Source organism: Coturnix japonica, chromosome 4 (assembly GCF_001577835.2).
Source record: "Coturnix japonica isolate 7356 chromosome 4, Coturnix japonica 2.1, whole genome shotgun sequence".
NCBI classification, from domain to species: Eukaryota; Metazoa; Chordata; class Aves; order Galliformes; family Phasianidae; genus Coturnix; species Coturnix japonica.
In genome coordinates, this window is record NC_029519.1 from 22,150,669 (window position 1) to 22,264,691 (window position 114,023).

A 114,023-nucleotide genomic window follows, 5' to 3' on the forward strand; every position below is an offset into this window, starting at 1 on the left:
ACACTAAATAGCTGACACACAAAAATCCAACATACTCGGTACACATGCTGAGACTGCATACAGTAAGATTAAATAACCCGAAGCTAAGAAGCAGGCTTTTTCCTACAGGAGCTGCACTGAATAGTATATACAAGGACATCAGTCTGGCCAGGAATGGATTAAGGTACTTCTTTGTCTCGGCTTTTTTTTTTTTTTTTTTAAATAATAATAAGAACTTTAATGGCTCCCTCTTGTGGCAAATGACGTGCAATAGCATGTTCCTCTGCGACAATTTTACATATTTATATTGCATGGTCTAGTCATCAGTACATTGTGGAGATCAATAAGAAGACTGTGCACACCTAGCTCTTACGGCTTAGGTACCCTGTAAATTACCTAAAAATATGACTTGGTTTCCTGTAAATTATATAAAGAGCAGGGAAAAAGAGATGAACTATACGTGTCATACAACTAAATGGGTAATGCAGAGCAGATTATATCATGCCTTGCAGGGAACTCAGCTCTCAGGAGTCTGAACACCTGAGCACATACTATCTGACAGCAAAGACATAAGAGTCTGCTCAGCAGCAGGAAGAAGAGGGCTTTAATATACTTTATTGTATATTCTGCTTTAGTTGCTTAAGCTTTGTAAAAAGTCTTTCATGTTACAGCCTTAGAAATGAACAGAAGGAATGCCAATATGACTAGTGATAACAAGTTGTATACATTTTTCAAGTCCATGACTTTAGAAGTCAGAACTAGTTATTTGGAGGTAGATGTGCACAGACTGAATTACTGGTTGTTTACAGAGAGAAAAAAATTACAACAGTGTTCTGAATAGTCACTTAGTATTTTAAACATTTTTTTTCCCTCTTGTTGTTTTCTTTGGGAAAAGAGCCTACATGGTGTAACTGTGGGATCCCACAACCTTTCTATCTCTGAAATTCAGAGAAAAACTGATGAAGATAAAGACTTTACAGAGGAATAACTGCAAGAGTTTATTAAACCTTAAGTTCAGAATGCTTGTTGTGTAAAAATCTTCTTTTCTACTGCCTGAGAATAGATACCTCTGACCTCAGAAAGGCTCTTTCCATCAATCTGGTCATTCAAAGTTAGATTTCTGAACGTACCACCACCATGTTCTCAGCTGAACCAAGCTAACTGCCTCACAGCTTAAGCTTGATGGGTTACGATTAGGCAACTGAGCCCATTTCTCCTGATCTACTCAATCCAAAATTGTTTGTAACATTTATATAAAATGCATGAGTTACACTACATATTTATACACCTATAAATATATACACTGTTAAACTTACTCAATAATCTAGTAGCTGCAGCACTTGCCTGGAAAGCATGAGATGATTTATTATCTTTTCTGTTGCACACTGTGCCCATTCTTTCCCAGGGTGTCTTGCAGACCACTCTTCTGCGGAGAAAAGAACAAAAAAATAAACTGATCTACAATGTTCACAAGAGCTGTATCTGTACCACAGAGGAAACAGCCCCCCAGTCAGGCTTCTGAGGCCTCTCACTATGATCACTATAAAATGCCCAAGTACTAATCTAGATGATTTGCAATTTTTTTTCTGGTATAGTTCAGCTTTGTAAGGTATTGGCATGCTGAAAATGTATCCATCACAAGTTCACTCCTGTGTTGTGTCTCTCAATGCTGAGAATGCAAAATATTCTAAGAGACAAATGTCTAACTGAGGTTTTCAGTATTTTCCACTTGTGAAAGGTTCTACCTTCTTGACTCAAAGTGTAGAAGCTTTCACAATGACTTCCTTCACTTGTCTTGCAGCAGAAGTCTAACGCAGCAGGAACACACACTTAAGACTACAGGCTATCATGAGGCACGTTTGAGCTGCCATTCGTATATCACTCGTGTTCCACTTAGAAGAATTCTATTTGTAGAACTGAGATAAAAATGGGCAAGAAGGCTTGAAAACTATCTACAAAGCTGGAGGCTTGGAGGTAAGGTAAATTAAAGAATTAATTCCTTAAGGCCATGTCCTGAAGTAGCTATCCTGAACAGCACATAAGAACCTCAGCTGGGCCAGTTGTGTTCAGCAGCTTTTCCTTGGTTCTTTAGAATTCTTTGCTTTTTTAATGTCTAATGAATAACAGCTAATTAACTTCACCTTGCGATCAAGAAAAGCTGATCCTGAAATGGTGATGGGTGGCAGAACTTAGCAGTCATTAGATGAAATGGGAAATACTGGCACCTTTGGTGTCACTGCATTGTTTCACTGTGTGAGGTTAGAGTTTGGACTAGCTAAGCTGCATAACCAATACTCAGTGGGAGGTGAGGGGAGATGGACCTTTGTTCTCCTGAGAATTAAGACCCAACTCACCTCCTCCAAGCTGCTGGGGAAAACCATTCTTTCAGGTGCCATTCACCCAGCTTGCAGTACAGCTAAGGCCTGCTATACTGGAAACTATGGGGTGACAGCAAGACCTGCAGCAAGAACATGCCCTCAGGAAAGCTCAAGGCAGCATCCCTCACGCTTCTCAGAAAAGTTGTTTGTGATTTGTTAGGGAGCCTTTGTACCCACTTAGCCTCGTATTACAGAGATAATCCATCCCTTACCTAAGGCTCACACCTGAACTTCCATATTCCTCGTGCACAGGATGCCAGCGCCTTAATGCACCTGCTGATTGAACAGCAGCTGTCACAGCGGAGGCGGGAGCACCAAGCCGGCTGTGACACACTGCGACTGCAACCGGGACAGCACAGCACAGCACAGCACAGCACAGCACAGCACAGCACAGCACAGCACAGCCTGCTCCGTGAGGCGGAGCAGCAGAAAGCTGTGTCTGCCTCCCTCTGTGCCTTCGGCTCTGCCCTACTTGGTACATGAAGCACCGAGCAATACACTGAAGCAAGCAAGAAGACGCGCGATGGTGCGCTGTCCTAAGCCGAGGATGGTGTGGGTGTAACACAGCTGTCGCCGGCTGACAACGGATCTACGCGTAACAGAAAGGCGCAGCGGGGCCGCAGCCCGGGCTGAGGCTGCCCCATAGCCGTGTATTCCCCCATAGCCGTGTGTTCCCTCACAGCCGTGTGTTCCCTCAGCACTGCCCACCCCGCTCTATCAGCTCACACCACAGCGCAGCGCGCGGAGCGGGGCGGGGCCGGTCCCGGAGGGGCGGGTGCCGTGCGCACGCGCGGAGGCTCCGCGAGCGACCTCGGAAGGGGCGGGGCGAGGCGCGATGCGCACGGCGGGAGCATGACAGGTGGCGGGAAGCGGCGGCAGCGCGCGGCGGAGCCGGCGGGAGAACAGGTGGGAGGAGGGCGGCGAGCGGGTGGATGGGGCGGCGGGTGACGGGATTAGAGCGGGAGGACCCGCTCTAATGTGTGTGCCTCCGGTGGCGCAGTGGTTAAGAACGCCGCTGTGCAACACCAGAGGCCCGGGTTCGAATCCCCCCTGTGGCGCAAGTGGTGGAAGTGCCGCTCTGCTACACAGGGGCTCGAATCCCGGGGGTTGGACTCGATGATCTCTAAGGTCCCTTCCAACCCGCACCAGACTGTGATACTGTGACCCGGAGTGAGGCGGCCCCGGGCCCGAGGGCGGGAGAGAGCCCCTAGGCCTGACTGGCGGCCGTGCTGCAGCCGTGCCTCGTTTAATGGCAGAGTCGTACCCCTGTGTTTGTAAAACAGAGTTTCTAGATGCGAGTTGCCGTGCCGTTGGAAATGGGCGCGTTGAAATAACGCAAGGCTGCGGTGAAGTGTTAAGATTGTGCAGTCCTTTGCTTGATTGGAGCACCTCCCCTACGAAGACAGGCTGAGGGAGCTGGGCTTGTTCAGCCTGGAGAACAGAGGGCTGTATGGTGACCTCACTGCAGCCTTCCAGTGCCTGAAGGGAGCCTATAAACAGGAGGGGAATCAACTCTTTGAAAGAGCAGATAACAGCAGGAAATGCTGTTAAGTTGAGGGAGGGAAGATTTAGTTTGGATGTCAGGGGGAAGTTCTTTACAGAGTGGTGAGGTGCTGGAACAGGCTTCCCAGATAGGTTATGGATGCCCTGTCCCTGAAGGTGTTCAAGACCAGGTTGGATGGGGCCCTGGGCAGCCTGGTCTGGTATTAAATGGGGAGGTTGGTGCCCTGCCTGTGTTGAGAGGGCTGGAGCCTCATGATCCTTGAGGCCCATTCCAACACAGGCTATTCTGTGATTCTGTGATCAGCCCATAACAGTGCTGGTCCACTGAGATCACAACACTGCTTTGTGTGTGTGAGTACAGGTGTGAGGTGAGGCACCAGTAAGGGCCTCTGTGCAAAAGAGGCACTCTGAGCTATGCGTATTCTTTGCAGAGTTGTTCAATTGCACATCAGGAAGCAGCTGGGTGCACTTTTCTTTCCATGTCTGCAGTGCGACAAAAACGGTCAGGCCAGGCAGAGGCAAGCAATGCCCTCCAGCAAGAAGCAGAGACATGCTATCAGCTGAGGCTGCCCGAGGACTTCTACCAGTTCTGGAAGTTTTGTGAGGAACTGGATCCTGAGAAACCAGCTGGTAGGGTGTGCAATTCTCAATGGTTTGTGCCTTTTCCCTTTTCTAACAGCTGGAAGGGAGGCGGACAGGGCTGTGGGAGGCATCCTGATGCTGCTCTGTTTTCAGTGCAGGTGTGAGATAATTCTGTAAGTATAAACAAGAATGCTGGGGCTGCTCACAAGGACATCAGTCTGCTTCAGGCTTTCTGAAATAAAATCACGTAACACAAATGTTGCCTAATTCTGCCTTTCTTTCAAGCGCACCTAAAATATTTAACATGGAATTAAAGCTTCCTCACATCAACTCAGACTTCATGTTCCTCACATTGATTTTATTATAAGAGGATGTGATGTCTCTAGGCGCTCCAGAAATGACACTTTGTTTTAATATGAAAAGAGCAATAATCTAGCTCTTGAATGGGAACTATCCAGGCAGGAGAACATCTCAGCTTTTCTCCTTTGCTAAACAGCACATCTGACTGTTTGGATTTGTGGAGGCTTTTGATGCCTGAGTGACACAGGAATGTCTCAGTTTACCTTTGTGCCTGCCAGATAGTAAAACGGTTCACACTCTGCTTTTCAGATGCACTTGTGTCAAGTGTTGGGCTTACACTGGTTGGACCGTATGACATCCTTGCCGGGAAACACAAAAAAGCAAAATCAACAAATGTGAACTTCAGTCTTCACTGGAGATTCTTCTACGACCCCCCTGAATTCCAGACTATACTTGTTGGGGATAGCAAAACACAGTATCACATGGGATATTTCAGGTATTTAATTGCATGTATGCTAATATTATTGTGTGTAATGTTTTTTCCTCTCATCTTTGTTTTCCGTGAGACAGGATTTGAGAACTGCACTATCACTCACTATCACCTGTATTGATAGGAGCTCCTTTCGAAGCCATGCTGTAAGGTTGTACAGCTGCCTAACTGTGTGTTTGTTAGCTTTCTGAAGATGGCAGCATTGCAAGGAGGGAAATTAATCTCACTTTGGAATAGGAGAAATGGGCACAGCTTGAATATTTGTATGTACTTTTTTATAAACAGGGATGTGCCAGATGAGCTTCCAGTGTGGGTTGGTGCAAATGAAGCAAGGAAGAGCTGCCTGATTTCACAAGTTGGTGATAATGTATTTGCTGCAGTCAAGTAAGGTTCATATTTACTGTTATTTATAAAAAGTTGCATAGAAAACAAACTATTAATATTGTAGCTATCTTACCATGCCCCTTCCTCAAGAAACCCTCCCCTCCTCCCTGCTCTGACAGCAAGCTTAAAGCTGATCCGAAAATCTTCCAAAGGCTTCTGGAAATATGTTTTCTTTTTATAAATAGAGTACATAGGAGTTAGTTGTCTGAATCTCAAAACATATTGGAATGACTACATGGGACAGTCTCTTAAGAAAAAACTGCCCACTTTGTGTGTCAGAATACTTCATAGGTAAAGAATAAAGCATCTCAAACAGTGGTGAAGAAAATCTGATCTGACTAAATGAGTAAGATGTAGCTTTTTTTTTTTTTTGTGCACACTTAAAAATGCGCTTTATATTATAAAAAGGGTAACTGCAGGAAGCCCTGTTTTCATTGATTCATGAAGCTTTACCATATTCAACATCATGAACTTAAAACAGTGGAAGTGTGAGTACTCTTGTTTCATGACCTGTCAGTTGAAAATGGGCAGCACTCTAAGGACAGATGCATGTCAGTAAGGAAAGCTCCTATAAAGAACTCTTATGTGGTACAGAGTTAAATGATGACATTTGTTTAAGAAGCGCCATGATGAAATTCATAAGTACGTATTTATGTGCATGACTGGGATGACAAAAGGCACTGAAGCAGTAAATTAAATTCTTCAGATAGCAGGATGAACAGCTAAGTTCATGAGAACCTTCAGCACCTGCAGGCTGCATAAACTGTATTGTAATACAGCAAGTACAGATAGGACATACAAGAGTGTGCACTGTGCCAAACTCTGGATTTTGTTCTAGTTGTTTAGAGGCCTGAGTTCCTAAGCCTGTGTATAAATAAACCATGACTGCTAATCTATATTACAAGATTTGGAGGTGCGGTGATTAGAAGGCTATTCATCTGTTTTCTGCTGAGCTCTTTTATCTTCTGTTAACAGATTATTTTTGACAAAAAAACTTAAGGAAGTGACTGATAAAAAGAAAAATGCTGTTTTGAAAGACCTAGATGAAAAGCTAACAAGAAGAGCAAAAGAATTGGGCTATTCTCTGGAACAAAAAACCACGAAGATGAAACAGAGAGATAAGAAAGTATGACTCCTGATCCACTGGAGAGAAATGAGTTCTGTTAAACTGCTTTTAATTCCACTTACTTGTCTGATTTTTTCTTTTCTTCCTTTCTTTGGCCTTCTTCTATTCAGTAAAGAAGCATCACTTATGAGTTTCAGAGTAAATAATCTCTATAATATTTCAGGACAGGGAAGGTTAATAGAATTGTGTGCCAAATGTAAGATTAAATTTAAACACTTTATTCTTCTGAACTGTACCTTAGCAAGTAAAGCATTAAAGGGGGGAGCGGAAAAACCACCAAAAAACAACAACAAGGGAAACAGTTTAAAAACTGAAACAAAATGGGAGAAAACTGCCTCATCTTGAAGATTCACTAGGAACAGTAACATGGAGGATGATATGTATTAATGGGATTTTAATCTATTTTCTATACCTATCAGAAGTAATTTTGGCAGTCAGTGAACCCAGGTATTCCTGGATTTCACAGCTTCATTGGATTTTCCTGTTATGTTAAGCCCCAGTGCTTAACGGTAACTGCTGCACAGTTTAAGATGATGCCCTTGAGGCGAGGTGCTGTATTTGGCTTGACCATTAGAAGTCAGGTGCTGATGTTGCTTTAATGAAGTGAATGGTTTTATGTCACAGTGTTGCCTTACAGTACTACATTCAATTTCCTGGCTCTTTTTGTAGGTGGTGACCAAAGCATTTCATGGAGCAGGCCTGGTTGTTCCTGTAGACAAAAATGATGTTGGATACAGAGAACTTCCCGAAACGAACAGTAAGTATCTTGTTTACGGTGTTCTTCCACTTCCATTAGGCAGCCTCCAGTCAAATCTAGTCTGCGAGGAACAAACTGCAGTCATATATTCTGCGTGGAGAAGATGAACAGCTGTGAAGGGGCAGAAGTTTTAACTATTGTAATGTAACTTTTTCTTAATAAATCAGATAAGTATCATACTACATCTCAAGTGTAGATAATAATAACTCCTAAAGTAGTAGCCTTATTAGCCTTATTGGCACAGCCATACAGGAGGTATTTTAAAATAACTGATCTACATTCAGGGATTTTTGGTTTTATTTCATTCTGCCTCTTCTGGTGCTTTTCTAACTTGAATCAGTTCCTTGGTGCAAGTTCAGCACATGAATGCCCATCTCTGAAGGGGGAACTGAGATGCAATGGGTGCGGGGTAAGGACCTGCAAAGGGGGAAACACTTTCATCAGTAGCTCAGACTTAATCTTCAGTTGAGACCCACAGGGATATGTTTGACAGAAGCTACTTCGATGCGGTATTATTTATTTAAACATCAAGTACTTCTGCTTTTATCTTTGCAGCTAATCTTAAGAAAATATGTAAGGCCATTGTCGATGCTCCTACTGATGATGAGAGACTGAAGGCATTTGCACCCATTCAAGAAATGCTCACCTACGTTCAGTTTGCTAATGATGAATGTGACTATGGAATGGGATATGAACTGGGGATGGACCTTTTCTGCTATGGGTCACATGTAAGTACTACAGAAGCCATGCTTCTTGCAGTTACGTGTTATTTTATGTGTAGGTCGGGGGTTGTTATGTATCATAGATCTTTATTCCTGACACTTAGCATACACTCATTGCTAGGAATCATGGAAGTCTACGTAGATGTTCTTGATATGTGAAAACTTGTAAGATGTCATATTTATGACACTATTCCATGTTAAATTAGAAGCAGCTTCTATAAAGCCACGATCCTACAGGTCAAAAGAATTTAAATGGCACTTCTGTGATTTGAGGTGCAAATGCAGAATTCTTAATCTAGATATGTTGGATATATACAAAGCTCCCTCTCCTCCACCCACCTGCTTTTATGGGCTTAAGTGCTCGTGCTGAACTTGATCAAGAAACATGCTGCTGGCTGCAGGCATCCCAGGGGGGCAAAAAATTGACCCCAGCGTCCTTTGCCTGCATGCACTTCCAGTTCCATGGCATAAAGCCCTCCTAGCAGCCTGCTGTACCCGGTAGGTTTCCAGATGTCTATTTCTGGCTCCGTGCTAATCGGCTTGCTGAGGCTACTCTGTGTAGACTGACTGGCACTTAATCACATAAAGGGTAGCACTCCTTGTTCTCTATTAACCATCGCCCCCCCCCAAGACTGAAAAGGATCGCAGCTGCATTAAATGTAAGGCTTGCCAGTGGCAGTAATGGCTGCTTTGAATCGCAGGGGCCCAATGTTTTGTTGTCTGTTTCTCACTGCATGCTGTCAGCCGCAGAGAAACCTGCTGCGGAACACGGTCGTTCCTGCCGCAGCCCCGGATTAAGCCACCCGAGCCCTGGGGAGAGGCGAGGCTCTGCCTGCCCTCCCCGCAACTGTCAGGGAGCCCTCGGGCCTCCTGCCGGGCTGCGCTCAGTGCTGCGCTCAGTGCTGCGCTCAGTGCTGCACTCAGTGCTGCTGTTCTCTTGCACAGTACTTCCACAAGACCGTGGCCCAGCTGCTGCCACTCGCCTACAGCCTGCTCAGGAGGAACCTCTTCGCCGAGGTGATCGAGGCGCACCTTGCAGACCGCCGGCAGGAGGGCCTGGACCGCCTGGCGCCCTGAGCCGGGGCAGCGCCAAGGTCGCACTCGCGTTTGGGGGGGGCATGGGTTGTTTTATTCATTCCGTGTTGTTTTTCCACGTGGAAACTCGCTGTGTGTGGTTAATAAAGCTTTCCTAAGGACCAGCTTCTCTTGCTCGCCCTGGCGACCCTTGGCGGTGGTGCTGCGTGTGCGCTGAGGCAGAGCTCTGTCGTGCTGCCCCTGTGGCTACAGCAAAGGTAGAGGGCACAGCTTTCCCTTGTGCCTTGCTTTCACTGCTGAACGGGTCAGAAATCAGCTAACGGTGCTACTTTATAAAACAATTCCATTGGATTTCCTTAGTATGTTGATGCTGTTTTCCAATATTTCCAACTCCAGAGGTGTCCTTACATTCAGAAAAGTCATTTCTTCCCATTAACTTCCATGGAAACCACAAGGGATACAAAGCATGACAACACAGTTACTTAATAGAGCAAATTCTCAGTTAAATACTAAATACTTTTTCAGTGTCACCATAGTTGCCTCTGCATTTTCACCAGTGATGAAGAAGAGCCTGCATGCTGTGCTTGTAATGATTGCACCAGTGGAGGTGACTCACTGTCACCACTGCTATAACACCACCCACTGCCTCACTGTGCTCACAGACACTGTTCAGTCTCCACTAACATTCAGCAAGCATCAAGCATGACAATTAGTGCCATTTTTCCCCTCATGGAGGAATTTTTAGTGACACCACTTTGCTTGATGTGCACTTCCACATACATGTTCACACAGCAACAAAATGGGCTGGAATGTTGGTGGGAAGGTACAGCCTTTACAGCCATACCATGAACTGGTGTTTGTGAGCTGATGTCTTAAATAGGAGGCATTACATTTGTAGCACTCCTTGAACCGTGTCATTCCACTTAGTTTAACGTACTGCAAAACCATAGGCTGTTTTAAATCATAAAGCTATTTTCTGTTCTCAGACACGCAGCATCTGCTTTTCTAAGTCTGACAGCTCCCCCCATTGGGATCAGCATGCAGATGTCTCATTTATTCACGCAGTAACACGAGCAGACATGAACTTTTTCATGGGCACTGAGATCTGTTCTATAATAAGAATAAATAAAAAGAACATCTGCAGAAATTTAAACCTCCTCCCTTTTCAGGCTCCAAACATTAGACACTTCCACATCAGTGCCCTCTAAGTCACACAAGCATTCATCTTTCACATTGTTATTTAGTTATGAATATCTCTGCAAGAAATGGGGACTAGGGTATGTACTTTCTGTTTTTAGCTATTCTTCTCAGTGTGAGGTTAATGACTGTAACACTAAATACTCAAGTAAAACACATTGCAAACAGGCAGCTAACAACCTCATATTCTTTTTAAGCAGAAGGACGAAACACGCACTGTAAAGAAAATAACCTGTTTCTGCCTTTTGGACAATGTTAGCATCACCTACTTTTGAATCAGGAAGCCAAGTACTCCACAATTACAGGGCTGAAGCGAAGCCTGGAAAAGCCTATGTCAGAGATGTGTGGTTTTCAGTTTTCACCAGTGTAGTATTTAAAGCCTACGGCTGTTTATTTCAGGGAAATTAAATGCAAAATTCAACAGAAATACTGCTTGAGAAAACATGACTGAGTCAAAGCAACAAATGGTCATACAGAAGTTTTTAATGTTTGATTAAGTCATCACAGTAACGGGAATTTTTACTGTAATGATATGCAGCTCTACCACACTATCATAAATAAAAACATTAAGATCAATCAATATTAAATACAGCTCTAGGCAACATCACAGATTAACAAAGTATGCATTCTTCATCAACCAGTAACTGAATGGTTTAAAACAAAAATAATAATAATAATGCTGACACTTTCACCCTCCCATCCACCACATTTTGTTTTCAAATCAGTGACTTGAGTAAGGCGCTGGAAGCTTTACATTAGAAAAATTTAGTTGAACAGCACAGGCACACATACTTCAGTATCAGAATTTCTAATGCGCGTTTACGAGACATTTTACGTGTCAGTGGAGAAAGCTTAGCAGGTAAGAACGGTAAGCAGAGATGCACCACTTATATGCAGCACTTGGGTTCCGTACTAAAATCATAAAACACAGCAGGGGCATGAGCTGCGTTGTATTCCAGACAGTACAGTCTGTAGGTAGGGCCAGGTGCAAACTACTACAGTACCTACACTGCAGTGTGTTAGGATGAGGAAACCGTCAGAAATGGCAGAGGCTTCAAACTGATTTAAAGCAAATTCTTTTTTTTTAAAGCTGTACTGCATTTCCACTACAGAGAAAAAAAAAAAACCAAACAGCAGAGATCAGCCTCACAGACAATTTCCTGAGCTGTCTTCCTTGGATGGGCCAAATCCTACTCTTTAAAAGGTTCTGCAAGCTCACACAACCTAACAGAAGAAGTTTGGAGCCTTTAGCACTGACACGCTTGGAAGAGCACAGGTAGTCGCAGCAACACAGCAACCTTCACATGGCTCGGTTCTGTTTCAGTTCCAAAGCTGCTTTCTGTACAGGGGCTGATCACACCCAGCCCACCAACACATCAGGCTTTCCCCTGGTTCCAGTTGATACAAGAGGTGAGTCAGAGGTGATAGCAGTTTTATATTCTGAAAAGAGACAAAAATTCGGCAGAGCACTTGAAGCACTGGTTAACCTGTGACACACTGTTTTGGAGCTTGCCAATACTACCAGAACACTGTTTGGAGCACGCTGCCATTCTTTGAGATAGAATCACGCTTAGCACTCGGCTGAATAAAGATGTTTGAGGTAACTGTGATGACAGCCTTAGCGATGCCCAAGATTTCAGCTGTTTAATCATGTAAACTTTTGCAGTCTTATGGGCGAAACTGTTAATAACTGAATTTTATTTAACCACATACTGTAAGACAAGATTTTGTCAGCCATATTTCTTAGCTTTTTTACTGCAGACTTACAGCACGCTACCTTTGTCTCCACACGTGTTGGTGGTGGTTTGAAAATGTGAAGAAAAATGGACCTGGTGGCTGAAAGGTGAAAGATGTCAGGTATGTGTCAGCTCACCTTCTGGTGCATGTGGTGCTGCTCAGCTCTGAAGTCCTGCCAAGCTTTCAAGTACTGGATTCGATTCTGCCCTGCTGCTCATCTTCTGTGGCCACGTATCATTTACATCTCTGTGTACCCAGAAAAACAGTCTAAAGCAATCTAATAATTATAGTTGCTTCCTATTCGTTTTAAAACCCTGATTTTTTTGAAATATTTTTAGTATTACTGTTCCAGTTATCTGCTCAGAAAGGAAAAAGGAAGTCTTAAGGTAACGGCAGTGAAAGTTACATCTGAAAATCATCGTATATGCATGTTGGACCGTAAAGAAACCATTTTGTTTAAACCCTTCATCTAGTTGTAAACATTTGCTAATCCTCCATTACTCGCAGAGGATTACGAATTATTATACAAAATCACATTAAAAAGGTAATTAGTTATGTGAGACATTAACTGATTTGTATTTAATAGATTTTTTTTTTAATTCATAAAAATATAAATAATGGTAAAACCTCAAGAAAAATAATATACATTAGTGCAAGTTATGAGTTACGTTTCTTCCTACCATGTCAGCAGTGGAACGTCTTTTGTTGAGAAGAAAAAATAAAAATGAGCGATCTCAAATTTTACAGGGGGGAAATATCTCCAGTGTTGTAGCATGCATTTATCCAGATACACATATACAGAATTGTTCCAGCTCTTAACTACTAGAATAGCAGTACTCTTCATTATACTGCACAACATTGGTATATACCCTAGTGTTTTGACAATACAAAAATTGCATAAGATCAGGTCACATTATTGATATTTTCTGCAGCAAAACCTGTATTTTTCTCTGCAACTCTAGTTTCTTTTGTTTACTTTTTCTCTTATCACGGCAGATGGGCTGAAAGATGTTTCGCATGGCTCTTGCGAGGTATTACCTGCTCAGTCTGCTTCTGTCGCAGTAGATCTGTACTGCCCCAAGCACTTCTTGATGTTCAACCTTACACGTTTAATGGCACAAGAAAAACCTCCCTTCTTGTGATCCAACCTCAGTAACTCACAGTACATCTCAATATGAGAAACAACTACTTCAAAAGGGCACACCAATTTAAAGAGGCTTTGTTACGGCTCAGGAGAGAGAGAAATAAAGCTCTTCTGGAATGTAGAAAGGTGACGCGCAATAATTATACATTTCATGAGTTAACACAACAGTTTTCAATGGTAAAAAGGGCAAGACCTTTCAGTCTCCGTAAGATGGCTCAATTCAGAAGGATCCCTCCAGAAATAGGGACTAGTAACACATCTCTTCGATGCTGAAGTACCAGGCTGGGGCTGGAGAATTGTGCCACCTCGCATGGCTCTCCCACTGCACTATCATGGCAGACCGGACATCTCAGGACGCATCCAGTGCAGGACAGCAGCTCCCATGCTCCCAACAGCCTTCCTTCTCTCCACATATTCCCCCAGACCAACTCCTGCTTTCCAGCAGCACTGTTACACAAAAACCCAGCTCTCATTTCTGATTTTTAGAAGTACCTCCCGGACTAAAGTGTTGTGCTATTCAACAAATGAACCTCCTCTTCAGTTTCCTCTCTCTCCTCAGCTATGGGTTTCAGTTGAACATTATTGAGGCGGGGTCTTGGTTTGCCGTCTGGGCCATATGACGGAGGATATCTTTTTTTGTTATAATGCCAAGGAGGCGCCTGAAAAGGATAAACAAAGATCAGTATTAACCCGAGAGGGGAAAGCAGTAGGGCAGAACACATCTGTAGCCAAGTCCTTTTTGTTGACAGGGACAGAGCAAAAGTAAACAGTCTGATTTTCTTATTCAAACAAAAGCATCTTATTAATCAAAGTATTTAGTAACCACCAGTTTGTGAAAAGACAGCAATGCTGAGACACCATACTGGATGGTATCTGACAGCTGTAATCCATTTTAATTAAATATAAGCAAGTAGAGCCCGTGACAATTTTTATTTAACATTTTGTTTCCACAAAAATGAAATTTGGTTAGCTATGCCAACAAAAAAGCAAAAAAATAAAAAATTAAAAAAAAAAACCAACAACAAATAAATAAATAAGAGAAGGACAAAGAAAAAAGAGGTATGAAAAAGAAGTGATATTAATCCCATTTCATAAGGGAAGTGTGTTCTGGCCAAGCCATCAGAAGTGACATACCGCTCGATGGCCCCAAAATCCTAGCAGCAAATCAGACTCCCCTCCCCTTCTTTCTCAAAATCACAAGGGTCTTTCCCATCTGACACACTGGCTCAGACTGAATATATTCATAGGAGCACACCGTAATGACCATTAAACTTTTTCAAAATAATGAATATTTAACTTGATTTTAGAGCTCATAGCTTCAGGAAATCAATTATGAATAATAAAATAATGTTTTCATTTTCAACTTTAGATACTGTGCTCTTATGACAGCAACTAAATTGCTTTGAACAGCAAATCTTTATGAAACATCAAAAAGGGTGAGACTGTCCAAAAGGATAATATCACAGGAGAAGCAAAGAGCAGAATGAATGAGCTGCTGCCCTTGTTATTTTGGTTAGTATATTTTGGTTTGGGTATTTTTTGTTTATTAAAGGACGCATGAAATACTTGTGAAATATTAGCATAAAATGAGAACACAATTAGCATGTTTTGTACATAAGCAGCTAAACTTGGTGGCTAGGTTTAGCGGAGATGCAGCTATTGCAGAGCAACCAATGTCCAAATCAAGACAAAATCTATCTTACAACTAAGGTTAGATCACAACATCATACTTAGAACAGTATGTAGATTCTGAAGTCAACAGTAGATGTATTAGAATGACATTTAGTAGTTTAGGATCCCACTGGAGTGCACTAGTTGCTATAAGTAACAGCAGCAGAATCACAGGACTTCGTATAAAATTAAAGGACTTCATGTTACTCTTATTTTCCAGTTGATAAAATGGGGATTACAGGGAAGACCTAATGTTGCAAGACATTAAGAACATGCTTGGCTTTGCTCCTCAAAATAATTAGCAAGTTAACAGCTATTTAAAGCTGTCGAAATCAGCATATAAAAATATAAATAATTTACACTGTGGGGGAAAAGGTATTCCTAGCTGTATGTTTTCCCACAGGGGGAAATCTAAGGTCAACTAAGCAGATCTACGTGATCCAAAGAACAAAATACCAAATTCTGTTTTTACCTTGCTTTAATGTTGTGACTAACAGACCGTCCATAGTAACTGCTTAATTTCTATAAAAGGATTTTGCACATATTATTTTCTGTTATAGTTTCTTTAATACAAATGTTTAATACAGCATTCTTTCTTTGTTCAGCCGATGTCATAAAAGTACTGAACAGTTCACAAGTTTCATGCTTCCTGACTTCTAATGTGTCTAATTATGAGATCTGATATAACTAATCACCAAGGGTTCGACGTGCTGCTTTAGTTGCTCGAGATGCTCTAATATGTTCTTCTTTGTGATGATCCCCAAGACAATCCTGAAACAGATCATGTTATGCTAATAACTGTGTATGAAATCAAATAAAAAAAAAGTTCTAGTCACAATGAAAAAGGTTTAGAGTAGTGCAAAACTAAAAAGAAAATGGTTTCCAAGAAAGTTAATGAGATAGTTACATGACAAATGGTTTGAAACTCAGCACCCTTTCCCAGACTTTTTTTCCCCCCCTCCAAATTCTAGATCTCCAAGAACCCCACAGCATTATGCTTCTCTACCACACACACAGCGGAAGCATACTTTATCCCTTCTCCCCACGTTCTAATTTCTTGAGATTTTAGAGGCAATGAAGCTAGAATCTACTTCATCTCCTTTGTTTACTAGTTATTTCTCCTCACAAATACAAATCACTACACCCATTATAACAAGCTACGGTAAATTATCGAAGTAGTATCTGTAAAGTCAAAGAAATGGAGGTCTGAAGCTTCACTACAGAGCAGGGTTACCTGGGCCCTAGGAACAGACAAATTCAAACCTATTTCTCATTTATGGTAATATAAACAAAGAGCAACACCTTAGAATAGACATTCTGGTAAAAGCTAGAAAGAATCAGGCTCAGTCTTTGTATACCTCTGTATCCAACACCAGCACCAATTTTGGTACAATTCCTAACTGTAACAGGATTTATATATAAACATATATCTCTCTGTATTTATATCTATATTCAATGTGCCTGAAATTTGCCAAAATTTAGACAAATTCTCTAGGCTGCATATAGCCAACTGGACCTCAGGGATTAATACCCAAGCTCGTAATGGACAGCATTCTCATGGAAGATCAACAGTTTATAAACTGAAGTGGGACAAGAAACACAAGCATCAGAAAACAACAAATCAAAGTCTCCCATACTTGCAGCTGCTTTATAATTAAATAATTAAAAACTTACACTACAGTTCAACACATCTTTACAAGATCAATCTCTCTTTAGAGTCAGTTTTCACACCAATGTTAATGTTTGAGCACTCAACCCTGAGAGAAACTAAGAGAAAAACCCATTGTAATAAGTATCTATCATTGAAGTTTTACCAGTTCAGATTTCCCTGCATGAAGTAGTTATAATTGTGAGTCTACACTGATTTTGAAGTGTCAGGCCATGATGGCCTTTCTCTGGCAGAGAAAGCCTTTCTTAAGAGCTATTTATGCGTCTAAAAACATCTATTTGCCATTCCACACAAAGATGAATTTAATAAAAAGCAAATAAAAAATAAATAAATAAATCAGAAAGCAACAACAACAAAACAATAGGAGCACATTTAAGATACATTTGTTTTAGAAGACATCTTAAGAAACAGATCTGGAAATTAGTGCACTATTTCAATATTTGCCACTTAAAGCAGCTCTCCTTCTGTCCACAAAATAAATATATACTATCTATGCTTAAGGTTTCTTAGCTTTGTCCCATGGACATTGGTACTAAATAATGTAGGATGAGCAGAGACAGTGCTTCACTTCTCATGTGATTTTAAAAGATCCTAGAGAAAAAGCAAGATAACTGTGGTAGAAGCTGCAATATCATGTGCCAAGTGCTTATCACAGGAGATACAGGAAAGCAGAATGTTGAAGTAGAACCACTCAAAAGAAGATCTTGTGAAAAAAGAAACAGTCCCGGTAAGAGGCAGTTATAACAAATATTTTTCTGTTTCCACACCTCAGGCTGATTTATTAAATGGTGACCAGGTGACAACCCCCATAGTCAGATTTACAAACATTCTACCTCTGTACGTTACTATCCCAAAGTATTTTCAATTGTAGAAGTGAAGGCTGCAGACTGAAGTTTCAGAAATACTAGCAGTCACTCAGTTTTCAGTATCCCAAAACTAACAGCTGGGTGGTGATTGTCATTACTAAACTCCAAAAGAGGAGATATTGAATGGATCTTTTTTCTCTTTTGCTCCTATGAACTCAGTATTTGTAGATGTTCTACAGCTGATGTATCCCACTTTTTAATTTATTTTTTTTTAAAGAAAACCTTTTAAAAAGCAACAAACAAAACAAAATCCAGAAACTACCTGCCTATTTACTTGGAATACAGGGAAGGAGTAAGAATTTAAGAGACGTTCACCTTCTTGTCACTGACATACAGCACCAAATGTATGGGTTCAGCCACAATGAAAGCTTTGATTCCAGAAGTGAAAATTACTATACCTAACAAAAGAAGCAGAATTGCTACCACATTACTCACCCGTTGTGTGTCACAAGGCACTGCCTCAAACCCAACTTCCGGAAAATATCCACCACTATTTCCATAGGTGTATGGTCTGTCACAGTGAAAGGGCTCATGTCAAGTATGCTTCTTAGTTTCAAAGGCCGAGGGCTTTCTGCTGGAAGTGATGGGGTATGCTGGGCAAAACAGACCCTGGAACTGCCAACAATCCCTTCCTGCTTCTTCCTAGCACTTTCTTTAAGGGGAGAGAGGGGGAAAGAGAAAAAAAAGAGCAAGAAAATTTACATTTTTGGATTAAGATCATTTAGTGCAAAGTTCATTCAACACTACCAGGCTCTGATGCTGATATGCTAACACTGCATTTCTATAGTCAGTTTTATTCCTGAGAAGTTTGTGCAGAAATCACAGAAGCTATCTATCATACAGCTTTAGTCATCCTTCAGCTACTGCCTTTCTCAGTCCAACAACAAAAATAAAATGTGTTTACTATGGAGAGGTGGAAATACTGGAAAGCTAAAATACAGGAAGCATCCAGCAGCTAAACCAGCTGTCAAAAAGAAAGCTGATCCAATAGCTCTTCTGTAAAATGACAAATACTGGTTTCAAACCATCACTGATTACAAACTCCTCATTTCTGATCTCCTTGGGATTACTGTCTTACTTATACAAATGTATTTAGCTTTTTGTGAACCTGATCTGTATACTCTTCAAGTTTTCAATACTTTGGCTACATGAGCAGCTCTCTTTGTACCCCGAGCTATCTCACTGAATGACTCCAAGACAAAGCAATATACACCATGCACTCTCTGCAACTGAAATAAGTTTTAACTGTGGAAGTGTTTTATTAGAACAGTATTCTGCTATTTCTCCATACAGCCTTAAGTAAACACAAACTTAAAATCATATGATATCTGTAATACTTTCTAAGTTTAGGACATTTATATACATCCTCCACAGTGCAGGAACACAGTACACACATTGTAAGCCCACAGGCAAAAGTTTTCCTTCAGTACTTGGTGTTGTGCTCCTGAGAACTCCTTTTTTCCCCCAAACTTTCTGAAAGAAAACACTGCTTTCTCAAGCGTCTTTCCTAAACAGATACTTGTCAATATACAAGCTTACAAATTATGAAAAAATATGAGCAATTTAAGATATCATTTCCATCACTGATTTTATGTACAAGCATTTCTTAAACGCTAATTCTATTTCCCTTTGCTGGCAATAGTAATTTCGAAATCCACATTTCTTTTGCCAATGCACAAAGCACCGCCCCAGTTATCAGACAGTTTCCAACAGTCATCCCGAGAGACGGCCCAAACAGAGTGTGTGTGCCCGTGCCAAATTTCACAGCACACAGGCAAACTAAAAAAAGAAACATAAAATATTTCACTCATCTCTCCACAGTACAATCTCAGTCACTGGAAAAAAAATATCATCACAACAACAAAGAAACGACAGCAAATAAAATACTCCCCAAGGAGAAGCCTGATACTCATTTACATTTTGCAATGACTTTGACAGTAACTCTGACTGAATTCTGCTCTTTAAAATGGGAATTACTCCATTTGAAGATGGTTAATGTAACATGCCCTTGAGGAAAAGAACTGTCAGCAAGCACCGGAAAAGAAGCAAAAATACTGGACTAGATGCCAGTCTGGCCTACTTCAGTTTGACAAGTCTTGTTTTTATAACAGGCACAAAGATATTAACATTTTATCTTAGGGTCTGCAATTGAAGATAATCAATATCCTTCAGCAAAGAAAGTGACAGCCTGTGCAAGGTATCTGGGCCTTAAACCTGAAACAAGTAGAAACACAGATAGGACGTTCTCTTTTAAGCTTTACAATAATTTCTGTTAGAATATATAATCAGAAAATATTGGGAGATAATTACCTATTGCAATAGTTAAGTCTCTTCTTAAAGCAAAGCCCACAAGTCTCTGTGATTCTTTTGACATAATAACAGGAAAACCATTATAGCTGGTTTCATTGATCAAGTTTTCTATGTCTTCAACTGTCATATTATCCTGTGTTAAAACAGCTAAAGGTGGGTCGCTTCTTCGAGGTCTCATAACATCAGCAGCCAGTGTTGTGTGAGTAAATTCCTCCTTTGCATCCAAGAAGGGATATCCATTCAGTCGGATGTGTGCCTCATAGATGCCTTCCCTACCAAAAGCGTCTCCTACCCACTTACTGGTCATGACTGCGGCCATTAAGGGCACAATATACTCCAGCCCTCCTGTTAGCTCAAAGACAATAACTACCAGGGACACAGTCATCCTTGTCACACCACCTGCAAGAAAAATGACAGCCAGTAATGCTTCAGTGTCAAGTAATACTGAATTTATACTTCCTGCCTTCCTGCTGAGAACTGAAAACATAACTTTGCCCCTTACGCCATCTGACAAACATTATTTTGTATTACAAAAACAAAAACATACAAGAAAAATGAACACAAACTTTAGAAGTAAAAGAGCTTGAGGGAAAATTCCTGAAGGTCAGAGAGTAAAAGGATTTGAAAAATATGTGCTTCTCTTTCATGTAACTTAAGAACAAAACTTTTCCAAGCCATCCCTAAGTTAAAAAATGCAGAGAAATTAAGAAAGCCAAACCCAGTAAGATAGTAATTTGGAAAAAGAATGACTCTAATGCAGGAAAGGAACAGATAACAATTCAACAGCTATACTGTCCAAAATATTATGAATATAATGCTGTTGTAGAACTATAAAAACTACAGAGAATTGTAAGTTAGTGAACTTCCTTGAACAATGAGAGAAAAGAGTTATGTTTCTCCTTTGTCAGTATGCAAAATGTTTGTACTACAAACATTTCTGGTACCACATCTTCTTTCAAAGAAATCAGATTCTTCTTTCAATACATTTTGGTTGAAACATTAAAAAAAAAAATCCCCCCCAAACTAACAGAACAACCTCTCCAAGAACCAGATCCATTCCACTACTGTCCTTAACTTAGGACAAGACCTTCATGAAATCTCTCCTAGTGTAGGTACCCAGAGTAATCCTCCTCCAGTGAAGCAGATTTTCAACAGTTTGTAAATGAGGCCTCATATAAGTCCTGTAACTGGACTCTCCACATCATTGTGTGCTTCTGAAGTTTCTGTTTGGAGTAACAAACTTCTACATGAACAGCAGCAAATATGCTTGAAGTGGCTGCAGATCATGTTACCTCCTTGTAGCAATTTCAACGCTTTCAACTCTATTTTATACATTTCAATGTATATGATACCTATAATATGTAATTACATCAACTGATGCCAAAAAAAAAGCAAACTCTTCTATTTAAGTTACCCTCTTTCCCATCATATAGTCAACTTCATTTATTCTTCAGATAAAGATCTCATGTTTTACATAAAGATATGTAAGTGCATTCATCTGAAGAAAGAGAAGTCCACATTACAGGTGTTCTAATACAGCACATTTGTACATATCCCCGCTTCTCACTGTAACTTTGGTAACATAAAATAAAAATCAGATATTTGCTTTGTTACGGCTTAGTTACCTAAGCATGCAGCAGCACCAACCATGGCATAAAGACCAGGAGTAATACAGTCAGCTCCAACTTCACACCACTCCTTGAAAATGAACCAGTCGTGATGATAGTAAGCCAGCTGCTCCACTGCAATTCCTACAATCCTTCCTGCTATTGCTCCAATTGCCATACTAGGTATGAACAACCCAGATGGAACCTAAAACAGAAATGGAACAACAGCTACCATCTGATGTGAACATATTTGCTGCGTATTTTAAAAAGAAATGCAAATACTCAAACTGTTGCATTAAAAACATTGCAAAATTAGTAAAACCTAATGCAAATTCCTATGCCAAAAAAAAAAAAAAAAAAAAAAAAAAGCAGAACACTTTACTGTTAAAAACGTCAAGCACATCTCTATTGTAATTTTATTTATTTGATCAGTTATTAACTTAAGCTGAATAGGCTACATAGCCTTGCAATAATATTTAACTAAACCATTCTGGTATGACAAGTCTTGTTTGTCCCCGTAGCTGCAACAGGAGTGAGGGTTCAACAGAGACATTGCTGTTGTGCCTCTTCTCCTACTTTCAAAAAAAAACAAAAAACAAACAAACAAACAAAAAAAAACAACCCAGAAATAAAATTTAAAAAACAGAAAAACACCAAAACTGTACTGCATCTACACTTCTCATTAAACTGAACATGCCTGTTCCTTCCCCTCAAAGCATAAATATATTCTGCCACGACCAAAATACAAATCTCATCCACAACTTTTACTTTTTGTCTTAGTCAAAATAATTTCCTTTTAAAAAAAATCATACCATTGGTATCACAATAAATGCCATTTGTTTTCCTTTTTTCAATTTGTTTTTCTTTTTTCAAGCGTGTAGCTGTGAAATGCATGCATTATGCAGCTTATAACTAGATTCTGCCATGGAACCCAGAAGCTGATGCAGAACTGTATTTCAGATTCTATTTACATTATTATTATATTGACAACATTCATGATTGCAAAGAATTTCTAACAGGTAAACCAAGAACAAATCAAAATTCCACAATTTATTTCAAAGCCATTTATATCAGTTGTATTGAAAAGGTTTAATAATCCTTCATTCCCATCCTGAATTACCAATATTTCAGTGCTGACATCAGTAAATGTTCAATGCCATATTCTGCTAAAAGTAAAATTGTACACTGACATCACTACTGCTATTTCCTACAATTAATTGTGTCTCTAAAACCCCTTTTAATTGTTAAGTACTCTTTTTTTTTTTTTTTTTTTGCTGAGTGAAAACTCACTCTTGGGGAACACTACAGAGTAACACCCTGAAAAATTTATATTATAGATGTAAAAGCAGTAGACTATATCTTTGAAACTGCTGAGTTTCTAGTCTGCTACACTGAGTAGGCCACAGTAATTCAGTGTCCAAAAGGAGACTACATTCAAATTGTTTCTGGTCCTTGGTTAACACAAATTGTTCATGCATCTAGCTTCTTCTCTTCCGCACATGTGGATAACAGTTAGAGGTCTAACTCTGACTACAATTTTATAGGTGATTTTTTTAGCATAATCCTCTGACTCACATGCTACAAAGCAGAGAAGAACGTCAGCACAGAAAGTGCAATGAAGAAAATCAGGTTTACCTTGGCTCAACTTTCTTTTCCACTGCATAAAAATCTAACTCAAGTTACACTTTAGAGAAAGTAATTTCTACTGTTGCATCTTTAAGACAAACAAGGAATCAGGATATACACACAAACTTCTCTAGCAATACAGTTGCATACCAGTCAGGTTTGAGGCAAAGCTGTAATCTCATCCCAAAATGTTCATCCTTGGCATTTATGAACAGTAAGAAGTAACAAAATAAAATCCTGCATACATACAACCTATTTACTTTTGCAGCATAGATGTGTTAGGGCCTGAAAAGAAAAAACGCCTTATCAGCCTCCTGGCAATTTCTCTTTATGGCAATAAAAGCTGTTGGAATCACCGTATCCTACGGGCAGATGAGTTGCTTTGCCAGTGTTTCCAACAAATTGCAAATGCTGAAGTTATGAGAGAAGGAACCAAAAACAGATGAAGAAGTTCTTCCTTTGTGTAACTTTGTGAATTCTAATACACTGTGTGTGCCCCTGGGCTGACAACTTCATGAGAAAGCCAGATGCACACAAACAGATGAATGCTAAGACATAGTATAGGTGTTACAATGCTTGAATGGTTAAGAGGCATTCTAATGCTTAGAAGGGCAGAGTCCTAGATTTAAGTGAAATACTATACAACAGAATTTGAGAGTGATAATTGAAATTCTGTCTTATGAGAGGCTAACATTTCAAATATACCTAACATCTTACCCATCAACAAGTAATCAACAGTAAACGTTTATCTTAAGAGATCTAAAACCATATATGGAGAAAGAAATCCATAAACGAGCTGCTAGCTTCGAGAGATGGAAAAATGAAAAGGCCGCAACACAGAAAAATAATCACAGCAGATGATGTATCCACTGCATTCACACTTACCTTAATACCAAAGGTGAAGACTGTCATGATTATTTTAAATACGAGTGCTAAACACAATTGCCATATAGCTGAATAGACTCCAGTGCCCGCTGGACGGTCAGGAATATCATCTACTATTTTGCTTGCATTCATATCATTTCTGTAGTCACAGAGCGAGGAGGACTCTAACGGCCCACAGTCTGTGAAGAGCTCTTTAATAAGCTCACTAGTGTTTAGCCTCGTATATGGATTAGGAAATGCAATGACTGCTGTTATTGCTGCAACAATGATGACCTCCAGGACAGGGTACTTCCCAAATTTTGTAGATTTGCGTCGACGACACCATGCAATGTTTGCTCGGATGAAAAATGCTCCCCAGAGCCCACCAAATACTCCCAAAAGAATAAAAGGTAGCAGTTCAAATAGGTACCAGGGGGTATGGTACTCCACGTAAAAAAGGACCAGTCGGCTATTTCCAAAAGGATTGATGGACCTCAGTGTAAAGGCAGCTACCAGAGCAGCAAAAAATGATCTCCATAAAGTTTTCAGTGGGAAATAGTAACTGACCTGCAAAAAGTAGTACATGAGATTTATTAGTAAGTCAATGAAAACAAAATAAAACTGGAAAGACTTAAAAGATAAAAACTACTAAGAAACATCTCTTGGTGAAAAGAATTCGATGTCCCTTGTGGTCAGTTGTAATTATACTTAACTCACTAATAACTAATATGTACAATTGTGTTTAGTATCTGAAGCATTAAAGGAAATAATGTTTAAAAACTTCATTCAGAGAACTGCCATATCGGTTTTTAATGTGTCCTACGAAATGAGAAAAGCAGCCCAACAATTTTTCTTTTTAGACTGCATTTCTAGAGTGAAAAACTGGTGCATCTCTCTACGTGAACTGCAGTTATTAACTGACTCAGCTGAACGCCAGCAACGTCAACACTCATCTAAAGTAAATAGATAAATAAATAAATAAAATCTTTTAACATTTGCCAGTAACTGAACTCAATTTCAAAATGCAAAATTAAATTCACTTTCAGGTTTGAGCCCACAGCTTAAAGGAGTCTGACATTTTTGATACTATAAGAGATTTCTAAGTATCCTTCCTTTAGTGCCGCCTCTTCACATACCTCCTCCAGACTGAAAAGGACTCCACCAATTGGGGCACCAAAGGCTACAGACACTCCCGCTGCTGAGGCAGCTGACAATACCTGGAAAAGAACCATGGTGAAAGTTTTTTTGCACTCTGTGGTGCATTTTAAAATGAAGAACAGAATTCAGTAGAGTTATTAACTCTTTCCCAGGAGAACTTTGTTCAACAGGTCAGAGACACTCCACTGTCCTCACAATTTGAGATTATTGTCAAAATACAGAGTCAGGAAGAGAGAATGTAAGGAAAAATCAAATGGTTTTGTATGAGGTCAGAGAAAGGCAGAAACACCTTTCCAATGTGGAAATTATTTGCCTTGGAGAACATCAGGGATAATACATTGTTTTTAAGACAACAAAGAACTATAAATAATCCAAGTCTAAACACAAGAACAAATATAATCTTTTAACAAACCAGTATTGTGGCATCTTTTACTAAACACAAGAATAATAAGTACCTTCTAAAAACAATTTCACAAGAACTTACCTCTCGTTTTTTAGCTTCATTTGTGCTGTACTTTGGAAAGAGGTAGGAAAAAATATTCCCACAGCAGCAGGCAACATGTACCAAGGGACCTTCTTTTCCTAAACTCAAACCTGATGCTACAGCCAAGACTAAAGTGATGGTTTTTATCATCAAAGTCCACTTCCCCAGGTAACCTCTGATGATGAAGCCACTCAAAATAGTTTTTATCTGAAAGAAAACAGAATTGGTACTATATTCTACTTTCTTTGGTAAATAATTACTTAGTAGTAATTTTAGACAAGTAACTGTCACATCTTACAATATGTACTGTCAGATAGCCACAATGGTTGCTAGAGGATTTCCATTCATGAATAACTGCAAAACATAAGTGATAGCATACCTATGATCAACATAGCCCCTCTACTCTGCTCTCGTGAGACTCCACCTGGAGTATTCTGTCCAGTTGTGGAGCCCCCAACACAAGAAGGACATGGAGCTGTTGAAATGGGCCCAGGGGAGCCATGAAGATGATCAGAGGGCTGGAACACCTCTGCTTTTATAAAGGCATGTAGCGACTAGTCAAGAGGAAATGGCTTTAAACTGAAAGAGGGCAGATTTAGACTAGATGTTAGTAAGAAATTCTTTACTGTGAGGGTAGTGGGACACTGGAACAGGTTGCCCTGGAAGCATTCAAGGCCAGGCTGGATGGGGCAGTGAGCAACCTGGTCTAGTGGGAGGTGTCCCTGCCTATAGCAGGTGGGATGGAACTAGATAATCTTAAATGTCGCTTCCAACCCAAACCATCCTATGATTCTATACAGAAAATAACATCTACTAAAACAAAGCACAGTACATGTATAAACAGGATCTACACAAAACAATGGTCATCTGTTTCTTGAAACTGAAGGTTAGCTAAATTTGGAGACCGATTTTGGATGAAATCTTATGTAGAATAATAGAACAGAATTACTCCAGGTTTACATAAAGGCAAGAATTGTCCCTCATTTTTCCACAGTACAAATACATGAAGAAATATTTACAGACTGATGGGAAGAGTGAGATAGTACAAAATTTTCTTCTGTCCCCCCAACTCTCACCACATTCTGAGCATAACTGCAGAGAGCAAATGTAGAAAGAATGAGTTTCCAGGGTTATTAAACGAGTTTCCTTGTTAGCTGATGGTCTCACTGTGCGTGCTATTTTAGAAGGCTAGAGTGCAGTAAAATATCAGTTGCTGTCTCTTAGGATCCGTATTCTATTAATGAACCACCATTCTCTTATACTGCAAGGCATGGATTAGAGAGGTGGAGGAAAGCCTATCAACTCAATACCTGAATTTTCAGAGCTCCTTTTTCAGCATCAGTTAGCAAAATCACTTTGTTTAAATTTTAATACTGGGTGAATTTCACAGGGGCAACCCTCTTGACTCCTCTTCTGGTCCTGTAGTGCAGCAGGAATTTCCACATTTATATGAAACATCTATAGTGTAATTATTAATTAAAACTCACCTCAGGTATCCCCGAGCCACAGGCATATGGAGCAAACACCTTCACCAGACAAACCGCTAAGAAGGCAAAGCTCAAAGCCCAGAAAATGTACATTATGTAGTTCATTATGTATGAACCTGGACCCTAAAGGCAAAAAGAAAAACCCAAATATGTAAGAATACAACTCTGGCATAGGAAAAACATCACCACTTAAAACAACAGAAAAGTACTCTTCTTGTAAGCACACTTGTATGTACACATTTCAAACAATAGTAATTATTACCAAGCCACCAGAATGTTAGTTTTGTCTGAACAGCACAGCACAGACTCGATTATGTGAGTTACAAAGTGTCATAACACTTCATATTATAAACAGAATTAAACATTTTAATAGCTATTAGATGTTAAGATTTACTGAATACCAAGAAAGTCTTCTATATTAAGAAATGGTTTAGAAAGAAATATAAAAGCAATACTCATTGTTATCTAAAGAAGCTGAATTTCTTTTAGTTTTTTGCTTTGTATGATTGTTCCCATGTTATTAACAGCTCTATACTCTCCTTATAACTTCCTTATATCTGCAACAGTCAGTCCTCTTGCAGTGTATAAAACACACATTTATAAGAGTACAACTAATTAATCAATTAAAATGCTGAAAACTGAACCCAATCCCCAATTTATTACCCTAGCTATTCTTTTCTGTATTCAGTAGAGCTGCTGAGCAACAATTCCACAGAACAAATATATACTTACTTCTGCTTGCCCAATTATTAGTTCTGCCCAAGTCTTCCACTGTGGACACTTATCTCTCTCTTCAAATGTGGTCTCATTTGAACCCCAGCAACACTGTTCATGGTTAAACCACAAAGCACTAAGGCAAATGCCTTCCTTTAAGTCAGTCATCCAGTCAGCAGCAATGTCAATTAATCCTGCCAGCGCCCCTGTTGCAGAAACAGTTGACATTAATTTACATAAACAAATTAGACAAAAAAAATGAAGAAAGAAATGTTTAAAAAGTCAGTTTAAAAAGAGCAGACTGGCCAGGCCCACACTCAGGCAACTTCTAGAGATCTCCAAGGAGATCATTCCATAGCCTCTACAGGGTGACCTATTAGCACTGCTCCATGACCTGCACAGTAAAAAAGTACTTTCCCTTGATCCGGTAGGTTCTCTTCTGTTCCACTTTGTACCTATCACCACTCATCCAGTCATCGAGCACAACTGAAAAGGGTCAGGATCCACCTTTTTTGAACTCTCCCTTTAAGTATTTACAGACATTGATGAACCTCTTCTCCAGGCTGAACAGGCCAGCTCTCTCAGTCCCTCTTCACAGGAAGAGTGCTCGAGTTCCTTCCCCATCTCTATTGCCTTCTGCTGGACTCCTTCCAGCATGCCTAAGCATCATACTTGGGGCGTCCAGAAAAGAACAAAAGTATTTTCCTCTCCCTTCTCCTTTTTTCTCTTCTTTTACCCAAGCTTCTCCAACAGTCCACTACAACAAATGAGTCAGAATAGGACTCTCATAGTTTTTTGACAAAAGCCATATTGCACCTTCTGACAAACAACCTGATCAGGCTCCAAAGAACTCCTTAGCTCATAGAGCATAGTTTGTACAGAACAAGATATTTTGAACAAATAATTCTTACCATGCCAACAACAGCTTTAGAACATCATAAGTAAATACCATATAAATATCTCAGGGTGAACATGTAAAATCCCTACTGCAGGTAACAAGCAGTATAGAAGAGTAGTTCTCCAGCTTAAAGTTTAAGAGGGATTCTGTGCAGCAACTGCACCCTGAAAACCTGCTGAAGAGCCCTCAAAAGGGTATTGGGTAGGAAATTACTTCTAAGGGTTCATTAAGAAGTATTTAAATAACCTTATTTAAAGGAAAAAACAAAAAACAAAAGGTATTAATCACTACCAGAAATAGCTGTATCTGTCAGCCCCTGAGCTTACTTGTGTAAAATCACAGAATGGCTTGGGTTGGAAGGGATTTCAAGGATCATCAAGATCCAACCTCCCTGCTGCAAACAGGGCTAACAACCGCCATATCTAGTACTAGACCAGGCTGCCCCCCATCCAACCTGGCCTTGAACACCTCCCAGGACAGGGCATCCACAACCTCTCTGGGCAGCCTGTGTCAGCACCAGTCCAAGTTCCAGAAACATTTTTCCCTGATTTACTAATCTATATTTACTAGTTTCCAGAGACTCCCAGTTTGAGATCCTGGGCCAAACACATTCTAAGACAGTGTTTCAGTACAGTAGAATTTAAATAAAATAATCTGAAATACATAAACGTAAGACTTCTCCATGACTGAAATCAAGGCTGTACTACTTAAGACTCACTGGATACATAGAAAACAACTGAGACTGAAAAAAAATCAGGAATGTTCATGGACAGAATTTGATAGCTTTGGCGTGCGGAAGACCAGTAAAGCTATTTTGATATGCACTGCGGCTTTGGAGCGGGAGGAAGAGAAAAAATGACAAGGCCTAAGCCACACAAAACCACAGCACTTTCTCACCCAAATTAACATACGCAATTTCCAATAGTTATATACCCTCAGTTTGTATATTCAGAGGTATATAAACATGCTACACACTTTGCATATACATTAATCTATATATGATTGTGAAAGTGATTATGTATATATGTTAAGAAGTAATTATACAATTACCATGCCTTCTTAATAGACGTATCCATGTTCTGCAATTATGATCAAATCTTCCTAGAATTTAATCTAATAATTCTGTTTGAAAAACTGGACAGAAAGTTTGCAGCCTCTTACTCCTGCACAGTTTGGTCACTCCAAACCACAAGGATGGAAAGCGGCACAGCAACACAGTGAGGCCACAAACTATCAAACAATATTAGCTGTAGAACTCATCCCTAAAATCAATTCAGTGGAAAAAAGGTTTTGTTTCCTATTTGATTAGCAAATCCTCCCTGTAAAATGCTTATACCTGTAATCAAGATAGCCACTGTTTTCCTTCCCTCATGAAATTACAGTACTAGCCTCAACCAGCTTTTGACAAGGTTGACAGATAACACACAGAGTAAAATAAAGGAGTACTTTTTTTTTTAATTACCTGATGCCAAGCCAGTTAGCGTGACTACCAGCCATCCTGACCATGCATCATACAAACTTTTTGTCATCTCCCATGCTGATTCTTTCTTCTTACTGTTAATCTGCAGAGAGAAACCATTATGCATAGTTGTGCTTTTTCCCAATAATGTGAGAAAACAAAAACTATAAATATGTTTTTATGATTATCCAGCAGCTTTAGGGTTTTTCATACTGTTAAGGAAGAGAGAAACTATGCACAACAAATGGAGTGAAAAGGAAATAATAATAATAATAATAATAATAATAATAATAATAATAATAATAATAAAGCAGAATACTAGGCAAAGAAACCCAGACAAGAATTACCACCCCTAAAAGAAATGCATTTATTTTCAGCATCTACTCCCCCCCTCAAATCAGCTTTCTGCAGTAGCATGTCTTTCAAAATACATCTTTCCCTCCCTAACATCTCTGATTACATGGCTAGACATTCTCCTGTAATTCAGGGCGTACTTATAGATTTCATAGTAGTTCTCTAACTGTAAATCCTGAACTGTCTTGTCCAACTTCTCTGGTCTCAGATGTTAAAATAAGTAACACCTGTGAGACTTTACTTCACATAACCTATTCGCAGATGTGATTTGTCTCACCATGATTTATGAGTCCTATCATTCTGTTCACTTGCACAGATACTAACATACACATCTGTGACATAAACACATTTAGAAATCAAATTATGAAATGGAGAACTCTTTTTACTTTTCAAAAAAACATTCTATCACAGTACATATGTCCACAGATCCATTGCCCAAGGATCTTCCATCCCACCCCAAAAAACTATAGACAGTGGAACTGCGGGTGCTTTGCTTTTTGGACTGGTGTAAGATTTCTTTTTAAATCATGTCAGACTAAAAACACCACATTCATCCTACATTTGCTTCCAGAAAGCTAAAAATTGACATCCTCAAACAAAGCAGAATAACTACTGAATGTTGAATGTGAAGAAGTCTCTTTCCTGATTCCTCCCTACAATTATGACTCATTTTTAACTATTCATTTTGATCAGCTAAAAATATTTCAGGAGAGATTTCATCTCCAAATTTATTTTGTTTTTCAGGCAATTTAATGTAGCATTCCAAAAGTTTTGCAGTCAGGCTCCAAACAGTACATTTCCTCCCAAAAGATTATTAAACAAGTCTGTTAAATGACGGATGCTATCTTTTCCAACAGTAATACAGCCAGAGCCCAGATCATAAAAGAACCTGTAGCAGAGAACACTGATGTAGGTGAATGGCCTCAACTTAGAAGTCCTGATAAAGAAATCAAGTTTTGGAATGGGAGAGTGGGAAGGATATTCCCTATACATATCGGGTCTGCCTTCTTTTGTTAAACATATACATGCTAATAAGTGTTTTAGATATGAGAATTTTCACTTTTCTCAGTCAAAACAACCACAGCACTACACAGCAGTAGCACAGATGCACTTGTCCAGCACAGCTATCACCACAAGCACTATCAGACTACTACAAATTCATCTATGGTGGAAAACAGCCTTAAGTATACAGCAAATGTAAGCAAAAGAATACTGTAATACTGTAGTGGAGGAGGGGACATGGTGAGAAGGGAGGCAGAACATGACTAATCCAACTCAGTTAAATTACTGCCTCCTTTTCAAGTCATAATGCTGTTATCAGTGAATCAGTACTTTATTTATAGTATAGTATGAGGGTCGTTCTATTTGATATCAGTACTTACAATCTGAAGTCTGCATATATTTATAGCCATTACTAACCCAGACCTCAACTCCATCGCCCAAATAAACATGCCTTCCCAGTATTGTTATTGATCTCATGTACCCGTCTATGCCTTTCTCTGTCTTTGCACTTCTCTCGAACCCAGTCAATGGTATGGAAGTCATCGTACGTTCCTACTCCAGGAATTGGTTCATCCAGAAGATCCAGTAAATGTGTTGAACTGTTGATGCTTCCTCCATTTGTCATTGTATAATGAGTTCCTGTGGCAGAGGAAAGACAAAAATTCTGTAATAAACTGGAGTACTCCAATGTTCATGACACGACATATAAAACTACTGTGTAAGTAATTAAGACACATCCTGTAATACATGTATGTTATTTCATTTAGCTGTGTTGTTCTGGGGGGTTATTTTTGTCATTCAACTGTAGGTTAAATTTTCACATTAGCAACTTCATCTTTCATGTTGTTTAAATAGAAATTAATGTATCACAGTCAAATTATTGTTCCACTTTCTGTGCAGACTCCTGAGAAATTTCAGTACAACCAGGTGAAAAAACTGAGTGGCTCTGACACGTTTACCTTGAAATTTATTTCTGGTTATCAACTACTGGAGGAAAAATTGACTAAGAAAACAAAATCAGATAGTAGATGAAGTTCATAGCACCTCAAGTTGCTAGTTATTTCTCAATATTCATACTGTTGTTCACCACTCTCCTGCATGTCTGAATTAAACAAAGTATTATCAACATATCATAAGAATGCTGCTAGAAAGTAAGAGAAAGTCAAGCAAGTACGTTTGTGCTTTTTTTCCTTATTTCAGGTAACTCACAGAACAGACCTCAGTCATAAAAAGTTGGACGTTCTGCAAATAGAAAATGACTTCTACCAATTTATCATCCTAATTCCTCTGCAGCCAGCTTACACAGCAAAACCCCCCAGTAGTTATTTCTTACAGTGATCAGACTAAAGAGAGCATGAGGACTGTAAAGAATTTTTCGTTCCTCCAAAAAGGAGCAAAAAGTTGTTGCTTTTTTAAGCTTACATATGTCAGCAATTGTGCAATATTTTCATATATTTTGAGTTCCTGTAGTATGTTTACAGTCTCCAAGCATAATTTTCTTCTGTATACCTGTCTGATCATAGCATAGCCATCATTCCCCCACTCTGAGATCAAAGATCGAACCTGGAAACTGTTTCTAAAGGCTACCAATGCCAACTTCACCAGCCCCAGCCCTAACCAACAACTGCCAATGAAGATTTATTAAGAGATAAAGTACACTTTTTTTCCCTTTAAACTTGTGATGTCTGAGCTTTAGCAACAACCATGCTATAGCAACACTGTATTGTAGTCAGGCCTAAACGTATGCCTCCATCATCTATTGCTCAAGAGCTCTTGCTTAGGCCTCCTATATAACACAGTGTTTATCTGGATGATTCCTTAGTGGTAAAAGACAAGAAAATTCTAATAAAAAGTCCTTCTAAGATCAAATGCAATCTCTAAAATTTTTAAGATACAAAAAACTGTTTTGTTTTGCACTGACAACCCTACTACATTGCTTCTATACAAACAAGCTTAACGTTCTATAAAAATGTGAGTTTACTTAATTTATATTTAATGTTAATGAGTGCAAATGCAGGACTCCTCAACAGAGCCAACATCTCTCATGCTAGCCTAGCTGACATTTCCCTCACATTGTTTTTCCCTCCATTCTAAGCCATGTTAAATTCTTTGTCATCTCTCCACCATAACCTTAAAGTCTCTTCCCAAAGCTGCAGCTGGTATCTCTTACAGCAGATATGAAGAAGCATTACCTGTGCTTCAGTTAAAAGCTTAACAACAAGAAAAAGATCAGATTTACAAATGGAGGTAAATGTGATAAATGTGCTCTAGGATAAGGAATTCTATTCTCTTGCTATTTCCAATTTTGGTAACTAGGAAAGAAGTCTTATATCCACACCAGACTCCTCAAAAGGGTAGGAGGATCTACTGGATGAGACAGTAGCAAAGTCATACTGCAATGATTAGTTTAGCCCTCAAATTTTGAGAAATTAAACAACAACAACTAGGAGGCATATTAAAAGTATTATTTTTACATGAAATTAACCTTTCACAAAGCAAGCGGACATACATTACAATTCAGCCTCAGCTTAATTATTAATCTGTAACATTTCACTGAAATCAAGCAGTTTCCAGAACCTCGGTGAGCACAGTAGAACAAAAGACTGCCTTTGCCCCACAGCATTGTTTTATGTCCTGCTATATATGAAACAGTATCAGGCTATAGAGAGCACAGCCTTGTGTCATGTAAGGCAAAGGGCAGCTGAGGGCTGGAAAAACTCAAACAGCAAAGGCTGACTTGACATTGCCACGGTTTTATAATTTTTGGTCCCTGATGTTCCACATCATAACATCATGTAGTGCACTGGGAGTTAAAGTGTTAATGCTCCAGTTCCAGGTACCTGTCCAGAAGAGAAGAAGAACTACATTCCCCAGGGGCTTTGCGGTCAGAGAGGAGATAGAGCTCCTGGCAAGGTCACCTGATCGGGCTTTTCTCTTCATCACTCTTCTCCATCACCTCTCCTCGCTGCTGCCCATCCTGACTGCGCACATCACTTCAGTATTACTGTAAGGCCTACAGCTTTCAGATACTCTCTCATTATATTTGATTTATTATCTTAAGTTCAAATTATACTACAGTGTGTTATCTTGCATTCTGATACCATATTCAGTAAATTAGTTTGTTTCTCCTCAGATCATTGCTGCTGTTTTAAATTATTTTGGGGTCCCCTGTTTCCCTTTCCTGGAGGTGCGGATTGTGTGAAATCCCTCCACCCCACTAGTCACAGAACCAGGATGAACCAGCCCATAAACCATTGACAGACATGTATCACAAGGTGCAGAACCAGATTCCTTTCCAGGGAAACAATCAGGGATAGCACCAGATATTGCACAGACAGTTCTTGAGCAGGATAACAATTAATGGCTGTTGCCTGGACAAAATAAAAATGCCACTGAAACTGTGCCCATTTCACACTTTGCCCAGCATTTGCTAAGTCACAAGATGGGATGTGTGGCACACCAAACACTGGAATACAAATGATTACTGAATAATGGTGAGGAGATGCAGAACTAGGTGTGAAGCTGAAGAGGTGATTTCCCTGAATACAGCACATGAATGAAGCCCATTAGCTATTCTATTGTACCAAATGAGAAACAGACTGCAGTGACACTCTGCACTAGAGTGGGTAGAAAGGCCACTCTGTAGAAGAGCATCAAGAGGAAAACCGAGTAAGAGCTGACAACCAGTATAGAAGGCACAGTCTGACAGTGGTAGGAGTCCAGGTAATATAATGATATATTGCCTAGAAGTATTCCAAAGCAGAAATTAGGGAAATACATCTTCACAAGATTCAACACCTTTCAAATGTCTGCATCCCTTTCTTTCCTTCCTTCTCTAGCACTCCATTCTGTAAGTACAGTTCCTTCCAGCTACGACTATAACAATTTTCATAAGCATAAACACATGCAAAATTTTACCACATCATGCCACCTTCATTATTTTATATTCAATTTAAAGACTGTGCTTAAATCCTTGTCATTCATATGTATTTTTCAACACAACAGTCTGGCCTCCAAGCAGGAAATTATTAATTACCACAGAAGGTAATTAATACCTTGCACAGCCTCAAGCTATAACAACTCCATTTTCCAGTTGCACACACCTAAGCAGCAATTTGGCTATAAAGAAAGTGAAGCCTTTTTTTCACCCCCCTTCTTATGCATGAGTCTGTTTAAGCTTTTAACTTGCGTGGATGCTTGATGTAGAAAGCACTCCTTGCAGGAACTGATATACATCATACTGTTATCATAATTTCCCTCCAAACATGAACATATATAAAACAGCTGCTGGCTCCAAACACTAATCCAGCCTAGATTTGTTTGGCTATTCTCTCCTCACATGCGGCAGGAATAGAAATTACAACATGAATATATTGCTATACTCACACAAGTTGTTTTAGAAGTTACAGCTTTCTCCTGGCCTTTTGTCCCCTTGAAGCAAGGGATCTCCCCTTCCCTACACTCTATACACGTGCCTCACACAAGCTGTTCACAACCTTGACTGACATTCAAACTATGACAAAGCACATGACTAAAAGCTGATTTCTGTACATTAGAAAGCATTTGTTGTGTGCTATGTAAAGCACTTTTACCTCCTATAGTAGTGATCCCTCATACTCTGGCAACTTTGCAGATTTTCTTCCAGAGATTTGAAAGCAACACTTGGCAGCATGCAGCTGATGGAAAAATCCTGGATTTTGTTTATTTTTAAAGGAAGATACCTATAAGTTTTGAGCTAATTCATTTAAAAATAAAAAGGCAAGGGCAAATTCCTTTAGAACAGGAGCAAATCATAACTGACTCATTCACTATGACACAGTTCAGAAGTTTACCAGATGTAGCATTTCAGAACACTAATAAATCAAAATGTTAGTGGCTGACAGTCATGCGAGGTGGCATTTCTCATTTCACAGATCTCTCAAAACAAGTGCTCAGTGAAGGAATTCATTAGATCATAAACATCTTCAGGGTGCTACTATCCTTGTCCCTGATATAAAGAACTGAAAAGTCAACAGATCTAGGTTCTTACTTCCTGGGGTTCTCTCCTCTGGGAATGCACCTGGTTCCAGTTTCCACATTACGATTCCCATCAAAAAGTACACACAAAAAATGAGGGATCACATGCTTCAGTTATATAAGTATATTGTTTGGCACAAGAAAGGGGTTTTATGACATGTTTGATGTTCCCAATTCCTGCACAGCTGTTCAAGAATCTTTCCTGACTGTTTTCTTGTGTGCATACATCTTGTATCATAAAAAAAAAAGAGAAGCGGAACATCAATATTTAATACAAATACTGTTTCCTGGGTAATCAAACAGAGCATAATAGATTTTTCTGAGGTTCTGAGCCATGTGCTTATCTGAACAATTACCCAGTATTGTCTATAAAAGAAATCTATACAGATACAGCTTCTACAGAGATCGGAAACTGGACATGAACAGACTCAAGAGAGTGGCTGGTAAGCAAGAGACCAAAACTTTATCATAAATTCTAAGATCCCTTACATATGCCACACAGCATATGATCTACATCTTCTGAGTGCATACCACAAAATACTCAGCTTGGCGCAGTGGTAGAAGTGCCGCTCGCAACACCAGAGGCCCAGGTTTGAATCCCCCCTGTGGCACAAGTGGTAGAAGTGCCGCTCTGCTACACAGAGGCTCGAATCCTGGGGGTTGGACTCGATGATCTCTAAGGTCCCTTCCAACCCGCACGAGACTATTATTTATTATCTACTATTATTTATTAAAGCATTTTCTGAAATGAAACATCTCTCAGGACATAGCAATAAAGCAAGGCTGAGCTAATCTTGTTCACCCCATTTCTACCTCCCACTCTTGGGCATACACTTCCACTCTCACCCCTGGATCAGCTGTCACATCATGAGTCTGCACAGTAAACCAATCTAACACGCTAATGCAACTAAGCAGGCAAAAGCACAATTCTGCCATTAAACGGACCTAGAGTCAAGATACTGTGCTTTCAGCCAAGAACAGAGAGGGAGAGAGAAGAGATGGGGAATGGTAAACAGGCTCACTCTTTTCCACAGCAACAAACTATCAGACCAGTTACACTGAAATACATGAACAGATACTTGGGGTCTTGTTAAATTTTAATTATGTCTTTCTGCTGGAAACAATTCAGAACTCCGATATCAATATTAATTACCCAGCCAGCATACATCAATATCTGTTTCACAGAGATTAAAATCCCCTAAGATGACTGTTTAAAAAGGCTTCAGAACAGTGAAAGCAATAGATAAACACTGTCAACAGATTCAGGTTAGATACAAGGATTTTTATCTTTTACAGTGAGGGTGTTGGGGCACTGGAACAGGCTGCCGAGTGATGTGGTTGATGCCCTGTCCTTGGAGACTTTCAAGGCGAGGCTGGATAAGGTCCTGTGCAGCCTGATGTAGCTGTGCTGTCCCTGTGCATTGCAAGGGAGTTGGACTAGATGGCCTTCAGAGGTCCCTTTCAACACTAGGAGTTCTGTGATTATGAGACCAGTGTCAGAGCAAGTACAGGACCCAATTCCTCCAAGGTGTTTCTCTATAATCTACTTAATGCTAGCACCTACAATAAGAATTCACTAGTTTGCTGCAGCTCACACATCCCTTTCTCCAGAAGATGCACAACTACACAGTACTCTGCTCAGCTGCAGTCCTTCTGGCTGACATCCATGCACCACGTTCCATTTGTGTTACTTTAAGCAGTGTGAAGGGAGGAAAAAATGCACTGCTGTGAGTGAAAATGAAGCTAATCAGTTTACACCAGAGGCTGGAATAAGCCCTCCCTGACATGCCCATACAAACCTGCTGAGTGCTAAAATCAGCAGGTGCTGTATCTTTCCAGAATCCAGATACTAATCCAAGGCTTCGCTTCACCCGTGTGTCCTTGGGCATAAAGTAGCAAGGGGAATGGAGGCAGGGAAGAGTCCTGAGTGCAGTGCTCACCATAAGGATCATTTACACTTATAACAAAGAAGATCTGTATGCACAAGGTACATCTGACTGCCTGAGCTGCTTTCTCTATCCATATTCAGACTTCAAAATAGAAGGCTTTCAGTGAAAGGAGAAAAAAAAAGCAAACAAATGGCAATTTATTTAAATTTGTCAGTAATCACTCAAGAAAAGGCATTAAGCATTTTCCAGGTTAGAAAGTAACTTCAGAATTTCAGAATGAGAAGCACAGTATGCCATGCTGTCAATGTGTTTTGCCCAGACTTCAGTAAGGCCTCTGACACTGTCCCCCACAACATCCTTGTGGAGAAGCCAGCTGGCCATGGTTTGGATGGGCACACACTTCGCTGGGTGAAATACTGGCTGGATGGCCAGGCCCAAAGAGTTGCGGTCAGTGGAGTTAAATCCAGTTGGCTGCCAGTCACAAGCAGTGTCCCCCAGGGCTTGGTACTGGGCCCACTCTTATTTAACATCTTTATTCGTGGTCTTAACGAGGGGATCGAGCACACCCTCAGAAAGTTTGCAGACAACATCAAGTTGGAAAGGAGTGTTGATCTGCCCTTGGGAAAGAAAGGGGAGAAAGGCATTACAGAGGGACCTGGATAGACCAGATCGATAGGCCAAGGTAAGCTATAGGAGTTTCAATAGGTACAAGTGTCAGGTGCTGCATTTTGTTCACAGCAACCCCAGGCAACCCTCCAGGATTGGGGAGGAGTGTCTGGAAAGCTGCCTGATTGAAAGGGACCTTGATGTACTTACTGATGGACGGTCAGCTGAATATGAGCCAGCAGTGAGCCCAGGTGGCCAAGAAGGCCAATGGCATCCTGCCTTGTATCAGGAATGTTGTGGTGAGCAGGACTAGGGAAGTCATCCTGCCCCTGTACTCAGCATCAGTGAGGCTTCACCTCAAGTACTGTGTTCAGTTTTGGGCACCTCAGTACAGAAAGGACATGGAGGTGCTGGAGCAGGTCCAGAGAAGGGCAGCAAAGCCTGTGAAGGGCTGGGAGAATATGCCCTGTGAGGAGAGACTGAAGGAACTGGGGCTGTTTCACCTGGGAAAAGGAGGCTGAGGGGAGATTTATTGCTCTCTTCAATATCTGAAAGGTGCTTACAGCGAGAGCGGGGTTGGTCTCTTCTTACCGGTGACAGGTCAAGGAGAAATGGCTTCAAGCTGCAAAGGGTAAGTTTAGGCTGGGTATCAGGAGAACTTCTTAACAGAAAGGGTTGTTAAGCACTGGAATAGGCTCCCCAGGGAGGTGGTTGAGTCACCATCCCTGATTGTGTTTAAAAACTGTTTGGATGTGGTGCTCAGGGACATGATTTAGCTGAGGGTTGTTAGAGTTAGGGTAGTATAGTTAGGTTGTGGTTGGACTCAATCATCTTGAAGGTCTTTTCTAACCTGAGCAATTCTATGATTCTGTGCCAGAGTGTATCATTCACTACCACTGATAATCACTGACCATTAAGTCTTCATAATCAAGTAATACTTTATCCTTTGCATAGTTATAAATTTTTAGCCTCTTTAGACTGATTTCCTAAACTGCATCAAATCACGTGTTTCACCATCTACAAACTGCACTCTGCTTTACAAATGAAATTCATACAAAATGACTATAATATAGCAGCTGAAGGAAAAAAAAAAAATCAGCCAGCAAATCTAATTACGAGGAAAATAGAAAAACTTTGAACAAGACTTAAAGGACAGGGAAAGAAGGGGAAAACAATCCAAATGCTTTATGAAGTGGTGAGTGATAATCCTCTCCTCACATTCCTTCTGCGAGAAAAGAAAATCTAGTTTAAAAATAGGTCTTTATAAAGTAGGAGCTAAGAAAGTTGTATGGGGGCACCTCAGAGTGAAGCAAAGACTTCTGTAGACCTGGATACACTGCAAGCACACAGGAATCTGAGAAACAGGCAAAAGTGGTAAAATGCTGCTCAATATGTATCACATGATTTAAAAAAATACAAATAACTTCGGCTTTAACTTACGTAGAAGAATCAGTTCTCATTTCTTAGATGCAGGAAAAATAAAAAGGCTTTATTATTACAGATTGCTTTTGCCTTGAATTATACAGAGTGTAGAGCCCATGTTGTAACAGTGACTTCAGGTGTGCAAGTGAAGCATTACAGGGAGCCTCATGCTATTAACTTTACTGATTAAAAATGAGATGGGCAGTGCAGGAAAAAGAAAAAAAAGCATAAAGATATGTAAATTTATTTACAGCAAACATTACAAAAAGAAAATTACCCAGCATCTAAGTTAACAGAATTAAGACAACCAAAATTTAGATAATCAGATTTCTAAATGCTGCTCCATGTATGTAAGAGCTACTTAGATTTTCCTTTGGAAGGCAAGGACAGGATGCAACAAAACCAAGAATCCCACTAATACGATTATTCCAAGTCAGGGCATGCTGAGGCCCAAGTAGAGCATAATATTGATTTCCTCGTTAGCTTTCTAGACACTGATACATGGCAAAGGTCTCCCCCACTGCTAATAGCAAACTTTGAGCAGTGGGATATTGTGACCCCCACTTTCACGTAGAGATGATTGGATCTTTAGTGTACAACAAATGAAGTACATTGTGAGTCATTTTGTCTGACACAAAAATTACTAAAACTATGTAACTTGGTATGCTGCTCTTCACATGCATATTTTTAATATCTCCTGGCTAGCGGCTCAATTGCAATTTATTAACAGCATAGCATTCCATTTGTTTGGATTAAGGACTTCCATAATCAAAAATGTGCTTAGGTACACATAACAAATTCAAGCAGGTTAACAACCCTCAAGCTTGCTGGAGTTCCAAGTTTTACTATTGACAGCCTGGCTGCTAGGAATGTACTGCTACTGCTCATGTTTCAAACTCTTAAAGGATGGTAAAGCGAACGTCTATTTAGGAAGGGGGAAAAGGGGAAAAATAAAAGGAGATGGAAATATAACGCATCCACGAATGGCTGGAATATAAGCAAGATGTTGATTACTGGGCACTATTAAATGGGAAGAATAACACAAATACACCCAAGGGGAAACAGCTGAGTAACATGATGAAAAAACATATTTATGTAATATATATTACAGTAAGTGGGTTATATTATAAATTCTTCTGCAAATGTGCACATCAGCTAATTCTCATCTATGCAAACCCAAACCAGGTCTGCAAAATGCTTTCTAAGGAGAGAAATAGCACTTTTAACTACCAAAGACGAAACTAGAATGATGTTCCTGCAGTCACATTTCAGTACACAATGGAGGGTAATAAGGTCTAGACTGAGGTGCTCAGTGCTACATGAAGTATCAAGACAGAACAAGTGAATGGGAGTCCAGATACAAAGTATCCAGTAATATACATTGTTGTGTCAGTGTTTTTGCTGTTGTTGTTTTACCCTCTCCCATTTACTACTTGCTCCTTTAGGAAAAGATAAACAACTAATAAACACATATTCTAAGAATCCTCATATTTTATATTTATGGCATATTTTCGCTAAGAAAACAAACAAAAAATTATCTTCCTAATGCAAATCAATGGGTCAGCCATAATAATATGTTGCATTTTACTTCATCAAATGTTAGCAAAGTCTGTTAATTAAATCTTTCAGTCCCTTAGTGAGTTAAACAGTCATTTCATCATGGTTGAGGTGCAGCATTGTGAGTGAGCCACTGCAGTCAATTAGTGCAACAAATGCTTTGCTGTTACAAAGCAGTTCTGCAAGACATGAACGTTACGCTGCAGGACTCAAGTATTCACATCCTGACAATATAGGAAAAAATCCCACATGCTTGAACAACTAGGCTTGTTCTCTCTACGTATCTGTCCATTTTCTCCCAGCTTCTTACTCAATGCTCAGAGAACTACACAAGGAAAAACACTTTGGTAGTGGCCCATTCCAGATTCACAGATTTTATAATATAAAGAGACGTTAAGAACACTTTATGTCTCTGGTTTTACCTGTTGGCATTTTAAGCCTTGCTTAGGCAGCTAAAAGACAGTAACAAGAATTACTGTGGTATTATAGAACAGCAGGAAGTACAAGCAAGTTTTAATGAAGTCTGTTGCACAAACTGTAAGAAAATTGATTCTCCAGATCTTATGAGTCACATGCACCTGACAAATTAAGATTTGCAAGAAATTATGGCAACAATGACAATTATGGAGTTCTGTTTGCTATAACAAACAGAAGAGCACCAGTAAGGCTAGTTTTGCAATACTGTATTAGAATATTAGAAGTATAAGCCTTAAGAGAATTCAATGAAACTGCAGAAAGTGACACATCACAACGGGCAGTTCTCCTGCTGGCACCTAACAACGTCACCAAGACATGAACGCTCAGTCCGGTCCCCAGCTGTTTTCATTACAGAACTTGTTGACTACTTAGAAGCCAGGCACTATTTAGATGCCAGATTACATTTCAACCTTAAACTATAATCTGCAGAGCTTCCAAGTGTAATAATGTGTTTTGCAGTTACCTACATTCATTCATCTTGAGTACTCTCAACATGTACAGCCAACTCCTTTTCCTGTCCACCAATCAAAACAAATCTAATTAACACCTTGTGAACATTTTGGGAAAAGACCATACTCAATTTCTCAGAAGTGATTCTAAAATTTGATGTCAAAAAATGATCCAGAACCTGCAAGACAGTTATGGTCTGGGCAGAGGATACTGAGTGGTTGTACAAGGCTAAAATCTGCTACTCTAAGAGTACTGTGAACCTTCTCAGAACTTGTTCACAATTCTGAGCATATGCCAGCAAGCAAGGTAAGAATTGTAACAAAGCAACAGCCCATTATCTGATGTACTAAACCACAGAAATACAAGATGCAGTTCAAGTGTGACCTAATTTACATACAGAAATATGAATTTAAAAGGAAAGATATAATGATACACTGAAGTACAGGGAAAACTATTAATCTGTGAGAAACGCATCTTTGTTCTCAGCCTACCTCCTTTCTAACGCCACTGCCAACACACACAAATGTTGATCTCTTCCTGATTTTGGATCAGCTAATTTAAACAAAGCTATAGCAAGAAACGCAATGTTCTCAAACAGAATGGCTTAGCTGACAAGTCCGACTGAAAAAGGAGCCATCAGAATTTGAAGACGTAACTGTAAGTCATCCTTACTGCAGCTTCTCACCACAACAAAACCAAATATTTAAGAAACGTATTCTGCTTCAAGTGCGCAGTAAGAAACAAAAGGTGAGCTCACAAGAGGATTTCTCTAGGCACTGCTAACACCGGCTTGCTGCTAATCGGCTTCCTGGCCAAGCAACAGCGTGAGGAACACCCACAAGCTCCGTTTCCATAAGAGCTCAGCACCATCAGCTCAACTGACATGCTGCAACCCGCACAGCTTTCTTTTCACGTTATCAGAGACGCCACCGAAGAGTCGAGCCTACAAGCACGTAGGGCAGGGCAATTTCAGAGCCAGACACAAGCGCTGCGTTTCGGCGATCGGAGGGCCCGAGACAGATGAGTCAATGCGCTCTCGCTGATATGGCCAGTCGCAGCCACAGCTCCGCTCTGTGCGACGAGATGGCTTCGCTAATCAGCGCACAGAAGGGCCGGAACGAACGGCCGAGGACGGAGCCGTGTCCGCCGGGCAGCGCCGGCGCTCGCCAGACCCGAGTACCTCCTCCCGGCAGTAGCGGCCGGCCGCGACCGGAACCCGCCGCACTCAGCCGCCCCGTACCTCGTTTATGCAGCTCCCGGAGAGGAATGCCGTCTCCCCCGCCATCGTAGGGCAAGTACGGGTCGGAAGAGGCATCCATGGAGGCGAGGAGCTGCTCCCGCCCGCCGACGGAAGGGCCGCCTGCCGCTCAGCGCAGCCCCGCTGCCATGTCGGCCGGGCCCGACCCACTCGCCGTCGTCTCGGCGCAGCGGCCGGCCCTGCCCCGCCCGCCTGACGTCAGCGGGAAGCGCCGCCGCCGCCACCCGTTACCTGGGCCCGCAGGTGCCGCGCCCTCAAATACGACAACGATGAACGCCGAGAAACAAAACTTAAGGTTTTATCATAAGAGCAGATCACCAAAGCCAGGCCACCATATACCCAGCCAGGACGGTCTGGTCTCTGTCAATGCTTTGGGATGACTGTTCAGGTAATTACATCACTGCAACACACATGTTCATGTTAAAAAGATCCAAGGCCAAAGAAACACATGCCAACAACACCACCATTATAACAAACACAAGCTGGTGCTCAAGCAACATTACACTACGCGATGACAAAGCGCTCCAAGTCCCATAAAAATCCCAGGCACAAAACTGGCACCAACCCACGTGTGCTAAACACAACTGTGTGCCTGACACCCAGTAACACCCTCACTGCCACAGCCTGGGCAGAATCCAAGTCCTGCAAGCAATGCATACACACATATCGTAAGGCACAGCACATCCTTAACCAACTGTACAACAGCTATTTTTCCTATCACAAAAACACCATTCGGTTTGTACACATTTTTAAATATTTTGCTTCTGTTCCCTCGGTATTCAAAGCAAATATTTAAGGATTTGCTTTCAAAGAGTAACGTGACATGAAATCCACAGCGGGGAAATGCTGATCAGCTGATAGCTGAACTGCTCTGTAGAATCATTTATTTTCAGCCTGAACATTGCAGAGAGAAAAAAAAACATAACGGTGTGTTATTTTTAATGGAGGAAGTGCATGTGCAGATGACAGGCAGCTCCAGTGCTACCCCATTTCCACTGGCACCACCTCTGGCACCACAGAAGATGCCCAGGTTTTCAGAGTAAAGGCACCTCTCAACTCTAAATGATCAACATGACTTTGATCTACAAGTGCAAGAACTCCTCGCACATTCACAGTTCCATATCTCAACAGTAACTAGAAAGAGTCAGTAATCCTATTATAAGGCTCTACTAAAAAGTCAATCACAGCAGGAAAACTACAGTGTTTGTAATCTGAAAAAAGAACCCTTACAGAATGAGCTGTCAGTGCATTTACAATATGTTGATAGCAGTAGACAACACTATACATTCAACTCCACACTGGAGAAAATACGAAATAAGGGTTACAAATAACTCATAACACAGTCTGGAAGATCACAGCTAGTTTAAGATACTGCTACCAAAGGCCTCTGAACGGACCACAGGAAGGCATTTGAGCAGAGCAATGGCCAGCCTGTTAACTTAAACTCATTCAGTGCCCTGAAACACAGCTAATATTTCCACAGAATTCTAAAATCCAGATCAAACTGGAAAAGATAGGGGATGCAACCAGCTGGAAGTTGTATCTGATAAACTTGAGATAAGGGGGAAAATAATGGCAACGTCTTCAACATAAAACTGATACAATTCTGTACTTGCTTCATACATTTTTTAGACCCCACCTAATATTAACTTGCAAAAGCTCTTTCAAGGTCACTGCTTGTAGATAAGCTGCTGAATACAGTTCTCTATATAGTGTTAAAGCAGAACAGCCATTTTCCCTTCTCAGTTGCCAGCAGCCTGTGCTCTCACTGTCTACAACCACTACATCAGGTATCATTCCATTCCCTACACCACAATGAAAGGTGTTTTTTTTTTTAAGAAAACAACAAAGCAAAAAAGAAAAAGATATTATGCAAGTTGCCCTGATCTAAGTAAGACAGCCTGTTTTCTTCCCCAGTTTTGTAAGTCCATACAATTTAATACTTCCAAAATATTCTTTCCCTGACTGGTTTGAAAAAGTGCATCAGTTATTCCTGTTGGGAAGTCCAGCAAAATCCAGAATTGAAGTTACTGAAATGGTGCCTGTAATTGACTAAGTATTTTGGAGTACATAACATTAGGAGCACTTCTTGCAAAGCATACGTTTAGTTTTACAATCGCCTTATTTTCAAAGACTGAGACCCCTTAAAAGGGAGTATCTGGGACCCAGAGTAGCAGGTTCATAGGGCAGCTTGCTCCAAAGAGATTTCATCACAACAATTATTCACTAAGGCCTCTAACCCAGAAATCCTCCTTGCTCAAATAACTTTATACACCCGAGTGCTTCTATTGTTCTCAACAGGCACATATTATCGTTAAACATCATTTGGATACATCAATCTTCACAGACAAGAGCTTTAAGTCCATTGTTCTAGAAATATCACAACGTATTTGGATGACACACCTTTAAAATACACTGAGAATGAAGAAAATTGCCTTAATCCTCCTCCTCCTCACTTTTTCCTTCCCTCTTAAGAAGAGAGAGAAAAAACACACATAAGATACAGGATCTGAATACATACAAATGAGTTAGAGGCTTCCCAGATCAAACTGACCCAGGAAAAGGTGTTTTCATATGACAGACCAAGGCTGATAGAAAGAATGGAAGTATTGCAAAGATACAAAAGCCACTGTAGCCAAGGCTGGAGAGAGAGAATCTTAATTGTGAAGCATTATTCCACCAGATCATATTAAGAAGTAAGCTGAGATTAAGTCAGCTAAACACCTTGCTACACGTAAAGCAAACATTTTCTGTTCCCTCAATTATGTGATTTGTTCTGATTACAGAGCAAGTAATTTCATAGCATCAGGTAATGAAAATCAAAATAGGGTCTTTTATCAAATACACAGTTTAAGATGGGCAATACTGATTTTAAATAACAAGAGGCAACAAAAATGTGCCAGATAATTACAAATGTCAGTGTGACCAAGGCAAAAGATTTCAGTGACTCTGCTGCCATTTTCTTCCCTATTGCTCAAAACAAAAGCTTCTCCTTCAACAGCTAAAAGATATTGTTATCTTGAAAATGCTAAACAAGAGCTATCTCACAAAACAGCTACTCTTCACACCATTTTGAAATGAATGTAATCCATATACACCCTCAGTTCACAGTCACATATGAAAGCATCCACTTATAACAGGTGTCTCAAACCCTACTGTTTCCCATTCTTTTTCTTTCCATTCCTTTCCCTTCCTACTTTATCCTCCTGCCCCGTTTCTAATGTCCTCTTTCATTTACCCTTTTCTCAGTCCATGTGACCAATCTAGCCCAGACTGATTCACTCTGTCATCTTGATGTCTCCTTTTACCTAACTCTTCTCAGTGTACTGATCCTGCAGCCCCCTCAGTCTGTGTTCATTCTGTACAAAACCATGAAGCTTTCTTATCTGGGTCACACAAGGACAACAGGAGGAAAGCTAAAGACGATACAAGAAGTAAAAATGGCCTTCCTGGTCCCCAGACAGGTCCAGGGTAAAATAACTTAAAGATAGAATCATAATATAAATAAATATTATGTATTATAATATTATATTATAGAAAATATTATATATTATAATAAATATAAAACAAGTGCTCAATCACAACAGTATTAGCAAAAGGCTCCCCAGCTTGATATCAAGCCACAATATACAAAACTGTTAGTTTCCACTGCCCCCTCATCAAAAGCCTCAGTGAGAGCCAAACCAGGGCAGGAAAATTTAAGACCAAACATAATGGAAATGCAAATTTAATACATATCCTGCTACATTCTTAAAGGCAGATGGGGCTTCAACGAAACAGGAGTCAAGGAAGCGAATGTGTTCAGTGGTAATACATTCCAGGTTTTATTCTATTTGCATTTTATTATACAGAAAGAAAATCATTTGTCATCTTAATTTAGCTTTCATTTTTTCATAATTACTTGATTGTTACATATTTGTTATTTAATCCTTCTCACCATCTTTTCACCCAGCAGAGAACATTTTATCCCAGGACTGAGCCTAACAAGCTTGCTTCCTCATTGGCCAATCACAGGTTCCTGAATTATGCCTTTACAACATGGTGTAACTTCCAGTGGTGCTTTTTGCCACTGGCCAGACACAAGAGATAACTTGTTGTCAAACCCAACTAGCAAACAATGCAGTAAAACAGGTCATACAGCCGCAAGCACATTGTATAATGAATTCTGAGATTGATTTCCCTCTTAGGACAGCTGAACTTCACTGCATGTCACGGAAATATGAGCAAAGGCTCCCCGTTGCCAGGCAAAATGTTAGAGTGCAAGAAAGAAACAGATTTTAAAAAGGTCAAATAATGAAGACATGGTGCAATGTTAACACGTAACACCAAAAATAAAACATACAAAAAAATAAGCCTTCAGTCCCTACAAACTGCTTTGACTCTCCACCTCAAAAAAAAAACCAAAAAAACCTCTTCTCTTCAGGTTTCTTTACACTTCTTTTCAGGTTTGTCCATCACACTTTTCACAGTCTATACCCCAGTGACTAGGGAAGAAAAGCCTTGTGATCAGATTATATAGAGCTATCAGCCATAAGACTTTATTTTTGTTTGTTCTGTTTCTTTGAATTGGTCAGCATTACATTCCCAGTAAAAAATATCTACTTCTACTGTACTAATCATGCAAGGAAGATTTTGAAATGAAAGCATGCTATGTTCTGCATACATAAGAACAAGTTGCTTTCAATTTCTGAGTTTCTTAGCAAATAGCTATTTCCTATCTTTTTTTTTTTAGGTTCTTTTCCTCTACAAGATAGGCAAAGATAAGAAAACATAAAGGTGAAAAAGCAGTAGGACACTTCCCTTCTTCACATTTCAATCTGCTAAACATGCAATTACAACTCACCAGTTAGAAGATGGCCTGACCAGCTTAGAAGCTTTCTGTATTTTCATTTCCCCTCCTATAGGCACAGTGCAAACTCTGCTACTAAAATCATTTTTCCTCTTACCTAAGTGCATGCAAAGATATTGGCTTTATCTGCTACACTGCTTTTTCTGCTTTAGGGTTGTTTACTTTTGGTCAGTACTTTCATCTGGCAGTTTGATTTCTACATTTGAGTTGCACCATCAGGCATACAGCTCCCTAGTTGTGCCACATATATATATTAAGCTCACTTCTATCTTATCCATCCATACATAAGCTGTATGAACACAGATGCAGTATCAACACCAGTTTTGTTAAAAAGAATACTACACTCTGCCAGGCACAATTGAATTTCATGAAATTATGAACTGAACACCCAGTAGAAGTCAGAGTAAAACTGACCTTCTACTTTATTTCCACAACATGTCTATCTTCCAAATGCTCTGTGAAGGCCTGATCCCTTCCTTAGAGATATTGGAAAAGGTTCAGAAAACGGTAATAAGAATGATTCAAAGCATGAGATAGCTGCAAGGTCCAGCCAAGCAAACCAAAATCTAGAACAGAGGTAAGAGAATAGATAAGAAAGTAAGTAGCAATGGAAAACAGTTTTAACTTATTTTTAACCATCTTCTCTAATAAGAGATACAACACAGGAGGATCAAGAGCACTATAAAGAGAAGGCAAAGACAACAATTCTTTCCTAACAAGTATATAAACATAAGTTACAACTGGTTGGGATATTTCACAGTGGTGATTAATACACTGCTCGCTGAATTACCCCAATTAAATGATCGCTTTAATGTGGTTCTTTTTGGTGGAAGACACGGGGTTTTAATTTACAATTCTTTCCTCTCTGTCCCCTTAAAAGAGTGAGGAGGACCATGCCATCCATGTGCTAACCCCCGTGCCAACAGATAATAGCCCTTATCACAGTGCAAGTATTCAGCAGGACAATCAAGTCATCCTAGTTTCAGGTCACCTTGTTCCAGTTTCATACCAAACATCTTATATCAACATCAGTTTCATTTCAGTGTGCTTCATAACATCCCTTAAAAACCCTATGTCTCAGTAAAAGGTTTTCTGTAGCTTCAACTATCAACAGAATGAATAGTTTAAGCAGTCAGGTTGTACAGGGGTGAGTGATGAAGCCTGTGTCAGTCTGTGTTAATGCATAGTCTGTGTTAGCCTAGCCAAGCCAAGACTCTGGAAGTTGCAGCTGTCCTCAGCAGTATTTATACCTGGATTTACACTCCAAATAAAGAAAGGTGATGGTTTTCAACATAAAATGTTGAAACTCGTCAAAGGATGGTGTGCATGCTAAAGAACTACCTTACAAAAAGAAGTCAGTGGAAAAAAAGATCCCCTGATAAGGACTAAAAGCCTAGAAACCACCACTAGGTATAGAAAGGCCCTCAGCCAAACAGGACTGCTGTACAAGCACTCGGAGAGAGGAAGGAGCACTCTCATACTGTTTGAACTCTTCCTTATGTACTTTGGATCTCTCTCAGACAGGATGCTAAGCTAAGTTAGCCTGTGGTTTGACTCTGTATAGCTGCTCTTGCATATCAGAGATACACTGATAACAGTGTAAGTGTGTGAGTGTAACATCTCAGTGCCATCCATGCACATGAAAAGCTGCAAGTAACAGTTATTAATGGGCTAGTAAGCACAAATATTCTCCTATGTAGAAAACACTGGAGTCTGACACTGACTTGGTTAAAACCATATCTACATCCTTTAACTGATCCAAGAGAACAAAGCAATGGTGAAATGAATAAAAGGTCATTAAAGCTGTAGTAAAACAAAGTATGTTCCTTACCTAAGAAGCACAGTAAGTCCTTAACTATAGTGGAAACCTATACTAATGCTGAAAAACTACTGCAGGCTGTTCAACTAGAAAAGGATTAAGTGATTTTTCATTTTGGAGAATAATCATGATAAAAAAAAGACAATAATCACACTATAACAATATAATAATCACACAGACAATAATCACACTAAACAAAGTAACAGATCATAGTAGGCACTGTATTTCATAATTAAAAAAATCTTAAGGATCAACTTCAAGGCATGACATTTGAATTAAGGAAAAATCACCATGACAATGAATGGGTAAGATGCAAAAGATACTTCAAACACTTACAACTCACACATCCAATAACTAAGATCTCCCCTCTCTCCCCACCCCATCAACCTCTTTTCCCTTTAACCCAAGTATCTTCCAGTTAACTTTTCTGTTACTGCTTTCTGCCAGGGACTTTTGAAGCCCTGAAAGGAAGAACTGTGTTAAGTAGCTAGCTACCCATGTAAACATAATGCATGGCTACTTGTGTGTTGCCCTGTCCTGCCACACCACAGCCCGAATCCCCAATAACACCTGCAACACTTGTGTTCTAGACAGATGAACAGAGTTAACTTAATGTGTTATCAGCAAAAAAGGTAAAAGAAAGCATGGTTCTATCTCATTAGATATCCTGTTTTCAGCCTCATTATAAATAGGAAGTACAGGCAAAAAGTCTGCAGCTCTCAATACAATTAGATAGGTAAAAGGTAGATAAGCGTTAACTGCACATTTATCTATTTCAAAGAAACCAGCTGTATCTCATACTTGCTGTTATGATAGGTACAAATTAATCCACGCTCCCTTCTGTATGGAATCATGTGAGAGCAAATATAATCCCTACCTAAGAAGTACAGTGAGCCTTTTAATGAAAATATTACTATTTGGAAAACAGGTTGTATATAATTTCAAAAGAGGTATGTCAAAGTCAGTTTTATACATTGTGTACAGAAAACAAACCATGTCGATGGCGCAAAATGACTTTGAAGACTTTGATTGCATCAGTGGTGGCTAACAAAAATAAACAGTTAACAAAATTTTCCTGTGCGAAGAACATAATGAGATTGAAGTAATTAATGGAAGAGTTCTTTTTCTTTGTATTCTTTATAAATGGTGATTGCCAAGTAGAAAAGAGAATATGCATCCATGTGTTGTTGGAAAAGTAAACAATCTCTAGATTTTTTTTGAACATTTAACCACTTGTATGATAGTATTTTCTTTTTATATAGAAATACCTGTACTTGCTGAAGATTACATTCTGTTCCTCAGATAATGACTATGGTAGCTGACTATACCACATTTCAGTGCTGTTGGTTAAAGCTCCTTTAGGAGGCTAAAAATTGAGTTCTTTGGTCTTTGACCTTAGGCAAAGGACGCCAGCTCATAGGTAAGGACAGTTTAGGGTGTCTGCAGTGTTTAGCATTATTACCTGCTGGCAGATTATTATGATCTTCAGCAGTGGTGCTGCTATTGCTGCAAGCAGATACGAGCGACTCTAGCAGCAGCTTTTGAATTACCAGTTTACGGGTTGTCATATTAAGGTTAACTATTGCCAATTTTACGTTAACACCATATGTCAGACTGTAAACTGTCTTCACACTGAACTCACAATACAAGCAACTCAGTTCTTTCTTCAGCTGAAGCAAAAAGCATCGTCTCTACTGTAAAGAGATCCAAGCTCACTCAGGATGCAGATTCCCACAGACAGATCAAAGTATCTATACATGTAAATACCAGCAAGATCACTTGTTTGTAAACCATTTTCAGTTTACATAATCATTTCACTGATTTGAGTCAGTGCCTTGAAAAAAACTGTTGTCTGACAACATTACAAAAATCCACCTTCGTGCTGAATTTGTCTTATGCTTCAGCAACAGTTAAAATTGAAGTAGTCTTCTCTTACATCATATAAATGAATCTCAGTTCTGAGAAAAGCCATGGAAACCTCTCAGCTTCACTTTGCTGGTTGTTGAAATCAGAGTCATAAAAGGAAAAAGAAAAAAAAGAACTAACACACAATCTTCAGGCTCAGACAGCGGCCAACAATTGAGCCTGTCAGATTTTAAAGAAAGGCAAGGGAAGCCTATGCTGCAAGAAAAAGAACATTTCATCCCCTAACGTATCTACCAGTTAAAACAGAAATCAGGCAAAACATTCTTGTTCTGGAAATTTTACTTCTGCTTAGAGACAGTGAAATGATCAAAAATTAAACTACATTAGAATAATTTTTTAACTACATACTATAGATCTCCTTGTATCATTCCACTATGTCTATTTCTTTTCCATAATGCTGCTAAGTCTGAAATTTATGCAAATGTAACAGCTACTGCATAACGTAACAGGTACACAATGAACAATGCATGTAATTATGATATGATTGCTATACATGTAGACACATACAGCAATACTGCAGAATGGCTTAGGCTGGAAGGGACCTTAAAGATCATTAAATTCCAAGCCCCCTGCCTTGCTATCTTCTGTATTTTTCTCAGATGACATAGCAAAGGATAGTTAACATACATAATTTCAGATGGCATGAAGAGAAACAGGATTGTTGTAAAACATCAGCAGTCAATCTCCCACACAGAACTACATAAAACCATTCAAACTTAAGAAAAGAAGTGACACTAAAAAAAAGGCACATCTCTGTCAATGAAGTATTAATAAAGATACCCACAAGTTTAGGTGCTAAGCCTTTCTGAAGACTACTTCCTAATGTTCACATGTTTAGGCCTATATAACATAAAGGAATTTTCCACATGAGACAAGTAGAATATATCATTAGTATCCTTTCCCAATATTATCCCATTTCCACATGCCTTCACCACTGACTAACAGCCTCACTGGCTTTGTAAGTTACAGCTAAGTGTGACTGTCACTGTGAATAGCAGTACTAAGCAGGCATTACTGAAATACTGTCCTGACAGCCGAAGGACTTACCAAGCGTAATGGAGAGGCTTGTTCCATTAACTTATTACCCTACGAACAATGAAGGAGAAGGCTACAATTGATTTAGAAATTCCACATTGTTCGCTTTTCTTATGTCACAATGTACATGTAGTTTATGGTTCAGTGATCACCAGGTGAAAAAGAATTTCTTAGTCCAGTATTTTTCCCTTGTTGCACAGACTTCTTTTTAAAAAAAAAAATCTATCAATCTGTATTTTATTACATCGACTGTGAAATTATGATGAATGCTTCATTGTCCACAATAACTTCTCCGAGTAGGGTAAATATTTGCCTGTACTCTAGGGTCATATGTACTCCAAGCTTATTTTCTGTAGCAACGCAGCCATCAATTTACCTCTATTACTTCACAATCCTTTTAAGTAGAAATACACTACTGCCATGTTCAAGAAGTTGCAAAGAAACCAGGCTCACAGATTCTTTCAGACCTACAGACTTAATATACAACCAAAATATAGATCTAAATTGGGCTGGGGATTTTGGCAGGGTTCATCAGCTAAAACACAACACTAGACCTAGGGGCTGTATGTGCATGCTGCAGGGTTTGTAGTGCTGAGAAGCATGAGATGCTCCAGTTAGCAGAAAAAGCCAGTCCCTGTGTGATGAACTCATCTGCACTATGATTCAACAGAACAAAAATACATTAATAACAGGAAGATTAAAGAATGAGAGAATGTAACAAAACACTAAAAAAAAAAAAACCAAAAGCCTCAAAAAAAACAGCTGCTGCCAAAGTCAGTAATGAAGAAATACAGAGGAAAAAAAATTAAAAAAAAAAATTAAAAAGACACGTGGTCCATCACTGAAGTGCTTGCTCAGTCTTGTCAATGTGATTTGCTGAATTAAAAACATACAGAAGAAACACCTTACATGTTTAGAAACCTAAGGAATGATAACCACAAGCACTAATTTCCTGCATTTACTTAAAGCTTTTCTTGGAGGGGTTCTTAAATCCCTGAAAGGAAAATTTACAACAGATTCTGATTTACTGCTGTTTACTGTTTTATACTCCCTAGAAAACATTTTCCATGCATAAAGATAAATCACTATTCATTTAGGTACAGTGCCTATTACTACTGCAACATCTTGCTATATGACCGGAACTGTGGCAAGCAGGTATGCCATTAGAAAAAAAATTCAATTCCAGTAAAGAAAATACATTAATATTTACATTTTAGTGCACAGTCCAACACTCCAGTATCACAATAAGATAAGAACTGTTAGCATACAAAGCAATTAACGTTGCTTTTGATGGTGCAAACAAAACTATCACCTCATCTGCCTATTTCAATTTATGGATATTATTTTACAGCAAGTAAGGGGCAGAATATTGGCTTTGAAATTATTTATTCTACTGAATTACACTTCTCATTAAAGTTTGAAATGATCCAGAGGATTTATATAAATAATAATCACAGTAGTTTCAGACTTTCTGTGTAGAAGTATCACATTAAACAAGCAAGGCATTCACATTATTAAAATAGACATATATGCAGTACACAAAAGAAGACAACTGTTCACTTATTATTTATAATTATCAAGTACTTGACTTCCTAATGCTGATATGTTTCCAAGTAATTTAGTAGATGGAATTCTTATGCATATAGAGTGTGTCAAGCCTTTTCATACTTGCATCAGCATACAAGTAAAATAACTGCACATTCAAGAAACACCTGATCACATCTAAAGAAGATGGATGAGAAGGATGCTTGCAACACTACAACAACACTCAGGTATAATGGCAACATCAAAGTGCTAAGTACAGCAAAGAGGAAATAGCTTGTGGAGCAGGAACACAACAGTGTTAATTGGAGAAGAAAGGGTGATATAAAAAATAAAACAAGTGGTTGAGTTCAATTTTACATTGAACAAGAGGAAAAGACAAGAGCATATATTTAACTAAATTAATTACGTTTATCAGAAATTACTTCCTTTCCCTACTTTATATTCTTCTCTTTGATCATTGCTGTGAGAATGTTAAAGCTTTCACTCCAGTAACTAATCTATTTAAAATAAAAAGGCAGAGCTTCTCAGATCTTTCCTCTTTGTACAACTTCAGTGTTACTACCAATACTCTTTTCTTCGCAACTTTTCACCAACTCAAAGTGAAAATAAAATCATGGCGCTTTCCACTGCCCCTAACACCTTTGCTTATAAAGTTTTTGCCTCTGTTTTGCAGATATGAAGCTGAATCAAGCAGAAACAGATTTACCTGTTGATTTCCGCTCAAAAAGAAATATTGAAGACAGTAACATCTCAGAACCCTCTTACAGCTAAGCAAACCAGGTAGCTGCAGAACAGTCACTTTTCCCCTACTTGACAAGGATTTTGCCATTTGCCAGAAGTTAATATCTGCCTTACACCAGAAGTAGTTCCATACAATGCAACTGTCAAGCAAGAATCTCTCTGAAGGAGAGATTAAAAGGAAATTTTGAGTAGTTATGAAAATTGGTTGGTTTTATCTATGTAAAAACAAAAACCCACACACAACCAGTAGCAATTTTTAAGATTAAATTAACATTAACTTACCAATTGATGCATCACCATCCAAGAGATTGTCATCTTCAGAGGTCTGAAAGTCCATAATTACACCCGCTCCATCTAAAAGCTCCTCATCGCTGCTTGCACTAGTTATACTGTTGTAACTGTTTCGATAGTAGCCTCTATGAAACAGCTGCTCAGACTCCATTTAGCTGCTTTATAACCTACGAGAAGAAAACATGTTGTTTTATATTTGAAAATGCACAACAGATTGATGTTTATATCAAATGAAACAATACTATGACCACACCATTTAAACTTAGAAAAATGTAGCAGTAATACAGAGTATTATATAAGCATTTTAAACAAACAGTCTGACATTTAACTGGTTGATGTCTCTTCATCTTTTTTCTTGGGCTCTCCTATGTTCAATGATATTAAGAGAGTATTTCACTTTCAGTAAACGTACCCAAAATGTGCGTGCCCCACCCAAATGTGCACTGTACCACCCCATGGTGTTAGCACAAAATCCATTCAAGATTCAAAACTGATTTATCTTTGTTTTATGTTTCCTTAGTCTGCCATCTGTTTCACCCCAAAGCTGCAGTCTCACAAACACAATTGTTCACATTATTTTGTAAGGAAAAGCAAAAATTAAAAGGGACAACAATTCAAGATCGGCACAACCACAAAGTTTTCTAAACTCATACACATCTACCTTTGTATGCAACCTTTGCCTTACAAATTTAAAACCACAGAAACAACTTCCTGATCAGTAAAGAGTTAAGTCATGACCACATCTTGATTCCATGCTCTTATTTATCCTAAGTGTCATTTCTCAAACATCATCATACTTTATTAGCACCAAACAGCTCAACCTCAGAAAAGTCATGGACCTTTGAATCTACGCAACTACCTCCTTCATAGCCAGTATCTTGGCTTCCGAAACAGAAAGAAGTTTATTTCAAATAAAAGTAAAGGACATCACCTGCACAATGAGCACTATCAAAAACATTTCTGCAGTTCCCTTGAGAATCCCTCTGGTTTTGCCATTCTAATTCCCTTAAAGAATAGAATGCTTATAATTTAAAACATGATTTTTTTCTTAAGAAGTATCTTCATTATTTATGTGAAGATTCTTCTTAATCGTCTGCCATTTTCCAGACACTGAGAAAAGTTTCTTAACAAACAACCAAGAAAGTTTAATCATTTCATGTGATAAAGCATACCCTACCTAAGAAATACAACTACTTACATCTGGACAGAAAGGAAGCATCTCAATTTCTCCAACAAGTGCATCAAATCGTGATTTATCATTTATTCAGAATCTAAATTTGAAACAAAGCAACAGATGCAGTTGTACCTACGGGTACAGTAAGTTGTGCAAGATTAATCAAACACAGAACAAGCAAGAACAACACTGGTGAAGAGGAATAGTACAGAAGCATCTACATCTATAGAAGCCAGAGCAGACAGGACTCTTGCAGCGTTCTGCACAGACCAATACGTCAGGCATTTTCCTTCCCTCAAACACCAGACAACAAGCCCATCTCTCAGGCCCCGCAATGTAAGGTCAAGTAGAGAAGCAAGTCAGCTGAGGGAGACACTTGCGGTGTTGTGAAGCATCTCTGGAGAAGATGGAGTAGGACAGGAAGAAGTCTGATTTATAAGGTATTTGTTATCAGGCAACGTGTACAATCTGCAAACCTCTGCTATGGAATGTTGCCCCAGAAATGAACTTAAACACACTCTTCTGTATCTTAAAGGGCTGCAATTAAAAAGCATCCTACGTTTTCAGTCTTTTAGGAGGTTTAGAAGGGGGTGAGAACTTAGAAGCGCTCTTTCAGATTCTAAACATGCTTTAAGTAGTCAAATAAATAAATAATGAAAGGCCAAAAAGCACAATGGCACAACATTATCAGAAAAGCTCATCCCCAAACTCAGAAGAATCTTGAGAAACCCCCAAATTGCTGCAATATTCTATCTCCTGTTTCTCCTATCACTCTCCTGTTTCTCCTATCACTACCAATAGCTGAGAGCTACGAGCAGTCAGCCACCCGCCCCTTAACTCAAGCAAAGCTTCCTGCAAAACCTACATGAGGACAGAACCTACTGAGAAAGGTTATGCAGACACAAAACAAAAGCAGAGGAAATAAAAATTTCGTATATGATCTTCACACATCTGAACGTACCCTACAGCTGAGGAAATGTAATAGCAGCAGAGAAGTCATTTGCTGCAAGTTTAAGAAGAAAAAAAATACAGAATCTTAAAGGGTTTACACAATACACAATCACAATTGAAATGTGATTTTTGACACGATCTAATCAGAAATTCTAAATACAACATATGTACAAATATATACACAAATATATATCACATATACATTAAGGACAAGGAAAGAATAATGTCATTAACACCCACGGTTCTATTAGAATTTTATCATGCATATATGTATGTCAAAACAACCGCCTAAACATTGGAATCCATCAAGAATGCCTTTGAATACTTAAATCCAAGCCTCCTGTATTGCATTTTCTTCTTGTTGTTTCCTTGTTGCTATGTAAGTGCGCCCTTCATTGAGAACTGGGTTCAGGTGTTGCCGGCCTGTCACAACAGTTATAAAACAAAGGCTGAGCTGGGCTTGCTCTTTCATCCTTAGCCTCACCAGCATCAAACCTGTATACCCATTTCCATTGCAGACTGAGCATACTGAGCCCTTGTTTGCTCATTCTGTCACAGGAGAGAGCTAACAAGAACACGGTTCAGATTCCAAACTTCAGTTCTGGAAAAGGAGTGAAAGAATTGTGAGAAATTTCTCACGGTATTTTTCCTATAATTAGCAGAATATTTCTTCATGAAAATGGCTTAAAAATTATACGCTTCAGACCAAACATACAAGGAAGGAACTCAAAAAGTAGCAGCAATCCTCAGCTTCCTCAAGTTGAGTACAAAAATTCTTAAGGATATACAAGAAGAGAAAGGATACTGGTTCAATTACAGGTCATATTTAAGGAAATAAATCATAATGCCAGTTGAATGAAATTACTTCAGTAAGAAAAATATTGATATCAGTTAGATGTTAAAAACTAATTCAATTTATGCAGTTTTCGATTTTTTTCAATTTATAACTCTTGGAGTAGAAGAGATTTCCAAAACCATACATATATGAAAAGCTCACTGTAGTTCCGTTCACTGCTACTACCAGAATAAAATTAATCTTGGTGGCATAAAGAGACACAGTCTCAAGTGTTCTCCACACAAGAAAGCAAGCAAGGACAAGCACAGAAACACACAGACAAAACTATATTTTCATGATACGTACCAATACAGAATATCACCACTACTTCTGACCTTCACTAAAGCAGAATCAATACCAAATACTCATTCTACAGCACTTCGTATCTTCCCAGCTCAAAAAAACACACCAGAGAACTGACGGCTTAAACAGTAAATGAATACTGAACACATGCTCCCAGTCACATGATTAAAAACATTAAGGCTATTGACTTAAAGTATTCAAAACTACCTCATCTCCACTCTGAAGTGTCTTAACCCCTACGGCTGTGGCTTCCCACAGTACTTGGAAAGAGTTTCACTACAGGGCACAAGCACATGATCCAGCTGGCTGGAAGGGTCTGCTTCTTTCACATCCACCAAACTGCAGACGTGAAGACTCACTAGTTGCTTTCAAACCAAAATGGCTGAACTAGCTGAAAACTCAGATTTAAACCTCACCACATTCACTGATACATTAGAAAAATTTCCACTGAATCCAAGAGAAGTCTTCTGCAAAAACACAGTAATAAGCAGTGAAATAAGTAGTAAAGTATTTTAGTGTTTGGGTTTTGTTTAAAAAATAGAATACAATCACTTTGTACAAACCTAAATACAAAAGCAAATGTAACTCAAAAGCTTAAGCTTCTCAGGCAAGTGCTGATCCTTAGCTGAGTCACAATTAAAAAAAAAAAAAAAGGTCTTTGGTTGCCACTTGAGATACAAGCCTAAAATACATCTAAGATTTGGCATTAGTTTTTAAACTATTAGTTTGGTACCTACAGCCACAAATGCTCTGTCCAGGGAAGAAAAGAAGAAAAGAGGGACTCCTTTTGGGTTCTTTTTGTGATCACATGAGAGAGATCACAAGATGAGAGTAGAACTGAAATTTGTCAGGGGAACTGAAAGGCAAAATTCACTCCCTTTTTCAAGGACAGGAACTATAACTGCAAGTGCCATTGAGGACAACAGGTTTTATCTGTTTAGTCTTCAGCCACATCTGTTTGATGAAAAAGGACAGCAAGAGTATGCAATATTCTCTTTACTGTTTTTATAGGATTTTGTTCCTTTTGAACATGAGCTTGTGTTGCAATTATCTGAGAGGCACAGAAAAAAAAAAGAGCAGAGCTTTTACACAACACCAGGACTGCCTGAAGTTCTATCATTTATACCACCTTTATCTTTCCAGAGAAATGACCAGACAGCCTTCAGCTGTGTGCTCAGACTCACAAGTTCAGGGTTCCATCTGAGATGACTACCTTTCAGACAATTTTGCTCGAGTTCAACGCATTAATATCTAAATGATCAGAAAGGAGTCAAGGAAGTAAAAGAAAACTTGATAGAAAGCAAGTAAGAGGCCATTACAGAAAAGAGGCTCTTGGAGCCAAGACACAAAGCAACCATAGTGCTGATCCCAACAGAATCACACAGTATTCGATCTTGAGAGGCAATATTACAAATGAGGTTTACGAGACTAGAATCAGAAAAAGCAAGGCGAGGAAGGACCAAAGAGATGTGCAACCAACAGCAGGATCTAGTTGATGGCTTCCCTTCCTGGCTCTAACTAGACAGACATCACCTGATTTCTGTCAACACAGCATTTCTGCCCATTACCAATAACCATTCCAACCTTCTTCAAAGGATAAAAAATAAAACAGATCTGTTAAGAAACTTGTGATATTAATCTCTGATATTTTTACATCATAGATTACCAGTTGCTTGTTTCTTTTTCCTTTCTTAAATACAAATGCACAGGCTAACCACAGGAGAAGATACATCCAACTAAAAAAAAAGAATAAAGAAAAAGGAAAAAGAAAGAAGCAGCAAAGCCCCAGGGGCACTGACACCGCAAGTGAAGCATGCACTACATCAAGCACATTAACAGTTCCAAATGCAAACCAAGTTCCTCTCATTGAATATCTTCTCTCCAGGTGCAAAGCTGAACTGTCAAGTACAGCTTCTAAAATTATGCCTACTTTGTCAGGGCCTACACGTGGCTGACAGGCTTCCGGCACGAGAAACTAAAGTGAAGTTATTACTGTTAAACAGAGGTACCAAGTTGAAGGCAAGGATCAGTGTCAATTATTTTAGTGGGGGGCAGTTATTCCTTGAGAGATTTTTTTATTTTGAACATTACAAGGAAAGAGAAGATTCAGCAATACTCAAAATGGCATCCAATGCAAGAAAAGCTAAGATGTGATGTGGAAGGGATACGGTTTAATGAGGAAACGGTGGTGGGAGGTGGATGGCTGGACTGGATGATCTTAGTGGTCTTTTCCAATCTTGGTGATTTTACGCTTTTATGAACTGGAAAAATGAGTATTTGGAAGCATACGGGGAACTATATATTTTTTTCCCCAACATATACATGAGACAAATTAATAACAGAAACCTCATAGGAAATGCTGTAGTAGATCAAGAACTACAGATAACTCAGAAAACACACCAAATTTGGCAGAGAACACTAATTGGAGACAGGAGCTCTAACAAAACTATCATTCAGGAAAAGGGGAACTTCGATTTTAATTGGCCAGATGACAAAATACTGATTCACCTCAGGAATCTGTATTTTAATCTGTAATTTAAATGCATTACTGAAGTGAAATTATACTTTTATTATTTGAATTTGGAAATGTTTCTTCATTAGGCTGTATTGTGGTACAAACACTCCAAATGCATATTTGAGTACTCTCGTTAACTTCTAGAAAAAGATATGAAAAACAGGCAAAAAAATTAAGACAAAAAGCAACAGAGTCTAATTCCATAACTAGAAAGCCTAAACAAAAGGCACAAAAAGCCGAACATCTAGAAAGTTCAATAGGAAATAGCTGATGAGTCTCCAGAAGTCATTAAAAAAGTCTGACCTACTATGACGCTACACATTCTCTTATTTCAATTCATTTCTGTAAGCACACACTCAAAATTATTCGCTACGTGATATAAACAACTGTGGATCCTACAGCTGAAAACATTTACAACTACCCTAATGGCTTTGTTTAGAATCCTTTCTATTATGCATTAAGCCAAGAAAACACTTTGTCAACTCTATTATCTCTGACAGAAACAGCCATTATTGAGTCATTAAATACAAACATTATCTCTAAGTTGTATGCCAATTTCCAAGTTTCTACCTTTTTAAAGCAGAATAATTTCCACAAAGCCGCATTATTTTTACAAGCTGTATAATTCTCTATTAAAATCAATTTAAATATAGGGTTTTTTTGTTGTTGTTTTTTTTCCCCTAATCATTCTCAGAGATTATTTTACAAAGGTGTCTGATATTCAGAAACAAGTCTCAAGTTAAATAGATATGAAAGTTTGTAATGGTCAACTTCCTAATATTCTGAGCATCCTAAGCAGAAGTTACTGAAGCCTGGAATACGAACAGACACAAAACACTGTGCACACCTCATATTTATGAGCACAGGTAAAGAGCTGGCCTGGCACATGAGCAGCTTTAGAAATTGGCCAATACAGAACCTGTGCTTTCAGGTCATAAAGGAAAGATTGCTGGGGGAGCTCAGCTACAGAAATGTGCCTTCAGAGCACACAGGTGTAAAGCTGAGGTGTGAGTTTGGGCAAAATGAGCAAGAAGGGTGTATAAGCAGACTTGTACACACGATCACTGCTGCTGATGACCCTATGCAGGTTGCTACAGCTGCTGCCAATGAGGTGACTAAGCAAGAAGTTGAGAAACATGCAGCCTAGAATCTGAGAGCTATGAAACTCTTTAAACAATTTGAACTGCCACAAATCTCTTCAACAGTAGAACTTCCATTATCTTTTTTCTTTGAATTATGACCAGGTTATAAATATTCCTACTGCCGAACAATTATAAGCCTCTGCCTTGAGAACCAGATCTGCACAGGAGCACCTATCCATATGTATATGAAGTCACATAAATAAGGCAACATGAAAAAACATGAACGTTCCTAGAATGCCCTTTGGCAACGTTTGCCAACTTGGAACGGCAGTCCCGGCTTTTGTGCTTACATTCAAATAGCACAACTCTGTTATCCCAACATCAAAGTAAGATGCACACTCACAGTCACAGAATTGCAGGGGCAGGAAGGGACCTCCAGAGACCATCTAGTCCAACCCCCCTGCAGAGCAGGCTCCCTACAGCAGGCTGCACAGGTAGGTAGGTGCCCATGAGGGTCTTGAATATCTTCAGAGAAGGAGACTCCAAAACCTCCCTTGGGCAGCCTATTCCAGTGCTCTGTCACCCTCAGCATGAAGAATTTCTTTCACTTATTGGTTAGGAACTTCCTATACTCCAGGTTACAGCAGCTTATACTTGTCCTGTCCCTGCAAACTGCTGAAAAGAGGTTGGCAATGTTCCTTTCCCTCCCACACTTAAGATCTTTACAGACATTAATAAGATCCCCTCTGGGTCCTTTTTTTTTCCAAGGCTGAACAGACCCAGCTCACCCAGCCTTTCCTCATAGAGGAGATGCTCCAGGCCCGTCACCATCTTTGCGGCCCTCTGCTGGACTATCCAGGAGATCCCTGCCTTTTTTGTAGAGGGCAGTCCAGAACTGGATGCAGTACTCCAGGTGAAGCCTCACCAGGGCAGAGTAGAGCGGATCACCTCCCTCGACTTGCTGGCCAAACTCCTCTTAATGTATCCCAGGACATCACTGACCTTCTGGGCCACAAGGGCACAGTGCTGACTCATAGCCAATGTGTTGTCCATGAGGACTCCCAGGTCCTTCCCACACAGCTCCTCTCTAGAAGGTCATCCCTCAAAGTGTACTGACACTTGTGGTTATTCCTTCCCACGTGCAAGACTCTACACTTGCTTTGTTAAACCTCACCTGGTTTCATACTGCCCAGCTCCCCAGACTGTCCAGGTACTGCAGAATAGTAGCACAGCCATCTGGAATATCAGGCACTCTTTTCAGCTTTCTATCATCAGTGCACATGCTGAAGGTGGACACTAACCCCTCATCAAGGTTGTCAATGAAGACACTCAACAAGACTGGACTCAGCACCGACCTCTGGGCAACACCACTAGTCACAGGTCTCCAAGCAGACTCTGCACCACTGATCACCACCCTCTGAGCTCATCAGTATCAGGATGTCATGGGAGGCAGGATCAAACACCCAAAACCCTGAAGCAAAGTAGAAACAACAACACATCCCACCAAAGCGTTTATTCAGAGAAGACATACTGCACAACTAGGTCCAGCTGTCCACAGAACAGCCAGGAGTGGATGCTCCCTTACAGGTGGCCAAAACACCAGTCTGTGACAAACAGTAAGTGAAAAAAGAACATAAGAGGAACTACAAACAAAGCCCTGAGAGAAAAAATGCTGGTAAACTCATAGAATAAAAGGGTTCAGAACAATACATTCAGGAAGAACAGAGACCAAAAGGTGCAAAAATCTTTCCCAGTTAAGGATTTGGATAGACTTGGTCTTATTATAAGTCAGTAAGAAATGTATACGTATAAAGAGAAAAAAACTCAACAAACCACCACAATAATAATTTGAAAAAATACACCACAGAAAGAATAAAAATAGCAGTACTGTAAACCACTCATAAAAAGGATGCTGTAATGATCTGGGAAAAGGCATACAGGGAACAGTGAAATTATGTTCCTAGAAATAATACAACGTACATTACGCTCAACATCTACTATTTGCTGGCAAAGAATTCAAAGGACTGATATTCCAACAGCAAATAGAAGGAAACAAAAAGCAACTTTCATTTTTCTTGCCACAATAAACAATGCATTTTCCAAAGCTGTAGTTTTCTCAAAGCAGAATTACCCCCTGACAGCCCAGAACACTGAGCTGCATGTTTAGGTCTGTCTGCTAACCAAGGAGACATGAAACTTAAAGCAGTTCGCCAGTCCAAGATTTTTATCTTAGAAATAAACGACAGTGCCAATTGACAGTTTTCCATGGGCTTATTTTCACAGATAAGTTTCCAATAAAGCACAGATGAATGCTTTACACTTTACATTACAGAATACTAAAGTTTCTTAAAATAGACAAACAGCACTGATAAGTATCTGCTCTCATATCTGTCATGCCAACATGTTTTGCCATTCAAGTAACTGTTCTTGCAAAGCATTCATGTTGCCACTGGATACAGAACATAAAATCCATTACAGGTCCACTGAGAGAACCGAATGCAAGAAGCATCAATGCATTTGGTACTTAATAGGCATTAGCTCGATTTTTTTTTCCCCCCACAAACTCCACACCATAAACTTCAGAGGTCCCACAATACTAACAGGGTACCAAAAGAAATTCCAAACCCATGAGTATTCTGGTACATTTTTACTACGGTATTTCTAAGTCCCTATTCTAACACAACTGAGAACCAGAGATGTTTTTATCCTGCTGCTATGGCCTCGATTTACCTCGGTTAGTGCTTTAAAGTGTGACACAGCAAATTTAATTCAACACAGAACATATCCCACCACCAGCACGAGCTCGTCCAAGGACTTCTGCGGTTACGTGAGAACGGGCACACAATTCTTTTACCTTCAGCTCCGTGTTTCTGGATCACCCGTGCCGGGAACCCGCCCTTCCTGTAGGGAAGCACACAGCAGCCCAAGCTCTACCCGCACTGCCCGGCTCTCTCATCTAACCCCGGGGCTCCGCGAGGACCCCCGCAGCCCCCCGTGGTGTGCCTGGGCCCTCCCAGGCCGGCCCGGCGCCAGCACAGCGCACAGCTCGGGCACAGCGCTCCTAACCCAGGTTACGCCGGGAGAAGACGCCGGGCTTTCAAGTAGGACACTCCTACGTAAACACCATGCTGACATACAGCGAAGCCCAAGCCGGGTGACAGCGGGTGTCGCGTAATCAAGCGGGGCACCCCTCCCTTCCCGCTGCAGAGGTAAACGAGAGCTCCTGGCGGCACCGGGACGGGACTGGGGCTAAGCCGCTCCTTCGGCCCTCACCCGGCCGGAGCCGCCATCTCGGCCTCGCCACCGGGGAGCACCGGGCGGCCCCTGGCGTCACGTCGCGCTGCCGGAAGGCGCCACCCCGCGCCGCGGCCCCGCACGGAGCTGCGCGGCCCCAGGCAGCCCTACCTGCTGCTCCTCGAGGAGGCGCTGGCGCATCCTCCCACGGCGGCGGGGCGGGGTGGCAGAGAGGCCACTCACGGCGCCTCAGCCCCCGGCCCAACGCTCCCAACGCGGCCCCGCCCCCGCAGCCTGGGGCGGGCCTGCCTGCCTGCCTTTCTTCCTCCCTCCCTCCCGCCCGCCCCGCCTCACTTCGGGTTCGGCAGCACGGACGCCAATACGGCCCCGCCGCCAGCAGGGGGCGAGACTTCCGGGAGCCGCCGAGGGAGCGGTGGGTGATGGGGGCGTCCCCCGGTAGGGCTGGAGCGGAGCAGCGGGAGGGGAACGCGCTGTCAGCGATAAGGGCTGAAAGTGGCACGGCAGGTACAGGAGCGCTCGGAGCTGCTCGTGAGGAGGCACATCCTCACCTCATCCTGAGGCGAGATGGGCACAACAGCGGCGCGAACTCAGGTTCCTTAAAGCTCCGTGCGCTGGGGCACGAAGGTCACGCAACCAGCTGGGAAGGAGCGCGGCACCTGGTGTGAGCCCGAGGGCGCTCACCTGCCCCCAGCTCCGTCCCCGCGCCGCTCCCTCCTGTTCTCAAACGCAGCCGCCGTCCCGCTCAGCGCGGCGCCTGCGCGGCCGCCCGCCGCTCGTTACCACGGTGACGCGGCTCACGCCGGAAGGGCGCGGGGACGGACCCGCTGCCCGGCTCGGCCCAATGGCGGCTGAGCCTCGGAGCCGAGCCGCACATCGCACCCGAAGGGGCGGGCAGGAGGCGGGCGGCGGGAGGTGGGTTGGTTGCGCGGCTGTGTCAGCGCTGGGAGGTGAGCGGTGTGAGCGGTGCGGCTGGTGCGGATGGGGCACGGTGCGTGCGGCTCGAGCCGGAATCCTGCGGGCGGGCGAAGGTTCCCGGGGCCGCAGGGAGCTCTCCGACCGCCCCTGTCGCCTCGGCTCTGTGGGGGCGGCCCGCTCGGCCTGCGTGAGGGGCTCGGCCCGGTTGGGCTTGTGTGACTTGGCCGGGGAACGGCCTGAGGCTTTGGCCGCTGGCTGGAGAAGCGTGTTGGCTGCGCGGTGCTGCTTTCTGCTCGTCTCTGCGGCTCGGGCTGCGCGGCTCTTTGCCGGCGAGTTGTGCCGGGCGTGGTTTGCGGCCCGCTGCGGCAGCCGCCTCCTGCGTGTTCGTGGTGCCACCAGGACTTGTTGCCCAGCGCTTGACCAGCCAACGCCCTGTTAGTACGGACGGCTGATGCCGGACCATGTCGCCTCTCGCAGCATCGCTACCCGTCCCCGAGCTGCAGTCTCCCGTTTGCAGCCTGTGGTGGTCTATAGAGCACAGCGTGCTGTAGAAACGCCGGCTCTGCTTCTTGCTGCTGGATCTGCAGTAGTACGATGTAGCTTGCTTTGTAAACATGGCAGGACAGGAGGAGAATTTAATGACGCCACTTGAAATTAAAATGGTGGCCAACCTAGTATGCATGACCATTGCCCATAAGATGATATTGACATTAATAGTGAGGTTTTATTTTCTTAGATGTCTAGTTTCACGCTGAAATATCTTTCCTGTGCTTAAAGAGAACAACAAACATCTCCATGCCACAAGGCCTGTCATTTTACTTGTTTTCTTTCCCAGTAACTATATGCTTAGTTCTTAGTGAGTTTTTCCTCACTTCCCACTTTACAGTAAAGACTACTCAACGTCTCTTGCTTTGTATTTATGATTGGTTGGTTTAATTTGGTTTTCTTTTAACGTACTAATAAAGCTTTTGTCTTTTAGTGTGTTTCCATGGTGTATGGGGTGCTTCATCTTCCTAAGACCTCAGCACTCTGTGTGTGAGTATCTTCCAAAATACTGTGGTTAGTGCTTCTTAAGAATGGACATGTATTTATTTCTGCCCCTACTACAGTTCTCCCAAGTAGAGGTGAATGGAGGATTGATAACTAGATGCTGTAGAGCTGTACAATCTCCTCTTGCTAGCTGAATGAGAAGTTACAGCACTGACTACTTGCTTCATTTCAAAGACACTCTTTTTTAATACTGTCGAGACGAAATATTGAAGCATTTCTAGCATTGCAACACTTTTTCTATGCCAGTTGAGTATGCTCTATGAAAATAGAGTTGAGATTAAGGTAGGGCAACATAAAGCAAAGTTACAAAGCTTATAGTGTAGCTGAAGAGACAGATTGATGAAGGTACAAATAAAATAATTGTAATGACCTGGTATGCTGGACTAACTAATTACAGTAACTAAGTCTCTTTTGTGTTTTTTGCCTAGTGCTTGAGTAAGGATGCCTTAAGAAGAAAACTATGGATAAATATATTAAAGTGCAAAAAATTGGAGAAGGATCCTTTGGGAAAGCATTTCTTGTTAAAGATAAAGAAAATAGCCAGCAGTATGTTATTAAAGAAATTAATATTTCTAAGGTGAGTGTTATTATTAATTACCAATTACTGTTTTTATATTCCTGTTTTCAAAAATGATTGTTTTCCTTTTGAAGATGTCAAATAAAGAGAGAGAAGAATCAAGGAGAGAAGTTGCTGTACTGGCCAACATGAAACATCCGAATATTGTCCTGTACAGGGAGTCATTTGAAGGTAAGATTAATAAGGTGGAATAAGTTGATAGTGACTGTGTATTGCATGTGGTTTAAAAGTCAATGCTTTATCTCTGTAACTGTTTTCCCATCCTTTTATCTCAGATACAAACCTCTGTAAGTTTAAAATTCCCACTTCAGTGTTTTCAAGTCTAAATTTCAAAGGCATTCTGTGGGAGACTTATGTGACTCTACTTGAAGTTTAAAAGTTGTAACTAATTTTCTTTTGAGCAGCATGTCATGCTTATATTCTTCTCAAAATCATGTCTAATCTGTGAGTAGTGCAGATCTTGAGTTTTAGTGACATATTTGAGTTAATATTCATGAAATGTTAAGATTTTCATTGATATGCTTGTAACTTGCAATGTGTTTCTGCCTAGTAATTTGTTCAGTGGCAGCTGGGAAAGATTGCCTTGGGGAACAAAACCATGGCTTTTCATCAAATATTTAGTATGTGTTAAACTCTCATAGTAACAACTGGCATAGGATTTTTGAACAGTTCCCCAGATTCCATGCAAAACATGAGACTGACATAATTGCCAGCTAAAAGTTTTATTACCAGTCATCAATCTCTGAAATCACGTTTAAGTCTGCGATGGGAGCTGGTGATTGTCGCTTAATATAATTAATACCTTATCCAGGTAAAATCTGCATGAAAGAATTAGGAAGATAGAGGCAATTAACTGAGTTAAAATTGCAGTTCTCTAGTTTTAGCATAGAGTTTCTTTGGGATGTTTGGATAAACAAACAGGTTTGAGAATTTTCTTACTATATTCATAAGGTGACATCTTTAACTTCATAGTAAATCATAATGGATCATAAATACAAAAATGTGTATTTGTTATTTTCTGCAACCCTTATAATAAAAAAAGACAAACCTTTGCAGTGAAAATTGCGTTAAAGATGGCTAATTTCTTTCTTTTTTTTTTTTGTTACATTTATTTTGCAGAAAATGGTTGTCTCTACATAGTGATGGATTACTGTGAAGGAGGAGATCTGTTTAAAAAAATAAATGCCCAGAAAGGAGTCTTATTCTCTGAGGATCAGGTAATCAGCAAATTGCTGCCGTAGTATTTTGGTGCATGATCTCTTTTTTGCATTAGTTCTGAGTTATTTTGGCTCAATTAATGGGTATTGTTTCATGGTCTATCCAGGTTTCCAAACAGGTAGTTGTTGCCATTGGCCATGGCGTTGTCTTTTTTGTAGCTTTTAAACCTACAAGAAATTATGGCGTTGGACTTTTGTTCTTTAATATTGATCTCAATTTGTTGTAATTTGTCATTACTTTACTTTATAAATTAATAATATAATTTTACATTGTAAAACAGCATAATCTAGCAGTACAAAAGTTACATAATTCCAAAGTGTTTTTTCAGTACAACAAACTAATATTGTATTGGAAGTACACCAGCAGATTTCCGTCCTTCCTCGTACTTGCTAAGTAGTCATAGAGTAATAGAGAAGATAAAAATGTACAGATTGTTTTCAACTGGGTGAAAATAGATCATGTGGGATTCAGGTTTTTGGTCATGTTTTGTGCTTCCTTGCTTACAGATGATTTCTGTGTTTTTTTTCTTGTTCTGTATTTTATTTGCTAGTTTGGACTCAGTTACAAGAAGAATTTCAAATAGGAAAGTAGAAAAAAATGCCTTAGCTTATAAAGTAATTCCATTTACGTATTTGTAAGTTGGGTATGTGAAAGCAGTGTTCACGTGAAAAAATTTCTGCTGCTTGATCCGTTGTGTATTATGATTACAAATTCTCAAAAACTGTGAATGTTACTGCTTTATTTATGCTCTTCTAATTGTATGTTGTTTGCTGCTATTCTCATTGAAATCCAACTTGTGCTATTTTTCTTCTTAAGGTAAAATGCATGAAACATACTTGCACTTATTAGAGTAAAAGTATAATCTTTAAGATTCAAGGTCCTTGTTTGGAGCATTTTTTCCAATCTAATTTGTATTCATTTTGTTTGCTATGCTATATGTAATGATTTCATTTATATAATTTGAGGCTTAACATCTAACTTGGCTAACATACCTTTTTCATTTAAAAATGTATTATGGTGTCAGTACTGCTAAGGTATGATACAGGATGATATAAATGAAAACAGGTTTGTGGGAAGAGGGTAAAAATCCTATAGGACTGATTTGATAATGTCTTCAGTAATATGACTGAAGAAACTTGTAGATACATCAAGTTGCTGATGTTATGTTTTCTTTCATACGTAGATTTTGGATTGGTTTGTACAAATCTGTTTAGCAGTGAAACACATACATGATAGAAAAATCTTACACCGCGACATAAAGTCACAGGTATGTAGGTAATAGTTCTTGAAAACTGAATTTTCTTCCCAGTTGATTACATCTATATCTTGGTCGTGGAAGTTGGCAAGTGGTTGAAAATAATCTTTTAAGATAAATGCTTTTAGCACTGGAGATGGGTTTTTTCATCAGAATAGTTCAAGTGGTTTAAATGATATTTTACAAACAGATGAAGACAGCTGTTTCAGTGTTACTGGAGTAGACTTGTTCTATCTCCACAAGTAATTGTATTTTAGAATGTTCAGCAGTGTTTTCTGTAATTATGGTAAAGCAGGACAAGAATAAGTGTGGTGTTTCACAGCTGTTCATGCCAGTCACTTCAGAGTAATTGAACGATAGAAATCATTATTTTTAAAACATGCTGAGAACAAAAAGTGTGCAATTGTATGAATGTTTTGATTAACAGACTTCTTAAAATTTCTATACCAAGAATATATTTTTAACCAAAGATGGAACAATACAGCTGGGAGATTTTGGAATTGCAAGAGTTCTGAACAGGTAATTCCTTTTTAATACTGATTTTTTTTTTTTGAGATAATCTAAATTGCTTTGATTTACGAAAACACAATTTGTGTGCTTCATGTGAGTTAATGTTGATTCTTACTTTTTTCGTAGTACTGTGGAGTTGGCTCGCACTTGCATAGGAACACCATACTATTTATCACCTGAAATATGCCAGAACAGGCCTTACAACAATAAAAGGTATTAATAACCGTTTTTTTGTGAGGAGAAGAAAGTGTGAGTCCTTTAGAAATACAAGGCTGTTCTATTCATATGGTGATGATAGTTCATCTCTCACCTAGTAAGTCAGAACCTCACCATGCAGGCAGGACTTTTATAGATGTAGACGTGACTTAGTGCTTTGAATTGTAAATCTAGCTGTCACCTTAATTATGGCTCTGCTCTTGCCTGTGTACGCATTACTACCTTAATTTATGACCGTGAAACTACATTAAGAAAGAAATATGAATGCAGTAATTGGATTACTTTTAAGTGCATGTATGGGTAGGCATCCTTCAGATAGTTTGCTTTTACGTTTATCATCTTGGTGATTAGGTCCTATATGGTAATGGTATCCCTAATGTAATTTAAGTGTTTGGTATCTGGTTAGTCTTACTCTGCATTAAGATACTGAAATAGATTCATTTTTGTGAGTGCATTACTGTTTGCTAAAAAAGATTAAAATGATAATATTGCCTTGTCTCTTAGTTTCTTTTACATGGAAATTTTGTCCAAGTGTATTCAAAGTAAATTCTGCAGTCCTTTAGTGAGCGTGGGTAATGTAAATCGGTGTCAAACAACCTGTTCGGTTGAATTTAAGAATTGTATCTGCCACATTGAATAGTGGGTTGCTTTTTCTAAATTTCAAAGATCTCAAGTAAATGTCTACATCTAGATAAAATAAGCCTTTATCCAGAGTTTGTCTGGTTACTCTGATCTCAGTGATGCAAATGAAGAAGTATAAAATCTGAAGCCAATACACCCCAACTGTATTTTCAGGTTGGCCTTGGTTTTGGTTGTTAATTTTGGTTGGTTGGTTGATGAGGTTTGTGCTTGGAGGAGTAGAGGATGTACATTTGAGGGAGACTGTAGTTTACTCAAAACATCACATTTTATTTTCCTTTTCAAAGGTAAAGTATTTGTTAAAGAAGTTATTTGGCAGTGTTAAACCCACAACAAACTCTAAGTTGTGTTGTTCTTGTTTTAGTGATATCTGGGCCCTTGGCTGTGTTCTCTATGAGATGTGCACGCTTAAACATGCAGTGAGTAGAAACTTGTTGCTTCTTTGAAAGAATTCCTACTGCTCTGCAGATGTATTTCTGTTGATTCAGGGCTTTCATAGTGACTATTTAAAATTACCTTCAGCATTTTAATTTTCTTTTCCAATACTGACAAACATTTACTATGTTTTGATTCATGCCAATCTTTATTGGTTTGGTTTTTTTGCTTTCAGTGAGGTTGAGTTAGCTGAAAAGTTGCTGGGTGTGTTAACAAACTGTGCTTTTCTTTCTGAAGGCTTGACGTTTTCATTGTAACTGAGAAGGCCTAAATTTAGGCTGCCAGCTTTTGTGTAGGTGGATTTGTACGTTTCTGTTTGGAACACTCTTAGTTTTTAGGAAAAAAAACTGGCGTGATGGAGTTGTGTTTTGTTTTTTAATATGATTCTTTATCACTTTTCAGTTGGGACAGGAAGAATAAAAACATTTTTGTCAATTTGCTTTATTTAAGAAATAACTATTTTTTCTAAAATAAATAAGATTATAACATATCAATTTGAGGGGGGAAAAAAAGCTTAGGGCATAAAGATGAAAGCTATCGCAATTTCTTATTACATAGTCCTTTCAGAGAGAACAGTGTTAACAAAGTTGGTTCTCTGAGGGTTGATAGCAATTTGTTTTCTGTAAGCTGTGTGATACATGCTGTTTTCTTTTAACTGCTCAAAGGAATTGAAGTGGTGTCTTCTGCCTCCTGAGCTCAAGCTAGTCTAAACATTCCTTTGGATTTCACACTGAGTGACTGTGAATGCTTTACATTCTTTCATTTGAAATGTGCTGCTCTGAAAAGAGCAGAAAGTGGAAAGTATTCAGGAGATCAGATAAGATCAAGCAGATATTGTTATATAATTATAATTAACTGCATATCACTATTCATCTAGATCTGAGGGAAATAAATATTTGCTTGCAAAATATATATAAATATGGTATGAAGTAACTGTAGTGTAGTATGTTTATAAACTATTGATGAAAACTGCTGATGACCTTGGAAATTGATTTTGTTATGCCCAGGCACAAGAAAGTGTGAGCTTTTTTTGTGTTTGACCATGTTCTCTTTTATTTCCCCTCACCTTTTATTCAGCTTTACGTGTAGGCAAGCAGTAATGTGTAGTAACTGTCTGGTTTTCTTACATGATACAGTTTGAAGCTGGTAACATGAAGAACTTGGTACTGAAGATTATCTCTGGATCCTTTCCTCCTATTTCTATGCATTATTCCTGTGACCTACGTAATCTGCTGTTACAGTTATTTAAAAGGAATCCTAGGGATAGACCATCAGTAAACTCCATATTGGAGAAAAACTTCATAGCCAAACGGGTTGAAAAATTTCTCACGCCACAGGTATGGGGCTGGTTTTAATTTCATTTGGTTAAAAGGTCTTAGGACTGTTTTTTATTCCAGTGTCAATATACAGTATGAGAAAGTGGACTAATGGTATTTCCTAAAGCTTTTGTGCAAACCTTTTCGTTTGAGAGAAGAGAGTTGTTACTATAAACTACAAAAAATAAAAACAAATACAATCTCAACTTACTGAAGTATTTGGTAGTTTCACAAACAAATTTAAATTGACCTTATCTTAAAGAGTATTATTTTGTATGTCTTTGTATACAGGGAGGAATTTTGAGTCAGATGTTCATTTGCTTACATATATAGTTCTTTCATGAAGTGGTGTTGTCTTCAGCATCAAATCTTTATTGTGATTGCTTCAATCCATTTGTTGATGCAATTTGGAATTGCCTGCAAGCTTGTTTTGTGAAATATTGCTAAGTAAATGTGATGTTTGAATTTCTTGCATACATAACATTGAAGAAATTATTCAATATTCTGTTTAGGATCTATTGATATAATTTGACAACTATTCAACCTATTTTAATGTAAATTTAATCAAAAGAGATCAAGAATAATGAGCACTGATGTATGAGGTAAGTAAATACAGGATGAGAAAGGACATGGAGAGAATTAATGCAAAAGAAGACCTCATTAAATATAAAGAATTCTGATGGACTCAAATTCTAACATAAAGAAATTTTGGGGGAAGGCCATATATAATTGGAATTTCTTTCGTATGGAAAATAGGCTTTCAACTAATGGTATTTAACACTAAAGTTCCAGCAAAAGACCAGATTCAGAAATCTTCATAGCAGACTTGTAAAAATAGTAGAAAATCTGTCTTTTAAAAAACTGAAGGCTTGATCAGATTTTACGTCTAGCAGCTAGAATGAAACTTCTGTTTGTGATGATTCAGACATGGTATAGCTGGTAATAGACTGCTACCTGATGTCAGTATTTTCTTGGACTAAGTACAAATATTTGCACACAATTCTGTAAACTGATTCACTGACATATTCAAATTAAAAATCTTAAAAGACAGAGAAGGAAATGACCAGGAAACATCTCTTATTGAATGTGTTGGTAACTGGTGCATACGTGTACTGTTGTCTTCTGCTATCCCTGGTCTGAGCTAAAGAGATCCTCATTGGTTCTGTCATCTGCAAAACATGACAGCTGTTGCTGAAATGCTGCTCTTAACTGCTTGAAAATCAGTCTCCCATGTTTATATAAATTCTTAATAAATTTTCACGGTCACAAGTCTGCTATGTGTGACAGAACAGGTACACCATCATAGACAGCTTTTGGTATTGTTTATTCTAAACCTTCCTCCTTGACCTTGGTTGTATTCTATGCTTTTTATATTGGGATTATCATTTCTGCCCTTTTGTATTTCTTTGCAAAATCCCATGTAGAGTTCTAGACATCTGTTACGCTGCATGACATCTTTTTACAGGCTGAAGAACTAACTTACTTATTCTTTGTACTGAAGATTTTGTATGCTGTTAATTCTTACTGCTCTTCTTAGAAACTTTTCCATCTCTACATTATTTTTGGTTCAGGGATTTGGAACTACAAGTGTTCAAGATGAGGTGTGAGGATAATATATTAATGTTTATTATCTTCTGCTAACTTGATGTGTGTGACTAAACCCCATGTATGTTATTCCTAGATAGCCTATGTATATGTGTATCTCATATAATCTTCCCATCTCAGAAAGCACAGAAAAGCTAAAATATGAAGAAATCTCTAAAGGACTGTGCTTTGACACAGTCTATCTGAGAGACTGAAATGAGATGTGAGAACTATACAGTAGTTTAGAGCAGACTGTTCATAAAACACATGGTGAAGAACACTTAAACTTTATTCTAGTTTCTTAGTTAAGTCATAGTTCAGGTAACGTGCAACCTGAAAACCAGACTAAGTAGTTAATTAAAATAATTTTATTAATGTTTTTATTTTGAATTAATGATTCATTTTGCTTGGAGAAGAGTAGGCTCTGGAGAGACCTGATAGCAGCCTTTTGATATTTAAGAGGACACTATAAGAAGGAAGAGGACAGACTCTTTATCGGGATATGTTGGGATAAATCAAGGGTAAACGTTGTTAAACTAAAAGAGGGGAGATTTAGACTGGATACAAGGAAGAGATTTTTTTACAACACAAGTGGTGAGGCACTGGCACAGGTTGCCCAGAGCGGTGGTAGAAGCCCCATCCCTGGAGACCTTCAAGGTCAGGCTGGAGCAGATTCTGAGCACCTGATGTAGCTGTAGGTATCCCTGTTTATTGCAGGGAGGATTGGACCAGGTGGTGTTTAAGGGTCTCTTCCATCTCAAATGATTCAATTAAACTGTCAGAAGTGTTTGAAAGCAATGAATCCAGCTTCATTCCAATGCTAGTGGTGCAACACTGAATACGTGCTTTAGTGTTGAACTTAGTGTTCACTTAGGGTTTTAGTAAATATTACTAGTTAGAAATTTAACTGAAAGAGGTATACAGACTTTGCTGAAAATGAGTTCTTCCTAGCTTTGAACATAAATATTTTTGGCTAACACTTGAACTCTTTTTATAGCTTATTGCAGAGGAATTCAGTCACAAAACATTTCACAAGTTTGGACCGCATGCTGCACCAGGTAAGTGAATGTTGAAATGCTTTAGCTTAAGAATCTGGCAAGATAATTCCTGACTTTGTTCTTGTGTTGGTTTGTTCTTATAATTGATTCTAGAATTTTTAGAGAGGGAAATGAGACGGGGGCAGTTTGGTATGCTTGGTTTTTGGTTTTTGTTTTTTTTTCAGTGGGGACCTGGATGTTTATTGAGAGTATCCATGGTAATGCAGTCCTTGGCTTAGTGACATTTTAGGTTTATTTTTTTCCTCTTGCACTATGTTGCACTTCTAAAATGATGATAGTGGAAACTGCAAATAATAGAAACAAATCATATATTGTTATTGTACTTTTTTTTTGCCTTATTACTGACACCTGGGTAACGAGAAATCCCATTCCTTATAACAAGTGAGAGGCTTTGGGGTTTTGTTGCAGACTCCAAGATTACGCTCTGACTTCAGCCCACAGCTAGAGAATTTTTGCCATTGGTGGCATATTAGATTGGTGTTACTTTCTCATGATGGTCTTATCATCGTTTTCCTGCAACAGTTAGTTTACACTTTTTTTTTAATTAGATTTCTTTTATTATTTTTCTTTCTTGAAATTAATTGATAGTATATTGCACATATTTCATTGCTGTTCCACTAGTTCTGTAGTTACGAGAGCCTAACACAATCAAATTCACCAGTTGGCTTATTTTCAGGAACTTCCCAAGAGAAAGAGGCCACTGAAACTGCAGTTGTTTTAAAACTCATCTTGTGCTGACCTGAGTTTTGCAGGTTGCAGTCCAGTGCCTCTTGATTGTGTTGGGAAAACTGTTCCCTGTGTTCACAGCAACTGGGTAAAAAAAAATGTAGCAGCCTGAGTAAGCTTCAATTCTCCAGTGTAAAATGAAGTGGTGAAAGTGAAAAGCTCAGGGATTGTTTTCTGCTGTTTGTTATTAAACATGATAATTAGAAGAGCTGTTTTGGATTGCTGGATGTATTATATTCATACAACCAGCTCATGTGAATGAAATGTTAGCAGTTCATCTGTTCTCCTCTGACTCTGCTGTTCCAGTACATAGGGAAAGGGATATACACTGTACTGACTGGCCTGGATATAGCTGTAAAACAGTCTCTTCTTATTAAGCTAAAAGACCAGCTCAAGGACAAATCTCGGCTTCAGTTGCACCAGCTCAGAAAATTACCAAACCTGCTGCAAAATATGGAGTGCCTTTAGCGATGAAGAAGTGTTATGACGCATCCAAAAAGCTTCATGAGAAAAAGTCATTGATTAAACTTAGGCAGGTAACTAAGTTACTTGAATTGAACTGTTTCACTAATGCTGTATTTACATGGTATGAAAACATTATACGTTCCTTTTCAGAAAGTCATTTATATGAGCAAAACATCTAGAGAGCAAATAGTATTGTAAGTGCTTGTCTTGCTCTGTTACTGGTTATTGTTTGAATATGATTTTTGGAGGCTGCTACTGTAGACTTGCTTTCTGATTCCACTGGTGAGTTAGGCATGCTTTACATATATGGTAAGCTTCTCGGATGTTGACCACCCTTAGAAATAGTGGAAATCAGTCAGATAGACCAACATATTTGAAACAGAATAAGAGTCTTTGCATATATCTTCAGTGTTCAAAACCATTCTCCAATTTTCAGACCTAAATGGACTTGTTAGTAACTTTCTAAAGCATTGTCAACCAGAAAAATGGTGTAACCAGAAAAAGAGTTTACCAGGCTTAATTCCATGAGCTAATGAGAAATGGGTCTTCATACAGTTCTACTGACCTTTTTTTTCCCCCCAGTCATCATTCTCCACATTCCCTGATATGTAAAGCTGTTTATGTGTTTTCTTTAATTACTGAATGGCTGGGAGATATTTCATGATACAACTAGTTCTGCACCTTCCAAGCAGCTAGTAACCAAGAAGCTCCCACATCAGCATGTTCTACTCTCAGCATGCGAAATAATTCGAATTGTCTGCTGAACAAGTGATTTGCCTGTTTGTTTCATTCTCTTGGCATTTTGGGAAACATAGCGCTGAGATTACTATCTGTGAAATTTGGTGTCATAATTGATAGATGGACAGAAAATGAGACCTGAGATAGTGTTCCTCCAGTAAACTCTGAATCTTTTGAACTTGTACCAGTGATCCCCACAGGCTTCATTTGTTTATCATGTCCAGCTGTAAAAAGAGAGCAAGAGTAAGCAAACACAAAAACTTGTGTGTCCTTATGAGATCATGATGCTTTTTCGCATTTAAGGCTTGATTATACAATCATATGCTGTTCTGCCGCTGTTTATAATTGATTTCACCAACCAGCGCTGAAGCAAATTGTACAGAGACTGAAAGCCCTTGTTATGGCAGGGTGAAGGCTGAGGAAAAAATCTTGCACTGCACTGCTGCAACTTTAAGATAATCCTTTGTGTGGAATGTACGTACTAGCAAGGGGTAAGATATAAGTTATAATGGCTGCAGCATAATTACAAGTTTTATCCTCCTTGCTGTTGTTCCAGGCTAGTTATGCAGGTCACGTGTGGTTTTCTAATGGAACATTCAACTTCATTGCTTATTTAGTGTTGTGATATGAATGCACTGTAGTTAAATTGCGTAGAAGCCTTTTAGAGACTTAAGTCAGTTTTTTAGAGATTTTTGAAAAGTACTAATCTGATAGAAATTTTGATTGTCAAAAAAAATAAAAAAATCTGATGAAATCTTATTGAGTTAGGGGGGAAAAAAAGGCTTATTATGTATAACTCCTTTTTAACCAAATGTTCAGTAGTGGCCTTATTCCCATCTTCCGTGGGTAACAAGACAAAGCCTAAGGATAACGTAATAAATTTGTTGTCCAAATAAGAGGCAATCTTAATATCTAAAGACCATCAAAGACCATTAAAAGATTATAATGTGCAGTGATGCTGCCACAGAAGAAAAACTGAGATGAAATAGATCTTAAATTACTATCTTCAGCCTTCGAGATGGAGCTCTTAGCATTAGGTGAACAAGTATGGTGGCATTTACAGCCTCCCAACTGATGAACCCAATTTTGCACATACCAAGATGTGGGTTTAAGATTTTCCTATTTTTTTCTCTTGTTCTAGCATTGTGCTATCTAATTTTAAGTTTCACCTTTTATCTAGGCCTTTCCAGCTCCAAAGAAGAAAACAATTCCAGGAGAAGAAAGGAGGAAAATGTTTGAGGTATCATGAAACTTCATGCTAATTCTTAATCTAAGCAAAAGCTAAGTCCAAAGCAAGAATGGCAGAATAAAACTTTTGAACCTTTCCTCCTTATCTTTTTTTCCAGTCATTATCTAGCAATGATTTTTATCTTCATGGATGTAACCAGCAAGTGGAAAACTAACCAGTCTTGACAGATGCTTCGCAGAACAATGGCTGAGCAATAAATACCAAATTATATGCTTATTTTTCAGGAACCTTCAAAAAAGAAAAGGTTAGAATTGCCTGAAAAAGAAAAACGCCAGAGAGATCAGGTAGACAAGATGCTTGGAACGCCCTTTTTCATTTTTTTGTTTTTTGAACACCCATAGTAATTCTAGTGACATGTGCTGTGTTGCCTAGGAGATGGCAGTAATTCAGTTTCCCAGTTACTAAATATGTTACTTAATCCTTATGCGTTGCAGATCAGTTTACTGAAGGCAGAGGAAATAAGAAGATTGGAAAAAGAAAGGGTAAAATATGTTTAAAATGTGCTAACAGCGAATCTTAATTTTTTACTTAAAGCGATTCCTTGATTTATGTTTTCCTTTGTTGTTTTTTTCCTTCAGATGGAACGAATAAACAGAGCCAGGGAACAAGGATGGAAGAATGTGCTTGGTTCAGGTGGAAGTGGTGATGTTAAGGTTGGCAGCAGTTGCAGAAATGTGACGTGGTGTGCTCCTCCCACCTTTGCTTATCTGGCATGATCTTTTCAGAAAGAACTGCTTTTGGATTCAACTCTTGAAGTTGCTTTCTATTAATCTAGTGATGATTTAAGAGAGACAGCATAGCAGACTTAATTTCCTGTCTTTTTGGAGTTCACGTGCAGTTTCCATTTTTAATACCTAATAATTTCTGAATCTCCTCTCTTTCTGCTGTAATGGTTTTCATGCATCACTTTCTTTTTTTACACTTTTGCTTTTGCTTCTTTTCCTAAATAGATGCATGAATAGCTTCTTCCATATTCAAGTTTGTTCTTGAATTTTTTTGTTGAAATATCTTTCCAGGTTCACATATTATAATGAATATTTTCTCCAGTATTGAAAACATGTTTTAAGCTTTTGTTTCTAGTTAACAACATAATTGGCAGTTCCAGTATCTGTGTTATGTTGTCTATGATGGGTGAGAAAATTTGAGAAAGCATATCTTTTTCTTAAAGCTGTAAACCTCTTTGATGTTCAGCTTTATAGAATTGGGTTACATCATTTCATGTTGTTTTTGTGACAGTTTCTTTATCTGTGCATCTCTTGCTTCCATGGAAACATATCTGTTCTGGGAAGTAGTATGATGAAGGTGTTTGAAGATAAAAATCTTGGTCTCTGCTTTCATGGGACAAGAGACAGTGAAGAAATTCAGTACTGCAGTGATATAAATCTTTCTGACAAAAGGAAGTGGGTTTAAATGCAGCTATTTGTTATGGTGCTAGCAAATCCTGCAAAAAATATTTGGCCTAAATGTGTTTAGCACAGTTTTTATAAACAAACTCTGTCTGAACAGTCAAAATGAGAAGAGAGAGGTTTTGTATGAAAAAATAGTAAAGAAATGGAAGTACATGACCAGGCTTCAGTAGCTGCTTGTCCTAACTATGCTTTAACATAGACATCCCATTTCGCTTAAATATAAAAGCAAACATAAAAGTATCATTTTGAACTCTACTAGACTCTGGTTTAATGAGAAACTGGAAATAGTTTTTTGGTTTCCACACTGTTTCTGTCAAAATGATGATAACAGTCATCCCTGCAAACCTCCATTACAACATGGCTTATAAGCCATGTTGGAGCTTTATATATACCTATATATATATATACCTATATATATGTTGGAGCTTTGTATATACCTGAAAATGGCCATTGCTTAGATTTGATTGGAGAGTTTTGTTGCAATGGCTTTAGACATTGAAAATATAAAGCATTTTATTGTAGCTGAAGTGGCATCACTTCCAGTGTTCTCAGTCATGTGGGGAAATTGAGGTTTAGTGGCTGCATACATTTTCACAAAGTGCTACTGTAAAATATCAGAGCAAACAGGCTTTAAAATTGTTTGAAATGTTTTCTTTAGCTTGGTTAGTTATATGCAGATCTTACACAGGCCACTAAGTTACCATCACTCAAGGTTTTCATTTACTTTTAGAGTAGATTTGATTTAATTGTCTTCTTTCTTTCTCCTGCATATAAACAGTGCAGCCAGTGTCTCCCTGATTATGCTGTTAGTTTAGACTATCAGTGTTCAAGCATTCTGGGGCCGCAAGCCACACAGTCCCTGATGAAGGCATAACAAGGTCATTCTCTGCGTTATTTTCTCCTCCCATCTTTTTTGGAGTGATTGCTGGCACCTGTTTCTGAAGGAAAGTAGGGAAAGAGATGTCAAGGACTTGGCTTTGGATTCTAGCAGGGTCTGTAACTGTTCTGCAGATGGTTGATGAGCACCTGCTTCTTAGTGTTTGCCTGGAGATTGGTCATAATATTTCCTCATATGTTTTCAGAAGGACCACCCATAGAAATTATAGGTGAAACCCTGAACAACATCAAAGGCAAAGCTTTGTGTTCTGTTTGTAGAATTGGCTGTCTTTTGTAACAAATTATTTTTACATAGAGGAATAGCATACCAGCATACTTGCTTGAATGCCTGGAGTAGTCTGTTGGTATTTTATGATATGGGCTACAGGGAACTACTGATGTGCTTTGAGTAACTGAAACTTGGAGTGTGAGCAAAATTCCACTGTCAAATACAGGATGATGCAGATCTGCTAGGTGGACCATCCTAAAACTGTCACATCTGTGCTGTGAAATAATTTGGAACATTTATCCTATTGCACATGCCATGGCTTCACTACCTTGGGCTGTGTAGTTGACCACTTACCCTGGTGTATGAGCTTTACTAGGGGAGCATCTCAATTCTGGTGATGCAACAAAGTTATAGATTACTGAAAACGAGGAGTCTCAGATAAATCTGCTATTACTATCATCCAGCAACCTTAGATGAATGCTTAACCATTTCTGGTGTTAGTAAAAAATGGATGTTTGGATAGCGATCGTTCATTAATACTTCAGCTAGTACTCTGTCACTTCTAACTTCTTGTGCTGAAACTGATTTTCTTCCTGTTTTGAACACCTGCTATTTCCAGTTATACTTCAACAGGTTCTCCACTGACAGCTTGCAAAATATGTAGTAGATGTCTCATGTATAATTGTTTAGAGAGAGAGAATACTGTGTTATTTTGGAGTACTAGCTGAAAAGTAAGTTTTTAATTTATCAGTCTTGTGGTATATTAAAATAGGTGAATGCCAAAATTAGATTGGGACCAGTTCAGAATTGTTGCAAAGCACGTTAATGCTTTTATTCTACTTGAGAGATGAAAATTGAAACGGCTTGTTAAAAGCAGTATTTGAGATTTTCAGCTTACCTCTTCTGATTTTCAGGCACCATATTATAGCGGTGGAGGAGGTGCTGGTCATTTTCCTGCCTCTTTCAGAGGACAGTATGAGCACTATCATGCTATTTTTGACCAGATGCAAAAGGAAACCTTCAAAGTAACTAAAGAGAGGCAAGCCAAATGGAGGGCAGAAGTACAAGGCCAAGAAGCTGTTGAGAGGTATGACTACCTTCCATGTGAAGTTGTATATGGTCTGCTTCAGATGAAAGTAATGAAAGTTGCTGTACGTATTTATCTACAGAGGAATTCCACCTGGAATACGTCCAGGAGTTCCTAAGGGGCCTGCAGGTCATCACCATTTACCTGATGCTGATGCAATTAGGAAAAAAGTGAAAAGGTTGAAGGAGGTGTCTAAACAAGCCAGTGCAAACAGGTTGGACTAAAATAATCCATAAATCTGTCCCTACATGTTAGAATTTTGTTCTATCTTGTTCCATTTAGTAGTTGGACGTGTCTGAGAATCATCTTTATCCATTGGTAGTGTGCTGTCTGTTTGTGTGTTGATCCCTCACAGACCACAGTACTTTCAGAACCAATGGAAACCTTGGCTTTCCCAGTAGGGGAAAAAATAATGGATTACCAGCAACCTAAGCTAGATTTAAGCTAAGAGGACTGGCTTAATGCAGTTATAGTCTATGTAGAACTGCCTTCTCTGCTTTTTTCTAGTTCTGATTTCTGTGTTACATGCCAAGACGCTTCCTTGTCCTGTCATCTCATCCTGACTGCCTTTTCTCCATCTAAGCATTTTTATTTATTATTTTTTTTTAAGAATAGAAGAGTATCTAGAAAGCTCTCAGCACTTTTAGCTTCTGTGTATTGATCAGTGTATTTTTTCTGGATGACTGAAATGTGTCATTTCAGTCTCCTCTGATTATTCTCAGTCTTTTGCACACAGTGCTACAATCTCCAAATCTTGCCTGGTTAGGAAATCATAGCATAGGTTATAGTATTGCTTGCCTCACACATCTGATGGTATTAAATGGTACTTTGCTTGACTTAGCCAAGATTGTTTTAAATCTGTTCAGATTTGAGATGAACCATTGTGAATTAAGAAGAGCACGGAGATCCTGAGGAGAAATTGATTCGGTATTTCTTGAATCCATGAACTCAGAAGCACTCAATGAGCTTACTATGCAAGAGTTTCGAAACAGATAATTTTTCTTTTTCTAATCATAATCTGGACTACTATATAGCTATATAGCTATTACTGCTGTCCTGCTTGTCACATTACAGCGTTACACAGACATCATGGAAGTTTTGTGTTTTAAACTGTATATTTTAAAAGTTGAAAAATCTTCAAATTACAGTATCTCTGATTATGCTGCCCCAACTAAAGTGAAGTGTTCTCAACTTCAGTAGTCTTTAAAAATTGGGCAGTAGGGCTGACCAGGAGAAATTTTTTTGAAGCATTTTAATAAGGTTACTTATTAAAGGTTACTCAGCCTTAGATTAGGAAAATCATTATTGAAAAAAATTGTTTAAATTGAAGAGTGTTGGGTTTGGGCTGTTTTGGTTTTTTTGTTGTTGTTGATTTTTTTGCTCAGGGGGCACTTATTCAAAACTGTGGGCTAAACTTTGTGATATTGATTGGCTTTGTCTGTCAGTTGAGTTCATGTGTAATGAACAGCTACAGTTAAAATCATGTAGTGAGTCAAATAGATTTATAAAGAAGTTATCAAGTGGTTCTTTCTTTACCAGTAACACAGTGGACGGCTTTGCATTTCCAGAACAACTACAGCACTTGTTCTATCAAAGTAGTTTTCTTTCTCTTCTTGAATTATGCATATGGAAATATCATTTTATTTCCTCATTTGTAGCTGGGTAGCACAGTGGAGAAAATAAGATTCAGAGGTGTTTTATGAGTGTGCTAAGTTATTTATGAATTGCTGACAGTAGCTCCCGTATGGCAAAATGTTCTTTCTTTAACTGTTTCGCCTTATGGGTTATTGCTGTCTGCTTTTCCTGCTATCTTCCTGCCTTTTGTTGGACTGCTAGTACAACTCTACAGTCAGACGAGACTGGGGGAGCCTTGGGAAGGGAACTGTCTCATCATTCTATGGTTTGTTAGCATTTCTAACACTGTCCATGAACTTTTTTTGTTTTTTGTGGTTTTTTTTTTAAACTTCTTTTCCTTAGAGAGCTCCCTCATCAGTCTGTTTTTAACCAGTTTTTTTAGAAAGTTTCCTCTAGCACGTGATCATATGTGTGCGCTAGTAGACTTGCCACATACTCAGTTACATGTGAATGCATCCTTCTTGTCTGTCCAAACAGAAAATATCTGTTGTGGTTAATTTTGTGGCAGGAAAACTCCTTCAGAATCACTTGAAAAATAACAAAAATCTCCATGAATCCACCAAAATGCTATTGGAATGCCACCATTGAGACAGTTATCTGTGTGGTAGAAGCTCTTGCTCCAAGCCTAGATCAGACTTGCTAGGCTGTTGGATATCTTACTGAATGGCTTATGGAGACTTCTTGCCCGTCTCCGAAGGAAAATCTCGAAGGAATGTGTTTGTCTTCTTATTTTTTTTTCAAAATGTGATTACTAATGGGACAAGCTGAGAAATTGTCAGAAATAACCACTAAAATTATGGTTCAACATTCTTTTTTTTATGAACAGAGTGTGCAAGAGAGCAACACTGTTTGGGAGGAGAGTTTAATTGTACTTTTTATGTTGTTGAGTGTGTTTGTCTCTGTATTGTTAAAGTCTGACTTCAGCATTTTGGCTGATAAAAGGCATTTTTCTGAAGATATGTTACTTATGAAGGTAAATCTCTTATTTGTTTCTCAGTTAGGATAAATGCACTGGTAATATGAATACTGTATTTCAGAAGCTTAGAGCTTGATATGTGTTGCAATTATTCAGGCAGAAAGGATGGTTACCTGCAGAAAGAGCAAAGCAAGTTGAAGAATTCTGGCAACGGAAGAGGGAAGCCATGCAAAACAAAGCTCGTGCTGAGGGACACATGGTATGAAAAATGCAGTCTTTGTGTATTATTGTTTCGGAATGCTTTATGAATCTTTAAATTAGTGGTATAGCCATGAAATACTGGCTAAATAGCTTTCTTGTGCGTGTCTAACTTGATATTGTGAACTTTAGAACAGTGTTTTGCATTTTCTGTTGGTCACAGCTGTAAAGTTTTGGTTGAACTTACATATAAACTAAACTAGTAGAGTTTTCCTAAAGACTTGCTTTTTATTAAGATACTTTAGCTTTGATGCAGAAATATCCTTAGGTTAGTATATTTGTTTTAAAAGCATGAGTCTTCTGTTTTAAAAATGTATCTCTGTTTTAAAGTCTCTGAGACCAGCAAACCACTTTCATAGAAATAATGTTTGTTTAGTCTGCCTCTTCGTAGATGAGTCAGTAGTAGTACCTACTTCTATTTTGTTTTTAACTTTCTTAGCATTAATATAGTTGTATACGATACACAGTGCTATTTCTCTAGTGTATTCAGCTGAGCCCAAATGCTTTACACTCAATGGACAGCTGCAATAAAATGGGGAGGCTCCAACTCTGAGCCATGGCTCCATATAAATGTATCAGTTACCACTAAAGGCAGAAGCTCTCAGCATCTTTCTCCTATTTGTGCGAGGAGAAGGGAGCAACTTATTTAGCTGGCAGTAATTTCCATATAAAGAGTTGCTCACTAGAGAAGAAAAAGCTCCAGGTGGACCTCATAGTGGCTTTTGAGTACCTAAAGGAAGACTACATGAAAGATGGGGAGGGACTTTTTACAACGGCATGTACTAATAAGACAAGGGGTAGACTAGAAACTAGATGAGTGTAAATTTAGATTAGACATCAGGAAGAAATATTTTACTTAGAGTACTGTGGCACTGGGCCAGGTTGACCAGCAAAGCTGTGGGACTCCCTGGAGGAGCGCAGGACCGGGCTGGGTGGGGCTTCAGGCAACCTGGTCTAGTTCAAGAAGTCCTTACCCACAGCAAGGGGTTGCAACAGGATGGTCTTTAAGGTTCCTTCCAGTCTGAGCCATTCTACAATTCTGTGATGTAGAGGTGGACCTATCTTCAAGACTATAACAATCTTAGAGGAAAAATTCATAGAAATCAAATAAGATGGACCTTCTTGTATGAGTCCTAAGTCAAGTAATTTATCCAACCTTAGTTTAGTATGGTTACATTTGATTTTTCTGTTTCAGCTCCGTAGTTGAGTGGTATTTTCAATGTTATAGTCTTTAAGACAACTGCTGACTCAATTTTGTGCTAGTTTGTAGCTGTGGGGCATTAAAAGACATAGTCTTGGCCTTTGAAAATTCTAGTACGTTCACTTCAGTAGACGAGTATAAATGATTAATGCTTTGCAATAAGAAGACCAGTTCTCAATAGTCTTGCTTCCAAATGTGTGTAGCTCAATAACTTAACTGGATGTACAGGCATTTTCTTACACTTAATCTTGGGAAAACGAAATACCTAGTGTTTTAAAAGGCAGAACGTTGACATAACAATCTTACATGTGTTTATGGTTATTATGTGTTGAAGATATTTTTTAGTGAGTTCAGAGACAGAATATTGTGAACAAAAGTTTTGAATTTTAAACCAAGTAGGAACCTTGGGTTAAATAATTCTTGTACTGTCTTGAGTTGAACTTCTCTTATTGTTCCCATAAAGGTTGAACCCTTTCAGTTACATTTGGGATTCTGGATTAAATACATCACACTAACCAACATTATACACTTCAGATGCACATGCATTAGAATTTTTGAATTTGCTTCTTTTAGTGTGTTAAAAATACTTATTATGAAGGGTAAATGATTATTGTACATATGAAGATTTCACTTTCAATTTAGGCTTTGCTTGGTGGTGGCACAAGTGCCAACTGTGTTATGCTGTTTATATATATTTTGGATGTACCAAAACCGCTACCCTTGAACGTTTTCTAACACAGCAGGGAAAGACAAGCTGCAGGGAAAGGACCTGTAATGTTTAAAACTAGCATCTTTGTGGCTGCCCAGGGTTGTCAGCTATTACTGTCAGATATTTCTTGTAAATGAAAGGAGGTTAGCATTTAACTTTAGAGCAGCTGCAGATCATTGATGGATTTGGTTTCTTCTAAGTGAACAATTACTGGATAAATCAGATAATTTTACTGCCCAAGCCATTTTAAATATGATACCATTAAATGGCAAACAGGGTACACTGCAAAACGTGGCAGATATCTATGGAGGCAGGCCCATGTCTGCAAGAGGAAGGAAATCCAGAAACAAGGAAGAAGAGGTATGCTTGCCGCATGTTTGCCACTTCCATCACAAAAATAGCTCTATTTTGAGCTTCGCTGTGCTTTTTTTCCCTGCATGGTTCATCACTGTAACACAATGAAAGGACTTCATAAATTCCTAGGAAATAATTTATTCCTGGAATGTGGGTGTGTAATTTTTTTTTATCATTATTATTTTAAATAATCATAAAAACTGTTGTCTACAACAGTTACAGAAAAATGTCTGCCTAGAAAAGTTTCTTGAACTTACATACATATTTGTGTGATGTTACTGTGTTGTAACATATGTGTAACCATTCCTGAGCCTCGGTTATATCAAGTACAATAGTAGCTTAATGCTGAGGAACCTGAGCTTCAGTTTTATTTTCATTGGATGAGAGTTCTTCTGGAAATTACTAAATGTTATTGTGGCAATAGTAATAGTGCTGTTTTTCCCCTCATTTAATTTGAGTTTTTGTGGAATTGTAACTAGTATTGTAAGCTAAACATGTTACAAATGGTTTCAGAACAATTAAAAATTGCTTACTTTCTTTGCCTTAGGAATATTTGGCAAGATTAAGACAGATACGACTACAGAACTTCAATGAACGTCAACAGATTAAAGCAAAACTTCGTGGAGAGAAGGTCAGTTTGAAAAATAAATAACAAGTTGGCTAGGGAATAAAATCTATCTTTGCATCTGATTTTTACTCTACTCTGCCAGTCTGTTCTGTGAATTGGAATATGCAGAAGTTATGGAATACGAGTTATTTGAAAACAGACTTCAGAAGTACACTTTACATATTGTTTCAATTCTCACAGTATTACTGGTTCATGTCTCACTGCTTGTGCGACTTTAGGTCCATTACATTCTTTCCTGTTTGTAGAAGCTTCATACCATAATAATTATTAATTTAAAAAAGAAAGTTAATTAATTTCAAAAAGAAAATTTTAATAAAGGAAGTATTTAAGTGAGAATTTACCATGTAAAATTCTGACTTGTTGTCAGTGGTTTACGTGCTGGTTTGTACTGGTTCTGCGACTAGTCAGGTGGTCAGTCTGAATAATCCCATCAGTCACTTTGATCACTCAGCTTTTAAAAAACAGGTGTTAATGATAATTCATTCAGGACTCATACTTTGCAGAATGAAGCTCCCCATTCTGATGGACAAGAGTCAAGTGAGGAAGCAGAAATGAAACGCAAAAAGATAGAAGCACAGAAGGTAATTGTGGGGAGGAAATTGAACTCATTGTTTTAAAATTGCCTTCTTAAATCAGTAAGTCTTATGCTATCAATATCCATTTCCATATCCAGTAATAGAGGTTTTATCTCTTGTAAGTCATACATGCTGTACTGAGGTAACAACTCCAACTAATTTATCTTAGTAGTTTTGAAGTACGTTGTGATGTAGCATAGCAGATGAAGATTTTTTTTTCCCATCCATACCTTTGAGATTAGTCCCCTAGACTAGCTTTAGTCCTAAAGGCACTTTGGTATGACAGCTAGGATAGCCTTTTGGTAGTGAAAGGGAAAGAGAAATGTAGCTTAAACAACATCATCTAATTTAAAGAATGATTCTTCACTTGTGCAGACAGTGTTATATGTAGATTGCAGGCTATTACATCTAATTTGAATTACATTTTGCTCAGTAGTTCAAAACAGTTCTGATTCATGGGAATCCAATTTTTATTTTGAGCTTTCTTCTTTTTATTCTTTCTATATTAATAACCACCTATACCATGCTGTGTAGCAAGTATTACTCTATCTATTCAGTATCTCTCCTCATCTTCAAAGAGCAGCATACAAACAAGCTGACCTCAAGCCTAACCTTAAAACTAAAGGTGAAGCAGCAACTGAAGCTTTTTTTTTTTTTTTTTTTTTTTTCATTTGTTGAATAAATATTGGAAGTTTAAGCTGCATGTTTAATTGTTTGTGTTTGGTGTCCTGGACGAAGAAAAGCTGGACATGAGCATTGTGGACTTGCAGCTCAAAAGGCCAACTGCATCCTGGGCTGCATCAAAAGGGGCACCAGAGGGGATTGCTTCCTATGCTTCGCCCTTATGAAGGCCCCATGTGGAGTACTGTGTCCAGGCCTGGGGCCTGCAGCTCAGGAAAGATGCAGAGCTGTTGGATTGTGTCCAGAGAAGGCCACAAAGATTATCAGAGAGCTGGAGCACCTCTCCTGTGAACAAAGGCTGAAGGAGCTGGGCTTGATCAGTCTCGGGAAGAGAAGGCTTCCTGTACTTAGAGGGATTTTACAAACAGGAGGGAGACCAACTTTTTACATGGTCTGATAATGACAGGTTGGGGGGGAGCAACTTTAATCTAGGAGGGGAGATTTAGGTAGAAGTCCTTCACTCAGGGGTGAGGTACTGGAACAGGTTGCCTGGAGAAGTTGTGGGTGCCCCATCCCTGGGTGTTCAAGTCCAAGTTAGATGGCCCACAGGACAGCCAGATCTAATGGGTGGCAGCACTGCCCATGGCAGAGAGTTTGGAACTGAATGTTCTTTAAAGTCCCTTCTGGCCCAAGCTGTTCTGTGATTCTGTGGTTAATGCATCTGGCTTCAAAATAAATTCTAAGATTCTGATTTTAAATTACTTTTATGGAAAGTTGTTGTCTATAAATGTAATCTTGTCAATCAAAAATTGTTATTAAATTTTGAGCTGTGTCATTGCGTGGGGTCATTCTGGTCATCAGTCGAGTCTATGTAGTCTATAAAGAATTCAGTTAGAGAAAACAAGATTAAGTGATCCAAGAATGTTTGTTTGTAAAACGTTCAGCAGAATTGCAACAATTGCATACTAATGCTTTTTATTTTTATAGTTGATTTTTATTTATTTGTTTATTTTTGCTTGCTTATTACAGGCTCAGACAAATGCTCGAGCTGCGGTTCTGAAAGAACAGTTAGAACGAAAGAGGAAGGAAGCATATGAAAGAGAGAAAAGAGCTTGGGAAGAACATGTAAGCAAATCTACACAGGCAGAGTATCTAGTGTCATGACTTTGTATAAATGAAGTCTTTCACTGAGAATTTCTACTTTAGACACTTCTGAAGTAGGGGAGAACATTAGCCAGTCCAAATTCTCTCATTAAAAGCATAATCCTACATATATATGATATATTATATATAGAATTTGTTTCAAATACGTAGCACCATAACTAAGAATTATCAGGATTATGTTTAGTATTTTATTAATTATCTTCAGCTTACCAAGATGTATAATATCTTCATTTGACTGTGTGTGCCGTGAAGTGACAAGTCCAACTAGTGGTAACTACAAAAAATGCAGAATGCTGTGAGGCTGATAATTTGGGGATAATTAATGTGTAATTCACAATTGCATTTAGTATGAAAATGTGCGACATTGCCCTTTCTGAAGGTTTACACGAGTGTTTCTGAGCATGTTGTGTTGAATGTGCAGTCTTTAATTTTATTTTTCTTTTTAATTGAATCTTTACAGCTGATAGCAAAAGGAGTAAAGAATCCTAATGTGCCTCTTCATGTGGGGGCAGCAGGGCACAGTCCTGTGCACGGAATACAAGAGCCTGGAGTATCTCATCCTAAGCAGCAGCTTCCAGTTCAGCCCATTTCTATGACTTCTGCTTTGAAAGAAGTGGGAGCGGTAGGTACTTTTGTGGAGTGATAAAATAATGACAAAAAATAGACGAGCATAATGAGTTGAAAAAGAATTTTTAGGAGAGCGTGTGTATTAGGGAGGAGAAATACTGGTTGCTACAAAAACAAAAAAAGACTACATATCGATGTATAAGGAGCTGAAACACATCTGTATTCTGAAGCTCAAATCAGCTATTTTGTCCAAAATGTCTAGATTTCTTAATTTTGGATGAGGCTTAACCTGCAACTTCATTTTTCATCAATGAAGACATACATAGAGTAAGAAGTGGTTAACTATACAGGAAGCCTCTTGAAGGCTGATGTTAATGAGTTTGTAATCTCTGCCCAAGTGTAGTGGAACTGATAAATGTTGAGTAAGTCCATTTTATATCCTTGATTCTTTTCATTGACTTTGAAAGTATGTGCTGTTTATGACAAATCTGACACTCAGGTATGACATTGTGGCCTGGTTTTGTTGTTTTAAGACAGTATTTCAATTTTATATTTTCTGTGGTCTTCTTCTTTCTCCCTTATACTTTTTTCTTTTTTTTTTTTGACAAATGCTCCTAAACTGTCCTTACAACTTTTTTGTTCTGTTGCAATTAACTCTTTTCTAGCGTAGGAATTGTCATTTTGCTTTGTGTGTCATATCTAGCTTTATCTCTCCATGTTTTATGCTGTGAATTTTTACTTTCATTTGCTTACCACTTAAGACAGCAAACAGGTCAAACTGACTGTCCTTGAAGGTGCTTATGAAGCACCACAAAATCAGAAGCTCTGTGCAGTCTGTGGTTGTCAATGAAAGGGTCTTAGAGGTGTCTTTTCAGTACTATGTTGATCGATATTCTCAAGATTGTTTTCTCTGATATACCTTCTACATTATATTTCATGTTTCTTGAATTTAAAGGATGGAAATGTAACCGTTGCCCAGGAGGTTAAAGAGGAAATAAAAAAGCCAGATCTTGCAGTGCAGGTATGTCAGGCTTTGTTCTGTTTAATTTTCTTTTCCTTTTTAATAAAGATGCTGTTTCAGGTAATTATCTGTTGATCCTTACTATAGAACAAGCGGCAGATACTGAAAAGACTGAATCAAAATCTTAAAGCTCAGGAAGGTGAGAAAGGAAAAAAGGAAGATAAAAATATCTCTGAGTCGGATGGGTCTGAAGATGGTAAAGAAGAGCAAGAAGATAATCCTCCAGTTCTAGGAGATCGCAAAAGATGGGCATCAAAGGCATCAGATTTGGTAGTTCCTTTAGCTCAGTTAACAATGGAAGATTCTCTCTCCGGAACAGACCGTAAGTACTCTCTTGTCATGATATTAGTAAATCAGTTTGCAATGTGTAATGCGTTTTTTGTCCAGTACTCTTTTATTATTATCCTTTTGTCATCACTTATGTCTCATTTGCTTCTAAAGAAGATGGCTATGTATTCAGTTGGATAAGGAAGAAGGCACATGTTTAGTAGTGAAATGACCTGCAGGAGATGCAAAAAAAATAATAGTTTCTTTTTTCAAGCTGTCTTTTTAAGTGTCATTTAAATAGGCACTAATCTAACAGAACAGGTGCAATTAAAGTATATGAACTTTATTTTGCTCTGTGTTTCGTTGTTGCCACTATTCATCCTCTGTTTACCTCAGAGGGAGAAATAACAGGAAAAAAAATGTCAAAAGGACAAGGGATTTTCTATTTTTCCTTCCCTGTGAACAAGCTGGTAGGAATAGAGGTGAAATTTGTAATCAAGTGGTATTAAGACATCTCTCAGACTTTTTCTTCTGGAGTACCTGGTTTGCTGAAAATTCTTGCTTTTACTGTGAAGTAGAAGATGTTAGTTGTCATTTAATAACTTAGCTTTAAAAGGAGTTGGCAGAAGAGGAACTCTTGACTTTTCACCATAGTCATTAGGCTCTCTGACTTGAGGTGAGATGGCATGATTATTAATTTATAATTTTTAGTTTTGTCTAGGCTTTTTGTTTATTATGCATGAACAAAGGTTTATAACATGTTTTTGTATCTTGACAGGGCAAACTATGGGAGAAGTAATTAAGCTGGATATTGGTGAACCCCGCAGGAAAGTCTGGGGCAAAAGCCCAACTGATTCAGTCCTGAAGATTCTAGGAGAAGCAGAGTTGCAGCTGCCAACTGAATTACTGGAAGAAATAGATGTAATAAATGGTAAGCACAGCTGGTAACTATTTATGCTGCAAGTGTATGAGTTGCCAGCTTGACAGTTGTTTATTGAGTTGTTTATTGGAGTGATAGAAACATTCTGCCCATATTCTTGCTGCTTCTGTGCATTGCCTCTGTTTTAAATGTTCCTAAACATTCTGAATGGCTGCATAAGCTGATACCAAAAGACACTAAAATACTTCACTCTCAGTCAAGTAGTTAGAAATTAAGATGGATGTGCTACAAGGCAAAGATCTTCATTTTATGAAAAAGCCATGGAACTGACTTGCCAATATAAACAAGTCTATTTTTTAAAGTGATGCCATCAACTAAATAATGTGTTGCATAGTTCTTCTCCTCCTTCTTAGTGTGTGACTTAGCATTGTAGGAGAATTTCCTTCTGGACAAGTACATTTTGTCCTTGATGTAAACTTTGTTCCTCCTTTATCCTTCCTGTCTTTGTTAAATAACTTTGTTACCTTTATTGCCATTGTCTGTGTTCTCCTTCCTCTTTTCTTCTGCTTTATAAACGGTAGGTGCGTGAACCTTTTAGAGCTTTAGTATGTTTTTGTATTTGTCGAGATAAAATAGTAGCTGCTTTTAATAGAACTGAGAATGGTGGGATTTTGCTTTAAAAATTTTAAATGAAAGGCTTAGTTACTTTTGTTATACATATACCAAGAATGTTGGCTGTTAGCCAGCACCATAGTCTGTACCTTTTCATCTTAGAGTTTAAAGCAATAAAACATAATTATCTTGCCAAATTCTGCTGAAATTTAAATTAAAAATATTAGAGAACAGTACAAGTTTATTCCAAGTATGTAGGTTGCTGTGAAAGTAGTGTCTCCTGTTTACTTCTATGGAGATGACAACAGATGCAAGAAGTACAGTAATACTGTTTGATAGAGCAGATTCTCAGCTACAAAACACTGTCCTGTCTTTTTGCTTGGGGTTCATATTTAACAAGGTCTGACTTAATTAATTTCAGAGCCTGATGATTTGGAAGCAGAGATGTTGAAAGAAACAGAAGAAAATAAAAAGCACCAGAGCAAGGAATTTCCCATCGCTGTTAATGAAGTATGGGTGAAAGAAAAACAGGATGAGTGAGTTATTCCTTTATTGATCCCTCACTCTAGTTCTGATAACTAGCTACAGCAATTTAATGTTAAGCTTAGCTAAAGTTTTGTTGCTTGTCTGTACTTCCTGGTTGAGAATCTTTTCAGTAGGCTAACAACTATTTTAAATTGTTTACCTTGCTTTCTAATAGGGTGCAATGTGACAGAAGAAATGAAGAAGCTTTTGAGAAAGTAGCACTTGATGAAGTGCAGTCGCAAAATGAAGCTCCAGAAGGTCAGTCAGTGTATCTTGTATTGTAACTGGTGGGACAGAATACTGGTGCTATCCCTTCTCAATTCTTCACTAACCCTAAAAGAGGAGTCTTCCTGTTTTCATTTTATTTTTTAGCTCAGGGCAAATTTGTTATGAATTAGGAAGACAAATGGAATAGACTGTAGCTCAGAGCTGTGTATTCTCAAAAAATATGTGATAGAATTTCACATTATAATTCTTTTATTTAAGTAATCTGAACAGAATTTAATACTCTTATGGCATAATCTATTTTTCCTTTTAACTATATGACAGAATGTGGTTAGCACTGCTCATTTTAGTTACCTTTTACTTGAGAGCTTGGAGTTATAAACCATTCAGATTTGTAATGGACTTTCTTAACCCACTTCAGAAACTTGTTCCAGTGACTCTCCACAACCTGAACCATTGTTCCAGAGGGTAATACAGCCACCAGCTGTACCTACAGCCTCACCAGTTCTATCATCTCAGTCTTCCCAGGAAGAGCCTTTTGTACCTCGTTCACGTTCCATATCGCCAGCAAAACATAAAGGGAAAAGTTCATTGTTTTTTGGACTTTCTACAGGTCTGTTTGATGCAAACAACCCAAAGGTAACTTAAACTTCTACTTCTTTAATAGTGTTTTTAATCTTCTTGAGTCTTCTTGAGGCCAAAATAGGTGGTATAATGGTTTAAGCACGTGTTTGTATTTGTCTGATTGTCTGCCATGTATGCTTTATTTTGGCTGGAACAGAGTAGTATTTTAAACTTCCAGTAAGCTGACATTTAAAAACATGTTGAAGCAACTTGTAATCACAGACTTGCATTGTTTCCAAGCAGAAGATTTTGTTACCTTTGCAGATGTTGAGAACGTGTTCACTCCCGGATCTTCACAAACTGTACAGAACCTTAGTTGATGTTCCCAGCATAGCAGATGTACAGCATCAACACAGTCTTGAAATAGATGATACAGAAGATGAACAAGCCAAAGAAGGACCCTCTGATTCTGAGGATATGTGAGTGCAGTAGGATTATTAAGTGTTTTAAAAGGCTTCTTAATTCAAGAATGCTTTTGATTATACATTATTACATATCATACACCTGAATAGATTTGTTTAGATAGCTGAATTTTAAAAACCTTGAATTTCACATTTGTTTGGTTTGAATCAATGTTCACCCTAAGACGTGTGGAAAGAAAACTGCCCAGTTTTCTCCCAGGCTAGAATCTCCTAGAGAAAGACTGAAGAGGAATCTGAGCATTGGTTGTCTGAGTTGGATTAACTATTTTACCATAATTAGTCTTGTTGTGCTTGTCAGGGTCTTATAACAGCATGAGTACAAAGATGGTTTGAACTGATCTTACTAATAAAGTTTAATAGATCATCTGTCTCATCATCCTTCTACAAGGTGGTCTGGTATCTGTTTAGACAGTTCTTTATTCCCCATGTCTGGCATTATATAGTGGTATTAGGGCTGTCATCATGATGGACTGAGGACATAAAGATCTGCATAAAGTGCTAATTTTCTTTGTTAATCTAGTGGTAATGGGAAGAGAATTAGTCTTACATATACAGATGTTTGTCTCATGTTCTTCTCCTGAAAGCTACACTGTCTTTCCAGTTTTGCTGGCTTAACAAAAGATATGAGCTCTTCCTACGAAGTTTGTCTTGAAAAGCATTACTTTATATAGTCTCTGTCACTTTCTTTTAGCATGTTTGGGGAGGCTGATACAGATTTGCAAGAACTCCGGGCCTCAATGGAACAATTACTTAGGGAACAGCCTAGTGAGGAATTAAGTGAAGAGGAGGAATCTACTTTAAAGGCTAACGTCATCAAATGCATAACAAACGGTACAGAGCTGGATGAAGCAGATGAAAATAACCCCAGCAGTGAAAGTGCACTTAATGAAGAATGGCAGTCAGGTATGTTTTTTGTTACACCTGTTCCATAAGCTATCCATTGATGTTAGCAATAAAGACACAGAAGATTTTTGCATTTTACATTAGAAGGGAATAAACTTCTGAATAATAGCTTTTCTACAGAGACTTCAAAAATTTTTCTGATGTTATTTGAAATTTTCTGTGTGTGAAGGTCAACATCTAAGTAAATGTTGATGCTGCAAATTAAGTAGCAGCTATTTGTCAGGCACTGATCATAAATCGCTATTTCTCTAGTTGCCTGAAACTTGCTTTCATAGAAGATCTAAAGCTTTCTATACATCTTTTAAAATAATTTAATAGTTTTCTGGTGTTGGTGGTTTTTTTTACTTCACTGGCTCTTTTTTTACTGTTGTTTTCTTTCTTTACAGATAATAGTGATGGAGATATTGCCAGTGAATGTGAAGAATGTGACAGTGTCTTCAGCCATTTGGAAGAGCTGAGATACAACCTGGAACAGGAAATAGGCTTTGAGAAATTAATTGAAGTTTATAATAAAATAAAGGTTTGTGAAATAAACTCAACTGGAAGCTGTTTTAGGAAACAAGGCAGCTGTATGTAGGGCTGCATACTGTGCCAGTAACAAATAGCTTTGTGTGGCTAGAATTGATGCTTATTTCTCAAGTCTTTTGTTTTGTTTCAACACACCTAAAATATTAAGATAGAAAATTCCAGTGGATTAAAGTGGGAAGTTTTGGGGTTAACAGTGGACTACTTTTAGTGAATTTGAACTGCTTTATTCTAAACAAATTTTAGACCTCACCACACGGATTGTTCTTTCTCCCAGGCCATACATGAAGATGAAGATGAAAATATTGATATTTGTTCAAACATAGTTCAGACTATTTTGGGAAATGAACACAAACACTTGTATGCCAAAGTACTTCACCTGGTCATGGCAGATGGAGCCTACCAGGAAGGTAATATCACTGGTAATGATGGATTGTCTTAATGTTTGTTCTTTGTTATATAAAAAAAAGTTCTAAAAAATACTTTAACAAAAGATTTGCTTTGTTATACTGCTGATCAGCTGCACAGATTAAAGTTGTTATTTTCCACAAATGGCATTTTTATTCCTGCAGCACAATGTGGCAGACTTCATGTTCTGGCTACTCTGATTTAATGCTATGAACTGTAATAACAGGTGCCTTACAAAATGTGCAGCATTCCACTTGCTGTGAAACCATAACGCAGGTTGAGAGGATGTAAGTCTAGAATAAAGTTGTCAGAACAAAAACTGGTTTTATTTTAGGAATTAAATTCTTAACTAAAATAGTATCTTTCTTTCCAAAACTACTTTTAATGTGGCTGTTTGTTTTATAATTGCAATTTCCTGAAAGTCCGTGCTGTGGAGATACAATCCATCTTATTTTGTAGTGGCCCAGAAATACTTGGAGAGAATTTAACTTGATGGGAGCCCCCCATATGTTAGTAGAGCCAGCAGGACAGTTCCTGAGTACTCAGAGTCACTTGGTGAAATGCCACCCAGCCCACTGCCTGTCAGAAAATGCTGTTGGCTTTTTCTCTCATGTCAAAAAATGAATTGCATTTATGTAATGCTCCCTGATGCCAAAAGACTTGACTAGGGGGAACAAAAATAGAAATCCAAAATGCCAGTTATTTTAATGGGAATTGGAAGCATCATATATTAGTTTGAGAAATGTGTGCAGTGATCACTATTGGCTGGTTTTCAAATTCCGAGTATTTTAATGCATGTTAACATCTGCCGTCTGCATCTTTTAATTTCTTTTACAATTGTGTTGCAATTGCAAGTGAATAAAAGGTCAAGTACTGACAGCTTGGTAAGCTACTAATACAGAAATGGGAAAAATAAGTCTTAGAAACCAGTTCTAAAAACACAATTGTTAAAAACAGAAACCTGCATCTGGGACAAATTGCTCTTCATGTTTTGCCAGTTTTTCTTTGCTATTCATACGGAGCTGCTGAGTCAGAACAAGCAGCGCCATGTTGTTTTAATTCTGGGTTACAGAAGGATGACAGAAAAGAGTCAAAAATATTTTTTCAGCCACTTCATTTAATTGTAAAATAAACTGAAGTTGTTTGTCTGCCAGGCTCTGAGAGGGCTGGCAACACAGATCAGGGAGAAAATGGTAATCACTGTGTTACCTGTTTCTTTCCCTTGACACTTCACCATTTAAGGATATTTTAAAACTAATCCTAGAAGGCTTAAATACCAATGTGCTGAAAAAATGTTGGCATACAAATGGTAAGCTTTGGTCTGAGTGAATGCTGTTAAAATGAGCTGACTTTCATCTTGTGAAATGCTGATTAACAAGCGGCTTTTTTAGTAGCTTCAGCTCTAATTCTGTATTCCAGAAATCTGTGATACCCTGTGAAATGGTAAAGAAAAAATAGTTCTATCCTTTTGCAATTCAAATTAAAAATGTGCTAATCAAGGCAGATAGAGGACAAGTGACAAAAGCACGTTGAGGAGCTTCTGTCTCAGAGGTTTTGTATTCTTCAGTACTCTGACTGTTGTTTACTATCCTATTCTGTAAAACCAGGTTGAGTTTTGTTGGGTTTTATGCCTTGTTTTTTTCTGTCCTTTTCACCCTGCCTTTCCCTCTCACGATTTTTCAGATAATGACGAATAAACCGGACTCAGGAAACTCCTTAGTGCTGCACCACGCATCAGTGTTTGAAGTCTGTACAGCGGAGTAACAGATTGTAGCTGAAAATGTGACATGGGGCAGGAGAAAGAAGAACTGGGGGAAGAGTGTTGACTGTATGAAACAGAGGGAAAATATGCCTTTCAAACTAAGATATGTATACACTTCTCTTGTGTCTTGCATATGTGCTCATTAAATAGTAGATGCCTAAATCTGAACAAACATAAACTATAATCTCTCAAAAAAGAAATAAGGAATAAATATAGCTGTTCTGATACAAGACCAATACCTACAAGGTAAATGAGAATTCTTGTCATATATCAAAAGCTGGCTGATGGGGTTATGGAGCTGGAAGGATTACCGTGTTGTGAAAGTAGCCATCTCTATGTTCATTTACATGCTCAAAGTAGTCCTTCTTTACACCTGCATAAAGAAACTGCTCATTTTTATTGTATTGTATTGTTTGTATTTTAATAGCATCCTTAATCTAGTGGTCCAGTTTGAGTATTTCACTTTTTTTCTTAATAAAATGTATTTTGAAACTACAGACTTCCTGTCACTTCTTAAGTGTTATCTGAAAACTCCTACAGCCACTGTTTCTAATGAATCAATTTCTACTTTCCATGATTTGTCATCTTTTGGGCCGTGTTTCATAGCTTCGTGTCTCCCTCCCCCGCAATGAGTTACCTGACCCACGCTGTTGTTTCTCCTGCCTGAGCAGTGCTAAACAGGGCCAACATGAGGCATTTTGTTTTCACATCATCTCTGTAGAAGTTTGACTGGCTTATCCATACAGTGAGTTTCCTGTTGCAAACCCAATGAGCTGCCAGGCTTCCCACTGTGCCCTACAGAAGTCAGTATTTTTTTCAGCTACAGTAAAATACAGCCAATCTAAAACTGTCAACTTTTACACAAAGTACCATCAGATATACATTATTTAGAACTGATATGTACGTGTTTTTGGTATCATTGTTTTATGGAGTTACAATTGAAGTTTTGCCCACTGAAAAGTGGTATTATCTTAAATGTCTGATTTGTTAAGATAGACCAAAATGACTCTATTTCAGCTGTATCATGGGGACCTACAGTGAGAATTCTAAAAGAAAAGGTTGCACGTTTTGATTGCCCTTAATACTCTGATTAAATTTTTATATGCATATTCACTTGGTAAACACCTATTGCTTAATCAGATGAGGAAGTATATCTATGTATATATTCAATCCTGCAGCCTTTAGGAGGAAGGACTAAAATTCTTTATTAAAGATTTTCTCAAGGAAACACGAGGTTAGGTTGTGTTGTTTTTAGGTTGTGTTTAATTGTTTTTGTACTGAAATCACATATTATTGATGTTCTTCATTTCTTATGCAGGTTGCTGGCTTGCAGACTTAAAGTATTACAGACAGAGCTTTTTATCAATGAATGATTTGAAAACCGTGCAGACAGTACACAGCTTTTCACAGATTAACATTCAGGCTGCCAACCAACACTGAATATCCTCTAAAATCCCCCCAAGAGCTAATTTTAATTTGACACGGTAAATAAGTTTGTCTGCTAAAATAACACTTTCCTCTCAAATTTTAAAGCCCCACTTAGTGCACAGTATTACGACATCAGTGGTTTGTTTTCTTAAGGGCAATGCAGTGATCTGCATGCAGTAAGTTATTTGAATTGGTTGAGTATTTGGCCGGCATTCATAAAATTACACTCACTGGGGGTAATTTTCTGCTACAAATCTAGTAACAAATAGATAGAGAACAGTGGTTTTGGCTCAGAACATCTACTTTATGTTATGTTCCTGTTCTCTGCCTTTCATCTTGACTCCTGAAACCAACTGTAGCTGAGAGAAGAGGAAAAAAACAATCCAAAACGTAACAGTAATAGATGTCAGTGCCTGCCTGCATTGTGCTGCCCTGCAGACATGATTACAGTCCTTGACATGAGAATCTCCTGGAAGCTGTGACATTTACTGTCATACGTATGCACTGAGCATTCAGAGCCTCAGCAAAACGGAGTAAAGGGCCACAGCAGCAAAGCAGAACCAGCAGGAACTTGTCCTCATGGCCTGTGGCAGGAAGATGAGCCTTGCACTGTCCCATTTATTTGTAGAGAGATGAGTTTTGCCCTAATCTGAAGAAGCCGGAGTGTTGTGCTCAATGGGACAGTCTAGCAGTAGGCCTGCAGCCAGGGGAGTCTCTGATGTTACAAGTCAGGATTAAACTGCCTGTTACACACCTGAGAGTTATGCTTTCAAATGAAAATGCATGAAATATCTGGTGATGTCTAAGCACAGCAAATATCTAAATTATCTCTTAAATACTTCTCAAGGTGTTCCTTGCCTTATTACATAATGTGCCTCTATGCTTCATAAATCAGCTGTTAAAGCAAACTGCATCAGTTTCATTTCTTAGCGCTCCCTGGTGGTGGGTTGTTAAGGCCAAATGAGACTTATTTTCATTCTTGAATGTAGCGTAGTTAATTCAAGCACTTAATGAAATCTGATGTCTTTTAAACAGAGCAATTACAGAAATCAAGGTTGATGGTGCCCCACCTGCTCACAAGGTGCTGCTCTCTGCTCACTGCAGCACTAGGCAGGCACGAGTGCCTCAGTTTCTGACCTTCGTTGCAGAAGTACAGCAAGTAGCGTTATTTCACACGGCGTGTGCGTTTTGTACATCTAAAGCCTCGTGAGGACGAGAGCGAATTCGGCGTCGTCCTCCTTTCCCTGCCCGGCTGCGACCCGTGCCCAGCTTTACCTTCGCAGGGCCCCTGTGCGATGCAGTTTCGCCGCTTGGCCGCCAAGGGGCAGAGTAACAGCGGGGCGCCGCACGCGTGGCAGCTGAGCTTCTCTGTAGCACGCGATTGGATTTAGGCTGGACACGGCTCCGTGCTTCTGTAACTGTAAGCTGTGTTAGTATTTCCTGGTGTTTCCGGCTTAACAGATGTAAACCCTCAGAAAAACAAACCTTCTAAACGTTAGTAAACATCGATGAAGAATTATTTCCTCTGCACTAAAACATCTCTAATACAGTTCTTAGCTATTACTAATGCAGCATCTTTCTACAGCTGTTGACAAGCCTGGTTGCACAGTGTAGTGTCCTGCTCTACCATGGGCTGCAGCGCGTCAGTGCTCGCAGTGCCCTGAATAACTCAGCTCCCTGAACTCACTCAATTCCCCAGAGCGCTTCCTGTTCTCAGCTGCCCGCTCCTGCTTTCTCTGCATTGGGAAGAGGCTCCAGAACACTGACTGGAACAGACAGCAGGGTGAAGTGTTGCCAGCTGGGAAAGGGAACACTGTTCAATCCCGTCCCACAGCATCTGATAGCCAGGATGTGATTCTACAGTGACTACGTGGCTTAGATCGGCAGTAGTTACATTGTCCACTATAAATACCAGTACCTGGTCATACATGCAGTAGTGCAGCATGGATGAGCAGTGTGATAAAACCTCCCCTCCTTACAGTCTAACTTAAATCAACCCTAATGCACAAAACGCAGCATCCTCGATTAAAGCGCAGAGTAGATGGATTTGAGCCAAGTCACCCAGCTCTGAGCTGCAGTCAGTGAGGCTCTGAGCATCTTCAGTTCTGTTTATTGTGCTGCGGGGAAAGTAATATCCATCATAAGGGTGGGGTGCAACAGATGGAGGCATAACATAAACCACTTTGTAACAGTTGACCACGGCTGCCTTGCCTACATTTAAGGACCGTGGCATCCTTTATTTATTGTAGGTGTGTCCTTAGAGAAGAATGGTGATAGAACTGCATCAGTGATCTGGAATGCTGCTTGCTAACAGGTTCTGGCATGCTTACACATCCCTGCTGCCCCAGTCACATCTATATTTATGTTTTCTGTGACGTGTGAGAAAATAATTCCATAGAGTGAGTTTTATTGTCGCTTGCATAATGTGCATGTTCAAGCAGTATTTATTCACGCAGTATTTAAGGGCTGATTTTTAGCGACAGGGATGGAATCCAGCTGCCTGTTTTCTTTGGCCCCGAGAGTCAGATCGATATGATTTACATTTTCAGAGCTGGCTTCACAAAGAAAGAGCTACAGGGCTGGTTTTGAGGGATTTTCTTCTTCTTTTTGCATGTCTGATTAAGTAAATATTTCACAGACCAAATCCCCAGTTGCACAGAATCAGTGACTCCAGGCTACAGGACAATATAAGTAAGCACAAAGGCTGGAATTTATTGCTAGTAATGATCTGAGAGATAAGATTTTCAACTAAATGAGTGCAGAGAGCTCAATTGCCAGATGTGTGGGAGTGAAAGTGACACAGATCCACACACACACAAATCTTTGGCAGGCCCACAGTGGTTACACAGGCCTGTAGCGCCAGAAGCCTCAAGGAATTCATCTCAAGGAATTCATTTTGAGTCTCACCGTCTTCATCAGCTTAAAAGCCAAGTCCCAAGCTGGATGTCCTTTATAAAAAGTACTGCCATGAATACTTCATATATTTATCTCACTTTCTTATTCATACCATAAACAAAGAAAGGGGGTTTCTTTTTGGTCTGTATTTCCCTCCTTTGTAAAGAATTGTAGTAGCAGAATGGCAGCGACTGCAAAAAATCACTGGGGAGTTTGTCCTTGAATTCACCCACCTTCATCCCACCGTAATTCAAACTTTTGCAGTGCTCCATCTAAGCAGCTTTCCCTTCAGACTCATTTTTTTCCCATTGGAAACTCTTTGCTTTTTGCTTGTAACATATCACCAATGGAAACGATGGTTCAAATGATGTTATGCTGTTCACATCCCAACCTCTGCCTTAAGTCTTTCCTTAGGTGTAACAGAGACCGCAGGTATCCAAACCTGTAGAAAGATCTTTTGTGCCTTTTGGTCAGTGCCAGTAGTATAACCTGTGCTAATGAGAACACAGCTTTCCTTATATCTGTATGTTCCAAAGAAGGATCCTGCAGCCAAAGAAAATGCTTTACTATGAGATAAGACCTCTGCTTTCACTAGTTCTGGATGAAAGCAATAGAGCACTTTATGTGCTGCAACACACCACCATCCTTTATATCTTAGTAAACAAACCGTGACAAAACCCACTGCATCACTCATATTTCGATACCACAGCACAACTGTGCAGGTGTGGCAGAGCTGTTTGAATAGTAACATGCTGCTAATTCTACTTGCTTGTCAGATAGCTCTGCCCAGCTGGCAGTTTTAGGAGAAAAATGCTAATAGAAGGAAGGAAATCCTTAGGAAGAAACTAGCTGAGCAGGCTTTCAAGGACAGGCAGATTGTTTATTTTTCTTGGCCAGCTATAGAACCATTGCAGCACTCAGAATGCTCAAATGGTTTAATTTAGAATTTGAACAAGCTATTGAACAAGCTATATGAGTTTCATGTGGAAGGATGGCACATATTTGTCCTGGAGCATCTTACAAGTCTCTGCTCCTAAGCCTGCGGGTGCAGCACAACTACGTACATTAAGACTCAGTTCTGGGACAAAAATCAGACCCACCAAACCCCACAGTATAGGAGATGTAGGTGAGTTCTTAGACAGGTCTCCTGATATGAACAACCAGAACTACAGGAGTCACAATAAAGTGCACCCAAACAGCACTGCAGATATACATAGCCTTACTGTTATGTATTTCTTGAGGGCAGGTTTCATTAAGTGTGCTTTAGTGATAAAAGCACAACTGGTTTTTAAGAGCTGCCCTCCTGTAACCGCATAGATCCTTGCAGTAACTGAATTAGTCACCTACTATTGGGCGTTTGTTTAAACCCAAAGAAATGTTTGAGTTCTCATATGCTGTCACACAGTTGCCAAAATACCATAACTGGGCACATGAATGGAAATAACATCCCTAAATCACCAGTTACAGAGCACCAGTGCTCAGAATGGGCCTGAAAACTTTGCACAGAGTAAGACTGCCAGGAGCGCTTAGCAGCACATTATAAAGATGTACCTGGAGTGTCAGTGTGAGGATGGTCAGAGGCTGCAGCCTGATACTTTCTCAAGGACGCTTCCTTGAGGGGGGCCCTTGTGGCTCTGATCAGGAATGTTTGCTCTACAGAGCTTAATTTTACCCTACAAGATAAAGCAGTGCAGTGCTATGGACTCCTTCCAACTCATAGAACTTAGTAACTTCATCCACCTCTCAGGATTTTAGAGTGGAGCTCTAATGCTTTTCCAGAAATATAAAAGGTGATCAGTGACAACATGTAGGATCTGTAGACCCGATGAAGCAAACACAGGTATCTCCCACTGCCCACGACAAACCTCTCTGTGCACCGTACAATTGCTTATAAAAGTGCCCAACCTGCCTCAGTAGTTCCAGCTCCTTCTGTCTGATACCCTGATTTCTGCTCCCATCCCCAGACATGAAGCTCCTTTCACATGCTACAGTAATGGTGTGATCAGGTACAGTAACAGCAACTAAGTAAACACCTATGAACAACAAATACCCTTCATTATATTATCTTTTTGCTCATGTGAAATTAAAATAAACTGTTTGGGCTCTACAGCTCATCCCATGTGTTTGCACTGTGAGAGCTCTGAGCATTTGTCACAGTGCTCCTCAAAGGTAAAACTGGAACTTACTCACTTGAATTCACTCTCCAAGCAGCTGATTACAGCTCTGCCTGATCTCAGTCTGGAGTCAGTAACATGGTAATTCTACTCAGACATTTATGTGACTGTGAATCGTAGAATTACTCAGGTTGGAAAAGACCTCAAAGATCATCAAGTCCAACCGCAGTCTAACCAATACCCTAACTGCAACAACCTTCTGCTAAACCATATTCCTGTGCCCCACATCCAAACGGCTCTTAAACACATCCAGGGATGGTGACTCCCTGGGGAGCCTATTCCAGTGCTTAACTACCCTTTCTGTAAAGAAGTGTTTCCTATTGTCAGACCTAAACTTACCTTGGCACAACTTGAGGTCATTTCCCCTCATCCTGTCACCAGTGAGGATTGTCCTGCCCCGCTCTCACTGTAAGCACCTTTCAGATACTGGAAGAGAGCAATAAGGTCTCCCTCCCCTCAGCCTCCTTTTCCCCAGACTAAACAGCCCCAGCTCCCTCAGCCTCTCCACACAGGGCTGATTTTCCAAGCCCTTCACAAGCCTCGTTGCCCTTCTCTGAACCTGGCACTTGTCCATATGTAAGGAAATGTCATTTCTTCAGGAAGTTTTGCCCTATTGTCTTAGCGTCCTTTAAGTGAGGAAAATATTAATAGCTTAAAATTTGCTAACTGCGTAGCAAACTATGAAAATAGCACATAAGTGTTACAAAAGATCTAAAGCTGCAGCCTGATACACTTGTGAATGCTTGGGAGGGCAGACCTGAATCAGATTGGGAGATGCTGGGAAAGGAGTGAACAGAGCACCTGGCACACTCTGCCCTCACAGCAGCAGCTGCCTGTGTGGACAGAACAGGAATTCTAGAGAAGCAAAGAGCTGTTACAACTCCTCTGTGGCCTCACACAGTTTATCAGCTGGATCCCAACAGGAAGAAAAAAAAAAAAAAAAAAAGATAAAAAGAAAAAGAAAAAAAAAAAAAAAAAAAAAGATAAGCTTATTCTAAAATAATCAAATGCTAAGTTGTAACATTTCTATTGGCTTTATCATTTCTAAAATCTTCAACAAGGCAGAAAATTCACCAGCAATTCAACATTCTCAAGGACAAAACTAAAGGGAACCTTTCAAGCTGCATAACAAAAAATAAATAATAATAACAAATAAAAACCCAGTATGAGCCCACCACCAACAGCTAGTTAAACATGGAAAGACATCACTGTATTTTTTCCTCTCCATCTCTAACCCATTACTCCAAAACATGAAAAGATTGTGAAAACGCATTAACTGTTCAGTTCAGTGATCCGATTGCTTTCTTTCCCTGAAATAGAGTTCAATGTGTTCATGGTACAGAGATCTTGTTTTTAAATATTGCCTTTAAGGAGTCAGATATTTGCACACTGAACAGAAATGTAATGTCTAATATAAAGGATCAGCAGTAAAGGTAGGAATGGCAAGCACGCCAATGTTACCCTAGGGTACCATGGGAAGCCATGTATCAACATTCCAGGCAACTGAATACCTATCCACTGTTTCCAATGCATTGCTACACTGCAATACAAGTTGGTTTTTCCCCTTGTTCAGATACAATGTTTTTCATCCACATTTAAGTGCCCCAGAACACACACACGAATTTTACCCACCTGTCCACACTCACAATGGCTCGGGAGCAGGCAGCAATTCTGTTCCATCAGACACATGTAATGCAGAGCAGCAGATTCTGAATAGTTTCTATTTTAACTCAACATCGTATATAGTACGTATTTTTTTTTTATTTAGAGAAGAACATATGGATCATTCCTTCACATTACATGTTTTTAATGTAACTTTCTAAGGTTTTACGGTTTGAAGCCGTTGAGAGCTGTTGCTCAATTGTGAAAAAGAGGTTTGTGCTCTGTGCTAGGAACAATTAGGAAGAAGCCTATTGGCTTTAAACAAAAACAAGTCTTGCATTTCAAGTGCTAAGATTACCAGATTTGGTTGAGGACTATTGGAGAGGTATGTGGAATCAAAATACTCAATTGGGAATGCTTTATTTATTTGGAGAGTAACCTGCAACCACAGCTGATTAAAAGCAGCCTACCCTAGTGTCCCTATAGTGAGATCCTTGTTTCACTCTTCTCAGTTCTCTATTTCCTATTTTAAAGCACTGTGCAAAGTTGTGGTGGGAGAATGGCACATTTAATCACCAAACAGGCAGAGTTCTCAAAAACAAACAAAACAACTACAGAAATAGTCTCAAGTTTCTGGAAAACAACACCAAAAGCCACTGTGACTTGTGTTTTATTTATAGCTATATAGATTGTTAAAATGGCTGCTAAAAATCTCTGTTCCTTGTTCTGCGCTGGGATCAGTTCAGAAGCAAACAGCCCAAGCACATGAACTCTTGCAAACTGAAAATTAGATACTTATCAACACAGCTCAGGCAAACCACACACTCATAAGTTTGTCAGAGGAATGGTATGTCATGCTGCCCTTACACACACAGCACGAGATGCCTATGGACTTTTTCAGGTGTAAAAATATTCCTCTTCTTGTACCAAACTCAATCAGTAGATAGGCCCTGATTTCTTCATCTTTTCATGTCCTAATACTCCCCAGGCTACTGCACTTGGATCTATCCTATCTAAACTTGGCTCTATACTATAAAAGAGTTAAAGCAGTGATGCCAGACCACCACTTCCATAGATCAGAATGAGTTATACAGACATCAGTAGATTTTCCTCTTCTCAAGTCTGGAAAACCACCAGTCCCAGACCTTCATTCTCCCCAACCCCCCAATACAGACCTAAGTCATTCATATTTTATAGACAACATCCTTAGGAATAATCTGTGTGGGACTACACATGTGTTCATATGCAACTCAAGGAAGCCAGTTATCTGAATCAGCATGCCTTTGGCTGGCTTACAAATAGGTTTGCAAGGCTGGAAAAGTTAAGTAAATGCAACAGAAAATCATTAAGTGAAAAGAAATAACTAAAAACTGATTTGCCATCTGAAAACTGCAGAAGGGGCTGCATTCTCACAGGGAATACAAATAACTGCCATTTTCCACTTCAACTTCTAGGCAGAACAGTACAACAGACTCACCAGCTGCCCCAGTTTACTACCTTCAGACTAATAACTGGGCATAGCTGTAAATATTCCTCGTTCAATGTGGCTGTTACCACGCTACGTTTTCAGTTGTGAATGAGTAGTTCTGAACAGAGTCAAGTAGTGATAGTTTCCTCAGCTGCTTCTGCAGTCCAAGAAAAGGGCTAAGAGCAACTCACAAAGCTGGAAGAGAACAGAATCATAAGAGCTGACCTAAATCTAGCAAAGGAATGTTCTGTAGCTCACAATGATATATAGGGTAAATTCAAAAAAGACAAAGTCGATCAGGAGGGCAACTGATGCTCAGGAACTGGCTGGGCCTAAGTCACTGGGAACTGCACAATGACTTTGGCATCAGCACCTACACATAAACTGATGAGTGTATTCTATTGCAGCTATTATCCTCTTTCCCTTTTCTCTACATGAATAAGTTGTTTTTAACTCCAATCCACTAGTTCTACTTGATCTCCCCTTCCCCCCCCATTCTCTCCTCCTCCTCCTGGGAAGGGAGGGAGTGAGCCAGCAACTGCACAGGGCTAAGCTATCTCCCAGACTAAACCACAACACAACAGAGAAACAAAATCACCACCCCCATTGATCACAGCCACATTACTGCAAATGGTGCAATAAATCAGGTTCTAAAGAGGGATAAAGCACCAGCAGAGAGAACCACACTAACAACTGGAGGGGAACCAAGCACATCCAATTCATCCCTTAACCCAAACAAAGACCTAGCATTTGGAAGACACCACTGAAAAACCATGCAATGGGAACAGAGAACAGCATAAGTATACCAGCATGTGAGCCAGTCTTACTCGGATGAAAACCTACCAATGAGCCTGTTTGACACAGAACATGCTAAAGACTAAAGGAAGAGATCTACTAAATCAGCGAGCTTAATGCTTGAAATGAAGGAAACTAAGGCAGCCTGGAGAATTTCAAAAAGCAGTGGAGAATACAAACCAATGGCCTGCAGACATTCAACCAGTAAAAAACAAAAAGCATCACGCAAGTTAAGATTCAACATAACAGGAAAATTCAATTTCGGCCTGCAATGGAATAACCAGGTAACAGCCTGAACCAGAACATGAGCATGAGAGTACCCAGAGCAGGGGAAGCAAACACCCAACCTTGCACACTCCCCAGCACAGCAGGTCTGCCAGTAGAACATATTCAGGCAGAGACAGAACGATCCCCATCAACCATCCCACCCCTCCATGCAAAGAGCGATATTTGATAAAAAGGCTGCATTAGACCAGACAAACATTTACCCAAAACATAGCTGACACAGGTGAGAAAAACCCTCCACTTCGATATCAGGAACCAATACACTAGGATATGTTTGATGAACAATAAAAAAGAAGAGTCAGAAAACATTCAAACAAGAAAAACAAAAAAGCTTTAATATTATGAGAACGCAGAAGAAACAACCATTCTTACAAAAATCATGTCCAACAGCAACTAAAAACACAAATAGAAAATGGCAACAGATAAACCAATGAAAAGGCAGCAATTCAAAGCTACACCCAACGCCAGGTCCCAACGTCGCTTCTTCTTTCTTCAGCAGCAGATCCTGAAATACGAGGCACGACACCATTAGACCTGAGCAGCAGCAAACCCTCCGCCTCAAAAAAGCGGGACACCCGGCGACCCAAAGGAACGGGGCACACGACCCCGCCAGCCAAGGGGGAAGACCCTGCATCCGCCCCCTCTCCACAGCCCAATTCCAGACAAAACTACTTAGAGCTGCTTTTCTCACCTCACTGGCGCGCTGCGGAGGCTCCAGCCGGTGCCGCAGGGGATCGTGGAGGCGGCGCAGACTGGGCAAAATGAGGCTGGGCATCGCAAAAAGCAGGAGCAAAGGAGTCGCTTCCCTGCTTACAGGGGACCCCCAGCCACCGCCTCCATTGCAAAGGGCCTGGGACTCGGGGACACAGTCGCTCCCTGACTTACAGGGCAGCCCCCATCCCTACGGCCGCGGGAGGCTCCTTCTCTCCCATTCCGGGGTGCTTTGGCACCCACCCCGCTAACGGGGCGGTCACCCCACACAGGCTGCCAGCAGAGCACAAAGGCTCACGTGCCCAGACCCTGATTACAGGCGGGCCGACAACACCCCCTGGAGCACAGAGCTCAGTTTCCCCCCCAGCGGCAGGAACAACTCTCAGCCGCCAGGCAGCGGGGCGACACGGCCTAATGCCACGGTCGGGGAAAAAGAAAGCACATCCAATTCCGGGGAGGGTGCAAGCCCAGCCCCACAGCTCGCAGCCCCGTGCCCTCTGAAAGGCCGGGGCCACATTCCCACCTGAGTACAGGGGGTCTCTCAGAAACACAGCTCACCAAACACAGGGGCACGCACAGCCCTGCCCTACAGGACGGTACCCCACGCCTCACCATCATCAAGAAGCCCCACGGAGCACGCAGCTCCCACCAACGCCCTGAGCTACAGGCGGGCCCGCCCGGCAGCAGAACATCACCACAGCATCACAACATCACCACGTCTTTGAGAGCCCGAGCGGGGCGGGGTGGGGAGCTAACCCCACACATAAGAAGCACCTCAACCTGCACCCTCTAACGGGACAGGGAGGGGTCATCCCCCAACTGGATGGCTAAAGCAGCCGGCCACAACACTGCAGCCTCCCCCAGCCCTGATTACAGGGGGGGGGTGGGCCACTTGAGGGACAGAGGGCTCAACATCTTGGGACACGTGCCCCGAGTACGGAGCGGTCACGCCGCCAGAACAGGCGGCCACGCAAGGACAGGCCCAAACCCTGGACAGGCGGCCTCAGCCACAGAGCTACCATGTGGCACAGATCTCAACTAAGAAAAAAGGAGACAGGGCCAACAGGACCCTCACTGCGCTCGTGGGACTAAGATGAGAGGGAAGACCCCCTGCTTTGCGGCATATAAACCAAACCCTCCAATCCCCCCTGGGAAGCCGAAGCTACGCTGCAGCATCTTTGTAGGGGCCTAAAGGGAAAGCACACTCACACTCACCACACACATACAAACAACAAACAGGGGATGGAAGGGGAACACACACACACAGATGCGGCTCCAGCAGGGGAAGGAAGGCGGCGCAGCAACTCCTGGGAATAAACCCGCACCCACGAGCAACATACAAGAGCTGAGGTCTGACCCTGGGGGCTGCACAGAGGCCACAGACCTCAATGTGCCCAAGGGGATTCTCAAGCAAAGGAAAAGGGCAAAGGACAAATGCCACGCCCACGCACCCCGAGTACAGGGCTGGCGCATTGACAGCCACCAGCAGGCACAGCACTGGGGCAGGGGGAGGAGGGGCAGGGAAAAGGCACTGCCCTGATTACAGGGAGGCCTTGGGGTCCGGTGAGCTCCGTTTCCCACTCAGGTGCGGAGAGGTGGCTCTCACCCTCCGTTACAGGGGGCCACACTCCCCAGGCAGCCAAGGAGCAACAAGGCAAAAGGCCAGCTACAGCAAAGACCAGAGCCCTGCTTACAGGGGGGTCGCGCCCAGCAACGCGGCCTGGTTACCCAAGGCCGCCGGCATAACGTTCAATTCCAATGTGAACTAATCAGACCTGCTAACAGGGAGGGATCTCTCTCAAACAACAAGCA

General features: G+C 39.6%; 3 protein-coding genes and 2 long non-coding RNA genes across 22 annotated transcripts; 3 read left to right on the forward strand and 2 right to left on the reverse strand.

The window, feature by feature from the left end:
- Positions 1-2,880: 2,880 nt before the first annotated feature.
- On the forward strand, positions 2,881-9,421 carry LOC107313005 (histone PARylation factor 1). Its single transcript, XM_015860866.2, is given in 10 exon segments — positions 2,881-2,907; positions 3,022-3,130; positions 3,133-3,263; positions 4,292-4,490; positions 5,052-5,238; positions 5,518-5,616; positions 6,592-6,742; positions 7,412-7,499; positions 8,055-8,227; positions 9,167-9,421. Coding segments are annotated over 10 exon segments (1,296 nt in total). The 3' UTR covers positions 9,299-9,421.
- A 1,497-nt stretch (positions 9,422-10,918) lies between these two features.
- Positions 10,919-67,255, reverse strand: CLCN3 (chloride voltage-gated channel 3). 9 transcript variants are annotated; one of them, XM_015860860.2, is made up of 14 exons: positions 67,181-67,255; positions 56,376-56,551; positions 31,985-32,142; positions 30,151-30,250; positions 27,809-27,996; positions 27,077-27,199; positions 25,590-25,796; positions 25,084-25,164; positions 23,969-24,514; positions 21,476-21,662; positions 19,851-20,249; positions 17,976-18,192; positions 15,701-15,776; positions 13,835-13,993 (listed from the first exon to the last, which is right to left on the reverse strand). In XM_015860860.2, exons 2-14 carry the CDS (start codon positions 56,533-56,535, stop codon positions 13,835-13,837), a joined length of 2,601 nt encoding a protein of 866 aa, XP_015716346.1. In that variant the 5' UTR covers positions 56,536-56,551; positions 67,181-67,255. The 9 variants fall into 9 exon arrangements, with proteins under 9 accessions (XP_015716341.1, XP_015716348.1, XP_015716351.1 ...); XM_015860859.2 differs by lacking the exon at positions 67,181-67,255 and adding an exon at positions 67,048-67,157; XM_015860854.1 differs by lacking the exon at positions 67,181-67,255 and adding an exon at positions 66,650-66,781.
- On the forward strand, positions 44,432-56,284 carry LOC116653406. Its single transcript, XR_004307165.1, has 2 exons — positions 44,432-44,566; positions 56,026-56,284. It is a non-coding gene; the product is annotated as an uncharacterized LOC116653406 (long non-coding RNA).
- On the forward strand, positions 66,894-101,350 carry NEK1 (NIMA related kinase 1). 10 transcript variants are annotated; one of them, XM_015860846.1, is made up of 35 exons: positions 66,894-67,003; positions 68,394-68,449; positions 68,893-69,041; positions 69,116-69,212; positions 70,161-70,258; positions 71,443-71,526; positions 71,966-72,033; positions 72,151-72,237; positions 73,244-73,298; positions 74,451-74,651; positions 77,212-77,272; positions 78,377-78,534; positions 80,382-80,441; positions 80,675-80,734; positions 80,885-80,932; positions 81,029-81,103; positions 83,879-84,051; positions 84,134-84,265; positions 86,759-86,861; positions 89,047-89,130; positions 89,672-89,755; positions 90,256-90,333; positions 91,978-92,073; positions 92,573-92,734; positions 93,635-93,700; positions 93,788-94,022; positions 94,746-94,898; positions 95,881-95,995; positions 96,160-96,242; positions 96,631-96,848; positions 97,098-97,252; positions 97,947-98,158; positions 98,545-98,678; positions 98,961-99,093; positions 100,775-101,350. In XM_015860846.1, the coding sequence occupies exons 3-35, from the start codon at positions 68,925-68,927 to the stop codon at positions 100,786-100,788; spliced, it is 3,699 nt and encodes a 1,232-aa protein (XP_015716332.1). In that variant the 5' UTR covers positions 66,894-67,003; positions 68,394-68,449; positions 68,893-68,924; the 3' UTR covers positions 100,789-101,350. The 10 variants fall into 10 exon arrangements, 8 of the variants coding, with proteins under 8 accessions (XP_015716332.1, XP_015716333.1, XP_032300429.1 ...); XM_015860847.1 differs by lacking the exon at positions 66,894-67,003 and adding an exon at positions 67,336-67,446; XM_015860849.2 differs by lacking the exon at positions 66,894-67,003 and adding an exon at positions 67,553-68,003.
- A 10,462-nt stretch (positions 101,351-111,812) lies between these two features.
- LOC107312991 lies at positions 111,813-112,282 on the reverse strand. The gene is made up of 2 exons (XR_001554725.2): positions 112,192-112,282; positions 111,813-112,005 (listed from the first exon to the last, which is right to left on the reverse strand). It is a non-coding gene; the product is annotated as an uncharacterized LOC107312991 (long non-coding RNA).
- Positions 112,283-114,023: the final 1,741 nt, after the last annotated feature.

Excerpts from the sequence above, each read along its gene's own strand:
- CLCN3 (XM_015860855.1), bottom strand. The coding sequence starts at position 56,535 with ATGGAGTCTGAGCAGCTGTTTCATAGAGGCTACTATCGAAACAGTTAC. Across the intron at positions 32,143-56,375 it reads GGATGGTGATGCATCAATTG|GAACTCATTATACAATGACA; the intron begins GTAAGTTAATGT and ends CCTCTGCCACAG. Across the intron at positions 27,200-27,808 it reads TAATAATTGGGCAAGCAGAA|GGTCCAGGTTCATACATAAT; the intron begins GTAAGTATATAT and ends TTTTGCCTTTAG.
- NEK1 (XM_015860846.1), top strand. The coding sequence starts at position 68,925 with ATGGATAAATATATTAAAGTGCAAAAAATTGGAGAAGGATCCTTTGGG. Across the intron at positions 70,259-71,442 it reads TCTTATTCTCTGAGGATCAG|ATTTTGGATTGGTTTGTACA; the intron begins GTAATCAGCAAA and ends TTTCATACGTAG. Across the intron at positions 98,679-98,960 it reads AAGTTTATAATAAAATAAAG|GCCATACATGAAGATGAAGA; the intron begins GTTTGTGAAATA and ends TCTTTCTCCCAG.